Here is a 104,954-nt window from a genome sequence, read left to right on the forward strand (position 1 = left end):
GGGGCAGGAGGAGAAGGGGGTGACCGAGGATGAGATGGCTGGATGGCATCACGGACTTGATGGACGTGAGTCTGAGTGAATTCCGGGAGATGGTGATGGACAGGGAGGCCTGGCGTGCTGCGATTCATGGGGTCACAAAGAGTAGGACACGACTGAGTGACTGAACTGAACTGAACTGAACTGAACTCCTTGGAAGAAAAGTTATGACCAACTTTTTTATAAAAGTTACAAGCAGAGACATTATTTTGCCAACAAAGGTCCATCTAGTCAAGGCTATGGTATTTCCTGTGGTCATGTATGGGTGTGAGAGTTGGACTGTGAAGAAAGCTGAGTGCCGAAGAATTGATGCTTTTGAACTGTGGTGTTGGAGAAGACTCTTGCGAGTCCCTTGGACTGCAAGGAGATCCAACCAGTCCATTCTGAAGGAGATCAGTCCTGGGTGTACTTTGGAAGGAATGATGCTAAAGCTGAAACTCCAGTACTTTGGCCACTTCATGCTAAGAGTTGACTCATTGGAAAAGACCCTGATGCTGGGAGGGATTGGGGGGCAGGAGGAAAAGGGGACGACAGAGGATGAGATGGCTGGATGGCATCACCGACTCGATGGACGTGAGTTTGAGTGAACTCCGGGAGATGGTGATGGACAGGGAAGCCTGGCGTGCTGCAATTCATGGGGTCGCAAAGAGTCGGACACGACTGAGCGACTGAACTGAACTGAACTGAACTCTGGGTCCCAGTAGGTGGCGCTATAGCACAAGCTTTTGGTTTCTCTTACCTAAGCTGCATTATTTGACAATCAGCACTTTTTCGTCCTTTACCCGATCTGTCCCGCTTCCCAGGTGGTTCAGTGGTAAAGAATCCATCTGCCTATGCAGGAGACATGAGTTTGATCCCTGAGTTGGGAAATCTCTGGAGAAGAAAGAGGCAACCCACTCCAGAATTCTTGCCTTTTTGTTTCCCCGGTTCCACTTCTTCCATGTGTTCCATCTACCCTCCTTTAAGTGTACAAGTGTATGGCATTCTCTGGCAAGCCTCATGTGTTGGGCAGAGACACCTCTGTTGAGTTATGGATGTTTTCTGGTTGTAGATCAAAGGAGAGGCATCTCATAATGCCATGATGCTGATCACTTTTCTAGCTTCTTAAGGTGGAAACTCAGATTTTCACATTTCTTCTCTTTGGAAACAAGTATTTAAAGTTCTACATTGTCCCGTAAATATCTCCAACTATTTAGGGATTTTTCAAATATTTTACTTATTTCTAACTTAATTTCATTATTATTAGAAAGTATGAAGCCTGATTTCAGTCTTTTAAAATTTATTGAGATTTGTTTCATAGACTAGCATATGGCTTATCTTGGTGAACAAAGCAGAGACATTTAAAAAAAATATGTTTTCTATAATTATTGAGTGCAGTGTTCTAGGAGATATTAGGTCAAGGTGGTTGATAAATAGGTCAAGTGTTCTATAAATTGGGTAAGTTGGTTGATAATCTTTTTCTAGTCTTCTATATACTTTTTAAAATGGGAAATTGCATGGATCTATTATCGAGGTTTTTATCTAATTCTGATTAGAGATGAATGTTATAATCACTCACTGTAGTTGTTGCTTTTTCTAATTCTCCTTGGAGTTTTTATTTCACATATATCAAACCTGTGATATATGTTGCATACATGTTTCAGTTCAGTTCAATGGATCAGTCGTGTCCGCCTCTTTGTGACCCCATGGACTGCAGCACGCCAGCCCTCTCTGTCCATCACCAACTCCTGGAGCCTACTCAAACTCATGTCCATTGAGTCCGTGATGCCATCCTGCCATCTCATCCTCTGTCGTCCCCTTCTCCTCCTGCCTTCAATCTTTCCCAGCACTAGGGTCTTTTCCAATGGGTCAGTTTTTCTCATCAGGTGGCCAAAGTATTGGAGTTTCAGCTTCAACAGCAGTCCTTCCAATGAATATTCAGGACTGATTTCCTTCAGGATGGACTGGTTGGATCTCCTTACAGTCCAAGGGACTCTCAAGAGTCTTCTTCAACACCACAGTTCAAAAGCATACAAGTTTAGAATTGTTAAATTTTCTTGATGATCTAACCTCGTTATCATTATAAAATGTCCCCATTTTCAACAACCAACATATTTGAGCAGGTACAATTTTTTATAACAGATACAAGTTTTATATATAAAACTATAGTAGATCCATGCAATTTCCCATTAAAAAACATATAGAGGAAGCATAGACGTTGGGTTAAAGATGACATTTTGGTAAAGATTACAAAGAAATTTTCCAGGTTTAAAACTGAAAGTTTTACTGTAAAATTTCTTGTAAACAAACTAGTCAGGACTCAATTTCATGATGACAGTATGTAAGATAAGTAAGAAAAGACATTCATTCCAACTTGCTATTGCTAAGTCACTTCAGTCGTGCCTGGCTCTGTGCGACCCCATAGACGGCAGCCCACCAGGCTCCCCCGTCCCTGGGATTCTCCAGGCAAGAACACTGGAGTGGGTTGCCATTTCCTTCTCCAATGCATGAAAGTGAAAGGTGAAAGTGAAGTCGCTCAGTCGTGTCTGACTCTTCGCGACCCCATGGACTGCAGTCTACCAGGCTCCTCCGTCCATAGGATTTTCCAGGCAAGAGTACTGGAGTGGGGTGCCATTGCTTTCTCCTCATTCCAACCTACCTAATGCTAATTTTATTAGTCTTTGAGGTAAATATTGTCTAGTTTACACTTAACTTTTATGATACGATGTAATGGCCTGCTCAATTGTTTTCTCAAAGTAGCTGTGTCAAAATGTCCCCATTTTTTTTCTTCTCTCTTTTTAATATTAATTTTCTCTTCTATTTCTATCACTTCTAGGTTTCTGTCTTTGAGCTTACTAATTCTCTTTTCCGTATGGTTTGCTCTGTTTCTCTCTGGCCTCTATCAGTTTCTTTTGATTAAAGAATCCAAGGCCTGGGTGGTAGGTAACACTTGAACTTCAAGCTTGTCATTAAAGTAAAGGGTGACGTTAATAGTAGCGATGATGACAGTGGAATAATCAAGATGAAAATAATAATAACTAGCATTTATTGAACACTTACATACTGCCAGACGAGTCTGATCGCTTTATTAAGTAATTACTAGTACTAATGCATTACATTTTTTTCTTAACAATCCATTCCCTGGAGCACAGTAAGAATTTAATAAATATTTAATGAATAAAAGAAATTAGCGTTAAGTTCCTCAGTCGAATCGGCAAGACGGACTTCAATGCCAGAGCGGTGCTCAGATGGCCCGTGGTTTCGCATCCTTGGAGGTGAATAGAAGCGCCAGATCCCTGCGAGGAGCAATAGGAACCAGTGGTTTTAAATTTTCTAGACAACCGCTGATGGACTGACAGTATGTTGGGGGCTAATAGGGTGCACAAAACAGAAGGCTGAGCTTTGAGAAGACAAATGCCCTTCTCGCGCTCGACAAGCTTCTGAGAAGCCGGGGAGCGGAACCAATTTGAGCCTGAGATGCCGTCGCTTTGGCGCCCTGATTTTGCGATCATTCATTCAAACCTGACTGCTCTAGCCCCGAGAGGAGGTGACGTCGGAAGTCTCGACTGCTCCTCGCGGGGCGTGTCCACCCGCCGGCGTTTGCCCCACCCACTCTCACACGCTCCACTTCCGGAAGGGGCCGTCACGCTCTCTGTGGCTGGGTGTTTCTACGCCTAACAGGTTAGCGTCCACGCGGGAGAAAAGAGTCGGGTCAGTCCTACTCCAAAAGCATTTGTTCCCGTCGTTCTGGAGACCGCTTTTGCGCGAGGGGCGGACTGTTGCTAGGGCAGCACGTCAGGGGCCACCTCCTTGTTGCTGGGTCGCCACCTCCTGGAGCTGGCCTGATTGGGTGACCCGGGGTGGGCTAATCATGACCTTGCCCCGTGGTCCTTGGTGAGCGTTTCCAGGAGCACATTTGTGAAGAGGTGGAACTGTGCACTTTGTCGGTGGTCCCAGGTTACAACAGGCTGAGAGAGGCCCTGCCTAGATGATTGTATAAAAAGAATACTCTGGCTCGGTGGTCCTGATCATTCGTCTCCATCACAGCTGAGCTCCATAAGGGGGCTGACCAGAGAAGTGATTTTCAGCGTTTAAGTGATTTTCGGGTGTTCGTATAAGCGTGCGTTTGTCAGTCTGTGCGTGTGTGGAAAGGGCTGTAATTTAAAAAATCCACAAGTATTATATTTTGCTACTTTTCCTGGTCTCTTCCCCTTACTCCTCTTTATTCTCACCTGAGTGAAAAGTGAAAGTGAAGTCACTCAGTCGTGTCTGACTCTTAGCGACCCCATGGACTACAGCCTACTAGGCTCCTCCATCCATGGGATTTTCCAGGCAAGAGTATTGGAGTGGGTTGCCGTTTAGCTTTACTGGCAAGCCTTATTTTATTGTGCTTTAATTATTGTGTTTTTTAACAAATTGAAGGTCTCTGATGCAAACCTGCATCAAACAACTCTATTGGTGCCATTTTCCCACAACATTTGCTCACTTTGTGTCTCTGTGTTACATTGTAGTAATTCTCACAATATTACAATTTTTGTCATTATTATTAATTTGTTATGGTGATCTGTCAACCGTGATCCTCGATGTTGCCATTGTAATTTTTTTGGGTGCCATGAACTGTGCCCATATAAGACAGTGAAATTAATTGAGAAACGTGTGTGTTCTGACTGCTCCACCAACTGACTGTTACCCTGTTTCTCCCTCTCTCCTTGGGCTTCCATAGTCCCTGAAATGTAATATTGAAATTAGGCTAATTGATAACCCTGCAGTGGCCTCTAAGTGTTCAGGTGAAAGCAGGTATTACACTGTCAGGCTTCCCGAGTAGCTCAGCTGGTAAAGAATCCGCCTGCAATGTGGGAGACCTGGGTTTGATCCCTGGGTTGAGAAGACCCCCGGGAGGAGGGCATGGCAACCCACTACAATATTCTTGCCTCGAGACTCCCCAGGGACAGAGGAGCCTGGCAGGCTCAGTCCATGGGGTCACAAAGAGTTGGACACGACTGAGCGACTTTCACTTTCACTTTGGAAGAAGTTGATTCCAACCCTCATGGATAACTTTGAGGAGTTCAAGACTTGGTGGAGGACCTAATTGCAGATGTGGTGGGAACAGCAAGAGAGCTAGAATTAGTAGTGGAGTCTAAAGATGTGACTGAATTGCTGTGATCTCATGATATAACTTTAATGGATGAGAAATTGCTTCTTATGGATGAGCAAAGAAAGTGATTTCTTGAGATGGTACCTACTCCCAGTGAAGATTATGTGAAGATTGTTGAAATGACAACAAAGTATTTAGAATATTACATCAACTTATTTGATACAATGGTGACAGTGTTTGAGAGGGTTAACTCCAATTTTGAAAGAAGTTCTCCTGTGGGTAAAATGCTGTGTAACAGCATTACTTGCTACAGAGAAACCATTTGGGAAAGGAAAAGTCAGTCAATGCAGCAAACTTCATTGTTGTCTTACTTTAAGAAATTGCTGCATCCACCTCAACCTTCAGCATTCATACCCTGATCAGTCAGAGTGTGTGTGTGTCGCTTCAGTCATGTCCAACTCTTGTGACCCCATGGAGTGTATGTAGCCCGCCGGGCTCCTCTGTCCATGGGATTCTCCAGGCAAAATACTGGAGTGGGTTGCCATGCCCTCCTCCGGGGAATCTTCCCAACCCAGGGATTGAACCTATGTCTCTTACATGTCTGCCACATTGGCAGGTGAATTCTTTACCAGTAGCACCACCTGGTCAGTCAGTAGCCTCCAACATCAGAGAAGGACCCGCCACCAGCATAAAGATATGACTCTGAAAGCCCACATGATGGTGAGCTTTTTTTTTTATTTTAGCAGTAAACTATTTTTAAATTATATATATTGGTTTTAGATATAATGCTGTTGCACACTTAATAGACTGTGGTATAGTGTGAACATAACTATCACATGCCCTGGGAAAACAGAACATTCATGTAACTCACTTTATTGCAGTATTCACTTAATTGTGACAGTCTGGAGCTGAACACACACTGTCTCGAAAGTGTGCCTGTAGAATATTCATTGTTTCAGACTCTTGTGCCTCCCTGTCTTTCTGCCTTGAAAAACATGCTAAAATCTGCTTCAGCTTTGTTCTTTAAGCTTTCTGTAACAGTTATTTTCTTATTTTCATCTTCATGTTTAGTATAGTGCATTAGATTTTTGAGAGCTGTGCTGGACAGTTGGTCATCAGATAGTTGGTACTTAATACATGCAGAAGTTTATTTGAAGATTTTATGTGTGCAGAGCTTCAGTGTAACTATGCTGGTTGTGTATTGATTGTGATATGCTGGGAATAGTAGTTTTATAAAATCCTGTTAACATTATTTGGTGTTTGTTTTTCTCATTTCATTGATGTAAAGGTAGTGGTAATTCAGGTATTTTTAGGGTCTCTGAACATTTTGAGTAAATGACCAACCTAGATAGCATATTTAAAAGCAGAGACATTACTTTGCCGACTAAGGTCCGTCTAGTCAAGGCTATGGTTTTTCCAGTAGTCATGTATGGATGTGAGAGTTGGACTGTGAAGAAGGCTGAGCGCCGAAGAATTGATGCTTTTGAACTGTGGTGTTGGAGAAGACTCTTGAGAGTCCCTTGGACTGCAAGGAGATACAACCAGTCCATTCTGAAGGAGATCAACCCTGGGATTTCTTTGGAAGGAATGATGCTAAAGCTGAAACTCCAGTCCTTTGGCCACCTCATGTGAAGGGTTGACTCATTGGAAAAGACCCTGATGCTGGGAGGGATTGGGGGCAGGAGGAGAAGGGGATGACAGAGGGTGAGATGGCTGGATGGCATCACTGACTTGATGGACGTGAGTCTGAGTGAACTCTGGGAGTTGGTGATGGACAGGGAGGCCTGGCGTGCTGCGATTCATGGGGTCGCAAAGAGTTGGACGTGACTCAGTGACTGAACTGAACTGATATATCATAGCTCCCTAGAAAAATTGCTCCCATGTAAAATTCTAATTTACATGCAATACGTGAGGTTTCGTTATTTCCATATGGCCTGATTTGTCAGGAGGACTGTGTGTTTCTTGCTCTAGTATTTGCTTTTTTTTTTTTTTTAAATTGTGGTAAAATGTCCATAACATGAAATTTAGCGTCTGACCATGTGAGTGCACTATTCAGTGACATGAAGTGCGTTCATTTTGTTGTGCAACGGTCACCACCATCCTCTCCAGAACCTTTATCTTCCTGAACTGAAATTCTATATAACCTGTTACATAATAGCGCCCAGCTTCCCCTCTCTCCAGCTGTGGTAACCACCTTTCCGCTTTGTCTCTGGAATACAGTATTTCTCTTTGTGTTAGATTTATTTTGCTTTGTATCATGTCTTTCAGGTTCATCCTTGTGGCATATTGCAGAATTTTCTTCCTTTTTAAGGCTAAGTAATATTCCATTGTAGGCATATATCACATTTTGTTTATTCATTAGTTCATAGATATGTGGGTTGTTTCCATCTTTTGGCTATTATGAATAGTGCTTCTATAAACATTGGTACACAGTTATTGTTTGAGTTCTCTTGAGTGTATACCGTAAGTGGAATTGCTGGGTCATAGAATAATTCTCGGGCTTTCCCAGTAGCATAGCTGGTAAGTAATCTGCCTGCAATGCAGGAGACCCTGGTTTGATTCTTGGGTCAGGAAGACCCCCTGGAGAAGGGATTGGCTACCTACTCCAGTATTCTTGGGCTTTCCTGGTGGCTTAGATGGTAAAGAATCCACCTGCAATGCAGAAGATCTGGGTTCAATCCCTGGGTTGGGAAGACCCCCTGGAGGAGGGCATGGCAACCCACTCTAGTATTCTTGCCTGGAGAATCCGTATGAACAGAGGAGCCTGGTGGGCTGCAGTCCATAGGGTCGCAAAGAGTTGGACATGACTGAATGACTAAGCACAGCACAGGGTAATTCTCAGTTTGATTTTTTGAGGAACCATCAGTTTGCTTCAGTGTTTATTGTCATTCACATAAAATATTAGGCTTAAAAGAATTGTGTAATTTAGGCATGTATTAATGATCACATTTACCTTTCTAAAAATATGAATTCAAAGAGCCATTTCCTGGTTGAAGGTATGTGGGAGTTTTTGTCTTAGGTTTTGGAAATCTTGGAGTTTTAAAATTATGTGTTAGAATTCAGATTAAATAAGTTGACCTGGATAGGTTCCCAGATCCCAAACTTGTTTATGATCTAATCTGCCCTTTTTTGTTTTTGCTGCTTGTTTGATTTCAATGTTTGTTTTCTGTGTTTTCAATCTTTTTGGGAAATTACTTGTCATGACAGATGGTAAGATGGGGGTGATCTTGCAGACTTGCATCATTGCAGAGGTCTGGATTGTTCTGTTATTCTGCTGAGTATCTCATTGGATACTTTGGCAATTAGTCTGGTATGCTGTGAATACTGCTGCTTCTGACAGGCAAGTTTAATGCAAAGATATCCATGTCATTAATTAGTGAAGAGTGGGAAATGACCAATATTATTCTCTATTCAGGTCAGTTGCTCAGTCGTGTACGACTCTTTGCGACCCCATGAATCGCAGCACGCCAGGCCTCCCTGTCCATCACCAACTCCCGGAGTTCACTCAGACTCACATCCATCGAGTCAGTGATGCCATCCAGCCATCTCATCCTCTCTCATCATCCCCTTCTCCTCCTGCCCCCAATCCCTCCCAGCATCAGGGTCTTTTCCAGTGAGTCAACTCTTCGCATGAAGTGGCCAAAGTATTGGAGTTTCAGCTTCAGCATCAGTTCTTCCAATGAACACCCAGGACTGATCTCCTTTAGGGTGGACTGGTTGTATCTCCTTGCAGTCCAAGGGACTCTCAAGAGTCTTCTCCAACACCACAGTTCAAAAGCATCAATTCTTCGGCGTTCAGCTTTCTTCACAGTCCAACTCTCACATCCATACATGACCACTGGAAAAACCATAGCCTTGACTAGATGGACCTTAGTTGGCAGAGTAATGTCTCTGCTTTTGAATATGCTATCTAGGTTGGTCATAACTTTTCTTCCAAGGAGTAAGCGTCTTTTAGTTTCATGGCTGCAATCACCATCTGCAGTGATTTTGGAGCCCCCAAAAATAAAGTCTGACACTGTTTCCACTGTTTCCCCATCTATTTCCCATGAAGTGATGGGACCAGATGCCATGATCTTCGTTTTCTGAATGTTGAGCTTTAAGCCAACTTTTTCACTCTCCTCTTTCACTTTCATCAAGAGGCTGTTTAGTTCCTCTTCACTTTCTGCCATAAGGGTGGTGTCATCTACATATCTGAGGTTATTGATATTTCTCCTGGCAATTCTCTTATTACTGTACCCTTATTTTTTCAACTACTCCCCTGAAGTTGGGAGTGTTATGTTGTGGGTACTGTGATCCCGCTCAATAACTGGCCTCTCTGCGATCAGTGGGGAAGTGTAAACAGACAGCAGTATGACTCAACCAAATCTTAGAAAATGAAGATCTCATGCTTGCCAGACTCTCTCTCTTCCCCTTCTGCTCCAATTCGAACATCTTTTGTAAACTTCCTGTTTAATATTTCATCACTGTTACAGCCCATACCCCATGGTAAACAGCAAGCGTATTATCAGGAGAGATGGAAGGAACAAAGGTGTTAATGTGGCTTTTGCTCTCAGTTGGGGTCAGTTGGTCATCTGGGCTCTCTCACCTGGTCATCCATTTGTATGGGCTCTTGGTACCTTATTTTTTGGCAACTAAAGATGCACTTGAAAGGTCCCCAGATGGGTTTGGGTGCTCCATACTCTTGGAACTTGAGTATAACTTAGATTTCCCTGGCATCCAAAATACCAAGATTACATAGATGCTGAGTATCCAGCTTGGACTGTTTATGCTCCAGCTTTTTGGGTAAGACTAAACACACTCACATAAAATGCCTTTATAATTCTTCTTTTGAGGTTACCAGAGAAAGGTGAATATTAACTCCTAGTTTTAGGTAATAGATTGTTACCTTTCATCAGCCTTGTCTCTGCTAGGGATAAAGTGATTGTACTGCTGGTGTACATCATTAACCTTTAGAAATGCTTCCAAGTCCATATTAAATATTTCAACGTGGCTTGTGTCAGATCAGGACCTTTCTATAGCTCAGATTGAGGTATAAACAGCAAAACTTGAATTTTATGTGAATGTTTTTGCATTCTAACTTTAGGATTTTTCTTCCTTTCTATAAACACGTGGCACTGAGTATTTTTATCCTCTTATTCTGTATCTGTCTTTTATCATGCAGTACAATTGACTATTTTACCTTTTGGTTTAGTTCTGTAAATTGTTATACACGTATAGATTTGTGTAACTGCTACTGTAGTCAGGGTACACCTCACCTCAAAAACTCCCTCCTGCTCTCTTCAGGGTCACCTTTCCATTACCCAGGTAACCAAAAAGTAAATGTCATTTTGTGCTTTTTACTGTGGGAAGCAGTAAGGTGATTTTCCTTCCTTTTCTCTTTACCAGTGATTTTTACTCAAATGCGATGGACTAAAAAGGATAAAATAAACATAATCCTTTTTCGTTTTCTTTCAGAAACTCAAAACTTTTTCACAAACTTGATTAGGAATAAGATCACTTTGCCTGTGATGCCTTCCATCAGGGGGCAGTGTAGGGCCATAAAGGACACAAAGATTGCTGCAAAATAACCAACTTGAAGTTTTTACTTCAGGAAAACAGGAGAGTTAATTAAGCATTGACATTTAACTCTAGAAGCTACTTTCTTTGGACCTATTCCAAAAGCTATCTTACTCCTAGCAAAGCAGTCTAGGGATGAAAGCATCCTTTAATTCTTTTGTATTTGTTTTCAGATAGTTTTAAATGTTTGTAGAATTAGGAGTTAACTCCTTAAGGTTAACCTCTGTGGAAGGAATACCTGCAGTGTGATGGGTGAATCTGTGACTCCTCCCTTCCAGCCCCTCCCTGTGATCTGGTAGAATTTTATCAGAGACGTATGTCAGGTGTTTTATATTCCAGTATTCTTTATTGCGGTCAGGAACCCCATCTATAACATCTGTCGCCAGGATCTTGAGTTTGAAGCTTTAATGGAGATGTTTTTAGTGAGAAATGATGAAGTGGAGCCTGTGAGACATTCACAGTTGGGTGATTCAGGTTTTCAAACCTAACTCACTCAAAAAGGAATTCCTAACTTGTATCTCAGAGAAGGCAATGGCACCCCACTCCAGTACTCTCGCCTGGAAAATCCCATGGATGGAGGAGTCTGGTAGGCTGCCGTCCATGGAGTCACTAAGAGTTGGACACGACTGAGCGACTTTACTTTCACTCTTCACTTTCATGCATTGGAGAAGGCAATGGCAACCCACTCCAGTGTTCTTGCCTGGAGAATCCCAGGGATGGGGGAGCCTGGTGGGCTGCCGTCTATGGGGACACAACTGAAGCGACTTAGCAGCAGCAGCAGCAGCAGCAGCAGCAGCAGCCAATGCAGGAGGTGCAAGTTTGATCCCTGGGTTGGAAAGATTCTCTGGAAAAGAAAGTGGCAGTCCACTCCAGTGTTTTTGCCTAGGAAATCCCATGGACAGAGGAGCCTGGCGGGCTACAGTCTGTGGAGTTGCAAAGAGTCGGACATGACTTAGCAACTAAACAACAACAAAATGTGATATTTCTAACTTTACTTTTCACACAAAAACTATTAAAAAAATATATAAAATGTTATCATGTCAAACTCCTACTTGAAACTTTTCTATTTACCATTATGCTTAGGATAAACCAGAAATATTTAGTTTGACCAATAGTCCACCCTTCCAGCCCCTCCCTGTGATCTGGCTTCTCTGCTTACTGCTACAGCTTCACATTATGCCACTTTTCCCTTGCTTGCTATGCCCCATCTTCTCTGGTTTCTTCTTTGTTCCTTGTTTGGACTAGGGGAGCAGAATAGAAGCAGGGGGACCTGTTTTTAAGCCAACATGCATTTTAGGTAAAGAAGTGATGGCTTAGGAATATGTTAAAGTTTGTGGCTCATGGGGACTTATCAGTTTGTCACTTTTCCACTCAAATCTCAGGATAAAAGCACATCTGAGTTCAGATTCTGTGTAGAAAAAAATTATATTCTGATTGAGAAAAGAAAGTTTAGGACCAGGCAGTCATTACTCTGGTATATTCGAAGTGTAGACAATGCTTTGTATTTGAGAACTTTGAGTGTGCCTAAAATGACTCTCTTTGTAAAATCATTCTTCTCGCTTTTAATTATCCATTAACTTTGTTCTGCGTGTATGAGTCTTGCCGCAGCCACCGGTTGGACCACACGACCATCTGGGGCTTAGATGCCGTTGGTGGTACCCCGAATAAGTGGTAGTAGTGCAGCCTGTTCTTGCATTTCTGGCTTCCCAAGGCAGTTCACTCCTTTTTGGGAGAGTTTAAGTTCTCTGTCTTGTACGAGATCCCTGGCCTGCAGTTTTCCCACACTGGTTCTAGCTTTCCTTGGAGGCATAGAGAACAAGCCTAACTTCTCTTCCCCCATTAGCTCTTTAGCTATTGAAGTTGCTGTTGTGGCTTCCAGCATATTCTCCTTTGTAAATCTCCTTAGCTCCAAGTACTTCTCATTGTGTTCCCTATTCTGGGTACTTTCTACTGACTGTCCTCCAGTTTAGTGTTTGAAAGTGTGTTTTGAGACTGCATGCAACACAGTCACTTAAAACACTAGTTAAAAGGGAAGATTCTTACTGGATTAAGATGGCAAATTAACTTCTGATCTAGCTGCCTATTGAAACCCTACTGAAACTATAGTAAGGATCCAAAGGATAGAACATCAGGCAAGGAGATGAGCAGTACAGTTTGAAAAACTGAAAAGCTTAAACAAGAATGAGTGGCAGTTTATCTAGACACCCAAAACTGAAAAGCTTAAACAAGAATGTCAGTTTATCTAGACACGCAAGACTCATGAACCCTAAATTGGCAGAAGATCAGATTTACCTTCTAAATCCTCAAAAAGCTCAAAAACTAGGCAATACCAGATATCTCTGGAAATTGGGATACAAGGGAGATGAAATAGGAAGATTGGGTGAATATTGCTGATTAGTAACTCCCAATCCAGTCCATTCTAAAGGAGATCAGTCCTGGGTGTTCTTTGGAAGAAATGATGCTGAAGCTGAAATTCCAGTACTTTGGCCACCTCATGAGAAGAGCTGACTCATTGGAAAAGACTCTGATGCTGGGAGGGACTGGGGGCAGGAGGAAAAGGGGACGACAGAGAATGAGATGGCTGGATGGCATCACCAACTTGATGGATGTGAGTCTGAGTCAACTCCGGGAGTTGGTGATGGACAGGGAGGCCTGGCGTGCTGCAATTCATGGGGTTGCAAAGAGTCGGACACGACTGAGCGACTGAACTGAACTGAATGGATGCTGTTCACTTTAGGACCGATTCTGGAGACTCGCAGCAATGATCTCTGGATAAAATAGGATTTCCATGTGGGAAGGCATTCCTAGCACTTCTCAGGAAATTTTGTGTTTATTCGAATTCCAAAAGCTGAGAAAAATTATCTAAATAGTCAGGGAAACAGGAAAAAGGAATTTAAAATTTCCTGAGAATTAAAGCTTAACAATCAATATTGTTGGTTATCATTTGTTTTAAGAGTTCCACTGGCATCAAGGGGAAAGCAAGAATGGGGCATGCTGACATACTGAGTAGGAAGTAAAGGTCTGGGAACTGAGAAAGAAGCATCTGGGAGAAAAGCTGAATCATGATTAATAAGCTGGTCTTACTCATAGTTTTTGCCATCTTATAAATATGTTTTTATCCTCTATCTGCTGCTAACAGGTATTCTTAGGAGTAAAATAAGTTTATATTAATTATAAATCCTATGAGTGATGTTCCAAGAAATAACAAGTTTGGGAGCAAAATAAATTGGTAAATTGGCAGTTACAATTTAGTATTTTGTGTAGTACTGTTAACCTTGCTATGAGAGCTCGATGTTGTATATATAAATATTACCCAATAATGTTTGACGGTGTTTTCAAGTTCAGAATATTCACTGATAGACTGTAGGTTTTTTTTTTCCCCCCGAATACTAAGGAATTGAAAGTATGAATGTTTTTATGGAATACTTCAGTATGAAATAAGAACTTAATATAAAATCTGAATATTAAAAGCAGTATTTCAAAGCAAAACCAAAACCAGAGTAAGCAAAATAGTTTACTATTAAATTATAGGCGATTATAGAGGTAACCTGTGCCCCAATACTTCACCTGAGGGCTTCTTTTTTGATACACTTTATATTTGACCAGTGTCTATGCAAAATGAATGGAATTTTTCTACATCTGGAATATTTGTTATGAAAGACTTTTGAACAGGACAAATAATACATGGTGTATTTTAAAATTTCATTTGTATTTCAACTTTTACAAAGATGTTAATTTGTCATTTTATATTACTGTTTCTTTTTAAAGATCTTGCTCTTTTCTCAGATTTCTCGAGAATAATGATGTATAACATTATGTAAGTTGAAGATGTGCAAAGGGATTATTTGGTACATGTATGTAGTTTGAAATGATTGCTACATTACAGTTAGTTAGTACCTCTGTCACCTCACATGATTACTACTTGTGTGTGGGTGTGTGGTGAGAACATTTAAGATTTACTCTCATGGCAACTTTCAACTATGTAATAGTATTAACTGTAGTCACCACGCTGTACATTAGATCCCCAGATTTAATTCATCTCATAATTGGAGATTTTTATTTCTTGACCAGCCTCTTCCCATTTCCTCAGTCCAGGCCCCTGGCAAACGCCATTCTCTGTTTCAATGAGTTTGCACTATACATTCCATATATAAGTGATATCATAGAGTACATGTTTTTCCCTTACTTATTTCAGCTCTCAGGTTTCATTGATGTGTCCCAAATAGCAGAATTTCCTTCATTTTTAAAAAATGACTGAATAATATTCTAGTGTATGTATATGTATCCATTTTTATCCATTTATCTATCAGTGGACACTTTGGTTATTTCTATGTCTTGATTACTGTGAATAATGCTGTAATGAACACAGTGAGTATGGAAGTCTCTTTGACATACTGATTTCATTTCTTTTGGATATAAAACCAGAAGTGGGATTGCTGGATCATATGGCAGTTTTATTTTTAATTTTTTGAAGAATATTAATACTATTTTCCATAGTGCTATACTGATTTATATTCCTGTCAAAAATACAGAGGGGTTTCCTTTTTTCACGTTCTCAACACTTATCTCTTTTTTTTTTTTTTTGAGGTGTCAGGTGGTATCTCATTGAGGTTTTGATTTGCATTTTTCTGATAATTAGTGATGTTGAGTATCTTTTCATGTGCTTGTTGGCCATTTGTATGTCTTTTCTGGAAAAATGTCTGTTCAGGTCCTTTGTTCATGTTTAATCAGATTATTTGCTTTTGTTACTGAATTTTATGAATTATATATTTTGGATATTAGCCCTTATGAAATACATGATTTGCAACTATTTTCTCCTACTCTGTAGATTGCCTTTTCATTTTGTTGATTCTTTTGCTATGCAAAAGCTTTTTAGTTTGATGTAGTCTCATTTATTGATTCTTTCTTTTGGTGCCATATCTGAAAAAGTCATTGCCAAGAAAATGTCAAGGATCTTTTAATCTTATTTTCTTCTAAGAGTTTTATGTTTAAGGTCTTACATTTATATCTTTAATAATCCATTTCTGAGTTCATTTTGTGAGTGGTGTAAGAGAGGGTTTCAGTTCATTCTTTTGCATGTAAATACCCAATTTCCCCAGCAATATTTATTGTAGAGATTGGCTTTTCTCAATTGAGTATTTTTGACTACTTTGTCAAATATTGGTTGACCACATATACATGGGTATATTTCTGGGCTGTCAATTCTGTTTCATTGATCTATATGTCTGTTTTTAATGCCAGTATCATACTGTTTTGATTGTTATAGCTTTGTAATATAGGTAAAAATCAGGAAGTGTGATTTTTTTTTTCCTTCTCAAGATTTTTTTGGCTATTTGAGTCTTTCATGGTTCCATACAAATTTTACAATTATTTTCTATTTCTGTAGAAAAATGCAGTCGGGCTTTTTGTAGGGATTGCATTAAATCTATAGATGGCTTTGGGTATTATGGCTATTTTTTTAAAACAATATTGTCTTCCAGTTTATGAATATGAGCTATAATCCCATTTATTTATGTCTTCAACTTCTTAGTGTCTTACGGTTTTTAGAATACAGATTTTTCACCTGCTTGGTTAATATATTTGTAAGTATTTTATTGTTTTCAGTGTTATTATAAAGGGGTTTGTTTTCATTATTTCTTTCTCAGATATTTCATAGGGAATGAATAGAAATGCTTTGGTTTCTGTATGTTGGTTTTGTATCCTATAATTTTACTGAATTTATTGATTAGTTTTTTGGTATAGTCAATAGGATGTTTTACATAGCAGATCATGTCATCTGCAGACAGAGACACTTTTCTTTCTTTTTGATTTGAATGCCTTTTATTTTCTTTTCTTGCCTAATTGCTTTGGTTAACACTTCCAATATTATTTTGAATAGGAATGGTAAGAATGGGCATTCTTGACTTATTCCTGATCTTAGAGGAAAGCCTTCAAACATTTCACCATTGAGTGTGATATTAACTGTTGCCTGGCTTTTATTATGTTGATGTACATTTCTTTTCTACTCTCTTTGTTGAAAGTTTTTATCATGAAAGCATGTGGAATTTTTGTTAAATCATTTTTTCTGCATCTGTCAAAATAATATGATTTTAAACTTTCATTGTGTTAAATCACATTTGTTGATTTGCAGATGTTGAACCATTCTTGCACCCTGGGGATAAATTTCAGCTGGTCATGGTGACTTTTTAATGGGCTGTTGAATTTGCTTGTACTTTGCTGAGTGTTTTTATATCTGTATTCATCAGATATGTTGGCCTGTAGTTTTCTTTCGTTGTATTGTCTGTGTCTGTATGTGGCTTTGGTATCAGGGTAATGCTGGTCTGGTAAAATGGGTTTCTCCTCTTTGGTTGTTTGCAAGAGTTTGAGAAGGATTGTTGTTAACTCATTTTCAGATGTTTGTAGAATTTACTAGAGAATCCCTAAGTTGAGAAGATCCCCTGGAAAAGGGAATGGCTACCCACTCCAGTATTCTTGCCTGGAAAATTCCAGGGACAGAGGAGCCTGCCAGGCTCCACATAGACCTGCCAGTCTATGGGATCACAAGGAGTCAGACACTAGTGAGTGACTAAACACATTCTAGTGAAACCACTGTTTCTGTTTTTTTTTTGTTGTTGTTGTTGTTAGGAGTTATTTCATCACTGAATCAGTCTCCTTACTCTGTAATAGGTCTGTTCAGATGTTCTGTTTCTTCATGTTTCCTTCTTGCTAGGGTTTATGCTTCTAGGAATTCATCCATTTCATCTAGGTTATCCCAGTTTGTTGGCAACGATTGTTTATAGTAATCTCTTTTGATTCTTTGTATTTATGTGGTATCAGATGTGATGTCTTTTCTTTAACTTCTGATTTTGTTTATTTGAGTCTTCTCTTTTTTAGTTTATCTGGCTAAAGGATTTTGAATTTTGTTTATTTTATCAAAACCAGCTCTTCTTTTGTTGATTTTTCTGTTGCTTTTCTGGTCAATTTTATTTATTTCTGTTGTCATCATTGTTATTTCTTCATCTCTTTCTAGTTTGCTGAAGTTTAAGTTTAGGTTGTTTATTTGATATTTTTCTTTTTCTTAACGTAGGCATTTAGAGCTATAAACTTCCCTCTTAAGACTGCATTTGTTGCATCCCATGAATTTTGGAATGCTGTGTTTTCTTTTTCATTTGTCTCAAGATTTTTAAAATTACCTTTTTGACTGCTCCATTTACCTATTGGTTGTTCAGGGATATGTTTGATTTTCACGTTTTTGGATTTTCCAGTTTTCCTTCTGTCAGTGGTATCATCTAGGTCAGAAATGATACTTGGTATGATTTCAGTTTCTTATGCTTGCTAAGACTTGTTTTGTGACTGCACATATGATCTGTGTTGGAGTATGTTTTGTGTATGCTTCCGCTTTAGGGTAAAGGAAAGTTAAGTCGCTCAGTCGTGTCCGACTGTGACCCCATAGACTGTAGCCTACCAGGCTCCTCTGTCCATGGGATTTTCCAGGCAATAGTACTGGAGTGGGTTGCCATTTCCTTCTCCAGGGGATCTTCCCAACCCAGGGCTCGAACCCAGGTCTCCTGCATTGTAGACAGACGCTTTACCGTCTGAGCCACCAGGGAGGTCATGTTTTGTGTATCCTTCTGCTTTAGGGTGGGATGTTCTATATTTGTCTGTTAGACCCATTTGGTTTAACATATAGTTCAGGAACAAGGTTCCCTTATTGGTTTCTGAGTTTATCCATTGTTGAAAGTGGGGCATTGGGAGTCCGCTACTATTATTGCATTGTTGCCTGTTTCTTCCTTTGTATCTGCTTAAGATATGTATGTGGTACATTATTAGGTGTGTGTGTCTGTATGTTTATGTGTGATCAATATATCCTCTTGATGAATTTGACCCATTTATCATTATATGATAACCTTCTTTGTTTCTTTTTTCAACTTTTGAGTTAAAGGCTATCTCCTCTGAAATAAATACAGCTTCCTAGGCTCTCTTTTGGTTTCCATTTGCATGGAATATCCCTTCATTTTGAGCCTATATGTATAACTAAAGCTGAAGTTTGTCTCTTACATTCATCACATAGTTGGGGCTTTTTTTTTTTTTGTATAGCCACTTTATCCCTTTCGATTGGAGAATTTAGTCCATTTCTTTTAAAGTAATGTTGATAGGTATGTGCTTATTGCCATTTTGTTGTTTTCTGCCTGTTTTATAGAAACTTAAAAAAAAAAAGTCAGATTTGTAGGCCCCATCTTCAGACTCAGTGAAATAGAGACTATTTTTATAAGTAATTTCCAGGACTCTACATTATAAATCTTACTGTTAGGTAGAAATTATTACTCTGTTTGATATGTTGTCCTCTTAAGTGCATTGCCCAGTATTATTGATGTGGTCTGAAGAGTACAGAGTAAAACAGGTTCATGTCTTTCCTACTTGTATTTCCCATGCTTGTGTATATAAGGAAATTATTCTCTTCCCCCCAGTATATTGAGATGTATCATGCTGCTAAGTCACTTTAGTCGTGTCCGACTCTGTGCGACCCCATAGACGGCAGCCCACCAGGCTCCCCCGTCCCTGGGATTTTCCAGGCAAGAACACTGGAGTGGGTTGCCATTTCCTTCTCCAATGCATGAAAGTGAAGAGTGAAAGTGAAGTTGCTCAGTTGTGTCCTACCCCCAGCGACCCCATGGACAGCAGCCTTCCAGGTTCCTCCGTCCATGGGATTTTCCAGGCAAGAGTACTGGAGTGGGGTGCCATTGCCTTCTCCATATTTTATTTATGATATATCAGTTTCAGATGTACAAGATGGTGATTCAAAATTTTTAAAGATTATATTTCATTTGTAGTTATCGTAATGCATTAGCTATATTCCTTGTGTTGTGCAGTGTATCGTTGTAGCTTATTTTATACTTGGTAGTTTGTACCTCTTTTTAAAAAAACATTTATTTGGCTGTGCCAGCTCTTAGTTGTAGTACACAGGATCTCTGATCTGCGTTGCAGCATGTGGGATCTTTTTCGTTGCAGAATGCAAACTCTTGGTTGCGGACTGTGGGATATAGGTCCCTGACCAGGGATTGAACCCGCATACCCTGCGCCAGGAGCATGGAGCCATAGCCATTAGAACACCAGAAAAGTCCCAGTCTGTACCTCTTAATCCTCTACTTCTATCTTGCCCCTTCCACCTTTCCTCTCCCCACTGGTAACCACTAGTCTTTTCTCTACTTCTGTTAGTCTGTTTCTTCTTTAGCTATATGCACATCTGCTGTGTTTTTTAGATTCCACATAAAGTGATATACAGTATTTGTCTTTCTCTGTCTGACTTATTTCACTAAGCATAATACCCTCTGGGTCCATCCATATTGTTGCAAATGGCAACATTTCATTTTTTATGGTTATGTATTATTCTATTGTACACACACACACACATTTTGTTGTTATTCAGTCGCTAAGTTGTATCTGACTCTCTCTGACTCTCTGGACTGCAGCCTGCCAGGCTCCTTTGTCCTCTATTATCTCCTGGAGTTTGCTCAGATTCATGCCCATTGACTTGGTAATGCTACCTAACCATCTTACCCTCTGCGCCTAGCTTTTTAAATTTTATTCAAATATAGTTGATTTACAGTGCTCTGTTTAATTTCTGCTGTACAGGAAAGTAGCTCAGTTATACGTGTGGGTATATATATAGACATATATACATATTTTCATATTCTTTTCCATAATGGTTTATCACAGGATATTGAATATAATTCCCAATGCTAAACAGTTGGAACTTGTTGTTTATCCATGTCATACTAGTTTTAATTTACTAGTCACTGTGTTGGGATCGTAAAAAGTGTAGGGTGAGCTATTGTATCATTTCTAACATATATTAAAGAGCTAGACTTTTTTTTTTTTTAAGTTTACAGTGCCAAACTTTAAGGGGAAAAAGAGGTGGAAAAACCCAGGCAAACAAATGGAGTATTGTTTTCAAAGGTGACTTTGCTAGGGGCAATAATGTCAAAAGGCTCCCATGTGACTTGCTACATTGAATTACAGTGAAATCCTGACAGCTGCCTGGCTGTTGTTTTAGGGTCACTTGTATATTCCCCAGTGGAAAATCTAGTTTTTCAGCTCAGTTGTGAAATAAATATCACATAGATATTAGCAGTTTGTTATGGTAGAAAGAGCTTAGCAACTGAAATGTTCAGTTAAGATCTGATACTCAGTACTTTCTTTCCCATTCCTATTTTTTTCATTTGTAGTTTGGGGCCGCAGTAATACCTGCTAGAGTTGGTAGGACGAGATGAGATGATTTATGTCAACCACTTACCCAGTGTGTAGTTGCTAAAGAGGTATTAGTTCATAGACTATTAATTCTTTGAGTACCCTTTGCTCAAGCCAGTATTTGGGAATTGTCCATGAATCTTTTCTCTCCTTTACCTACCAAAGATCTATTCATTTCATTTTCTTAATGCACTAGAATGGGAGTAAGGCATGACCCACATTTTAAAACAACTGGGCTTTAAGCAGGAAGTAACTAAATCAATGCTTCAGGATATCAACTTCTCTTGTACCCTTATTAGCAGTAACCACATTTAGTTTCTTAGAACTCTAAAAGGATTGTATCAATAGTTGCTTTTACTTCTGTTGGTGAAATTGGTACCAATTTCATAATAAATTATTTGCCAGCATTGTTAGAATTAGTTATCTTAACGTTACTTATAGGAAATCCAGTAGGTAGTAAAATAATAATTCATTGTTATTTTTACTTGTGTCTGTTTTTAGGCTTAACATTTTCACATGTGTAAGTTTATAGGCATGCAGGATATTGTAGGTGTGGACTTAGCACAAGCACATTCCTGGGTTCAGACCTAGGCTGTGCAGTTTTATGACCTCAGTCAAGTTATATCAGTTTTCCAGGTTTGCTTTGCCATGTTTTTAAAGTGGGTTGATAAGCTTTAGTTACGTAAAGGGGTTGTGACAGTCATTAAAAGAGATACATTTATATGAAAATTCAAAAAGCTGAGAAAAGCCAAGACATTCTTCAGGAACAAAAGTGGAGCAATTTGATAGATCTCAAGATTTTTAATTAAAATTAAGCTAGATTAATAAAGACTGTTCTGTTGGTGCAAGGATATACAATACTCTTGTTTCAGTAGATCAGTGGAATAGAATAAGGAATCCAGAAACAAGCATACACATATATAGACACTTGATTTGTGGGAAAGGTGGCATGCAGAACAGTGTAAATGTGGTATTTTAGTAAATGGTGCTCAAGCATCGTGCATGGAACAAAGTAAACCAAGACCCCATCTCAGACTACACTCAAATTCCCAGTGGATCTAGATCTATTTGTGAAAGGCAAAACAGTAAATCTGTTAGGAGACAGTACAGGAAAATATGTGGCCTTCTTAAATAGGACACAAAAATGATTAAGTACAAAAAGAAAATTATAAATTGGATTTTACTAAAATCAAGAATTTCTGTTAATCAAAAATCACCTTTAACAGAGTAAGAAGGCAAGCCACAGAGTGGGAGAAGTTATTGGCAGCACTCTGACAAAGGGTTCTCCCATCTGTGTTGAGATGTGGAGTTTCACTTCCTCAGTGGCCTCTTGGATCCAGTTTAGAGAGCTCTCTTATCAGCATTGACTTCATTTTGATTTTCCTTTCACAGAGTTTGTGGAATGAATAAAGGCATAGTCGGAGTTTTAATCCTGAGGGAATAGACCTGGGAATGTGCTCAGCAGCTAGGAGGCTTCCTGGGTGAGCAGTGAGGCCATGTGAGCAAATGGCAGGGGCAGCCGGAGAGCAGTGAGGGACACCTGGTTTGGGAGAGCAGACTTGGGCTTGAACCCTGGCTTGCACACTCTCTTTCTCTCTCTCATTTCTTGGTTGTATGTGTTTGCCTCCTCTCTAAAATAGGGATAGTTACAGAACCCGCCATACACGGTTAGGGGTAGTGAGATGACATAGACTAGTGTTTGCACGCAGGAGCGCTTAGGTCTGGTAGTATCATCACTTTTGGAGGTATTATTCCTTGGAGGTGAGGGGTGGCTGTGCCAGCAGAGTGGCAGTGGGGTTGCTGCAGATCCATGAGAAAAAGACAACCCAACAGAAGAATGAGAGACTTGAGCAGGCACTTCACCACGAAGATGTCCAAGATGTCCAGTAAAAATAAGAAAGGTGCTCAAGACCACAAAGTCAGTAGAGAAATGCAAATTAAAACCATAATGGCATATATGTACTATCCACCTGCCAGAACACTTCATTAAAAAGACTAACAATAGAGTTTGTAGGAATATGGGCAGGGAAATTCTCATTCACTCCCGGTGTATATAAACTGGTTCCACCACTTTGGTAAACTGGTTGGCAGTGTTGGAGCTGAATGTGTGCATCCTTTGTGACCCCGCTGTTCCACTCGCCACAGAAATGGTTTCATGTGTGCACCCAAGTTGCGTGTACATGAATGTTTATAGCAGCCCTGTTTGGTCTAGCTTCATACTGGGGACGTGTGAAAAATGTACATCATAATACAGCAGTTAAGTACATTATTATATGTTCCTGCCTAGGAATGTAATACTGTAAACGAAAATGAACAAACTCAGCTCACGCAACAAAATGGATGTATCTGAAGAACAAAATGTTAACCCAAAGAAACCACATGCTAAAGAGTACACACTGTATGATACCAGGGTTTCGAAGCCACGATCGTTTCACTTGGAGAGGAAGAAGGAGGTTATGATCAGGAGGCAGTCTCTTCCTCACTGCCCACATACTAGCAGTGCTCTGTTTCTAGACCTGCATGGTGATTGCATGGATGTTTGTTTTGTTCTAATTTACTGAGCTGAACACTTATGTTTTGTGTGCTTTTCTTGTGTTCAACTTCAGTAAGAAAAGAACCACCCAGCTTTATAATGCCCAGTAAATATTCAATATGAGATTGTCCTTCTTGCTTTTGCATTTCATTTGTATTTGCATATGTCCTTTGATTATTGCTTAATTTGGGGCTTGAGGATATACTTATAAATTTGTGAACTCTTTAAAGATTAGAGTTTAATCTTTAGGGGCTGTTTTAGCCAGCACACAATATAGAAAGTGACTTGGCTTTGAAAATTCAGATGCTCCAAGTTTTTGTGTGAGCCAGTAGCAGTATAATATTTTTTTAAAGATGACAAAAGTATAATGTTTTAATTTACATTGTAGAAAGTCTTAATTGTAAATAGTTGAAGCTATCACTTTTTTGGGGTACTTTTTCTATTGTTTCAAACCTTGTTTTTAACCCAAGAGGTTTGTGGTTTTGTAAAAGTTATGTACATTCTTGGTTAAATTTTGAAAGTTTCAATATATTTATTTTTCTAATTGCAAATGGAATATTATTTTGAAAATTTTTTGTAATTGAGTATTTATAAGAAGCATTGATTTTTATGATTATCATTTACATCACACTTGATTAAACTCATTGATTTTCTGGTAATGGTTTTAAGTAATTCTTTGTATTATCTTTCCATATAGTCATATCAGTTATATCAACTGGTATTAATAATGGTGATAACTTTTTAGCTTCTGAATCAAAATATGCTAAACATTTGTGTAAAAGAGGTTTTCTTTTCAGTAATATAAAAAATGAAATTTTGTCTCTAGTACTTTTGTTAGTTACTAAAAGAATTTTCACAGTTTATTATTTAAAAATAATTTAGTGGTAAAGACATATTTTAATTCTCTCTGAAAAGGATTCTTCAACATCATATATTGCTCTAAGTCTACATAAGTTTTTGATTTTGTTTGTAGCTTTCTCTTTTAGAAATGAAAACTGGTAAGGTAGGCAGGATATAGGCATAATCTCATTACTGCTGTTGACAAAATGATATGTTAGTCCATATTATAATTTCTTTGAGGCAAGGGACCCGAGTCTCCGATAACCTGAGAAGAATTAATACTTCTTTACAGAGCACCCAGTGGAGAGGTATGTGTTCTGAGTGCAGAGGCTAGTGTTGCTATAGCTGCATTTTCTTAACTGGTACATTTGCAAACTGTAAAGAACATTGCCATCCCATTGTAAAAAATGAAACTTTTATAATAAAAGATCACTATGAGCTTGAGTATTAAACTATAAATTTAAGTCCCCCACTCCCCCTCTCCCCATTTACGTACAGGGATCATCCTGCATTTTTGGAAAGTTTATCAGGGTTTCTCTGCTAGTATTTTTCTCTGTTACTAAAAATTATATTTGCAGTCAGGCCAGAATTAGTTAGACTTTGAGTCTAAAGAATTTTTCCATGAGACAAGTAAGGCTAGCAGCAGCAGCAGAGGCTTTTTTCTTAAATGGAAAATTTCATATATACACAAAATTAGCATTTTCAGACGATTCCAAAAGCTTTAATTCACACTAATGTTGGAATACTATTACTGATTTGAGGTTTTATATTACTTGTTGTGATCCATACTTTCTTCAGTTTAAAGAATAAATTTAACACCAGGTGATGCTAAATATTTAGTCTAATTTGGATAAGATCCATCAAAATCATAGAGCATCCTGGGTTTGCTGGCATAGTCTTGATTTTTGTTTAGTGGGGTACACTAAAGAGGTAGAAGTTAAGTTTCCCTTGCCCTTCAGGTGCTTCAAACCAGGGCTCTGTAACAGCCTAGGGAGGTGGGAAAGAGTGGAGGTGGGAGGGAGGTTTCAAGAGGGAAGGGACATGTATGTGTACACCTATGGCTAATTCATGTTGATGTAGGGCAGAAATAAAGTCAATATTGTAAAGCAATTATCCTTCAATTAAAAATAAATTTTTAAAAATGAAGGAGAAATGTAAAAAAAGCTACATATTTCAGAGTACCTCGTACACCAAGGAGCATTAGTAAAATAAATGGACAAATTTTTTTTTAAATAAAAAGTTATGTTGAATATATAAATATATTTATATACTTAATATAGATCTTCGAGATGATGAATAAAAAGGGCAGACCAAAAATGTACTTAAAATAGTCCCATGCCCTGGTATTTGTATATTTGAAAAGGTAGGCTGACTCTAATCATGCCCTAGGAATATCCCATCTGCTGCCTAATTTCTCTTTCAACTTATTTCTCAAATGCCTTTGGCCATGACTTCTAAGACAGCTGTCATTCTGAAGTGGTAGTGTCTATGATATGCTAATTAGGTGTTGGGATGTTAACAGCATTCTACATAGCTGTGGTATTACTTGTTCAGTTCAGTTCAGTCGCTCAGTCGTGTGCGACTCTGTTGACCCCATGGACTGCAGCACGCGAGGCTTCTCTGTCCATCACCAACTCTCAGAGCTTACTCAAACTCGTGTCCATCCAGTCAGTGATGCCATTCAACCATCTCATCCTCTGTCATCCCTTATTCCCCCCACCTTCAATCTTTCCCAGCATCAGGGTCTTTTCACATGAGTCAGTTCTTTTCATCAGGCGGCCAAAGTATTGGAGTTTCAGCTTCAGCATCAGTCCTTCCAGTGAATATTCAGGACTGATCTCCTTCAGAATGGACTGGTTGGATCTCCTTGCAGTCCAAGGGACTCTCAAGAGTCTTCTCCAGCACCACAGATCAAAAGCATCAATTCTTCGGTGCTCAGTTTTCTTTGTAATCTCGCATCTGTACATGACTACTGGAAAAACCATACCTTTGACTATATGGACCTTTGTTGGCAAAGTAATGTCTCTGCTTTTTAATACGCTGTCTAGGTTGGTCACAACTTTTCTTCCGAGGAGCAAGCATCTTTTAATTTCGTGGCTGCAGTCACCATCTGCAGTGATTTTGGAGCCCCCCCAAAATAGTCTGTCATTGTTTCCATCTTTTCCCCATCTATTTGCCATGAAGTGATGGGACTGGATGCCATGATCTTAGTTTTCTGAATGTTGAGTTTTAAGCTAGCTTTTCACTCTCTTCTTTCACTTTCATCAAGAGGGTCTTTAGTTCTTCTCTTTCTGCCATAAGGGGGTCATCTGCATATCTGAGGTTTATTGATATTTCTTCCAGAAATCTTGATTCCAGCTTGTGCTTCATGCAGCCTGGCATTTTGCATGATATAGAAACTTTTAATTAAATTGTAATAAGTACCTTGGTTGTATGCAGAAAGGTGCATTGAATGTCTCCTCTCGTATATGCACTTCCCATTGTTTTGAAAAGTGAAAGTGAAGTCGCTCAGTTGTGTCCGACTCTTTGCGACCCCATGGCTTCTCCGTCCATGGGATTTTCCAGGCAAGAATACTAGAGTGAGTTACCATTTCCCGTTGTTTTGCTTCCTGGAAAATTCACCAAGTGATAGAGTGTGATTTCTGCATTTGATCCTAGTGTGTCAGAGTGCAGGATTCACCTTTAAGGGTGTGTTCTTTTATGAGTGTCTCAATTAATGTCTTTACCTCCCACTCCTGTAATTTGGTGAAGGCAGTCAAGATATAATTGTAGCTTTCCTAACCCACCCTGTTGTGAGTTTTCTCAAACTCTAGATGGTAAAGCCAAGCCCTGGGAATTTGAAACTTTCTGGTGGAGAGTTGCAAAAATGTTTATGCTAATATAAGCTGGTGGTGAGGGCTTGTGACTTTCAAATGTTCAGATGCTTTTCAGAATGGATGTATTAGCCGTTATATGGATGGAACATTTGTGTGCTTGGTGTGCCCTCCAAGCAGTATCTGCTTGGTGAAGATTATTTAATCAGTAATCACTGATAATGGGCTTTTAAAAGCACATTATAGTTTAGATTAGTGTCCTTGGAAACTAAGTACCAAACCAAGTACAAACCACAAGTATGGTAAGCTATTGACGATTCACATCACATAGCCACTGACACAATTTATACAAATAATTAGAGTAATAGAGTTGTACTTGTGCTAGTTGACTCATCATTTTTGGCTCATGGCTGCCTAGTGAATCAACTCTGCGTCTTCACTCTGGTTAATAAAGCACGTTTTGCATTGTCTTTTGTCTTGTGATTCTCAAAGTTTCTGTATAAATGTTAGTGGGTGGCAGGTGTTTATTATTTTTCCTGGATATTATATCAAGGAAACCATAGCATTGAGAGCTTTGTCATTTATACCAGCCAGCTGGATTTATGCCTCTGTATCTGCATATTATGTATCAGTTTTCGTGTTTGAGATTTTTGAAAACAACAACTTGCTTATAAGAGCAAGTTGGTGGTGGTAATGTCAGCGAAATTAACCTGTCTGATTTATCTAAGGGTTAAACATTTGTTTTTCATATTATATGTGATCCCACAAATTTTGTTTTTATCTTGCAAACATTAATTTTCCTAAAGATTATGTTTTAATGTTCCTGGATTTTTATCCTGTATTATTCTAAGTGTTAGTCACTCAGTTGTGCCTGACTCTTTGCGACCTGTCCTTGGAATTCTCTGCGCAAGAATACTGGAATGGGTAGCTGTTCTCGTCTCCAGGAGATCTTCCCACCCAGGGATGAAACCTGGGTCTCCTGCATTGCAGGTGGATTCTGTATGATCTGAGCCACCAAGGAAGCCTCAATAAGCAATCATAAAGAGAATTTTTCTTCTGAGTTCAAGTTAGATAGGTACTTTCTAGTTTTGGTAAAAGGTCTGAGAAAACAGAAGAGATCTCCCTGGTCCAACTGTAATTCAGAAGGCTAAGGCCCTAAGCGTAAGAGCAGTTATCTACCTTTACGTCAAACATTTGCACCAAGTGTTGATTTTAGAAGCTCACAGGAGTCCTGGTGCCTGTTGCTGTATCTGCTTCAAATTGTCTTTCCACTTCACAGCTCTCTCTAGGGGTATATTTATGTGGCAGTGTTTACAGATGATTAATATTTAAATAGAAATATGCCACTCAAAGTTCTTTGTAAGAAAAGGAAGCTGAGGTGGAGTACTTGGGTGTGCTGGCAGCCAGCTCTCTTCTCATGGAATTTCAGAATTTTCAAAAAGTCCTGGCAGCCTTAACATTCATTTTCAGTTCGAAGAAGCTGGCTGTTGGTATTTACAAAGTTGGGAAAATGTGAAATTTTAATCATATAAGCTTTCTCAGAATGTAATATGTTCCATTAAAATTATGAATTAAGGTTACAGAAGAATTTAGAGAATGACATAACAAATATATATATGGCTATCATTTACTTCTGTCAAGTTCTGCTATTTTCCCATATGGAATAGGCTTTTATTTTTTAAGAAACAAAATGGATACAGTTGAAGTACCCTGTATATTCCTCCCTGAATCTATTTTTCTCTCTTCTTCCCTTCCTTCTCAGAGGTAACCACAGCCCTGATGTATATTATTATGTACAAATACAGTGACATGGACTTCCCAGGTGGCACGGTGATAAAGGATCCACCTGCCACTGCAGGAGACACGGGTTGGATCCCTGGGTTAGGAAGATCCCCTGGAGTAGGAAATGACAACCCACTTCACTGTTCTTGCTTGGAAAATTCCATGAACAGAGGAGCCAGGTGGGTTACAGTCCACGGGGTTGCAGAGTCAGACGCGACTGAGAATGCACACCCGCGCTCACTCATAGTCACGCACAAGATAGCTTCGTTTTCCATGTTTTCAATTACTGAAACCCAAAGAAAGAAATGAAGCAAGGAGAAGAAAGGAGGAGGACAAAGCCATCCTGGTGGAACATGTAAAAAGAATCAAAGAAACTGAAGTCATTGAAAGTGATTCTTTTCTTCAGCAAACATTCAGATCAAGTAAAGAAGTCAAAAAGTCAGTGGAACCTAGTGAAGAAAAGCATTCTGCTGCAGCCCCAGGACCAGCGTCAGTGGTGGCTGATCCATTGAGTAATGAGAAATAAATAGACCCAGCAGCATCCCTACGCTATCAAGTACCAGGACAATTCTCTGGCTCATCCAAATTTATTTACTGAGAAAGCTGATGCTGAGGAAAAGTTCAGGAGATTAATTGCTCTCTGACAAGAAAGGCAAATGGGTAGTCCTGTGGCCTAAAGTAATATATGTATGGTTGAATTAACAGTAACATTGGAAATTTAGGTTTTTAAATACTAATATTAACTTTTTACTCTTGAAAATAATTTAGCTAATTATATAAACAAGATAATCTTGTTTCATTCTTTTTTCGTGTAGGCTCTAGTATTTGTTGATTTGAACTTAATCAAACATTGTAAATATTAAAACTAAAGTTTAAGAATGCTTAAAAATGTCATTCTGTTAAAAAAGCTAATCCTGAAAATATTAGTATTAAAGGTACACACACAACCCCCTCCCCCAAAAAACAGCTTCATACTATAAAACATTATCATTCTGCATATTGTTTCTTATTTGCTCAGCATTGTGTTTTAGCATGTTGATATTTGTAGGCTGGTCATTCATTTTAGTTGTGAGATTGTACTCCATTATATGTATTTATTATAATTTATACATTTCTGTTGGTGGGCATTTAGGTTTCTGGTTTGCATTTACAAACAACTGAGTAAATGGAACTAAGTATTCTTGCAGCGGTCTCCTTGTGTACTTGTGAGAGAGTTGCTCTAGGCCCCAGAGTCTAAGAGATACATATGTAGAAGTGGAGTTGTTGGGTTGAAGAGTATATGCATATTTAGATTTACTAGATACTGCCAAATTGTTCTCTAAAGTACTTGCATTAATTTATACTCCAAGTACTTGCATTAATTTAGTCTGTTCCATATTCGGACCATTCTTGGTTTTATCAGACTTAAATTCTTGGCATATGATTGGTATGTAATGGTTTTTCATACTGTTCTAATTTTCGCTTTACTAATTATTAATGAGCCTAAACACCATTCATTCACCCAGCGGATGAACTGAGTACTGGCTAAGTTCTGTGTGCTTATGTTCTAGTGAAGGGAGGTATAAACGGTAGATGAGAAAATGCATAGTATCTTAGATGGTGCTATGCTGTGGGATGGAAGAAGAGAGCAAGTACCTTGTGGATAACCAGAGGAACATTCCAGGCAGAGGGGATAACGAGTGAGAAGACCCTTGGGTGTGACCGGTTCACAGACCCACAGGGAAGCCAGGGCAGCTGGAATAGAGTGAGGGAGTGGCAGGGCGTGAGGCAAGAGAATGAATAGTGAGCCTCATAGACAATTACAGAGACTTTGTCTTTTACCTTGACTGCGATTGCCATCTGAAATGTGAGGGTTTTGAACAGAGCATGACATTGTCTCGTTTAGACTTTAAAAGGATCATAGAGTGTTGTGTTGAGAGGAGATTGTAAGAGAGGCTAAAGGAGGAAGCAGGGAGACTAATTAGGACGTCATTGTTATAATTCAAGCTAGATAATGGTGGATTGATGAAGGTGAGGAAAAGTGTTCACAGTCTGGATGTATTATTTATACAGACTTATCAGCCATGAAACTAAAAGACGCTTACTCCTTGGAAGAAAAGTTATGACCAACCTAGATAGTATATTGAAAAGCAGAGACATTACTTTGCCGACTGAGGTCCGTCTAGTCAAGGCTATGGTTTTTCCTGTGGTCACGTATGGATGTGAGAGTTGGACTGTGAAGAAGGCTGAGCACCGAAGAATTGATGCTTTTGAACTGTGGTGTTGGAGAAGACTGTTGAGAGTCCCTTGGACTGCAAGGAGATCCAACCAGTCCATTCTGAAGGAGATCAGCCCTGGGATTTCTTTGGAAGGAATGATGCTAAAGCTGAAGCTCCAGTCCTTTGGCCACCTCATGTGAAGAGTTGACTCATTGGAAAAGACTGATGCTGGGAGGGATTGGGGGCAGGAGGAGAAGGGGACGACAGAGGATGAGATGGCTGGATGGCATCACTGACTCGATGGACGTGAGTCTGAGTGAACTCCGGGAGTTGGTGATAGACAGGAAGGCCTGGCGTGCTGTGATTCATGGGGTCGCAAAGGGTCGGACACGACTGAGCAACTGAACTGAACTGAACTGAACTGACAGGTATTTGGAGAAGGCAGTGGCAGCCCACTCCAGTACTCTTGCTTGATTATTTATAATATTTATAAGCAGAGTCAGTGAGGTATGCTGATATATTAGATGTGGGCTGTGAGAGAAAATGGAGAAGGAAATGGCAACCCACTCCAGTGTTCTTGCCTGGAGAATCCCAGGAACAGGGGAGCCTGGTGGGCTGCCGTCTCTGGGGTCGCACAGAGTTGGACACGACTGAGGTGACTTAGCAGTAGCAGCAGTAGTGAGAGAAAAAGTATCAGTTCAGAGCTTTTGGCTGTGAAAACTGGAAGGCTAGAGTTGCCATTCATTGAAAAGGATCAGTGGGAGAAGTAGGTTTGGGGAGGAGGGAGAATTCAGGAGTTTGATTTTTGAACTGGCAAGTTCTAGATGCTTCCTCAGCATTTTGGTTAAGATGTTGATGAGGCGCATAGATACATGAGTCTGCAATAGAGTCTGTAATAGATAGAAGCAAGGATGTCAGCACTGAGGAGAGGATTAAGCCATGAGATTGGAGGGATGAATGTGGAGATGTCCAGGAAGAGCCCTGGGCCAGATTGGTGTTCAGAGGTCAGAAAGACAAAGCTTACGGACAAGAGAGACTGAAAATGAGTGCCCAGTTAGGAGGAGGAGAACCAGAGCAGGATTGTTTTCGAAGCCTAGTGTGAAGTGTTTTAAAAAAGGACTGGTTGGTGATATCAGTTGTGCCCCAATAGATCAAGTAAGGTGAGTGCTGAGACCGACCTTTGGTCTTAGCAATGTGAGGTCAGTAAAGACTTTCACAGGAGGTTTTTCTGTGGAGTAGTGAGGCGATCAAGACTAGGTTGGTATGCCCTAAGAGAATGGGAAGACAGGATTTGGAGGTAGCAAAAATAGACATCTCCTTTGAAGAATTTCTCTCCAAGAGCAGAGTAGAGAAATGGGACTATTGCTGGAAGAAGATATGGGATTAAGAAAGTTTTTTCAAACGTAAGAGATACTTCAGCATGTTTCATGCTGATATGAATGATATATAAAATGGGGAAACTGATCATGCATGAGAGAGAAGGGAGAATTGCTGGAATGAGTTGAGTAGATGAAAGGAGAGGGATCTAGCATACCGTGGGGGGACTGGTTTTATTAATAGTGGGAGCATGGACCATTCATCCCAGTGGCAAAGGGAAGGTAAGAGTCCTTTGGCACAAATATGGGTAAACTAATAAATTTGATTGCTTTTTATTTTCTCATTGAATGTGATGTAGGACTGAAATGAAGGAGAGTGAGAAGAGAGGAAAAGGTGTGACCTAGTTATTCAGCTGACTCATTGGAAAAGACCCTGATGCTGTGAAAGATCTAAGGCAAAAGGAGAAGAGGATAGCAGAGGATGAAATGGTTGGATAGCATCACCAATTCAATGGACATGAACTTGGGCAATCTCTGTGAGATAGTGAGGGACAGGGAGGCCTGGTGTACTGCAGTCCATGGGGTTGCAAAGAGTTCAACACGACTTAGTGACTGAACATCAGTAGTAGTCATTCAGGAGAATAGAGAAATGGTCTGTGATTACAAGGCCGCACCTTGGCCCACTTGTCTCTGATCATAGGTATATAGTGAGGTCAGTCAGCAGAGTTGAAAAACTCACCTGTGTGGATAGTGTGGCGGTAGGATTTATCTAGGTTTGGGGTTTGCCTGGTGATAATGATAGGGGAGGAGGGGACAAGGTAGTCGAGGGTGTGTTCAAAAGAGCGGGGTATAGTGATGGGCCATGGACTCTAGGTTGGTGAAGAACAGTGAAAAGGTGGTAGGATCAATGGATTGTAGAACTGGAGTTTTAAAAAAGATTTTCGAAGAGATGAATTGAAAAAATAAGGGGTGGCTGAAGAGTAGGATGCTAGAAATTGAGAGGATGGAGGGGGTCAAATTATTGGTAATGACATCTCTAGGGTATGGCTGGGAATGAGTCGCTACGGTCAAGTGAGGACCAGATTCTAAGAGGAGAGGAGACGGTCAGGGATCATCTGTGCAGGTATTTAAATCTTCATGCATTTTATTTCTGGGAATTTATCTGTTTCTTCTAGGTTGTCAGATTTCTTGGCATATACATTGTTCATAGTAGTCTGTTATGATCCTTTGTATTTCTGTGGTATCGATCATGTTTCTTCTTTCGTTTTGGACTTTGAGTCCTTTTTTTTCTTGATAAGTCTAGCTAAAGGTTTGTCCATTTTGTTTATCTTTTCAGAGAACCAGCTCTTAGTTCATTGATCTTTTCCTAGTCTTTTTAGTCTTTATTTCATTTATTTTGTTTTACTCTGATCTTTATTTCTTTCCTTCTATAAAGTATGGGTTTCATTTGTTCTTCTCTTTTTAGTTCCTTGAGGTGTAAATAAGCTTGTTTATTTGAGATTTATCGTGTTTCTTCATGTAGGCATTTATCCTTATGATGAACTTCCCTGTTAGAATTGCTTTTGCTGTATCCCATAAGTTTTGGTATGTTATTTTTCCATTTTCTTTTGTCTCGAGGTATTTGTTGATTTCTTTTATCATGCAGTTTGATAACAACAGTGTTGGAGAGAGTATCACAGCCTCGAGCTAAAGTTGTTCAGAAGTGAGGTTGGGGGTGTCATGTTGATGACCACAACAGAATTAGGAATGGTGTGGTTTGATAATGTGAGGTTGAAAGCTGGAAGCTTTTAGAGACCAGTGAGATAGGAATTTGGAAGTGGCGATGAGAAATAAGGGCACCGACCCTGTCTCCAGCTTAATGGGAAGAGGATTATGAGCATTAAGGCAGCTAGACTGCAGAGGGCTGCAGGGAGAGCCAGGTTTCAGTTGGCAGTGACTTCCAACCCTGGCTGCACACCTAAATCACCAGGGAGGGCTTGTCAACATACCATTTCCTGGGTCCCAGCCCCCGGAGATTCTGACTCAAATCGTCTGAGGTGGAGCTCAGGCTTGGGTAATTTTTTGAAACTCCCAGGCGATTGTATGTGCAGCCAGGGTTGTGTCCCAAGCAGGAACGTCTGAGAAAAGGTTGAGTAATTGAGGATGATAGAGGCGTGTCTGAGGGCAGTAGGGAAAAGGTTCTGAAGTTCAAGGGGATGGGCCATCTTTTCAAAGTTTATTGCCCTTTTGAGTTTTTGTGAATTACCTGTTTCATAGCTATTACTCTAGTTTTCTATTGGTGAACGTTTGATTTTGGTTTGAGCTTGTTTATTGAAGTATTTCATTAATACTGAAAATAATATGCACCTCTACACATTGTGTAATGAGCACCCAAATCAGGAAGTAGAATGTTACTAGCATCCAGAAGCCACATTTGAGCCCCCACCCTTTCTAGTCACTCTCCCATTTGCTGGGTTCGATTTTTAAAAGGCTCTTATATTGCCTACCTTGAACAACAAAATTTCATATTAAAGTGTACTGGGTTTAGGTAATATGAGAAGCCAAAAATGATCCTAGCCATGGCACATGGTACATAGAAAATGGCTTGAAAATCCACAATAACAATTTTTCATCTGAAAACTGGCCTCTTGGCAGGGCACTGTAGTTGGAGATGCACAAGAGATGATGATCTTTTCAGCCTTCTCTCTCATCAGCTCTACTCCTCTCTGACTGGGAACAAGCTGTTTTGGCAAGTGAACATGTGCTCTAGCTGACAAGGGGCCTCACCCAGTTAGCCAGGATGGTTTGGGTCTCCCAGACCTGCCTGACTGTGGTTCGGAGTCTAGGGTTAGGGCTTGTGAAACAGCTGTAAGCCAGGCTTGAGTCAGGGAAGAACTCTGAGGAATGGCCCCCATGGTTTTTCTTAACTGTAAAATATGTCTCATAAGTGTACATTGCCAGATTCTGCTTTTTGATAGCTGTTAATTTCCAGTATTTTGACCACTGCTATTAAAAAAATGTAAAAGCTGGAGTTTTGGTCTATGAATTTCTTGACAAAAAGCAGGGAAGCAAACGCTCATAGGGCATTATGATGAAGGCTTTTTATTATACTATCAGGAGCAGGAAGTACCAGTTTCTTTTATTTTAGCTATACCGATAGCATCTGTTGAAAAATAAAGCTAATCAAAAATGGCATAAATATTAAAGATTATTAGGAAAAAACAGTAAGGACAAAATACTGCTTGCTTGCTTTCAGATAGTCACGTTGTACCACATTCTCTAAAATTCTTTGAAGTTTAGATGAGTATAATATCAGAGTTTGTTATAATTAATGTACCAATAACTTACTGATATTACATTTCTTGAGGGAAATATTTCATTCTCATGTCAGTTGCTCAGTGATGTATGAGAATGAATAAAGATAGGTTAGGATGTTGAATGGCCATATAAGGAGTTGTTCCTCCTTTAGGTTGCATTGCCCTGTTGTTCAGTTGCTAAGTCACATCTGACTCTTTGTGACCCTGTGGGCTGCAGCACGCCAAGCTTCCCTGTCCTTCACTATCTCCTTGAGTTTGCTCAGACTCATGTCCATTGAGTCAGGGATGCCATCCAACCATCTCTGTTGCCCCTTTCTCCTCCTGCCGTCAGTCTTTCCCAGCATCAGGGTCTTTTCAGATGAGTCAGTTCGTCGCATCAGGTGGCCAGAGTATTGGAGTTTCAGCTTCAGCATCAGTCCTTTCAATGAATATTCAGGACTGATGTCCTTTAGGATGTACTGGTTGGATCTCCTTGCAGTCTAAGGGACTCTCAAGAGTCTTCCTCAGCACCACAATTCAAAAGCATCAATTCTTCAGCACTCAGCCTTCTTTATGTTCCCACTCTCATATCCATACATGACTACTGGAAAAACCATAGCTTTGACTATATGGACCTTTGTCAACAAAGTGATGTGTCTGCTTTTTAATATGCTGTTTAGTTTTGCCTTAGCTTTTCTTCCGAGGAGCAAGCATCTTTTAATTTCATGGCTGCGGTCACCGTCTGCAGTGATTTTTGGAGCCCAAGAAAATAAAATCTGCCACTGTTTCCACTTTTCTCCCATCTGTTTGCCGTAAAGTGTTGAGACCGGATGCCATGATCTTAGTTTTTTTAATGATGCGTTTTAAGGCAGTTTTTTAAGTCTTCTCTTCACCTTCATCAAGAGGCTCTTTAGTTCCTCTTCCTAGGGAACATTGTCCAGGTAAACCTTTGACCTTTAAAAAGGGTAATGAGTAGAAGGATCAGTGGTTGCCATGGGTTGGTGGCAAGGGAGGGATGAAGGGGCAAAGTCAAGAGGACTTTTAGGGCAGTGACGCTTTTCTATATGATACTATAATTGTGGCAACATGTGGTTATACATTTGTCAAAACCCATAGAGTGTTACCTCCAAGAGTGAACCCTAATGTAAACTATGGACTTCAGATGCTGTGTCACTGAAGGCTTATTGCTGGTGATAAATGTGACACTCTGGCTCAGGATATTGACAGTAGGAGAGGCTATGTGTATGGGACTGGGGATAGATGGGCGCTCTCTTCTGCTCAGTTTTCCTGTAAACCTAAAACTGTTCTAAAAACCAAGTTTGCTACTAAACTAAAAGGTAATTTATAGGCTTTTTTTGATAGCAAGTTGTAATATTTAACGATGCTTTCTAATGTAAAGTTATTCCCTTATCTATCATAAGGCTTTCATTTGACAGTATGTACCTGCTTCTTAATATTTGTCATCAGTAAATGTGAAAAATAACTAGCTGTTATCCTCTCAAATACTAGAATCTTTTTATTTTACAAGTGAGCAACCTGGGCCTTTAGAGATATGGAGACTAGGGCTTAGGCTTCCAAATGGTTACTTCATTATCCCCAGAACCACAGCTTTCCTTCCATGAATGTAAATATTCTTCCTGATTTCAGCTGTGATGTCCTTAAAATGTTGGTTGCATATACATTTTTTTTAACATAGTTATCATTTAGAATAGGCAATCATTTACAAAACCTGTAGCTCTCTTCTTTCTGTGTAAATTACCCAGATATTTATTTCTGAATTCCCAAAGCCCACCTTTCTAATATTTATGTAAAAGTTAATTGAGACCAAAAAGTGTGTATCTGGATTATTATCTTAGAGGAGACACTCCTTAACTTTTAGGCTGACTATAATTCTTGATACTTTCCTGTGTTCCTCTGGTACATTTGTGTAGGATGTTAATGATTATAATCAGTTCTTTCTGGTAAGAAGCCTAGGTACTGTTTCTGGAGATTGAGTTATATTGAATAGCTGAGAATTGCTGCAGTCAATAAATATTCAAATACCATGAGCAATATTCTTGTGTATTAAGGATTAACTACATAGTATATTTCATACTTTATCTTCTTAAAATTAGTATTCTGAAGTCATGGACATTTAATTCATTTTTTCACATTTAAGTGTTTGTTGTTCTTGGTATTTATTAATCTATTGGTTACCAGTTTCATAACTCATGATTTGTCCTGAATGACACTTTCTACTTCCTGGGAACTGGTTCCTACATGGTTCCCAATCCTTCCTCCCCAAAACTAAAGATTGGTTAACCTTCTAAAATTTTCTTTCTTTTCCTAATGGAAATGTTGTTCAGTTGCTCAGTCATGTCTGACTCTTTGCAGCCCCCTGGACTGCAGCGTGCCAGGCTTTGCTGTCCTTCATCATCTCCTGGAGTTTGCTCAAACTCATGTCCATTGAGTCAGTGACGTCATCCAACCACCTCATCCTCTGTCATCTCCTTCTCCTCCTGCCTTCAGTCTTTCTTAACATCAAGGTCTTTTCTAATGAGTCAGCTCTTCCCATCAGGTGGCCAAAGTATTGGAGCCTCAGCTTCAGCATCCGTCCTTCCAATGAGTATTCAGGGTTTATTTCCTTTAAGGATTGACTGGTTTGATCTCCTTGCTCTCCAAGGGACTCTCAAGAGTCTTCTCCAGCACCACAGTTTGAAAGTATCCATTCTTCAGCGCTCAGCCTTTATGGTCCGGCACTCACATCTCTACATGACTACTGGGAAAACCATAGCTTTGACTAGATGGACCTTTGTCGGCAAAGTGATTAGGATCATTAGAATATGTCATCTGTTGACTTTTAAAATTTACATGGATTAGTCAAAAGTTTAATAAAAGTTTAGAGAGTCAGATTTTCCCACATACTTAGTGTTTTCAAGATGTTATTTATTTGTCCTCAAAATAAAAAAGTCTACTTTCTACTCTCCATTTCCATGGGAAGATGAAATACTAAGCCCTGCCTTTAAATTTAAAGAGAGTAAACTTTTGGTCTTTTTTCCTTTCTCCCCTATTACATGACATTGTAGCACTTTGAAGAGACTTTAGAGGATTATTTATTTATCTCAACTTTTTCATTTTATGGATGAGGAAAATAGGACGCTGAAGTTAAGTGACTTGCCCAAGTAAGATCTTACAGCCAGTGCCACGTCTTTGGCTCAAACCCTGGTCCTTCTCCCACCTCCACCCGCTATTTTTTGTGTCTTTGTGCTTCTTTGTGGCACCAAGCTTCCCAGCTACTCTATTCTGGTCCAGTCCAGTCTGCAGTGCTATTAATGCTTTCTTGGCCACCTTGTCCACACCTTCCTGAAGATCTACAATAGCGTAGACTTACTTTATTCGTGGAAATCAGCGGAGGAATCCCTATGGAGAGCTGCTAGCAGCTCTGTGGTAGGCAGAATAATGTCATCGCTGTCCCCTCCTTTACCCCCCGCCCCCTGCAGTGTGTTCACATTCAAACCTTGGAACTGTTGATTATATTACATTATGTGGTAAATCGAAGTGAAAGTGTTAGTCGCTCAGTCGTGTCCTACTCTTTGTGACTCCATGGACTGTAGCCCACCAGCCTCCTCCATCCATGGGATTTCCCAGGCAAGAATACTGGAGTGGGTTGCCATTTTCTTCTCCAGGGGATCTTCCCAACCCAGGGATCAACCCCAGTCTCCTGCATTGCAGGCAGACTCTTTACCATCTGAGTTACATGGTAAGGGGAGTTAAAATTGCTATTCAGCTGACCTCAAAACATGGAGATTATCCTGGATTAATTACACTGGTGATTCCAGTGTAATCACAGGTCCCTAAAAGTGGAAGAGGGGAATCAAAAGAAAGAACCAAAGAGAGAGCCATGTGAAAAGGACCAGGCCTCCTTTGAAGATGGAGGAAGGGACCATGAGTCAAGGAAGGTGGATGACATCTACAAGATGGAAAGTCAAAGAAACAAATTCTTCTGTAAAGCCCCCAGAAAATGTACATCCTGCTGACACCCTGATCATAGCCTGGTGAGGTCTGTGTTAGACTTTTAATGAGCAGAATGTAAGATAATAAATCTGTGTTTTATTTTTTTAAATGTTTATGTATTTGATTTTTTGGCTGCACTGGGTCTTCGTTGCTGCACATAGGCACTCTCTAGTTACGGGGAGCGGGGGCTACTCTTGCTGGTGGTGCACGGGCTTCTTGTTGCTCTGGTTTCTCTTGTTGGGGAGCACAGGCCCTGCACTCCTGGGCTTCAGTAGTTGTGGCGCATGGTTCTGGCTGCCCAGAGGCATATGAGATCTTCCCAGACCAGGGATTGAATCCATGTTCTCTGCATTGGCAGGCAAATTTTTAACCACTGGACCACCAGTGAAGTCCAAATCTGTGTTGTTTTAAGCTGCTGAGTTTGTGGTAATTTGTTACAATAGCCATAGAAAACTCATACAAGCATTTGTACTGCTCCTCAGAAAAAGTCGTCCTCTTGGTTTTCCCACTTTCCTCATGACCTGATTATTTCATTGGCTGCCTTGATTTCCCTATGAATCCTGTCTCCATGTTTCTTATCTGCTGCTGCTGCTAATTCGATTCAGTCGTGTCCTACTCTGTGCGACCCCATAGACAGCAGCCCACCAGGCTCCCCCGTCCCTGGGATTCTCCAGGCAAGAACGCTGGAGTGGGTTGCCATTTCCTTCTCCAGTGCATGAAAGAGAAAAGTGAAAGTGAAGTCGCTCAGTCGTGTCCAACTCTTAGCAACCCTATGGACTGCGGCCCACCAGGCTCTTATGTCCATGGGACTTTCCAGGCAAGAGTGCTGGCCTAGATCCTTGGATAAAACAACCCACTATAAGACTGTCTACTCCCACTCAGCTCTGGCTGTCCTTCAGACACACCTTCCCAATATTTGTTCATTGGCTTTACAAACGACAATCTGTATTAAGAGACTACATAAAATTTTGAAAGTGTTCTGCTATTGTTTGCTGCTGCTGCTGGCGCTGCTGAGTTGCTTCAGTTGTGTCCAACTCTGTGCGACCCCACAGACGGCAGCCCACCAGGCTCCGCCATCCCTGGGATTCTCTAGGCAAGAACACTGGAGTGGGTTGCCATTTCCTTCTCCAATGCATGAAAGTGAAAGGTGAAAGTGAAGTCGCTCAGTCGTGCCCTACTCTTAGCGACCCCATGGACTGCAGCCTAGCAGGCTCCTCCATCCATGGGATTTTCCAGGCAAGAGTACTGGAGTGGGCTGCCATTGCCTTCTCCCTATTGTTTGCTACTTTCCAGGAATTCAAGGTCAGATGCTGACCCAGTGTTTCTAACTGCCCTATTCTAACTCTTAAGATTTTTTTTGTTGTTATCTTCTAATGCTTATCGGGGAAACTATGTGTATGGCTACACATGTACTTGCTTATAGCTTCCTATTTATGAAAGAGACAGTGAAATCTACATTTTGCTTCTACTTGACAGAGGAGGAAAATTCTGGGTCATTGCCTGGTTACCTGTTTTATTGGGCTGACTTCCTCAGCAGGCTAAAGTGCATGTATGATAGCCTAACTTGTCAAGATGTTGGCTAATAGATGCCAACACATTTACTGGCTCCTACAAATGATTTAATCCTTGACTTGATACAGCACAAACTTCTTTCTTATTGCCCGGTGACTGTTGTAGAATTAATTGGTGTTGGGGGCTTAATTTTGCAGGAGCCTTAGTGGGTCAGTGTGATATGAATTAGTTAGGACAACTAACTCTCCTGGCCTTTTCATATTAATCTTATTCTCCATGTGGCCGGGAGGCTTGAATTCACCCAAAATGTCTATCTTCGCGTCACATTCCATTCTGTGTTAGGGAAAGGCAGAATGCATAATTCTGACACTTGCATTTGTTCATTGCCTGGCAGAGAAATTTGTTCAGTTCAGTTCAGTTCAGTTGCTCAGTCATGTCTGACTCTTTGTGACCTCATGGACTGCAGCATGCCAGACTTCCCTGTCCATCACCAACTCCCAGAGCTTGCTCAAACTTATGTCCATCTAGTCGGTGATGCCATGCAACCTTCTCATCCTCTGTCATCCCCTTCTCCCCCTGCCTTCAATCTTTCTCAGTGTCAGGGTCTTTTCCAGTGAGTCAGTTCTTTTCATCAGGTGGCTGAAGTATTGGAGTTTCAGTTTCAGCATCAGTCCTCCCAGTGAATATTCAGGACTGACTTCCTTTAGGATGAACTGGTTGGATCTCCTTGCAGTTCAAGGGACTCTCCAGAATCTTCTCCAACACCACAGTTCAAAAGCATCAATTCTTCGGCATTCAGCTTTCTTTATAGTCCAACTCTCACATCTCTACATGACTACTGGAAAAACCATAGCTCTGACTAGATGGACCTTTGGTGGCAAAATAATGTCTCTGCTTTTTAATACGCTGTCCAAGTTGGTCATAGCTTTTCTTCCAATGAGCAAATGTCTTTTAATTTGATGGCTGCAGTCACCATCTGCAGTGATTTTGGAGCCCAAGAAAAGAAAGTCTCTCACTGTTTCCATTGTTTCCCCATTTATTTGCCATGAAGTGATGGGACTGGATGCCATGATCTTAGTTTTTTGAATATTGAGTTTTAAGTCAACTTTTTCACTGTCCTGTTTCACTCTTATCAAGAGGCTGTTTAGTTCTTTGCTTTCTGCCAAAAGGGTGGTGTCATCTGCATATCTGAGGTTATTGATATTTCTCCTAGCAGTCTTGATTCCAGCTTATCCTTCATCTAGACCGGCATTTTGCATGATATACTCTGCATAGGCAAGTCTGGGTCAGTCTTTTGTGGGGTCACTGCTCGTTTCTCTTGGGTCCTGGTGCACAAAGTTCTGTTTGTGCCCTCACGAGTCTATTTCCCAGTCCTGTGTAAGTTCTGGCAGCTCTACGGTGGGATTAATGGCAACCCCCTCTAAGAGGGCTCATGCCATACCCAAGTCTGCTGCACCCAGAGCCTTGCCCCTCTGGCAGTCCACTGCTGACCCATAGCTTCACAGAAGATACTCAAACACAGTTGTATCTCAGTCTCTGTGGGGTCCCTGGCTACTGGTGTGCACAAGGTTTGTTTGAGCCCTCTGAGTATCTCTGGCAGGAGTGGGGTTTGATTCTAAACACGAGTTTGCGCCTCCTACCCTCTTGCTGGGGCCTCTCTGTCCTTGGACTTGGGGTTTTTCCTCACAGCTGCTCCAGTGCTGCGCAGCTGCCACTCCAGTCAACACAAGAGAAGACTACACATGGACATCACCAGATGGTCAATACCGAAATCAGATTGATTATATTCTTTGCAGCCAAAGATGGAGAAGCTCTGTACAGTCAGCAAAAACAAGACTGGGAGCCAACTGTGGTTCAGATCATGAACTCCTTATTGCCAAATTCAGACTTATATCGAAGAAAGTAGGGAAAAACCAATAGACCATTCAGGTATGATCTAAATCAAATCCCTTATGATTATACAGTGGAAGTGAGAAATAGATTCAAGGATTAGATCTGATAGACAGAGTGCCTGAAAAACTGTGGATGGAGGTTCGTGACATTGTACAGGAGACAAGGATCAAGAAAAAGAGTTGCAAAAAAGCAAAATGGCTGTCTGAGGAGGTCTTACAAATAGCTGTGAAAAGAAGAGAAGCTAAAAGCAAAGGAGAAAAGGAAGGATATACTCTTTTGAATTCAGAGTTCCAAAGAATAGCAAGGAGAGATAAGAAAACCTTCCTTAGTGATCAGTGCAAATAGAGGAAATGGATATAATGGGAAAGAATAGAGATCTCTTCAAGAAAATTAGAGATACCAAGGGAACATTTCATGCAAAGATGGGTTCAATAAAGGACAGAAATGGTATGATGTACTCTGCATAGGCAAGTAGAAGATATTAAGAAGAGATGGCAAGAATACACAGAAGAACTGTACAAAAAAGATCTTCACTACCCAGATAATCATGATGGTGTGATCACTCATTTAGAGCCAGACATCCTGGAATGTGAAGTCAAGTGGGCCTTGGAAGCATCACTATGAACGAAGCTAGTGGAGGTGATGGAATTCCAGTTTTGCTATTTCAAATCCTAAAAGATGATGCTGTGAAAGTGCTGCACTCAGTATGCCAGCACATTTGGAAAACTCAGCAGTGGCCACAGGACTGGAAAAGGTCAGTTTTCATTCCAATCCCAAAGAAAGGCAATGCCAAAGAATGCTCAAACTATCGCACAATTGCACTCATCTCACATGCTAGTAAAGTAATGCTCAAAATTCTCCAAGCCAGGCTTCAACATTATGTGAACTGCAAACTTCCAGATGTTCAAGCTGGTTTTAGAAAACGCTGAGGAAACAGAAATCAAATTGCCAACATCCGTGGATCATCAGAAAAGCAAGAGAGTTGCAGAAAAACATCTATTTCTGCTTTATTGACTATGCCAAAGCCTTTGTGTGAATCACCACAAACTGGAAAATTCTGAAAGTGATGGGAATACCAGACCACCTGACCTGCCTCTTGAGAAACCTATATGCAGGTCAGGAAGCAACAGTTAGAACTGGGCATGGAACAGTAGACTGGTTCCAAATAGGAAAATGAGTACATCAAACCTGTGGCCACCCACTCCAGTACTCTTGCCTGGAAAATCCTATGGATGGAGGAGCCTGGTAGGCTACAGTCCATGGGGTCGCGAAGAGTCAGACACGACTGAGCGACTTCACTTTCGTTTTTCACTTTCATGGATTGGAGAAGGAAATGGCAACCCACTCCAGTGTTCTTGCCTGGAGAATCCCAGGGATGGCGGAGCCTGGTGGGCCGTCATTATGGGATTGTACAGAGTTGAACATGACTGAAGTGACTTAGCAGCAGCAGTAGCAAGGCTGTATATTGTCACCCTGCTTATTTAACTTATATGCAGAGTACATCATGATAAATGCTGGGCTGGATGAAGCAGAAGCTGGAATCAAGATTGCTGGGTGGAAATATCAATAACCTCAGATATGCAGATGATACCACCCTTATGGCAGAAAGCAAGGAAGAACTGAATAGCCTCTTGATGAAAGTGAAAGAGGACAGTGGAAAAGTTGGGTTAAAACTCAGCATTCAGAAATTAAGATCAGGGCATCTGATCCCATCACTTCATGGCAAATAGATGGGGAAACAATGGAAACAGAGACTTTCTTTTCTTGGGCTCCAAAATCACTGCAGATAGTGACTGCAGCCATGACATTAAAAGATGCTTATTCCTTGGAAGAAAAGTTATGACCAACCTAGATAGCATATTCAAAAGCAGAGACATTATTTTGCCTCCAAAAGTCTGTATAGTCAAAGCTATGGTTTTTCCCATAGTCTTGTATGAATGTCAGAGTTGGATTATAAAGAAAGCTGAGCCCCGAAGAATTGATGCATTTGAACTGTGGTGTTGAGAAGACTCTTGAGAGTCCCTTCGACTGCAAGGAGATCCAACCAGTTCATCCTAAAGGAAGTCAGTCCTGAATATTCATTGGAAGGACTGATGCTGAAACTGAAACTCCAATACTTTGGCCACCTGATGGAAAGAACTGACTCACTGGAAAAGACCCCAATATTGAGAAAGATTGGAGGCAGGGGGAAAAGGGGACGACAGAGGATAAGATGGTTGCATGGCATCACCGACTAGATGGCCATGAGTTTGAGTAAGTTCTGGGAGTTGGTGATGGACAGGAAGGCCTGGAGTGCTGCAGTCCATGGGGTCCAAAGAGTCAGACGGGACTGGACTGACTGACTGACTCTGCATAGAAGTTAAATAAGCAGGGTGACAATATACAGCCTTGACATACTCCTTTCCCAATTTGGAACCAGTCCATTGTTCCTTGTCCAGTTTTAACTGTTGCTTCTTGACCTGCACACAGATTTCTCGCAAGGTGGTCTGTTATTCCCATTTCTTGAAGAATTTTCCAGTTTGTTGTGATCCGCATAGTCAAAGGCTTCCACGTAGTCAATAAAGCAGAAGTAGATGTTTTTCTGGAACTCTCTTGCTTTTTTTGATGATCCAGCAGATGTTGGGAATTTGGTCTCTGGTTTCTCTGATTTTTATAAATCCAGCTTGAACATCTGGAAGTTTGCAGTTCACATACAGTTGAAGCCTGGCTTTGTAAATTTTGAACATTACTAGCATGTGAGATGAGTGAAATTGTGCAGTAGTTTGAACAGTCTTTGGCATTGCCTTTCTTTGGGATTGGCGTGAAAACCGACCTTTTCCAGTCCTGTGACCACTGCTGAGTTTTCCACATTTGCTGGCATATTGAGTGCAGCACTTTCACAGCATCATCTTTTAGATTTGAAATAGCTCAACTGGAATTCCATCACCTCCACTAGCTTTGTTCGTAGTGATGCTTCCTAAGGCCCACTTGACTTTGTATTCCAGGATGTCTGGCCCTAGGTGAGTGATCACACCATTGTGGTTATCTGGATCATTAAGATCATTTTTTGTATAGTTCTTCTGTGTATTCTTGCCACCTCTTCTTAATATCTTCTGCTTCTGTTAGGTCCATTACCATTTCTGTCCTCTATTGAGCCCATCTTTGCATGAAATGTTCCCTTGGTAGCTCTAATTTTCTTGAAGAGATCTCTAGGCTTTTCCATTTTATTGTTTTCCTCTATTTCTTTGCATTGATCACTGAGGAGGGCTTTCTTATCTCTTGTTTCTATTCCTTTGGAACTCTGCATTCAGATGTGTATGTCTTTCCTTTTCTCATTTTTCTTTTGCTTCTCTTCTTTTCTCAGGTATTTGTAAGGCCTCCTCAGACAACCATTTTGCCTTTTTGCATTTCTTTTTCTTGGGGATGGTCTTGATCACTGCCTCCTGCACAATGTCATGAACCCTCATCCACAGTTCTTCATGCACTCTATCAGAGCTAATCCCTTGAATCTATTTGTCACTTCCACTGTATAGTCGTTAGGGATTTGATTTAGGTCATATCTGATGGTCTTGTTCTTTGCCTGGAAGGGAAATTTTTTACTGATGCAAAATTTCTTGACTCACTGTGAAGATTTCTGAGCCCCTTCTGGGCCCTCCTTCCTTCTCCATCAAGTAATTTCCCAGGTATAAGGAAGATATTTTAAATTTTTGTAGGCCTTAGAGTCTTTGGTGAGTGTTATTGATCAGCTAATTCTGCAGATGGTATGTTGTTGAGTCTTGCTGTTTTTCTTTTTTCCATTATGGTGATCTCTGCCATTTAAGCATAATGTTTAGACAATTTGCATTTATTATCAACATGATTAATTTAAAATTTTGCATCTTGTTCTCTGTTTTCTATATGTCTCATCTTTATTCCTCTTCATGTTTTCCTCATTTCTTTTGGATTAACAGTATTTTTTTGTGATTTCATTTTATCTCCATTCTTGGCTTATTAGCTGTACCTTTTGTTTTACTTTTTAGTAGTTACTCTAGAGTTTATATATCTAACTATTAATTTATCTTTAAGTAATATACCATTTCACACAGGAATCTTACACAGTATACTCCCATTCTACATCCTCATCTTATGTTATTTTTATCATATTTTACTTCTACCTGTTATAAACCGCATACTTAATTATTGAACTTTCTTTAAAGAGCCAGTTACTTTTTTCCAGCTTTTGAGGTATAATTGACAAAACAATATTTAAAGTGTACAACATGATGATTTGATATTGGTATGGATTGTGAAAGTATTTCCAGAATCAAGTTAACCATTACCTTAGTGATTTTGCATGTGTGTGTGTGTGTGACAGCCTTTAATATCTACTCTCTTAGCAAATTTCAGTTATATAATACAGAATATAATCACCATTCTGTACTTTCATTGTGCTGTTTTTGCTGTAGTCATGCTGTACTTAGATTCTCAGGACTTTTTCATCTAATAACTGAAAGTTTGTACCCTTTAACTAACCTCTCTTCATTCCCCCAGTCTCCGGCAACCGCCCTACTACTCCGTTTCTGTGAGTTCATCTTTCTTTTAAGATTCTCCAGTATTTGAGATTATGCAATGTTTCTTTTTATTTCTCTGAGTTATCTCACTTAGCATAATGTCCTGCAGTTTCATCCAGGTTGTTGCAAATGATAGGGTTTCCTTGTGTGTTTTTTTTTTTTTAATGGCTTAATATTATTCCATTGTATTTACATCTTTTTATACACAATTTTACTTGCATGCAGAGTGTTGAACACATCCCTCATGAAAGTGTGGAGCAGCGGGGAGCCTGCCACTGGGTGGGAGAGTGTGTGTGGGTGAGGTGCACAGATTGTTGAGGTTATTGAAGGTGAGGCGTCCTTAGCAGTTCAGGTGTGGACTTGATGCTGTCCTTAAAATGGTTAGTTGGATCCATGTTACTTTGACACATCTCTGGCTCTGGCAGCCTCTCCCTGCCCCTCAGTTGTACATTCACCTCAGTACCCCTAGATGGGGCAGGAAAGAAGTGGGTCCTTTTGGCAGTATACTATCCAGCTGGGGAAGCTGAGTAGTCACTCACATGCACTCAAACATTCCGTGGTGGGAGAAATTGCTGGCGAGAGATCCTAAGCTATACCACCTTCGGGGAGGGGATAATGTGGTCCTTTTACTTCTACATCTAATCCCTGTTTTATTTTGCTCCCGTAGCATACTGGAGCTTCTCTGCTGGACTCCGGAGTTTTACAAAAGCCTTCTTCTCGGTAGGTGATTGTCCTAGTCAGTTGGTCTTTGCGGAAATGGAAGTAGAAAACTCTTCTGCCTTGTTGCTGATGTCATTTCAATTAACCTTTAAAAAGATTAAAATTGAGAGAAAAATGTCCTTAACATTTAGCCATGTGATTTACATTGTAGGCCTCTATGGCTTTTTTGTAGTTACAAATTTCCATTTGATATTTTTCTTCTGCTGGAAGAACTTTAATATTTCTCATAAGTCAGAGAAAGACAAATACTGTATGATATCACTTATAAGAAGAATCGGAGAAAACCAAATTCATAGAAACAGAGTAAAATGTTGGTTACCAGATATCGTAGGTGGATGGATAGGAAAGATGTTTAAGAGGACAGATTTGCTATCAAGTAGTTAAATAAGTCGTAGAGAATTAATGCTTAGTACAGAGACTATAGATAATATTGTTACAATCATCAAACTTGCTAAGAAACAAACTCAATTATTCCAACCACTAAAAAGAAAATAGTTATATAATGTGATAAAGGTGATTATTGCTACAAAGGCAACTGTATTACAGTATAAATTGTACACCATAAATTTACATGATGTTATATGTCAAATATATTTTTGCTGAAGTATCAGTTCAGTTCAGTCGCTCCGTTGTGTCCGACTCTTTGCAACCCCATGAATCGCAGCACGCCAGGCCTCCCTGTCCATCACCAACTCCCGGAGTTCACTCAGACTCATGTCCATCGAGTCCGTGATGCCATCCAGCCATCTCATCCTCTGTCATACCCTTCTCCTCCTGCCCCCAATCCCTCCCAGCATCAAAGTCTTCTCCAATGAGTCAGCTCTTTGCATGAGGTGGCCAAAGTACTGGAGTTTCAGCTTTAGCATCATTCCTTCCAAAGAAATTCCAGGGTTGATCTCCTTCAGAATGGCCTGGTTGGATCTCCTTGCAGTCCAAGGGACTCTCAAGAGTCTTCTCCAACACTACAGTTCAAAAGCATCAATTCTTCGGCGCTCAGCCTTCTTCACAGTCCAACTCTCACATCCATACATGACCACTGGAAAAACCATAGCCTTGACTAGACAGACCTTAGTCGGCAAAGTAATGTCTCTGCTTTTGAATATGCTATCTAGGTTGGTCATAACTTTCCTTCCAAGGAGTAAGCGTCTTTTAATTTCATGGCTGCAGTCACCATCTGCAGTGATTTTGGAGCCCCCCCAAATAAAGTCTGACACTGTTTCCACTGTTTCCCCATCTATTTCCCATGAAGTGATGGGACCGGATGCCATGATCTTCGTTTTCTGAATGTTGAGCTTTAAGCCAACTTTTTCACTCTCCTCTTTTACTTTCATCAAGAGGCTTTTTAGTTCCTCTTCACTTTCTGCCATAATGGTGGTGTCATCTGCATATCTGAAGTTATTGATATTTCTCCTGGCAATCTTAATTCCAGCTTGTGCTTCTTCCAGCCTAGCTTTTCTCATGAGGTACTCGCATAAAAGTTAAATAAGCAGGGTGACAGTATACAGCCTTGTCGTACTCCTTTTCCTATTTGGAACCAGTCTGTTGTTCCATGTCCAGTTCTAACTGTTGCTTCCTGACCTGTATATAGGTTTCTCAAGAGGCAGGTCAGGTGGTCTGGTATTCCCATCTCTTTCAGAATTTTCCACAGTTTATTGTGATCCACACAGTCAAAAGCTTTGGCATAGTCAATAAAGCAGAAGTAGATGTTTTTCTGGAACTCTTGTGCTTTTTCCATGATCCAGCAGATGTTGGCAATTTGATCTCTGGTTCCTCTGCCTTTTCTAAAACCAGCTTGAACATCTGGAAGTTCACAGTTCATATATTGCTGAAGCCTGGCTTGGAGAATTTTAAGCATTACTTTACCAGCGTGTGAGATGAGTGCAGTTGTGTATTAGTTTGAGCATTCTTTGGCATTGCCTTTCTTTGGGATTGGAATGAAAACTGACTAAAGTTATTTCATTAGTAATGTATATATCCCAATCTCCCAATCCTTACCAGCCCCGACTTCCCCTCTTGGTAGTCATACATTTGTTCTGCTTTGCAAATAAAGTCATCTATGCTGTTTTACTAGATTGCACACATATGCGTGAATATACAATATTTGTTTTTCTCTTTCTGACTTACTTCATTCTGTATGACTATTTCTAGGTCCATCCACGTCTGATGGCACCATTCCGTTCCCTTTTGTGGCTAATATTCCACTGTATAAATGTACCACATTTTTTTTATCCATTCCTCTGTTGATGGACATTTAGGTTACTTCCATGTCCTGGCTGTTGTAAACTGTGCTGCACTGTGCACTGGGGGTGGGGGTACATCATGTATCTTTTTTAATTGTATTTTTCTCCAGGAGGATGCCCAGTAGTGGGATTGCTGGGTCATATGGTAGTTCTGTGTTTAGTTTTTTGAGGAACCTCCATACTGTTCTCCATAGTGGTTGTACCAGTTTACATTGCCACCAACAGTGTAGGAGAGTTCCATTTTCTCCACACCCTCTCCAATGTTTATTGTTTATGAAATTTTTGATGATGACCATTCTGAACTGTGTGAAGTGATACCTCATTTCATTTCATTTGCATTTCTCTGATAGTGATGTTGGGCTTCCATGGTAGCTCAGCTGGTGAGGAATCTGCCTGTAATGCAGGAGACCCTGGTTTGATTCTTGAGTCAGAAAGATCCACTGACGAAGGGATAGGCTACCCACTCCAGCATTCTTGGGCTTTCCTGGTGGCTCAGCTGTAAAGAATATGCCTGCAATGCAGGAGACCTGGGTTCTATCCCTGGGTTGGGAAGATTCCCTGGAGAGGGGAAAGGCTACACACTCCAGTATTTTGGCCTGGAGAATTCCATGAACTGTATAGTCCACGGTGTCACAGAGTCGAACACGACTGAGCGACTTTCACTTTCAACAGTGATGTTGAGCATCATTTCATGTGCTTGTTTGCCGTATGGAACTCTTCTTTGGAAAAATGTCAGTTTAGTCTTCTGCTCATTTTTTTGATTGGGTTGTTTGTTTTTTGATATTGATCTATATGAGCTGTTTGTATGTTTTGGAGATTAATTCCTTGGCAGTTGCTTTATTTGCAAATATTTTCTTGCATTCTGAGGGTTGTCTTTTTGTCTTACTTATGGCTTCCTTTGGGCTTCCTTGGTGGCTCAGTGGTAAGGCATTTGCCTCCTAATGCAAGAGATGGCAGGTTTAAGTGTTAGTCACTTAATCATGTCTGCCTCTTTGTGACCCCATGGACTGTAGCCCACCAGGCTCCTCTGTCCATGGAATTCTCCAGGCAAGAATACTGGAGTGTGTATGGTTTTAGGGAGTGTTCTAATTTCATTCTTTTTACATGTAGCTCTCCTGTATTCCTAGCTCCACTTATTGAAGAGACTGTCTTTTCTCCATTGTATATTCTTGTCTCTTTTGTCAAAGATTAGGTAACCACAGATATGTGGGTTTATCTGTAGGCTTTCTATCCTATTCCATTGATCTATATTTCTGTTTTTGCATAAGTACCATACTATCTTGATTACTGTAGCTTTGTAGTAAAGCCCAAAGTCTGGGAGCCTGATTCCTCCAGCTCTGTTTTTCTTTCTCAAGATTGCTTTGGCTCTAGAGGGTCTTTTGTGTTTCCATACAAATTGTAAAATTTTTTGTTCTACTTCTGTGGAAAATGGCATTAGTAGTTTGATAGAGATTGCACTGAATCTGTAAAATGCTTTGGGTAGTATGGTCATTTTCACAATATTGATTCTTCCAATCCAAGAACATGATACATATTTCCATCTGTTATCTTTGATTACTTTCATCAGTTCAGTTTAGTTCAGTTCAGTCGCTCAGTCATGTCCGACTCTTTGCCACCCCATGAATCGCAGCACGCTAGGCCTCCCTGTCCGTTACCAACTGCCAGAGTTCACTCAAACTCATGTCCATCGAGTCAGTGTTGCCATCCAGCCATCTCATCCTCTGTCATCCCCTTTTCCTCCTTCCCCCAATCCTTCCCAGGATCAGAATCTTTTCCAATGAGTCAATTCTTTGCATGAGGTTGCCAAAGTACTAGAGTTTCACCTTTAGCATCATCCCTTCCAAAGAAATCCCAGGGCTGATCTCCTTTAGAATGGACTGGTTGGATCTCCTTGCAGTCCAAGGGACTCTCCAGAGTCTTCTCCAGCACCACAGTTCAAAAGCATCAATTCTTTGGCACTCAGCCTTCTTCACAGTCCAACTCTCACACCCATACATGACCACTGGAAAAACCATAGCCTTGACTAGACAGAGCTTTGTTGGCAAAGTAATGTCTCTACTTTTCAACATGCTATCTAGGTTGGTCATAACTTTTCTTCCAAGGAGTAAGCGTCTTTTAATTTCATGGCTGCAGTCACCATCTGCAGTGATTTTGGAGCCCCCCCAAATAAAGTCTGACACTGTTTCCACTGTTTCCCCATCTATTTCCCATGAAGTGATGGGACCAGATGCCATGATCTTCATTTTCTGAATGTTGAGCTTTAAGCCAACTTTTTTGCTCTCCTCTTTCACTTTCATCAAGAGGCTTTTTAAAATTTTGTTTTACTTTACAATACTGTATTGGTTTTGCCATACATCAACATGAATCCGCCATGGGTGTACACGTGTTCCTGAACCCCCCTTCCACCTCCCTCCCCATACCATCTCTCTGGGTCATCCCAGTGCATCAGCCCCAAGCATCCTGTATCCTGCATCGAACCTAGACTGGCAATTTGTTTCTTATATGATATGATACATGTTTCAATGCCATTCTCCCAAATCATCCCACCCTCTCCCTCTCCCACAGAGTCCAAAACACTGTTCTATACATCTGTGTCTCTTTTGCTGTCTTGTATACAGGGTTATCGTTACTATCTTTCTAAATTCCATATATATGCATTAGCATACTGTATTGGTGTTTTTCTTTCTGGCTTACTTCACTCTGTATAATCGGCTCCAGTTTCATCCACCTCATTAGAATTGATTCAAATGTATTCTTTTTAATGGCTGAGTAGTACTCCATTGTGTATATGTACCACAGCTTTCTTATCCATTCATCTGCTGATGGACATCTAGGTTGCTTCCATGTCCTGGCTATTATAAAAGTTCTGCGATGAACACTGGGGTACACATTTCCTTGGTGTGTATGCCCAGCAGTGGGATTGCTGGGTCATAAGGTAGTTCTATTTCCAGTTTAAGGAGTCTCCACACTGTTCTCCATAGTGGCTGTACAAGTTTGCATTCCCACCAACAGTGTTAGAGGGTTCCCTTTTCTCCCCACCCTCTCCAGCATTTATTGCTTGTCGACTTTTGGATTGCAGCCATTCTGACTGGTGTTAAATGGTACCTCATTGTGGTCTTGATTTGCATTTCTCTGATAATGAGTGATGTTGAGCATCTTTTCATGTGTTTGTTAGCCATCTGTATGTCTTCTTTGGAGAAATGTCTATTTAGTTCTTTGGCCATGTTTTGATTGGGTTGTTTATTTTTCTAGAATTGAGCTGCAGGAGTTGCTTATATATTTTTGAGATTAGTTGTTTGTCAGTTGCTTCATTTGCTATTATTTTCTCCCATTCCGAAGGCTGTCTTTTCACCTTGCTTATAGTTTCCTTTGTTGTGCAGAAGCTTTTAATTTTAATTAGGTCCCATTTGTTCATTTTTGCTTTTATTTCCAATATTCTGGGAGGTGGGTCATAGAGGATCCTGCTGTGATTTATGTTGGAGAGTGTTTTGCCTGTGTTCTCCTCTAGGAGTTTTATAGTTTCTGGTCTTACGTTTAGATCTTTAATCCATTTTGAGTTTATTTTTGTGTATGGTGTTAGAAAGTGTTCTAGTTTCATTCTTTTACAAGTGGTTGACCAATTTTCCCAGCACCACTTGTTAAAGAGATTGTCTTTAATCCATTGTATATTCTTGTCTCCTTTGTCGAAGATAAAGTGTCCATAGGTGCGTGGATTTATCTCTGGGCTTTCTATTTTGTTCTATTTATCTATATTTCTGTCTTTGTGCCAGTACCATACTGTCTTGATGACTGTGGCTTTGTAGTAGAGCCTGAAGTCAGGCAGGTTGATTCCTCCAGTTCCATTCTTCTTTCTCAAGATTGCTTTGGCTATTCGAGGTTTTTTGTATTTCCATACAAATTGTGAAATTATTCAACAAAGCCAAAAGCTGGTTCTTTGAAAGGATACGTAAAATTGACAAACCATTAGCCAGACTCATCAAGAAACAAAGGGAGAAAAATCAATAAAATTAGAAATGAAAATGGAGAGATCACAACAGACAACACAGAAATACGAAGATCATAAGAGACTACTATCAGCAACTATATGCCAATAAAATGGACAACGTGGAAGAAATGGACAAATTCTTAGAAAAGTACAACTTTCCAAAACTGAACCAGGAAGAAATAGAAAATCTTAACAGACCCATCACAAGCATGGAAATTGAAACTGTAATCAGAAATCTTCCAGCAAACAAAAGCCCAGGTCCAGACGGCTTCACAGCTGAATTCTACCAAAAATTTAAAGAAGAGCTAACACTTAGCCTACTCAAACTCTTCCAGAAAATTGCAGAGGAAGGTAAACTTCCAAACTCATTCTATGAGGCCACCATCACCCTAATACCAAAACCTGACAAAGATGCCACAAAAAAAGGCCAATATCACTGATGAACATAGATGCAAAAATCTTTAACAAAATTCTAGTAATCAGAATCCAACAACACATTAAAAAGATCATACACCATGACCAAGTGGGCTTTATCCCAGGGATGCAAGGATTCTTCAATATCCGCAAATCAATCAGTATAATTCACCACATTAACAAATTGAAAAATAAAAGCCATATGATTATCTCAATAGATGCAGAGAAAGCCTTTGACAAAATTCAACATCCATTTATGATAAAAACTCTCCAGAAAGCAGGAATAGAAGGAAGATACCTCAACATAATAAAAACTATATATGACAAACCCTCAGCAAACATTATCCTCAATGGTGAAAAATTGAAAGCATTTCCCCTAAAGTCAGGAACAAGACAAGGGTGCCCACTTTCACCACTACTATTCAACATAGTTCTGGAAGTTTTGGCCACAGCAATCAGAGCAGAAAAAGAAATAAAAGGAATCCAAATTGGAAAACAAGAAGTAAAACTCTCACTGTTTGCAGATGACATGATCCTCTACATAGAAAACCCTAAAGACTCCACCAGAAAATTACTATAGCTAATCAGTGAATATAGTAAAGTTGCAGGATATAAAATCAACACACAGAAATCCCTTGCATTCCTATACACTAATAATGAGAAAGTAGAAAAAGAAATTAAGGAAACAATTCCATTCACCATTGCAACAAAAAGAATAAAATACTTTGGAATATATCTACCTAAAGAAACTAAAGACCTGTATATAGAAAACTATAAAACACTGGTGAAAGAAATCAGAGGACACTAATAGATGGAGAAATATACCATGTTCATGGATCGGAAAATTCAATATAGTGAAAATGAGTATACTACCCAAAGCAATCTACAGATTCAATTCAGTTCCCATCAAGAGGCTTTTTAGTTCCTTTTCACTTTCTGCCATAAGGGTTGTGTCATCTGCATATCTGAGGTTATTGATATTTCTCCTGGCAATCTTGATTCCAGCTTGTGCTGCTTCCAGCCCAGCATTTCTCATGATGTACTCTGCATGGAAGTTAAATAAGCAGGGTGACAGTATACAGCCTTGATGTACTCCTTTTCCTATTTGGAACCAGTCTGTTGTTCCATGACCAGTTCTAAGTGTTGCTTCTTGACCTGCATACAGATTTCTCAAGAGGCAGGTTAGGTGGTCTGGTATTCCCATCTCTCTCAGAATTTTCCACAGTTTATTGTGATCCACACAGTCAAAGGCTTTGGCATAGTCAATAAAGCAGAAGTGGATGTTTTTCTGGAACTCTCGTGCTTTTTCCATGATCCAGTGGATGTTGGTAATTTGATCTCTGGTTCCTCTGCCTTTTCTAAAACGAGCTTGAACATCTGGAAATTCACGGTTCATGTATTGCTGAAGGCTGGCTTGGAGAATTTTGAGCATTACTTTACTGGCATGTGAGATGAGTGCAATTGTGCAGTAGTTTGAGCATTCTTTGGCATTGCCTCTCTTTGGGATTGGAATGAAAGCTGACCTCATCAGTATATTTCAAATATTTCAATTAAAAAATTTCTCATAGTGCATGTCTGTTTTCAGTGAATTCTATCAGCTTTTATTTATCTGCAAAAGTTTTTATTTTGCTTTCATTTGTGAAAAATATCTGTGTTGGGTAAAGAATGTTGTTAATATTTTTTCTCTGTTGATTTTTTTTTATTCTTTCCACTGAGAAGTGTTTCCTGACATATGGACAGATTTGCTTCTCGGGACCGTCACCTCTTCATCTGTGACCACTAAACCTCAGCAAGACTGTCCACAAACGCACAGACACCAGATTGCAGCCAATCTCTCTGTTTTCCCCTCATTTTCATTTGGCTCAAGGAACTCAGTCAAGATGTTATCATTCAGGCAGAGATGATGATGAAATGAATTACAACCATGCTGATAGGATTGACTTAGCTAAATAGTGATGATGAGCTGAGATGATTGAATGTGTGGAGTAAGAAGGATCCTGAGGACTGACTGTGCTCATCCTGGAAAACATTTGCTTTGTAAATAGAACCCAGATTTTCAGTTGGATATACTGTTGTTGCCCAATGAAAGGATTGAAAATCAAGTTCTTTTTGTAGCTAGATGTGACCATATCACTAAATTCAGTTTAGTGAGATGAAAGAAGTGCTGTGTGGAACTTCTAGAAAGTGTTATTAGAAGGATTGAACCCTGCTTCCGCTCTTTCCTACTGGCTGTTATAGGCATGTGATAGCAGGCGCCCAAGCAGCTACCTTGAACCTTGAAGGTGGGGACATGTGTTGAGAATGACACAGCATCAAGAGGGAAAAAGCCTGGCACTGTGAACCTGTACACACTGGCCCAACTGCATCTGGGCTCCTTTTTCGTGAGAATACAATTACCCTTTATCTTGTGTAAGCCATTGGCTTTATCTGTTGTCTGTTTTTGCTCTTGTTGTATGTGGTCGAACTTAATCCTGACTAATGAAAGCCAGGTGACAGAGGAGGCCCAGGTTTGAATCCTGGATGACTGAACAAGTAGTAATGCATTTGGTAAAGAGCAAACAGGTTAGGGGCTTCTAAAGGTAGATAATTCTATAAAGCAGTTAAGCACCGATATGAATAAATCTCAGCAGTTAAATTATTTTTTAAAACATGAATAGACTAAAGCTTGTTTTTAACTTGAATCTTTTTTCCTTTTGCTTTCTTAGACTTGAACATTGATCTCATATTTTAATCATGGTAGGAATTTGATGAGTTAGTCTTGCATCATAATGGAGTTCTAAAATATTAAGTCTCCCTCTGCCTCATTTTCCTGTTAATGGAGTTACAGGTCTTAATCACATTCTTGAATTAGAGACTTTTAGGTTTGGGGATCCTCAAAAGATTAATTGAAATAAAACATGAAAGAATGCATGATACATTGAAACTATTTATGAAGGGCTTTTTTCTCTTTGGATAAGGTCTTTGTCCTGTCACTTACTGTTAACCTTTATCACATGTTTGAACTTTCATGTCAAAATTGTTGTTGAGCACACCTAGGGAAAAATAAATTGAGTTTACCTTTTTGGCTTTATTATCATAAAACTCTGAAATGACAGTAATTTGGTGGAGATTTCAGTTTGCTTTTTTATCCTTTAAGCCAATTACAGAATTTTTAGGATGCAGGTATATTTGTAGTATATTTTCTCCCTCTGACCTTTCTTCTCCAGGACAAAGGTGATGGGTTTGTGGTGGTAGTTTTAAGTTTGAAGCCCCCAGGGAAACATTTAAAATGTCTTTAGGCAAGCTTGTTTTCCCTGTCTTCTTGCCTGGTAGTTAGAGTTGAAAGCTGAGTGTCTCTTTGCTTTTCTAAAAGTATGTCTTCTCTAGGTGCTGGCAAACAAGTTGAAATTTAAATGACCTGTGGGATTCTTCAAGGCAGTGACTGGATGTGGGAAAAGGAAACCTTGAGGCAGATTCTGAACTAGAATGATGTGATGCATCCCCGGAAAGCAGTGGTTGGAATTTAGGTAGCTTTGAGCAGGTAACTTAATAGCAGAGGATACTATACCTCTGCTATACCACAAACAAGCAGGTATAAAAGAAGAAAAGAAATGGGAACAGAAAGACCATTGATAACAAAATAGAGGAGGGAGTAGGGTTTAGGGCCTCTCTGGAAATCCTTAGAGGCCAAAGGCTTTAAAAGCCAAGACTACTTCATGTTTCTTTTGATTAAACAGTCATTACAAAATAATAATAAGGCTCAGGCCAGTATCAACGCTGAAATTTCACCTGTATTATGTCAATTTTTTAATACTTGTTTTATGGCCTAGGGCAGTGTCATGTACAAAAGACCTTCACCCAGACTGTGCATTTCACTGAAAACAAAGGCAGGCATACTTGGAACTGAATTGACAGCTTTGCGGCTGTAAAGATAAATATAGCACTTTTCAGGTAGTGAATTCATGAATAATCAATGAACCAGCAAAGGACAAAAAGTGACATATGGCAGCCTGGTGTGGATTAAGTGTGATTGTCACTTTCCCCTTCCCACCTTTTTCCTTTCTCTGATTTATTGAAAGAAACAAAGGCAGCCTCACGTAGCCAGAACACAGTACCTCTGGAAAAATCCATGTAGACAAAGTGTTTACTGGCGAGTTTATTCATTAAATGTCTCCTCTGCTCTTTGGTTGTTTTAATAGGCCAGCTCAAGTTGTTTGTGTTAATTGAAATTTTATTCAAAATGAAAGTTTAAATGAGTAAACCAGTTTTTGTTTTATTTTTTTAAATTACTACTATACGGTATTTTCAAATCAGTAACACTTAACTAGTTATGCTGATGTTGCCACAGTGTTTTCATGCTTTGACCTAGTGTGTAAACCAGATGAGGTAGAAGGTATTCTTGGTTTTTCCCTTTGTAGCAACTAACAGTTTATTGGAGACAATGATTTTATTATTTTTAACAACAACAACAAAGAAACCCCAACAGATTTCACGAAATTCCTTGGTAACACCAAAGTTTTGCAGAATAATATTCTGAGGGACTGTTAATAGGAAGGTGTTTGTTCACAACCCAAATAATAACCATACCATTTTAAAACAATATTCTTCCTTGGCAGCCATTGAAGGGTGGGATTTTAGTCCAGTGAGTCAGTTTGCACATTTTGTTCACCTGGCTTTGGGCCAGGGATCTGATCCTGAAAGATTTAACATTGGAGAGTCTCTGAATAGTCTGATTCTCCAGTCTCGCAATTCTGCTCTGGTTTTTCCAAACCCCTTGAAATTGTCAGAGGAATCAGTGGTAAGATTAAAAAAAAGATTATTTGCTTTGAATAGCTCCTCCAGTTCCTCTACTTCCCAAAAGAGGGTCTGGAAACTTACTCTTAGACATGTAGATTCCCATCTGAATATGAAATATTTGTTGATTTATTTGTAAATAGTGTGGATCTTGTGGAAGTTTTACTGTGACCTCAGAAATCAAGGTGTGATTTGGGTTAGGTTTGTAATATTCGACATCAGAGATGGTGTGCAGACCAAAAGTCGAGTCTGTGACAGTAGGATATCCATGGGGCATCCCTTTTCATCTTTCAGAAACAGTTAAAATGATTTTTATAATGGAATTGAGTACCACAAAATACTATCATGGTGGAGAGATTATAAGAGACACTTTGTTTTCTTGGTAGAATCCTGTCTTTACTGATGGCTTCCAGAGGGGAATGGACTTGAAGGGAATGTAGCCTAAAGAACCCTCTTCAGAACTCATTCTCCTCTTGGTCCCTTTGCCCTTTCCAAATTGTGAATGGCATTGTTGTTGTTTAGTCGCTAAGTCATGTCCAGCTCTTTGCAATCCCATGAGCAGCAGCATGCCAGGCTTCCCTGTCCTTTACTATCCCCCGGACTTTGCTCAAACTCATGTCCATTGTGTCAGTGATGCCATCCAACCATCTCATCCTCCTCTATCACCCCCCTTCTCCTCCTGCCCTCCATCTTTCCTAGTATCAAAATCTTCCTCAATGTGTGGGCTTTTAGCATCAGGTAGCCAAAGTATTGAAACTTTAGCATCAGTCCTTCCAGTGAATATTCAGGATTGATTTCATTTAAGATTGACTGGTTTGTTCTTGAAGTTCAAGGGACTCTCAAGAGTCTTCTCCAGTACCATAAATTGAAAGCATCAATTCTTTAGTGCTCAGGCTTCTTTATGGTCCAAATCTCACATCTGTGGATGATGTGATATGGTTTACTGGAAAAACCATAGCTTTAATTTTATGGACCTTTGTTGGCAAAGTAATGTCTCTGCTTTGTAATATGCTGTCTAGGTTTGTCATAGCTCTCCTTCCAAGAAGCAAGCATCTTTTAATTTCATGGCTGCATGGCTGCAGTCACCATCCACAGTGATTTTGGAACCTAAGAAAATAAAATCTGCTATTGTTTTCAGTTTTTCCCCATCTGTTTGCTATGAAGTGATGGGACCGGATGCTATGATCTTAGTTTTTTGAATGTTGAGTTTTAAGCCAGCTTTTCTACGTTCCTTTTCCACCCTCATTAAGAAGCTCTTTAGTTCCTCTTTGCTTTTTGCCATTAGAGGGGTATCATCTGCATGTTTTAGGTTCTTGATGTTTCTCCCTGCAGTGTTGATTCCAGCTTGTGAGTCATCAGCCTGGCATTTCTCATGACATACCCTGCATGTAAGTTAAATAAGCAGAGTGACAATATACAGCCTTGATGAACTCCTTTCTCAATTTTGAACCAGTCTGTTGTTCCATGTCCGGTTCTAACTGTTGCTCCTTGACCTGCATACAAATTTCTGAGGAGGTAGGTAAGGTGGTCTGGTATGCCCATTTCTTTTAAGAATTTTCCACAATTAGTTTTTACCCACACAGTAAAGGCCTTAGTGTAGTCGTGAAGCAGAAGTAGATGTTTTTATGGAATTCTGGCATTGCATATACACAATCTTTTGGACTGGGTCAAGAGCGTGATTGTTAATGCCATAAAGAGTGCCAGCTTGTAATCTTGCAGTCGAGTATGGTCATTAAGAACATACACTGGGAATCTCTACTCTAAGATGGTGGTATATTGTATTTTCCAAAGATGGCTGCACTTCCAGCCCCCTGCTCTTTCTAGTCTGTGACCCTGATACTCCTCCCTTGAGAGGAGGGGTCTCTAGCTTCTCCTCTTGAATCTGCACAGGCTTGAGATTTGTCTATGACTAATGGATTGTTGCAGAAGTGCTGAGTGATGTCTGAAGCTTGGTCAGAAAAGACTGTTTATTCTCTGCCTTGTTTCCAGGACACTTGCCCTTGGATCCCAGTGCTGCCGTGCAAAGTGTCCTACTGTGCTGAAGCTGCCATGCTGTAAAGAAGGCACAGGACACAGAGAGGCCATGTGTACATGCTCTAGGTGACAGCTCCAGCTAAGATTCTAGACCACAGTAGCAGCAACAGTCATATACACAAGTGAAAATTTCCCATATGACTCCCACCCCCAGCCACTGAAGCATCCCTAGTTGTTGAGACTTCCTAGTTGAAGCCTCAGACATTGTACATTACTTTTGTGCTCAGTCCAAACCTCTGATCTACAGACTTCATTTGTGATAAAACCATTTTTCAAGCTAGTACATTTGGTGTAATTGTGTGATGTAGCAGTAGTGAGTGGAATGAAAATCTTGGCAAATTATTTGACTTTTGCGTCCCTTTTGTGTTTCCTATCTTTAAAATGTTCCTGATAATAATAGTATACCTAGACAAAAATGAGTTAATTATGTAAAGCATTTAGTGAAGTACCTGGCACATAAGAAGGGTTCATTAAAAGTTGGCTGTTAACTAGGGGAAATCCATTAGACACTAAGTGTTTGGGGGAGCACTCTCATGTAGGAAATAGCTCAGCTTGACTTCATTAATGAAATGTTCATCATGATATGTAAAAAGGGACGAAAAGAAGATTGTCACGCTTTTAAGTGATATGGAGAAGATGTCAGTGTTTACATCACTATGTATAAAATCATGGATCATTAAAAATGTATACAGTCCTTTTAAGTCTCGATCCTCATCTTGTTGTTAAGGAATTCTAGTTATTTCACTCCTTCTCTATTAGTCAGCATCTGTCACCATGATATTTTAGTTGACTATATGTTGAAACACAGAGATTACCAGTTTCTTTTTGTTTTTAAAAATGTACTTATTTAAAATATTGACTTTAGGCTAGCTATGTGTAATATGTTTTCTTCCAGCTTCCCATTAAAATACTCAGATAGTTCCAGAACAGCACCAAAAAGTTAAGTAGCAGTAAACCACTTAATTTTAGAGGCATTTCCCCTAACTACTAATTACATTGAAGTTGGAGTAGACTGAGAAAGCCCGAGTGGTATATTTATGCTTTGACTTCTAATACTGGAGAATAAAATTAGATGAGGGGAAGAAGTTAGACAAGGGCTTTAATCTATTTCCATTGTTTATTCACACTAGTGAGACCGTGAATGACTGAAGCCTATACTGTTTTCTTCACATTTTGTATTTCATGATGTATTACAAGCCAAAGTTAACTTGACTAGAGATTTGCTCTATTTCTCCTGACTCTTAGCACCTCCACACCTACCTTTAACACTGTTCTCCATGCATCTGTTCATAGGCTAAAAATTCCAACATGCAGTATGGAAGAGAATGAAAGGAAACTGTTAGGATATTCCATTCCAGGGATGCAGTGCAGCTGTAGAAGTGCTGTTAAGAGGAACCCTACAACAGTTGTGCTCTTAGGATTTCAGATTAGCATTTATTTTTTTCTGTTAAAAGACGAACTACAGCACATTCCCGATGTAATAATAATAAAGTCTCCTCGTAATATGAGAAGAGAGAATGATAGAAGATCTAAATCAGTTGAGCATAGTTGCATTGCTTGCTGAACTGAACCATGGCCTGTGTACTTCAGCCTGTACATACACAATGTGACCAAGTTAAGATGTGAGCAAAATTTCACCATCCAGTGGATAGTGGCAGGAATGGTGAGAATCAAGGATGATCTACATACTCTGCCATTTAAAAAATTGTGTATATTCTTTTTGCAAAGATAATAATCTTTATGGAAATTATGAAAGAAATATATAACAGCAAAGAAGGGAACCATTGCCCAAAGATGATGAGTAAAGACTTAATAATTATGAATATGATTTATGATGATATACAGAAGATATGTGTGGAAATATAAGATTTTATTCTCAGCAAGGAAACAAAAATATGACCTCTATCAAATCAAAACAAAAAGTCATAAGAAATAAGATTTTAGGAGGTACTGGAAAGAAGACTAAATAGAAACCAAAAAGCCTGAAAATGCAGTAGCAGGATAAAAATCTGCAATGGCAGTTGTAAATAGCAGAGCTGATGCTGCAGAAAACAGAATCAATCCTATAGTGAGTATTTGAGATTGTCCAGAATAAGGAGAAAATGGTGACAGGAAGTGAGGTGATGAGGGTAAAGATGATAAATACTGAGGGCAGAGAGAGGAGAAATAACTGATGAGTGTGGTATTTCTAAGGGAGAAATCAGAATAAATGTAACAAAAGCAAAAAATGAAAGTAGAAGAAAACTTCCGTGGGCTGACAGGTTTCTGAATCTGCAGGTCCAAAGTGTAGGCTTCATTGTGTTCTAGGTAAAATTAATGAAAATAAATCCCCACCTGTTTGAATTCTGATGGCATTTATAATTTTTGAAGAGAAGAACTCATAGATTCAAAAGTAAACGGTTATAGTGGTCAGTCTTCACTGCAGATTTCTTTTTATTTATCCTGTAGTGGATTCACTAGGCTTCTTTAAACCTATGATTTCATTAGTTCTGGAAAAATTGTACCCATTTTCTCATCAGATGTTACTTTTGCCGTTCTCTTGTTCTTTAATTTCTTCAGTTTCTTTTGAAACTCCAGTTAAATATATATTAGAGTTTCTCATATATTCTTCACATATCTCAACCTCTCTCATGCATTTGTGATCTTTTTGTCTCTTTGTGTTGAATCTTGTATGGTTGCTTCCAGTGATATCCTGGTGAACTGGTTCTTCAGGGGAAAATAAAGCCCTGATTTGTAGCATTTGTTGATTTTTGCAGTATAAACATGGAAGTTTCAGACAACCAACGTGACTTCACTGATGCAGAGTTAGAAGGACCTGCATGTAATTGACTTTCACAAGCTGGTTCAGGCCAGGTCTTGCATACCTCTAGGCTTTTGTCCTATCTTTCCATTTATTAAGTATTTTTTAAGCTGCATCTAATCTGCTTTTGGCTCCCCCAGTGGCTCAGCAGTAAAGAATCCGCCTGCAGTGTAGGAGGCACAGGAGATGTGGGTTAGATCTCTTGGTCGGGAAGATCCTCTGGCAGAGGAAATGGCAGTCCTCTTTGGTCTTCTTGCCTGACAAATCACATGGAAGAGAAGCCTGGCAGGCTACAGTCCAAAGGGCTGTAAAGAGTCGGACATGACTGAGAATACAGCAGTCTGCTTTTAAACCTCTCCATTCAGTTCTTAATTGGGGTTATTTGAGTTTTGATTCCTGAGTTTTTGTTTTTTCAAATCTATGTCACCATTTATGGTTTTCACTTCTCTGCTGGGCTTCCCTGGTGGCTCAGATGGTAAAGAATCCACTGCAGTGTGGGAGACCTGGGTTTGATCCCTGTGTTGGGAAGATTCCCTGGAGAAGGGCACAGCTACCCACTCCAGTATTCTGGCCTGGAGAATTCCATGGACAGAGGAGCCTGGCAGGCTGCAGTCCATGGGGTTGCAAAGAGTCTGACATGACTGAGTGACTTTCACTGTTACATTTCAGTTCTCTGCTAAAAGTTCAGAGTTGTCTTTTATTTATCCTATCACAGAAAACAAAATTGTTTTTTGGTCTACACCTGATAATTCTGATTTCTTAAGTTATTTCCTGACCTCCTTTTCCTTTCTGTTGTTTTGGATAATTCTTATTCCTTTTTAGTTTCCTGTGTATTCCATTATCCTTATCTGGGCCTTGGATACTACATTTGAAAAGTTAACAATATTTTTTGGGCCATAGAGTATATACTTAGGAAATTTACATTTGCTTTTGACAGACACTTTGGGAGTATTGCAATCCAGGATACATTATAACCCAGGTTTACAGTTTGGGAAAAGCAGTTTGATCCAAAGTTGTAATCTGCTTTGGGTTATTCTCACTTAAGGTTGTATCTCTTTGGAATTCCAGCTTCTTATGAGAGGGGCTTAGGCCCTCAGTTTTATTTCTGTATCAGTCACCCTGAGAATCAATAAAAACAAAGGTTCTAAGTTTTCAAGATCAGCAAGGACCCTTTAGAGGAAATGTGGCTTTAGAATTTGGTTTCCATGCTGAATTTTCATTCCCATTTCACTTAAAGGAAAATTGTGGTAAAATATACGTAATGTAAAATATATAACATGAAATTTACCATTTTAACTGTTTTTAAGTGTATAGTTGAGTGGCATTAAGTATAATATATTCCCATTGTTGTACAAACATCAGCACTATCCGTCTTCTGAACTTTTTCATCATCTCATACTGAACCCATTACACAATATTCTCCTTATCTCACTCACCTCAGCCCCTGGTAACTGGTGGTCTGCTTTGTATGAGTTTGATTATTCTAAGTACCTCATATTAGTAGAATCATATAGTAGTTGTATTTTTGTGTCTGGCTTGTTTCACTTAGCATAATGTCATTAAGGTTCATGTTATAACATGTACCAGAATTTCACTCCTTTTTAAGGCTGAATAATATTCCTCTCTCTATGTGTATGTTTGTGTGTACTCATACCACATTTTGATTATCAACTCATCTACTGATTGGAAACTTTACTTGTTTCTACTTTTTGGCTGTTGTTTATAATGTTGCTGTGAATATGGGTATACAAGTATCTGTTTGAATCCTTGCTCTCATTTCTTTTGGGTATATACCCATGGGTGGAATTGCTGGATCATATAGTAATTCTGGTTTTAGAAAAGGCAGAGGAACCAGAGATCAAATTGCCAACATCCACTGGATCATGGAAAAAGCAAGAGAGTTCCAGAAAAACATCTATTTCTGCTTTATTGACTATGCCAAAGCCTTTGACTGTGTGGATCACAATAAACTGTGGAAAATTCTGAAAGAGATGGGAATACCAGACCACCTAACCTGCCTCTTGAGAAATCTGTATGCAGGTCAGGAAGCAACAGTTAGAACTGGACATGGAACAACAGACTGGTTCCAAATAGGAAAAGGAGTACGTCAAGGCTGTCTATTGTCACCCTGCTTATTTAACTTCTATGCAGAGTACATCATGAGAAACGCTGGACTGGAAGAAACACAAGCTGGAATCAAGATTGCCAGGAGAAATATCAATAACCTCAGATATGCAGATGACACCACCCTTATGGCAGAAAGTGAAGAGGAACTAAAAAACCTCTTGATGAAAGTAAAAGAGGAGAGTGAAAAAGTTGGCTTAAAGCTCCACATTCAGAAAATGAAGATCATGGCATCCGGTCCCATCACTTCATGGGAAATAGATGGGGAAACAGTGGAAACAGTGTCAGACTTTATTTTTGGGGGCTCCAAAATCACTGCAGATGGTGACTGCAGCCATGAAATTAAAAGACGCTTACTCCTTGGAAGAAAAGTTATGACCAACCTAGATAGTATATTCAAAAGCAGAGACATTACTTTGCCGACTAAGGTCCGTCTAGTCGAGGCTGTGGTTTTTCCTGTGGTCATGTATGGATGTGAGAGTTGGACTGTGAAGAAAGCTGAGTGCCAAAGAATTGATGCGTTTGAACTGTGGTGTTGGAGAAGACTCTTGAGAGTCCCTTGGACTGCAAGGAGATCCCACCAGTCCATTCTGAAGGAGATCACCCCGGGGATTTCTTTGGAAGGAATGATGCTGAAGCTGAAACTCCAGTCCTTTGGCCACCTCATGCGAAGAGTTGACTCATTGGAAAAGACTGATTATGGGAGGGATTGGGGGCAGGAGGAGAAGGGGACAACTGAGGATGAGATGGCTAGATGGCATCACGGACTCGATGGACATGAGTCTGAGTGAACTCTGGGAGATGGTGATGGACGGGGAGGCCTGGTGTGCTGCGATTCATGGGGTCACAAAGAGTTGGACATAACTGAGCAACTGAACTGAACTGATAGTAATTCTATTTTTAATTTTTTGAGGAATCAATGTACTATTTTCCACAACAGCTGCACCATTTTACATTTTCATTAGCACACAAGGGTTCTAGTTTCTCCACATCCTCATCAATACTTGTTGTTTCCTGTTTTGTTTTTTCTTTAATAACTTTTAATAGGTGTGAAGTGGTGTCTTATTGTGATTTTAATTTGCATTTCCCTAGTGATTAGTGATGTTGAGCATCTTCTCGTATGCTTATTGTCTAGTTGTGTATCTTCTTTGGAGAAGTGTCTATTCAAGTCCTTAGCCTGTTAAATTTTTTTTTGTTTGTTTCTTTTTGGCCGTGTGGGGTCTTTGTTGCTGCATGGCCTTTGTCTCCTTGTGGTGAGTAGGGATTCTCTCTAGTTGCAGTGCACGAGCTTCTTATTGCCGTGGCTTTTCTTACTGTAGAGCATGGTCTCTAGGCTGCATGGGCTTCAGTAGCAACAGACTCAGTTGCTCCATGGCAAGTGAAATCTTCCTGGACCAGGGATTAAGCTCATGTCCCCTGCATTGACAGGCAGACTCCCAACCACTGGACCACCAGGGAAGTCCTTTAGCCCATTTTTTAATTTGCCCAATTTTAATTTAGTATTAGGAGTTGCTTCCAGATATGAATTCTTTATCAGTATATAATTTGCAAATATTTTTTCAGTTCTTTGGGTTGCCTTTTTATTCTGTTGATAGTATTCTTTTATCCACAAAAGTTTTAAATTTTTATTTAGTCCAGTTTATCTATTTTTTTTCCTTTTGTTGCCTATGTTTTTAGTGTCATATCCAAGAAATCATTGTCAAATTCATTGTCATGGAACTTTCTCTCTATGTTGTCTATGAAGAATTTTCTACTTTTAGCTCTTACATTTAGGTCTTTGATCCATTTTGAGTTAGTTTTTGTAAGGTAAGTGTCCACCTTTACTTTTTTTTCTTCGAATGTAAATATTTAGTTTTTCCAGCACTATTTTTTGAAATCCCCTCTTACTTTTCTGACTTGATAATTTTTTCACTGTCTTATTATTTTTCAATGCTTTCAAAAAAATGTTTTTAAATACTTTTACAGGTCATTAAGCTGTTTGTAATAGGAAGATTGATGTGCAAAACCTAGTTCACCATTGTACTGAAAATAGGAAAATTCATTAATGTTTTAAATCAGTTTGAATGAGAGTACAAGTGGTAACCTAAATCCTGTAAAACATGTGGCGGGGAATAGATGGCTCCTATCCTTAGCTTTTAATACTATTTGGTTGCAGTTTTTCACTTTTCATGGGAAAAAAGTACAGCTTATCACCATATGTGTTTTTTAAATAGCCAAATGATTCTTTAGTCTAAATCTTATTTTCCTAGGTTATAAGGCTTACTTAGGATTGAATTACTAATGAAAGAAACAAAGACATAATTTACTACCAAGAATTTGATAATCATGAAAGTATTCTCATCTCTTTTTAGTGGTTTTAAGTTTTCCCCACAATAGTGAATGAGTAAGGATTAGATCCAGAATTTTAATCTGTCATTTAAATAATCGTGTTTAATTAGGTAGATGGAGGAGCAACCTCTCTGTTTAAAAAATTTCAGCAACAAAGTAAATATTAATCATACCATCTTCAAATGATACACTGCTAATGTTTTATTTTTTATTTGTTTTTTATTGAAGGACAATTGCTTTACAGAATTTTGTTGTTTTCTGTCAAACCTCAACATGAATCAGCCATAAGTATACATATGTCCTCTCCCTCTTGAACCTCCCTCCCACCTCCCTCCCCATCCCATTCCTCTAGATTGATACAGAGCCCCTGTTTGAGTTTCCTGAGCCATACAGCAAATTCTCATTGGCTATCTGTTTTACATATGGTAATGTAAGCTTCCATGTTACTCTTTCCATACTTCTCACCCTCTCCCCATGTTCATAAGTCTATTCTCTATGTCTGTTTCTCCATTGCTGCCATGTAAATAAGTTCTTCAGTACCATTCTTCTAGATTCTGTATATATGTATTAGAATATGATATTTATCTTTCTCTTGCTGACTCACTTCACTCTGTATAATAGGCTCTAGGTTCATCCACCTCATCAGAACTGACTCAGATGCATTGCTTTTTATGGCTGAGTAATATTCCATCGTGCATGTGTACCACAACTTCTTTATCCACTCATCTGTCGATGGACATCTAGGTTGCGTCCATGTTCCAGCTGTTGTAAATAGTGCTGCAGTGAACAATGGGATACATGTGCCTTTTCCAATTTTGGTTTCCTCAGGGCATATGCCTAGGAGTGGGATTGCTGGGTCATACAGTGGTTTTATTCCTAGTTTTTTAAGGACTCTCCATACTGTCTTCCATAGTGGCTGTATCAATTTACCTTCCCACCAACAGTGCAAGAGCATTCCTTTTACTGCTAATGTTTTATTTCTTTTAGAAATTTCTCCTTTGTACATGAATAGGCAAGTATAGGATTCCCCGAAGTGAGAGCTAGAATCAGTCAGTATTCGTAGGTAGTAATTTTTCAGAGATCTGTTGAGCAGTGCATTAATGATTTTATTCAGATGTTTATAGCATTTGACTTTGTTCAAATTCATTATAGGATTCCTTGGTAACATTTTTTTCCCCTGTGAATCCTCTTGAACTATGCATCAGTAGCACTTTTCACCCCCAAAGTGTGTGTGACATTGCATGTGTGTGTGCTTAGCTGCTCAGTCGTGTCTGACTCTTTGCAACTCCATGGACTGTAGCCCGCCAGGCTCCTCTGTCCATGGGGGTTCTCCAGGGAAGAATACAGAAGTGGGTTGTCAAACTCTCCTCCACGGGATCTTCCCAACCCAGGAATCCAACGGGGGTCTCCTGCATTGCAGGCGGATGCTTTACCAGCTGGACTACCAAGGAATCCCATTATTCTCTTTAATTCACAACAGTAGTTGGTTGTCACGTATTTAGCAGGTAATTTGTTACACATAAGAATTGAATTAAAATTTGTAACTACTTTTACAATATGAATTAGGGTGGATTTACACGTAATCTTATTGTTTCTTGCTTCCTTGAGAGGGGAGAAAGAGATGGTGTTAAAATATAGTGAATATACTTATTTATTCTATAGCCTGGTAGCGTATTTGCACTTGTAAATGTCATATATTATGTGTGTTGGAGAAGAAAAAAACATGAAAGGCTATTCTAGTATACAGAGTATCTGTGAAAAAATATCTGTGTAATATTTGTTGGGAAAAAAAATTGACTAATGACCTTTAACTTTTAAAATTGCTTTCAACCAAGACATTTTTATCAGTTTGTCAACAGTTTTAACATACCTGATACTTGTGCTGTGGTTCAACTATGGAGAGAGCATAGCGTGGGCTGAAGAGCAGAGCATTAGAGTGGTCACGGGAAGTCTGCCCTTATAAGTCTTGAAGATAAGCCCTGATACTGGGTTATGCTTATTTACTCCCTCAATGACTAATTCAATAAAGCTATTCATTAAGGAAAACTTGTCCTTGACTCAGGTCCATGTGTCACAAATCACACTCTCCAATTTTAGGATTACGTCAGGCTGAAATCATGGACAAAGCATGTTGCTGTGTTCATTCTTTCTTTTATAACACAAGGAGTGGCTTATTATCAAATTGCCCACAGCAATTTGATCATCAGCAATTTTATATATTTAGGGTGATTACTCCAACATTTCCTTAAAGCTATCGAGCTTTATAAAGCCCTTTCACTTTTTGGAACAAGAAAGAAAGAATTTTGGTTATATATTAAATGCTTACCACTTGCCACACGTTGTATTATATTGAATCCAAGACAAGTAACACAGTTTCTCCTTGCAGGTTAACAATTTTCTAGGAAAGTACAACACATAAAGCAGAAGAAAGTTTCACTCAGCTGAATTTTAAGAATAGTTTTGGTTTTTATCAAAGACCATCTTAATCATTGAAGATTTATAATCTATAAAACAGAAGTGTCAGAACTATTATTGGATGGAGGAAGAGGAAGACATTAAAAAATTCTATTTAAGAAGACATTATTGATCCTCTTTTTTTATTTTAAAAACTCTGATAGTTACTGGGATTACAAAGCCCTGATTATGCCCCCAAGATATGTAAAATGTAGGAGGATAAGAGTTACCTCAAAGCTGTCTTGCCCTTTATAGAGTGCACATTGCTTTTATGGTATAAGCTCCATTATTCTTCATAACAGTACTGTTTGGGCTTACAACTGGGGTAATAAAGGCCCACAAAGACCAAATGAAGAATGGAGTGAGTATTTAGCCCTGCTTCTGTGTTTCTGCAATGTCTTTTGGAGATACTGAGTGAGGATTAAATAAGCTTTGTAGAGTAGCACGTGGAACTGTGTGGGTCCTTTAGAATATATCCTGTGTTGGTGTTTCGTCACATTGCTAGAATAAAATGGCAAAGCAAAACCATTTAGTATTTGGATAATATTGAATATATGAGATATTTAAATTTATCATTGTGACAGATTAATTGCATAATATGTGTCAGACATTATATTCATTGACTGTTCTATTTGGTTCTGCTGTCACCCTTGGTAATTTAAGCATGCTTAATGCAGAAGATTTGTAAATGCTATTAAGCATAAAGATCCAGAAAGAAGTTATTTATTTATTCTGCCTCTCATTTTCTAGAAGGAGTCATTGTGAGCATTTTGATTTATTTCCTCAAGTTATTCTTTATCCATAAAAGTAAGTCCTGTTTTATTGAGACCATGCAGCATATATATGATTGAATTCTATTATACTTTTATTTAAATACTTTCCCCTCACAATAAAAATAATTAATATTTCTTGGGCATTTACTATATTTTTGGCATAGAGCTAATATATAATTATATTAAAATTTATTAAAAATAAATATTAAAAAATTTTAAAAATATGTATCACTCAAGACATGGCAAAGAATCTACATATATAAGTTATGGATTTTGTGACCCAGAGTAAGAAGAATGTGAGAACCAAAACTATTGAAGGAATGGCAAAATATACCACTTTGGCATAAGGATTATTTTGAGCTAAATGCACTTAAAAAAATGGCAGGTGAAAGAAGAATGCTCTGACCACAGCCCCCTCCCCCTGCCCCGCCCCACCCCATTCTTCCTGAAAGCAGAAGATAAAACTCTTTTCAAGTGAAAGATGCCTTCCATACCATACCAAGAGGAAACATTTTTATCAGTGGAGCCAGGGGTTGAGACTGAGTATTCTGTACAAACAAACCTTGTGAAAATAACTCCTGTCTCTACTCTTTTCTCACAGTTGCTTCTCTTTGTTCACCTAATATATAAGCACTTAGGTTTTGCCAGTTTGAGGAGTTTTCATTTTCTTGTGGACGCTTACATGTACATGAAAAAATAATGTGTTTTCTTCTTTTATAGTGTCATAGTTCTAATATAATTTTTTCTTCTTTTAATCTGTCTGAGGTCAGTTTAATTCTCAGGTCCAACTAGAGGTCTTGAGGTCAAGTTTTACAAAATTCCACTACCATTCTACCCTCTAACCTTCCCACCAGAAATATTACTATCTTCAATTTTGTTTATAATTTCTTTGCCTTTTTAAAATAAGTTTTTAAAATTACAAATTTGGGAGCTATATATTATATATATTACAAATATATAGTTTGGCTTCCCAGGTGGCACCAGTGGTAAAGAATCCACCTGCCAGTGAGGGAGACACAAGAGGTGCGGGTTTGGTCCCTGGGTCGGGAAGATCCCTGGAGGAGGAGATGGTAGCCCACTTCAGTATCTTGCCTGGGAAATCCCATGGACAGAGCAGCCTGGTGGCTACAGTCCATGAGATTGCAAAGAGTTGGGCACGACGGAGTGCACATGCACACACACACGTATAGTCTAGTTTTGCTTATTTTTGAGGCCTTACAAAAATGTGAAGTATTTTTGCCTTTTTTTTTTTTTGATACTCGTTGCTAATCTTGCCTTTAATGGTAAGTCATTCATTTTTATTATTGTCTAATATGAGTTTCTGCTAATATACCATATGTTTATTTGTCTTTCTGTGAGCGTTTGAATTGTTTCAAGTTTTTTGCTATTTTGAGCAATGCTGCTATTATTGAGTTTTATGTGCATGCTGAATTTTATATGATATCCAAAGTTGTGATTCAAAGTGGTTGTACCAGTTTACATTCCATCAACAGTATATGAGTACTCCCGTAATCTGAATCCTTGCTAACACTTGACATTTCTTGTTTCTTGATTTTTGCATTTCTAATAGATATACAGTATTAGTCTGTGGTCTTAATTTACATTTTCTGAAAACTAATGAGATTAAACACTTTTTCAGCTGTTAACTCTCCTTAAGTCCTCTGTGAGATGTCTGTGTTTCTTGCTCATTTTTTCTTTTGGGTCGTTTGCTTTTTTTTTTTTTTTAATTGGTTTGTAAGATTTATTTTCTGGATACTATTTCTTGGGTAGTTAGGGTATAGGAATTATTTTTTCCCAGTTTAAACTTGTGTAAGTTTTGTTTGAATGCCTGTTTCCAGTTCTTTTGGGTATACACCTAGGAGAGTAGTTGCTGGGTTATTTGGTAATTCTATGTTTAACATTTGGAGGAACTTCCAAACTATTTTCCCCAACAACTTTACTTTTTATATTTTCATAAGCAGTATATAAAAGTTTCAGTTTTTCTACACCCTTACCAACAGTTGTTGTTACCTTTTTTTTAAAGTATACTTAATCTACAACATTCTGTAAATTTAAGGTATACAGCATATTGATTGGATTTATTTTTATACTATAATGATAGCACTGTTTAGCACCTTTGTCACATCACATAATTATCATTTCTTTAAGTAGTTAGATAATTAAGATCTGGCCTCTTAGCAAGTTTGATTAAGATACAATAGTGTTAACTATATTTACTATGCTATTCATTACATATCTAGGACATTTTGCTACTTGTTGTATGTTTGTGCCCTTAAGCAATGTAGTCTGTCCTATTCTGCAATCCTAAATTCCCTGGTAACTACCAATTTCCTCTCTGTTGTTTAGAGTTTGGCTTTTTTAGATTCCAGATATAAGTGATGACATATTGTATTTGCCTTTGTCTTTGGTTTATCTCACTTAGCATAATGTCCTCAAGGTCCATCCATGTTGTCATAAATGGTTAGGTTTCCTTTCTCATGCCTAAATATATTCCACTGTGTGTTTATGGTATATATACATACATGCATGCCTACCATAATCTTCTTTATCCATTCATCTGTGGACAAGAACTTAGATTGTTTTCCTGTCTTGGCTATAGTGATAAGGATGCCAACAGATCTTCCCTGGTGGCTCAGAGGTTAAAGCCTCTGCCTCCAATGTGGGAGACCTGGGTTCAGTCCCTGGGTTGGGGAGATTCCCTTGGAGAAGGCAGTGGCACCCCACTCCAGTACTCTTGCCTGGAGAATCCCATGGATGGAGAAGCCTGGTAGGCTACAGTCCATGGGGTCGCAAAGAGTCGGACATGACTGAGCGACTTCACTTTTACTTTCAAACATGGGTGTACATATATCCCTTAAATTTTCATTTCTTTGGATATATACCCAGAATTGGAGTTACTGGATATTTTGGTAATTCTATTTTTAATTTTTTAAACACTTTATTATAATGTATCATGGAGAAGGTATCTTTTGATTGAATTGTTTAGAGATCTATGAGCATCAAGAACTCAGATGTCCAAATTTGGAAAGTTCTCCACCATTGTATCTTTAAACAAGCTTTCAGCCCTTTCTCTGTCTCTTCTCTTGGGACTCCCATAATACATTGTTTATTTCTTGTCATGCTGTCCCATAAGTTCTGTAGGCTTCTTCATTCCAATTCTTTTTTATTTTCATGCCTCTCACTGGATACTTTCAAATGACCTGTCTTTGAGTTAATTGATTGTGTTTTCTGTTTGATCTAGTCTGCTGTTGAAGCTCTTGTTGAATTCTTTAGTTCAGTGATGATATTCATCAGCTTGAAAATTTGCTTGTTCAATATCTGGTTCTAACTGTTGCTTCTTGTCCTGCATACAGGTTTCTCTGGAGGCAGGAAGGGTGGTCTGGTATTTCCATCTCCTTAAAAATAGTCCACAGTTTGTTGTGATCCACACCATCAAAGGCTTCAGCATAGTCAGTGAAGCAGAAGTAGATGTTTTTTTGGAATTCCCTTGCTTTTTCTATGATCCAGCATATGTTGGCAATTTCATCTCTGGTTCCTCTGCCTTTTCTAAATCCAGCTTGTACCTCTGGAAGTTCTTGGTTCATGTTGAAGCCTAGCTTGGAGAATTTTGAACATAATCATGCTGGCATGTGAAATGAGTGGAACTGTACAGTAATTTGAACATTCTTTGGCATTGCCTTTCTTTGGGATTGGAATGGAAACTGACCTTTTCCAGTCCTGTTGGCACCACTGAGTTTTCCAAATTTGCTGGCATAATGAGTGCAGCATCATCTTTTAACAGCATCATCTTTTAAGATGTGAAATAGCTCAGCTGGAATTCCATCACTTCCATTAGCTTTGTTTGTAGTAGTGCTTCTTAAGGCGCACTTGACTTCACACTCCAGGATGTCTGGCTCTAGGTGAGTGACCACACCATCTTGGTTATCTAGATCATTAAGAGCTTTTTTGTACAGTTCTTCTGTGTATTCTTACCACTTCTTTTTAATATTCTCTGCTTTTGTTAGGTTCTTGCTGTTTTTGTCCTTTATTGTGCCCATCTTTGTTTGAAATGTTCCCTTGATATCTCCAATTTTCTTGAAGAGATCTCTAGTCTTTCCCATTCTGTTGTTTTCCTCTTTTTCTTTGCATTGGTCACTTAAGAAGGCTTTCTTATCTCTCCTTGCTATTTTTTGTAACTCTGCATTCAGTTGGGTATATCTTTCCCTTTCTCCTTTGCTTTTTGCTGCTCTTTTCTTAGCTTTTTGTAAGGCCTCCTCAGACAACCACCTTGCCTTCCTGCATTTCTTTTTCTTGGGTATGGTTTTGGTCATTACCTCCTGTACAGTATTGCAAACCTCTGTTCATAGTTCTTCAGGCACTCTGTGTACCAGATCTGGTCCCTTGAATCTATTTGTCACCTCCACTGTATAATTGTAAGTAAGTGTTAGTTGCTCAGTCATGCCCAACTCTTTACCACCCCATGGACTGCAGCCTACCAGCCTCCGGTGTCCATGAGATTTTCCAGGCAAGGATACTGGAGTGGGTTGCCATTTCCTTCTCCAGGGTATCTTCCCAACCCATGGATTGAATCCGGTCTCCTGCACTGCAGGCAGATTCTTTACTGGCTAAGCTACAAGGGAAGCCCTTGTATAATCAATCATAAGGGATTTGATTTAGGCCATACATGAATGGCCTAGTGGTTTTCCATACTTTCTTCATTTTGAGCCTGAATTTTTCAGTAAGGAGCTAGTGATCTGAGCCACAGTCAGCTCCAGATTTTTTTTTTTTAATTTTGCTGACTGTACAGAGCTTCTCCATCTTTGATTGCACAGAATATAATCAGTCTGATTTTGGTACTGACTGTCTGGTGATGTCCATGTGTAGAGTTGTCTCTTGTCTTGTTGAAAGAGGGTATTTGCTATGACCAGTGTGTTCTCTTGGCAAAACTCTGTTAACCTTTGTACTGCTTCATTTTGTACTCCAAGGCCAAACTTGCCTGTTATTCCAGTTATCTCTTGACTTCCTACCTTTGCATTCCAGTCCCCTATGATGAAATGGACATCTTTTTTTGGTGTTAGTTCTAGGAAGTCTTGTAGGCCTTCATAGAATCAGCTTCTTCAGCATTAGAGGTTGGGACATAGTCTTGGATTACTGTGATGTTAATGGTTTGCCTTAGAAATGAACCAAGATCTTTGTCATTTTTGAGATTGCATCCAAGTACTGCATTTCAGACTCTTGTTTTCTGTGCTGCTGCTAAGTCGCTTCAGTCATGTCCAACTCTGTGTGACCCCATAGACGGCAGCCCACCAGGCTCCCCCGTCCCTGGGATTCTCCAGGCAAGAACACTAGAGTGGGTTGCCATTTCCTTCTCCAATGCATGAAAGTGAAAAGTGAAAGTGAAGTCACTCAGTCATGTCTGACCCTCAGTGACTCCATGGACTGCAGCCTAGCAGGCTGCTCTGTCCATGGGATTTTCCAGGCAAGAGTACTGGAGCGGGGTGCCATTGCCTTCTCTGTGTTTTCTGTGAGAGCTACTCTATTCCTTCTAAGGGATTCTTGCCCACAGTAGTAGATATAATGGTCATCTGAATTAAATTCACTCATTCCTGTCCATTTTTGTTCACGGATTCTTAAAATGTCGATGTTCACATTTTAGGAATCTTAGTTTACTGTTTAAAGCTTTCTCCCAAGACTCTTTTTTTATCTTTTCTAAATTCTAATTGCATGGTAGTTTTGAATGCTCAGAGTATTTGTGAAGAGGTTTACGTGTAATGATAAATTCTGTGAAGTCAGTCTGCTACGTGCCTTGTCCTTCACCCTTGTTATTTTGCTTCCTATCAGACATCTGTTGCCTTCTTTGCTTCTCCACTGCTACCAGCTCGTCTTCTACCAATTGCCGTCATCTTCAGTGTGGACTGCTGCAATAGACTGTAATCAGACTTTCTCATTCCTTCTTTCCCCTTCTAGAGAAGTCTAAAAAGTACCCCCGAAAACAAAACCTGATAGAAATCTTCAGCAGTTTCTCCTTATACCTGGAATAAAATTCAAACTCATTACCATACCCTACAAAGCTCTATGTGGTAAAGACCCTGCCCACCCTCATTTATCACACTAGTCTGCTTCCTGCTGCTTTGAACAAACCAAGCTGATGGGTGCTTTAGGGCCTTAGCCCTTCCCTTGGTTTTCAGATTACTCCTTCAGTCTCAGCTCAGAACTTGGGAGGGAGGCCTTCCCTCACTCCACAGCTAAAGTTCCTCTTTCCCATTTTCATACTCTAGCATGTCATGTTTATGTTTTATGTACGTAAGTAAGTGAGTAGCATAGTTTTGTAAGGAACTGTCAAACTGTCCTCCAAAGTAGATGTAGACTCCCACCAGCAATGGTTGATCCACATCCAGCATTTGGTGTTGTCAGTGTTTTGGATTTTAGTAGTCCTAATAGATACATAATGGTATCTCATTGTCATTTTAATTTGTAATTTCCTAGTAACATTTGACATTGAGTGTCTTTTGAATGCTTATGTCATCTGTATTTCTTTTTGTTGAACTGTTCAAAAATTTTGCCCATTTTTAATTAATTCATTTTCTTAATGAGTTTTATGAGTTCTTTGTATATTTTAGATAAAAGTCTTTTATCAGATATATCTTTTGCAAATATTTCCTCCTAGTCTGTGGCTTGTCTTCTTGTTCTGTCGACACACTTTTTTTACAAAAGTATTCATCAACTAAAATAGTCTTATTGTTTATTGTATATCTCCTCCCACTACAGTGTAAAATCCACAAACAACTGTCTTGCTTTCTACCATATTTCCAGTGCACAATATGGTGCTTGGTATTTTGGATGACAAATATTTGTTGATTGAATGGATAACCACTGTTAACATTTTTAGTTTGTTTTATTCTTAATGAAAATGGTATTAAGCTGATTTATGTTCTTCCATCTTCTTATTTAAAACTCAGTTTCAAAATTTTACCATTTTATCTTCAAAATTAAGGATAATAGCCACTTGTAATAGTATGAGATGAATTTCCACAATGGCTCAGATTAATTGGTTTAAGACATCTAATTACTGATCTATACTTGTTTTGCCCTCTCATGAGCTATACAGATTTATTCTCCAAGAAGTTGTCACAGGGTTGGGCAGTGAAAACAGGAGAATGTTTGCATCAGTCCCACAAAGCCTTAAGGAAGGAATGCCGCCTGTTAAGACACTGCAGAGTCTCAGTATGTTCAAATATGTATCTATACATACACACATTGAGCTTGCAAGGTTCAAAAAAATTATTCAAATTCCCTGTTCTCGATTGCTTTTTTGTTAATTGGATTTGTTAAAGATGGGAAATGACATGTTGGTCTCCTACTATGGTGATTTTCAGTTTTTTAAATTTTATCTCTAGTTGTTTTTGGCTGTATATTTTAGTGTCGTTTGCCACTAATTTTTATAACTATTATAGTTTTGTCTATTTTTATCCCAAGTAGTGCTTTTTGCCTTGAACTGACTCTTTGTTTCCACTCTGCTTTGTTTTTGTATGAATATGCCAAGTCTTCCGTTTTTGAGCCTTTAATTGCATTTTAGATTGTTGCTCTTAAAAATAATGTAAATTTGAAAGAGTTGATTTTTAAAAAATCCTTTTAGAAAAGCTTTTAAAAGATGTTTTGGTGCATAACAAACCATCTTGAAACTTAGTGGCTTTAAGCTAGAACTATTTTGTTAACTCTCATGACTTATAGTTGGGATAGCTGGATAGTTCTTCTGTTCCATGGTTATTCAGCTGGTACTGCAGTCATCTGGTGGCTTACTAGGACTAGAATGTCCATGAAGCCTCATTCACGTGGTTGTTGGTGCCTTGGTGCAGGGATAGTTCTTGGGACAGTGGGGCATACTGTCTGTTTATCTGTCTGCCTACTATCTCGTCTCAGTCCTCTCCCTTACCAGTGGTGTCTTCACTTATTCTTTTTATGTGATCTCTACAGCAGGGCAGAGTAACCGTACTTTTTATATGATGGCTTGGGACTCTCAACAGTGCTGAAGTGAAAGCTGCCAGGCCTTCTTAAAGCTGAGGCATAGAACTGCCACAGGGTCAGTTCGGCCTCATTGTGTTGGCTGAAGGAGTCCTAGAGCCAGCCCAGATTCATATCAAGGTGTGAATATCAGGAGGTGTGGTTCATTGAGGGCATCCTGGGAGCCTATTTACCACAATATGAGAGTCTAAACCTTTCACATTTATTATTTTAATTGACATGATATTGTTCTTAGGGCTCAGACTTTTACTTCCTTTAGTGAATTTGCATATGCTTTTAATTCTATTAACTTCTGTATCAACATCAAGAATAATAATAGTACTTGTACTCCAATTTGGCTCAGATGATAAAGAATCTGCCTGTAATGCAGGAGACCTGGGTTCTATCTCTGGATTGGGAAGATCCCCTGGAGAAGGGAGAGGCAACCCACTCTAGTATTTTTGCCTGGAGAATTCTTTGGACAGAGGAGCCTTGCAACCTGAACCATGGAATCAGTTATGCTGACTGGGGGCTTCAGCATGATTTTACTTATGTTTTATACGTATTATGTGGAATTTTAGGCCATGTTATAAATTTGTATATTGTATATATCTTTTTAAAAGTTTTAGGTGTTTTCATTCATTTTGTAACTGCATAAACAATAATCTTTTAGATCTAATTAATTGAATCTAATTAAATATAGATCTAATTAGATCTAATTAATTGCATGCTGTCTTTCCTAATACACTTTTTTCCTAGATAATTTGGGTTTATTTTTTGATAAAATGTAATATATCTTTAATGTTTCAGGAAGGCTATGTGGGTTATGTAACATCTGGATTCTTTCCAAATATATAATGACTTCCTCTGTCTTCACACAATTTGATTGGCTATAAAGTTTTTGTTTGTTTGTTTGTTTGTTTTTGGCCATACCACTGACTTGTGGGATCTTAGTTCCTTGACCGGGGCCCCTAGCAGTGAAAGCGCTGAGTCCTAATCACTGAATTGCCAGGGAACTCCTGGTTTTAGAGGTCTTGGATCACACTCAGTGCTTCCCAGGAATTTATTGTTATTATTCTTTTGTCTTGGGAAATTTATTGTCATTTATGGGTATACCATTTTAGGGTACTGGGATTTTTCTCCCCCTGTAATATAAAGTTTTTGCCAGTGAGGGTTGGTGAATAGATCTGGAAGATGGTGTACATTTTTGTCTTTTTTCAATTTTGTTTTCTTCTAGTATAATTCTGTTTTGTCTCGTCTTCAGTTTAACAGCAGTTATGACGATCAGGCTTGTTAGATCTTAGTTCTGAAACTGGCATTTGTCACTTGCTCTATTTTTGCTCTTTTATTGTCCACTATGGGAAAACTCTTGTTAACTTTTGGCCACACCACCCAACATGTGAGATCTTGGTTCTGTGATCAACCGAGGATCAAACATGCGGCCCATGTATTGGAAGATGGAGTCTTAAGCACTGGGCCCCGGGCCAGCCCCTGGGAAGACTTGATGTAACTTTCTCATTTTGAAGTCAGCTTTTCTGGTCATGTTACTTCTGCTGTTTTTCTCCAGCGCTAATGTCAGGGTGGGTCAGACGGTAAAGCGTCTGCCTGCAATGCGGGAGACCTGGGTTCAAACCCAGGGTCGGGAGGATCCCCTGGAGAAGGCAATGGCAGCCCACTCCAGTACTCGTGCCTGGAGAATCCCGCGGATGGAGGAGCCTGGGGGGCTGCGGTCCCTGGGGTCGCAGAGTCGGACACGACTGGGCGACTCCACTTCAGGGTCCGGTGTGCTGTCGCATTTTCGAGTTTCCTTGGGGTCTTACCTGAGCTTCTTCTGTTTCCCTCTTAGCGTGGTGTCTCTGTATTCCCATCTTGTGTGCTCTTAGTCGCTCAGTCGTGTCTGTCTTTGTGACCCCATGGACTGTAGCCTACCAGGCTCCTCTGCCCCTGGGGATTCTCCAGGCAAGAATATCGGAATAGGTTGCCTTGCCCTCCTCCAGGGGATCTTCCCAACCCAGGGTCTGAACCCAGGTCTCCTATATTGCGCGCGGATTCTTGACTGTCTGAGCCACTAGGGAAGCCCGTCTTGCTTGGTTCTTACAGGCAGTGTCTTTCAATAACTAAGGATGTGTCCAAATCAGTGTTCTTCTTCATATTATTTTATTTCTTGGAGTAAATTGTTGCCAGTGCCAGTCGTGTCTCTACTTGCTGTGAAATTTTACTGACTAGGATTGTAGCCTCTGAGTGGATATAGAAGAACTTCTGGATGGGGAAGGAATTGTGGCTGTCAGGGCTCACCCAGTGTGGGGCTGGCTGCCTGGCTCCTGATTGCTGCAAACCCAGGAACCCTGGGCTGAGGCTGGAGAGGGGTGAAGGGCTACACCTTCTTCCCACGCACTTCCTGGCAGCTGTGTTCTTACCCTTCAGAGGTAGGTGGAGCTGCGGTTGGCCTTTGAACTGTGTCTTTCTTCACACTAGTTAGTGGAACTTTCTCCCAGATTTTAGTAATATGTTACTGTCTGAAGTAGGCTCTGCTTTCTGTCTTTTCTTGTGTGTGTCTTTATAGCTGTTTTAAATGGGATTTAAAAATTCATGTCAAGTCGCCTGGTGCCCTCTTAAGCTAGTTTTTTTTTCATCCTATATTTCATTATTTTTTAAAAAAATGTTAAGGAGCTTTCTAGGTGGCTCAGTGGTAAGGAATCTGCCTGTCAGTGCAGGAGACGCAGGTTCAATCCCTGGGTCAAGAAGATCCCTTGGAGTAGGAAATGGCAACCCACTCCAGTATCCTTGCCTGGAAAACTCCATGGACAGAGGAGCCTGGCAGGCTGCAGTCCGTGGTGTCACAGTCAGAAACAACCGAGCGACTGAGCACAGTCCTTTTTATCGGCACCAGGATCTCTTCCAGGTAGTCACTGTTTCCCTGGAATCACTCCCAGGTACTTGGATCTCTTATCAACATTGGACAGCCTTTTATCAGCATTCCTAACTCACCTTAACCCGGGGGAAAGTTGCCTCCTGCCAGGTGCTTTCCTCATGATTATCCTGAGTTCAGAACAGAAAGTTTTCTTCTAGAAGCACTTGGTTATTCTAAGACTCCAGAGCCAAAACTGGATAGAAAGCTTAATTTTTAAAGTGCTTACCTTCTTAGTCTTTTAATTCAGGGAAGGGGTTTAAACAACAGAAATTCATATTGTCAGAGTTCTGGAGGCTGGGAGGCCCCAAGACCAAGGTGTAGGTGGGCGGTTCCTTCTGAGGCCTCTCTCCTTGGCTTGCAGGTGCTTGCCTTGCTGCCTCTTCACATGGTTTGCTCTGCACACCTGCATCCCTGGTGTCTCTTCCTCTTCTTCTGAGGATATCAGTCATAATGGACTAGAGCTCCACCTTCCTGGTCTCATTTTAACATGATCCCCTTTTTTTTCCCCCTTTCTCATTTTTATTGAGGTGTAATTGACAAATAAAATTGTCAGATATTTATAATGTACAGCTGTGATGATCTAATATATATAATGTAAACACTATAAGTGGATTTCCTCTAACAAATCCATCACTTAACTTTTATTTATTTTTGGTGAGGATATTTATTGTCTTTTAATTTAAAAACATCTTTTAATCACATTTATTTGCATGCTGCTATATTTTTGGGTTTTTAGCCTCTTTTGTCTCCCTTATCTCAAATATACTACAGTTCATTCTTTGGAAGTTTGGCCCCAGTTTTCTTTTTTGCTAGTCACACTTCTTTTCTTATATTTTATTTTTTGTCTATTTTTGGTCTTTTTTGGTCTAGTCCTTCCTTGTTCTTTCACTTTCTTTCTTACTGTCTTAATTTTTTCATGTCTATTTTCTTAAGCCGGATGTCCTCCCCTCCTCTGCCCTCTCTTCCTCATGGTTTGATTTTCTAAAGGCTGGAAGATGTGTAATCCTCCAAGAGTGGCAGTATTGTAGGCAGTGTCATTCAGCAGATGGGAAGACCTGCCTCTCCTCCATCCAGTATTTTCTGAGTCAGTGTTCTCTCTGTCTTGACCCCTGAAATGATGACTTGAGGATATATTGACATGTGACCTTTAGAGTGGCTTTTGGACAGCACATACCACCTGTGTGAGAATCTGATTATTCTGAAATCTATGATCTGTAATGTGTATTTTGTCACTCAGTGGAAAGACCATGGCTTGCAGGGTCAGACAGATGGTCGTCATAGCCCTTCTATGGAAGAGCTACGTGACCCTAAGCTGTCCTCAGAGGATTCTGATGTGCAGAGGTTGCGATTGCACCGTGAGACTGCTTCCCTCCTTCCAGCTCAGGTGTTTTTCTGTGGCTCGAACCTTCAGGGGTTCTTCTGTCCACCCTGCTGGTGAGACTTCTGCAGACCTCCTTCGCTCTGCAGACCTCCTTCATCTGCAGGGGCTTGAGGGGAGCAGCCAGGAGGTAGTCTCGGACCGTCTGCTGGCTCTCGCAGCTGTCTAACAGATCGCCTTTTGATCCTAGAAAGGGGGTCAGTACTTTGAAATCACTGGGGCCCAAGTACCGTTTGTGTGTCAGAGCAGAGCTATTAGGACTGCTTTCTGGAGACATCTTGCCTGTACTTAGTTCCACCTTCCCGTGGCTAACCATCCCTTAGTTTTCAAAATGAGTTGCAACCCTTTCCTCTCGGTTAATTGTAAACCAAAAAAAAATAAATTTTTTTTTTCTTGGCTGTGTAGTAGGCTAATTGAGGGCTTCCTAGTGGCTTGGTGATAAAGAATTCACCTGCCAGTGCAGATGTGGGTTCGATTCCTGGGTCGAGAAGATACCCTGGAGAAGGAAATGGCAACCCACTCCAGTATTCTTGCCTAGAGAATCCCCATGGACAGAGAGGAGTGTGACGGGCTACAGTCCTGCAGTTGCAGAGTCAGACACAACTTAGTGACTAACCAATAAGAAAAGTAACTGAATTTGAGTTTCTTGGGAGATTTTCACTTCATTAAAAAATCTTCGATTCTTATCAAACACTTAGATATAAAATGTCACCTTCTTGGAGGTAGCTTAAAGTCTGTCTCTAGTTTTACAGAGATTTTTGGAACTTTTTGTGAGATTAAGGGCTGCTGAATACTTTATTCAAAAGTTAGCCAATGGGGCAGGGAAACTGAAGCTGGGTAAAAAGGAGCAGAGACTGAGCCCCCCTTTCTCCCATCCCAATCCCTTCTCCTTGCTTGGACACACTCAGTGGCTCCCTGGAGACCACAATCCAGTCAGGTGGATCATGACTGCCTTAGCGCTCCACGGAGTCAGAGTAGCCCAGTAGAGCTCCCGACTAAGTCCTTACTATTTGGGTCACTTGTGAGATTCTATTTATGCTTTTTTTTATTGGACTGCGATTGTGGTTTTGATTATGATATTTTATAAAAAGATCTGGAGTGCTGTTTGTAACACCACCCACTTGAGAGATTGCCTTTCTGAACACGTGTGGGAGAGATAGCAGGTATGGTATCAGGAGGGTGGTGTTCCTCCATAGACGCTCTGGACCTTGTAGCTACTTAGGCTCCTTTTTCTGCTGAGCAGATAGGAAGCTCAGTGTCAAGACTGTGGCCACCTTGAGGAAACGGCTAGTGCATGACTGTGTAGTTTGGGGTACTAACTTTACCCCAGCCTTTTCTTCTTAAAATTGTTTTCCATTTGTCTTCATTTCCTTATTCATCTGTTTACTTCTCTTCTGACATGTAATATCCTTGGTAGCCCCATCATTCTTTTTAGAAGTTGGTGTATAAATTAGCAAATATATAAAAGAACTGTCCTAAATATTTTAAGAAACCGTCCTCTTGATGGATTCTTACCACTCTGGTCTGAGCTGTAGGCTGGGCTGTTGCAGAAGTCACCTGTCTGGTCATGCCCTATCCCATCCCTCTCCTTTCTGCAGCCCTTTCCTGCAGAGTCAACCCAGCCACACAGGGTAGATGCCTTTCTGAGCAAATGCTTCCATTTCTAGACCCATTTCCCATGGTTCCCCTTCTGTACTTCTGCAGCTCTGGTTCTGCCACTCTGCCCTCCCTCTGCTTGTCATTTCTGTGAACCTGAAGGCCTCTTCCTACCCCTTCATCTCTCTCTGCTCTGTGTCGGTTTCCTCTGTGAAAGCAGGGCGGACCACTTCCTGGGTGCTAGTTGCTTTCCTGCTGCATGTGTTGGGTCACAGTAACTGGGTTGCTCACTCACAGGGGCCTTTGTGCAAATTAGAACAAGGTACTGCATATGACTTCCTCCTACTGGAAACCTGTCTGATAAATGTATGAGTCCAGGCTGTTTACTCTGTGAGGGGCGCCCTGAGTGTGTGGGGGTGGTGGGTAGAGGGGTGTGCCTGCCTGTGCAGTTGTGCTCCATGGCCCCGTGTTGTAGTTGATGGGAATTGTCCATATCCCCAGCACCATCAGTCTGGCCAGGGCAGGCCCTCAACACCTGTTTGCTAAGCTAAAGGAAGAACAAAAGTGAATTCACGCCATGCTCTTTTCTGAAAAATAGCAGGGAAAGCACACTTGACAAGGCTTTTGCACTGAATGTGACGAATATATTATAATGCTGAGATGTATTTTTTTCCCCCCACATCTCAGTATTTTTGAGATGACAGATACCTTAGTCAGTGGACTGTGGTAGGTGAAGACACAGCCCCTGGAGCTGGACTACTTGGGTCTGAATCCCAGGGCTACCACTCACACACTTATTTGTGAGATTCTGGGCATTTTACTTAATCTTTTTATGTCTCAGTTTTAACAATAGTTTGTTCCTCTACTTCCTGGGGTTGTAGTGAGAGTTCAATGGATTAATATATGTGCAGTGCTGGCTCAGACGGTAAAGTGTCTGTCTACAATGCGGGAGACCCAGATTCGATCCCTGGGTCAGGAAGATCCCTTGGAGAAGGAAATGGCAACCCACTTCAGTATTCTTGCCTGGAAAATTCCGTGCACAGAGGAGCCTGGTAGGCTACAGTCCATGAGGTCGCAAAGAGTCAGACACGACTGAGCGACTTCACTTTCCTTTCACTTTAGAATATCACCAGGCAGGTAGTAAACAGTAAGAGATATGAGTAGTAGCTGTTAGCAGCACTATTAAAGGCAACATAGACACTCACTATATTGCTGTTTCCTTTTAACCCCGAAAAGCTGTTTTAATCCATGGAGCGCAGCTTACATGGATAAGCATCCCGTGTCAGTAGCTGCGGACTGGCCGCGTTCTGTGTGCGAAGGTTGAACCCTCTCTTGCCCGCACCAGTTTCTGGTTTGCTGCAAGAGAACATGCACAGTATGCTGACAGGAAACCAGCAGGCTTAGTGTTTTCTTCTTAATATAGCGAAAGAGAAAGAGGGGAAAACCAGATAAGGCTCATTTTAGAACTTAACTTCTCCAAAGCTTAGACTGGTAATAAGTCTTAGCTGTGTAAAACTATCAACCAAAGAAAATTGTATTTGAGAAAGTGATTATGTATCCATTAATTCATTCACTGCACTAAGCAGCTTGTCGGATTTTAGTTCCCTGACCAGGGATTGAACTTAGGTTCTTGGCAGTGAGAGCCCGGAGGCTTACCCACTGGACCACCAGGGAATTCCGAGAAAGTTCTTCTAATGTAAAGTTTTTGTCTGATTGCAGGGCAACCTTCCTTAGATGGTTTTCAAGGAAACTGGGCTATGAAGTGGCAAAGGTAATGACTGTTCTGGGGCCTAGCTCCCCATCTGACGCCTCCCGGTGTCCTCAAGTTAGACAGTAGATGGACGTCTCTCCCCAGATAGTCGTGGGTTCCCCGGGTCCTCACTGTTCACTTGTGGCTGGCTGCAAGACCACGTCAGGGGTGTGGTGGCTCTTCTCTGAATTGCTTTGGACTTTTCCTCCTGTCTTGGGCTCGCTTGAGAAACGACAGCTGTGTAGGAAGCTGTGCATGACTCCTGCTCACTGCCACACCCCGTTGAGCTCTCCTTCACGTTAAGCAAGATCTGACTAATGCATTCTTTGGAGATGCTCTGCCTGTTTTCATCATGAGACTAAATGTTTTTTTTCCCAGATCACACTACTGTAATTGAGTTTACCCTCCACTTTGAGAAATATCCTTACCTACCAGAGAGCAGAGCAGAGACTCCCATGGCATTGGAGGACACTGATTTGGAGTTTTGGTACCCTTTCCTTAGTTGAACAAAACAGTATATGAGTAAACAATATAGGGATGATCTGAAACTTCATCTTTTTAAATTTATCTAAACCCTGAGTTTGATATTTCTGTGTAGAACTGGTCAACTTCAGCGCTGTCAGGGGGTGTGTTTAATGACCAGTTCCCAGAAAGAGTTATCTACATGAGGAACTTTCTCCAATAGGCCTTCTTCTGAACCTTCAGGATTCATTTACCTTCAGGTTGCAGAAATGATAGGCAGGCAGCTGTTCTTACTCTCCATGCCCCAAAGGTGGAGGAGCAGACGGTGGGAATGTGTTCATCTTGACTCAGGTTGGTTAGCCGAGACACCCGCTGATCTGAGTCCAGTGCGATGGGTTTGGTGCACTGAACTTGCTGAGCTGGCTCCTCTCCATCTCTTCATTCAGCCTGAAAGTCACGGCCAGTTTCCTTATCCAGGGGGTGGGGCATTGCTCAAAATATGAAAGAAAGCAGCCAGTGACTGCTCTGGCCCACTTGTAGGCTTACAAGACCAGCTATTGCCACAAAGGGAGAAGCTTCCTGTTTACCAGCCGGCGTGAGACAAAGTGGTTGTGCTTCCTGGCTGTGTGGGACTTGGCACGTGGGCCACATTCTGTCCATCAGGACGGCAGGGCTGAATGCCTGCTCTGTGCTCAGCCCTTGCCCCTGTGGCCCTGATCCTGAATGCAGGCCACCCTCTGGAGGGCACTTTCACTTGGGCTCCAGAACTGGCCCCGGCCTTCTGAAAGGGAAGGCAGCCTCGCCTCCTTGCTGGCTTCCTCCTTAGCTTTCCCTTCCCCATGGGGCCCAATCCAGGCAGAAACCTTGGCACGAACCTGAATCTCACCATAAATTCACATCTTTTGTTCCTAAGTCTCTAGGAAGCAGGATGCCAATGCCTCTGGGGAAACAGATCTTTTTCGCTGGCGTGGCAGCTAGTGGGGGCTGCACCATGCTGTACTACCTGGTCCAGAGTAAGTATCTGGTGAAGCGCCCACGGCAAGGCCGCCTCTTAGTTCTCTTGGCCCCTTCCTCCATCAAAGGAAATACTTCAGATGCTTTCAGTAGATTAGAGAAAGAAGGAAAGGGCTATTTTAAGCAGCCAGTACACCATTCCATTGGCTATAGCTTCCTTCTCATCCTATAATCCCAGTTTTCCCAGGAGCCACAAGAACAAATAAAAGGAACAGGACTCATTTGCATAAGAAGCCTTGAAAAAGCAAGATGGGCTTTCACCCCTGTGCACACGCAGGGGATCCATCAAGATTTCTGAGATTATGTAAAGAACAAAGGAAAGGGGGCTACCAGATGGTTCCCAGGTGTGGAAAACTGGCTTTCTCCAGTGTCCTCAGCCTGTTCACCCTGCCATTCTCTGCTGTTCATTTAGTGGCTGACGGGACACCTTGAGCTGGGGACTGGGGCAGGAGCAGAAGATAAAAGCAGAGTCCAGGCTGGCAAAATCCTGACAGATGCGGCTTCCAGCCCCACTGCACCTAAATTGGAATTTGTAAAGATAGACCATGATTATTGTGAGCAGCCGAGACATTTAAGGGCATTTCAGTGCTACTGGTTGCGAAGCAGCAGCAGAAAAAGACTGACTTTCTTTGAAGATCTTTTATGCCTGCCCAGCTTGGCTCCTTACCCTGTTACTTCCTGCCCTGACATGAGCATCACCCACAGCCAGGCAGATAGCCTCAGCCCACTCCACTCGTTCTTCCCCACCTTCCTTCAGGGCTGACCCAGAGGTCTCTGGATCTAGAGTGGCCCAGGGATAATTCAGACTGGAATAGCTCAGCACCCCTGCCCCTCTGCCAGAGCAACGGAGGCAGAATGTGACAGGAATGAATACATTTTCGGGTTGAGGGCCTGGCAGCCTTCTGAGCGAGCTGGGGTCAGCTGATAGCGATAGTTCAGTGGGCTCTGCGACCAGCTGCCTGGGTTGAATCACAACTCCCAACTCTGGCCTAGCTGTGTGACCTTATGGTGGAGTCTGTGTTCTTCCTGGGCCTGAGTTATCTATGTGATGAGGGGTGTGAGGTTGTTGTAAAAATTATATCAATCTCACAACTTGTGGGATACGGAGGAATTGCTCAGGGAAGGTGGTCTGGATTACCACCTCTGCTCCTCCGTTTGTCATGGCTGAGACCTTGTTCATGCCTGCAGCCCTCTCCTGGGAGGCCATCCTGGAAGGGCATTCTCCTTGACCTCTCCAGGCTCAAGCTGCCTTTCCCGTCTATTACTGTGATCTGGCCTACAAGTCTTGTAGCCACACTGACAACCATACTTGAGAAGCTTAGCTTCCTTTGGTCTCTTCCTGGGGAGGCTTGTCATACCTGATGCTTTCAGGGAAGTGCTTCCTGGAGTTCCCAGTAGCCTTTGGGCCAAGGATACCTGAGGCTGAGGGCAGTTTATCTACTTGAAATGTTGGCATAAATCTGTAAACTTGACAAGTTAGCATTTTCATGTCCTATTGGCCTAAGGGTTTTGTTTTTGGTGGTGCAATCTCTCTATATTTTGCTGGTTTATCAGAACCTTCCTCTTAGTGGAAGGAGTAATGTTCAGAAGTCAAGTTAGATTCTGGCCCCAACTCCGCTTCAGATTAGCCGTGTCACTGAGCAAGTCATGGAATCACAGGACATAGAAATAGAAAGTTAGAGAAGGTCTGAACAGACGCCTTACGTGAAGAAGAGAGGCAGTGAATGAGGTGAGGAAATAAGAAATGAAGTTGACACAGAAAGATCAAATACCTTGCTCAAGGTCACCTGCCATGCCTCTACAGATGCTGACTTCCTATGTTTTAGTGTCTCTAAAATGGATGGATTAGATAGACCTTAATAATAATTCCACCTGTTGATTTCATGTTTGTTTCTATTTTCCATGCTGTACATGAATTGTGTCATTTAACTTTCTACAAGTTCAGTAAAGGAAATACATGTAACCCCTCTGTTTTCCACTTAGAAATGTTTTCCAGAGCTTCTTATTACCAGCTGGCCCTGGAGCAGCTGCACAGCCACCCTGAGGCACTGGAAGCTCTGGGCACCCCTCTCAATGTTCACTACCTCCGACTCACCGACAAGTACAACTTTGTGGACATCGCCGATGCAAAGGTAACCTGCTCCCACTGTGAACTGTAGGCTGGGTGCCTACTGGGTTCAGGAAGGCCTGCTGTAATCTGGAAAGGGTCTTGGAACAAGCTGGAGAAAAAGGTGTGAGATGGGAAAATCCACTATGTAAAACTGCCACTAGGTGTTACTTAGCACCTTAAAAAAAAAAAGCATTGTGGATTAATTAACTTGCCCATAAGTTTTCTTCCTTTCCGGGGAACTGATGTGGCAAAGAAAAACCTATTTGTGCTCAGGTCACCATCTTGAACTGAAAGTTGTTGAGAAATGATCAGTGGTGGTTTGCCAGTATTTCAGTTTTGGACTTGAAATATACCTACAGCTAATCGGTGCTCATTCAAATCTAGAAACTCTTTAAACTCCAGTTTTAAATGTAAAAGTTTCCATGCAATGCCAGTCCATTTTTTCAGCTATATCTCACTTTTATAGTTCAACTGATAAAACTCAACTGAATATAAAAAGCATTTTTTCCCTTCATCTAATATGTTAAAGGAATGATTCTAAGTTGTGTGGGGAATACAGAGACGACTCTGAGGGAGTTTATGGCTATGGTTCCCTCTGCCAGTGTGTTCTCAGCGGAGGTGTGGCTGGGAGAATGGGCTGAGTGAGGCAGTGAAAGGGCTGTGATGTCATCCTGTGAGCTGTGCACTTGATTCTGCAGCAAGCAGAAGGCCTGGAGTATTTGGAGGATAAGAGTGAGCTGATCTGACCTAGTTTATTTTTGTTCTTGTTGTTTTATTAACTTTAACAGGAAGAGTTTTATTGGAATTCTCCTCCTAACTACAAAAGCAATTTGTGCTCAAGTATTCTGCTAAAAATAGTCAGTGGTTTAAAAAAACTTTCAATTGATGTCTTGTTGAATTTATATTGGATTGGTCCAGTTTGTTGGCATGTAACTGTTCATAGTCTTCTCCTATGATTCTCTGTCTGTAATAAGAGTTGTGGCTCTTCCTCTTTCATTTCTCATTCGGGTCCACTCCTTTTTTTTTGAGTCTTTTTAGAGGTTTGTTGGTTTTCTTTTCCCAGCTCTAGATTATATTTATCTTTTCTATTGTTTTTTTAATCTATTAATTTCCTCTGATTTCTAACTCTTTTATGGTCCAGATCAGAGTATGGACCAATTTGCCACTAATAGTTACCCTTTTTAAGCAAACAGTGGGCTTGTTTTTTGTTTTTCTATTATGAAAAGTTTCAGGTATATGGAAAAGATGAGAGTCTGTGCTGTGGCACCCATGTGTCTGCTACCTGGATTCGGTACTCTCTTGCTCAGTGTGCTTTATCCCGTACCTATTTGCCTACCTCTGTTTGTTCATGAATCTCTAATTTCCAAATAGCCGTACACTTCACCTTTAAATTCATAAGCTATATATCATTAACTAGAATTTATGGTTGCTTTTTTTTGAGGTAAAATTTACTCCCTGTGACCTAAGTCTCCTATCTGATTAATTTTAACAAATGCATCCCCCTATGCAACTCAAGCCCCTACCTAGATACAGACTGTTCCCATCAGCTGAGAGTGGCCTCATGCTTTTCTCACGTTATAGCCATCTCTGAGAGGATAGCATTGTATCCACTTATGTCTCTTTATACCCCCCAGCTGAAGATCCCTGTCTCTGGACCAAAGTCAGAGGGCCACCTCTATGTCAGCTCATCCAGAGATGCCCCCTTTAAGAGGTATGATGGGAAAGTGGGTGGGGAGCAGGAGGAGAACCTTCTTCTGGAAACAATCTTGATTTCCCTTTTCAACTGCAGCTGTATGATTGCGGCACTAAGAATTAGTTTTACAAAGCTTCAGAAGTTTCACAGCCAGGACAACATGCATGCCCATGCTTTTGCTCTTAGCTCAGTCCGGACGTTTTCTCCAGTGCTAACTACTGGATCTGAGGAGCTTTAGTTGGTGTGGTCTAGGTCTGCTATGCTGTGTCACAGTTTCCAACGCTGCTGCCTCTGTCATTACAAGTGAATAAAGGCCTGGGTTCCTGTTCCAGAGTTATTCATCACATTCTTTATGTAAGCTCCCCCTCCACCCCATTAATTGGCTTTTCTTGTCTGGTTGCCAGGAGCTAAGTCACTCACTTCCCCCACGGGAAGCCTCTCTCTGAGATGTCTGCTCTTTAGCCAGGATGTATTTTAATTCCTGGGGACAAAAGGAGCAGGCGGTCCCTGCCTGGCCTCGCTGACCCCTGAGCCTGGGATTAGAGGAGGAGCTGAAGGTCGAGGGGAATTAGGAAACCAGGAATGAGGTGCTCCTTCTCTGATGCCAGCCATTCATTGTGAAACTTGCCTTGATGATGATTTTAATAAAGATAGCCTGAATAAAAGGTTAAAACATTGTTAACATACTGCTAACATAAAATAATTTTAAAAATTTAAGACATTCCAAAACTATTTCCTTTTAAACCATGTCTTTTGCCTCAGTGTTTCATTGATGAGAGACTATACTTTTGGTTTTTCTCAGGTGGAACCTTCAGGAGGTCTTCTTAGAGCTCAAGGATGGTCAGCAGATTCCCCTGTTCAAGCCCAGCAGGGACAACGACGAGGTGAAAAAGGAGTGAAGATGATCAGCTCCCTCTGCTCCTGGCCTCCCCGGTCACCATGCGTCCCCCAGGGCTGCAAGTGCGGCCATATGGTGATCTCTGTATCATTCTAATTTAACCACAGTGAACCCTACTGAAGTTTTTAATCAGAAACTTACTGTAATTTATAAGAATTTGAAAGTTCTCTGTATAGAAGTATAGAATAAAGGGAATCAGTATTAATAATGTTGACTTCTCATCTCTCACCAACCCACCCCCCGGCAAAAAAAAAGTTTTCAATGAAGTTTTCTAGCACTGACAATGTTTTTAATTGTTAACATCAGAATGCCAAGGGAGACAGACAAGCACTTCTGTCTGGTCGCTCTCCCCTAAATTGATGTTAAGTAGCTTGTTGGTCATTCTCAAGTACTTAGAATTTTTCTTCTTCATTGTTTTATTTTCTTGTTTTAGTCACCAACTGTCTGCCTAATTGAAGATTCACAAAATAACTGCTTTAACCCAAACATTTCAAAAGCTTAAAACAACCACATTTTAGAGAATCTTACCTGTAGGTTTTATTAGTCTTGCAGGGGGACAAGATCTTCTGAGCACCAGAGCCTATAAATCCCAGAAATCTGCCACTTTTGCTTTGGAAAGGCCAATTTAACCCCCTCAGTTAAACCCCCTTAATAATACTTATTAAGCTTAATGCAGTTATAATCAAGGATGTTCATCAGCTCTTTTCCTGCACTCTTAATATTCATTGAAGGGAAACTTCAAAAAGGTTATGTGTAAATGAGCTAAAGTATGAGGCCTTCACCATTGTTCTGTAGTTTGTTTTTTGAATAGAATATTAAGTGGAGAAGTCTTTCCCTGAGGGCACTTTTTCCAGAGTGTGTGTTGATTGATATTACAATCTGTGGAATCTTTTTTGCGCTGCTCTGTTCTTTAACAATTATGTGCCGTTCTATTCTCTAACAGCTTTTACTTCCTTTCAGTGTTTGCGGGATTTTTTTCTTGCTATGGCCAAACCACAGAAAACCCAACTGGATCATCTGTTCTGAAGGAAAAGCAAGTAACAATTTTTGTGTAAAATTTGGATTAAGAGGCTTTCCTCTAGTATTATGTAGTGAAAAGATCCTTAATTTCTATTTGAGTCACCATCTGGGGTACTTTTTCCAGTTAAGCATATTTCAGTGTATTTACTTCTTAATGCCTTCATGGCTGATTCTGAACAGGCCAGAATGCAGTCACTGAAGTAGACACTGTCCTTTCTTCCCTTGAATTGGTGCTGTGTACGTGCAGCCCACTACTTCTTGTGTATCTAGCAATCACTGTGCCTCAGCCACGGTCTCCCAGGAATGACCTTGAAGACATCTTGGATAATATACATCATCAGAGGCAAAGGTGACTTTTTACCATCTGAGAAAATGCTCCAAGCCACCACTGGAGAAAGGGCTTCACTAGCATTGTAAGAATCATACACTTGTGAAAACAGCAGATGAGCAATCACAGCCAACAAGTGGCAGGAGGACTCCCACTGGCATTTACTAAATAAGACGCTGCCTGGCCTCCGCTCACAGCAGTTTCCATGATACTGGACCAGCAGAGTTCCAAGCAGTGGTGCGAAAATGACGTAGTAGAAGAGAGGGACCAGTTAGGAATCCAAGAGGCCAGCTGAGTCACTCCTCCCTCTTGGTGGACTGGTGACTCTATCCTTGAGGTCTAAGATTTCAGATATGATGGAGACTGCCTCACAGACAGAAAGAACATGAAAAAAGGTCACAGCAGGGAAAGTGAGCTATACCCCAGAAAGATGATCTGCCCTTTGCCGGTTAGCTGAAGTTACAGTAAAAGCAAGCTCTGGACAGCTAAGGTGGCCAGTGTTAGCATTTTACATGCAGGTTATAGCCATCAGATTTTGGAGTAAGTATATGATTCAACTGTTAAGAGACTGTGCCAAATTATACTGGTAAGACCTGTATGACTTTCAGAAGTCACAGATTTTACTGTCATTTATCCCATTTTTCTGGTTTTGGCTTCCCCCTACTTGTCTTCCAACTATTCACCAATCCAGGGATTTAATAATATCCGCTGAGACAAGGTTCTATCACTCCCAATTTTGGTAAAGTTGTATTCAGCAAAGATGAAACTAAATTACATCCACAGGAAGCTACCAGCACTTGGCAAACAGTGGCCTCTCTCCTCTTCCCAGTGGAAAGGCCAGAGAAATGCTCTCTCAACAGCAGCTTTAGGGCTTTCTGAAGGCAAGCAACCTAGACTGTGGACTCTGGTGTTCTCAGCTTGTCCATATTAAAGATATGAATAAATACCTATCGGTTACCAGTCTTTCAGATGAGGCAGCGTTCCCACTTCTTGTTGGGAGGCTTGGCCAAAGGAGCCCTGATGACCGCGGCAGGGCAGCAAGGAGGTGGAGGGAGGTGAGGGAAACCTCCAGGCTCCACCCACAGGAAGACTCTCGACTCTTCAGGAACCGGTTCGGTTAAAAGTCCTGTCAGGAATGTGTAAAGAGAAACTGACGTTTTATGATCCAGGGTTCAAAAGTGGGAGATGAAATGTTAGAAACATATCTCAGACACAGGTATGTATCACAGACCACATGTGGCACGTTAAACACCTTTCATTATTAAAGAATGATCCTCCAAGGCAGAAGTTATTTTTCTGCCACCACATAACCATTATACTTTTAAATTTGGCTACCTTGCAGTCTTAATATGAAAGTAATTTTTTACTTACAAATTTTTTTTATAAAGTAAGAAACTGTAAAACTATGGGCTTCCCCGATAGCTCAGTTGGTAAAGAATCCACCTCCAATTCAGGAGATCCAGGTTTGATTCCTGGGTTGGGAAGATCCCCTGGAGAAGGGAAAGGTTACCCACTCCAGTATTCTGGCCTGGAGAATTCCACGGACGTATAGTCAGTCCATGGGTTCGCAAAGAGTCGGACATGACTGAGTGACTTTCACGAAAACTATAGGCCAATCTCTCATGACTGTAGTAAAATTCTAAAGACAATGTTAGCAAACGGAGTCCAGTGACATACAGTAAGTGGTACATTGTATTCCTCACTAAGTGTTTTGGTGCCTCCCATGCAGGGCCCTTCTCTACGGGGAGAGTATACTTCCCTGCCAGCCCTCGGTTCACCATGTTTCTTTGTCTCTCCTCCCTAAAGTCCGTAATGTTCCAGATGGCAGCTATTCCCAGGACCTGGGTGCTAGAATAAAGATGACCCAAAATGAGACAGGTAGCCTGAGCGAGAAATAAACCCTTCTAAGTCCTTACAACTGGGGACATTTCCACTCCAGCTTAACTGGACTTTTTACAGTGACTGAGCGGTCTGTTTCAGAAATGGAAGGGTGGTTTCATGTTAGGAGAACCACTGGTATAGTTGATCACATTAGTATAGTTCATCACATTAATAAAAGGCTAAGGAGGAAAGTATATATGCTAATTTTAATACATACAAAAAGGCATTTGACTAAAAATTAAGTATTCATATTAAAAACAAGAGAATTAATGGATAATTCCTTTCTTAAGAGGTGTGTGTGTGTATACATTATATTCTCAAAGCCAACATCTTAACTGGGAAACTGGTAGAGGTTTTTATAAGTTAAGGAGGCATTATATTGACTATTATTTAACATTGTATTGTATCCAGTACAATTAGATATTTTTAAAAAGGCCTAAAACATGAGAAAAGAGTAACACAGTTACTGTTTAGGTAGATGATTTTATATATCTGTAAAACCCAAGGCAATCCATGGATCAGTACTGTGTATTTAGTAAATTAAAACCAATATTCTTCACATAATAATAAATATGTGAAGACACATAAATAATAGAAGAAATAAAGGAGAGCAGACAATATTTAGAATAGCAAAAACTACTTAGGAAAAAACTTATCAAGAAATTTGCAAAACTTAGATGTGGTAAAAGATACTCCCTGAGGTCCAAATGTAGAACTGAACAAAAGACAAGACATACGGTGTTCTTGGATGGCAAGATTCCTCTCCATAAAGATGTCAGTTCTCCCTGACATCTTTATTAATTAATTAGCTTGTCTAACTTTTAAAAGTCCCTAATATTTTTATTGGCCACTTTTAAAAAGTTAGACAGGCTAATTAATTATAAATTCATTTGGAAGTAGAAATAAGCAAAGATAGCCAGGAAATCCCTGCAAAGGAAGAGCAAGGAGGGAAGGTAGTGTCACATCCATTCAAACGTTATCTGTGAATAAAATGATGGTGTGCTGGCACATGAAGAGACAATGCAGTGGAAACCTGGTTACGATAAAGCAGCTCTAAGGCAGAGACAGGGAGGAAGATGTTTGAAAAATGATGCTGGAACAACCTGATAGCCACACACAGAAAAGATGAAATGGAATCCATTTCTCATCATGCAGATTCTAATTGGAACAAAGATCTAAATGTAAAAATGAAACCATCTAGGCACTAGCAAAAAAATATAGGTGAATTCTTTTATAACCCAGAAGTGGAGAAACTTCCTTAACTATGATTCATTGTAAAATAAGGGAAATTGACTATATAAAAACAAATTGCTGCATGTCTAAAAACACCAAAAGACAAAAAGCAAATGATAAATGGGAAAATATTTACAATTTAAATTACGAAAGTTCAATATCCCTAATTTCTAGAGTGAAAGTTGAGAAAACAGTAACCCACGAGAAAAATAGGCAAAAGATACTACAAATTCGCAGAAAAGAAATTCAGGTGACTCAAACATTTAAAAAAGTGGTCAGCCTCACTATTAAAAAGACTACAAATTCAAATTATAGGAAGATACCAGTTTTCTTCTAGCAAATGGGCAATAATCCTCAAATTTGAGAAACTGTTTTCTCAAAAGACTGGGTAAACAGGCGTATTTAAATTGCTGGTTTGAAGACAAAAATGCAACACCTGTAGAAGGGAATTTGATGATATCTACAATAATGTCATGTACACTTACTATTCTATGCAGCAATCCCACTGCACTAAGATTCTATCCCAAAGAAATGCTGGCAAAAATACAAAAATGCCATCAATGTATAGATTATTTAATGCAACATTGCTTGTAATAGCAAAAAACTGTAAACAACCTGAATGTAACCCAACTATCCATCAGTAGAGAATGGGTTACATCAGTTTTGGGATTTCCTTATAATTGAGGAGTCTGTACTCATGAAAAGGAATTTTACATATGCATGTTTATATGTATGTATATATTAGCTTCTACTTTCAAAAAGGAACAATGGAAGAATAGCTAAAGTCAGTACCAGTAGTTACCTTTGGGGAAGTAAACAGCAAGGGGATGTAAGCAGGAAACAAGGATGGAAGCTGTGATTTCCACAAAGTACCTTGTCTTATAGTTGAGACTTTGAAACCATGCTGTTTTGTTTTTACATAATTAAAAAATAAAACTGCAAAGAAAAAAAATCTTTAAAATACTTTTGAAATATTTCTTCTCTGTATGACTCATTTGTTAAAATATACTTAGTGACTTTCTGCCTCAACATCCTTAGTGGGATATATCCTCCTGGCAAAAAAGGAATCCCAAGAAATTTTAAACCACCACTGGCCTAGTGTTACTGTGTGCGTGTGTGTGTGTGTACACACTCATACTCATTCACTGGAGACTTCCTCCTTCCACAAACCTGGCTCTCATAATCTGAGGTGTATTTACTAATTTTCTCAGACCTAAAATACACAGAACCACTGTCAACTCTAAGAAGCAAAACCCCCAGGAGGGACAAGATAAAGACCTTTTCTCTGTTCTTCCCATTAAGCACAGCTAAAACCTGGGCTATTTATCAAAGCAGCAGAAATAACCTGAAAAATGAAAAGGCCGCAGACTAAGGACTAGCTAAGGACTTTAGACCCAAATATTAACACGGCAATGAGTTCCAGTGTTTTCTTTTACCTCATTTTCCCCAGACTAGGTGCTGGTAAAACCAGCAGCCTCAAAACACCGATGGCAGACACCATGGATAAAAACAGGGTCCCAGCTTTCCCCTGTCAGTTGGCACCAGGTGGAGAGCCCAGACTTTTTCCGTTACTCAGCTCTCATGAGGCTGCCCCCGGTCCTCTGCAGGGGTGGTGGCAGAGAAGGCTCAGTGGGGAGCTAGGACTCCATCCCTACCCCGTGATATCCTCTCCCCACCCCTGTGGCATCAGTGGAGGCCACACAGGGAGCCAACCCACACTTCTACACCTACCCACCATTCTCATGGTGTCAATGAGGCCCATGTTCTTCAGACAGTAAAGGGGTACCCTTAACCCCTGCCAGGGTGTCAGAGGCAGCCAAGTGGTGAACCTGGACCTTCACCCTACAATGGGCAGCAGCGAGGAGGCAGCGTGCATACCCCCACTTTGCCCACCAGCATGGTGTCAGAGAAGACATGCTAAAACAGAAGATTTAAACAAGATCTAGAGTCTTTTAACATAAGACCAAGTGTCCAGTATAAAGAGAAAATTGTATTTTTGTATACCAAGAACCAGGAAAATCTCAACTTAAAAAGAAGGATCAGGAACTTAGAAATTACCTAATCTGAACCAAGAGAACAGTCCAAAAATAGTACATGGGAGTCTATAATAAAAATATCCAGCATTCATGTCACTGGAAATCCCAGGAGAGAAGATAAGGGTGGGGCTGAAAAAGCATTTGAAAGAATTAATGGCTGACAAGTTTCCAAATGTGGCAAAAGACATAAACCTATACATTTAAGAAAATGGGTGAAACCCAAACAACATAAACCTATGAAATCTATGATGAGACAAACTTCTGAAAAATAAAGGCAAAGAAAAAAGCTTGAGAGTAGCAAGACAGAAATACCACCTTACCTACCCTGGAAAGATAACCCAGGTGAAAGATGTCTCCTCAGAAACCGTGGAGGACAGAAAAACAGCACAGAATTATTCAAATGCTAAAAGAACTGTCAACTCTGAATTCTGTATCTGATATAATTATCCTTCAGGAATGAAGGGAAAATAAAGACATTCCAGATGATGGAAAGCAAAAACAGATCTGCTGACTGCTGCTGCTGCTAAGTCGCTTCAGTCGTGTCCGACTCTGCGACCCCACAGACGGCAGCCCATGAGGCTCCCCCGTCCCTGGGATTCTCCAGGCAAGAACACTGGAGTGGGTTGCCATTTCCTTCTCCAATGCATGAAAGTGAAAAGTTAAAGTGAAGTCACTCAGTCATGTCTGACTCTTAGTGACCCCATGGGCTGCAGCCCACCAGGCTCTTCCATCCATGGGATTAGACCTACCTTAAAAGAGTGACTAAGGGAAGTTCTTGAAATAGAAAGGAAATGCTTAAAAGAAAAAAAAGTCTTAGAACATCAGGAAGGAAGAACAATAGAGCAAAAATGTAGAAGAATTGATGCTTTTGAACCGTGGTGTTGAAGACTCTTGAGAGTCCTTTGGACTGGAAGGAGATCCAACCAGTCCATCCTAAAGGAAATCAGTCCTGAATATTCATTGAAAGGACTGTTGAAGCTGAAACTCCAATACTTTGGCCACCTGATGTGAAGAACTGACTCATTTGAAAAGACCCTGATGCTGGGAAAGATTGAGGGCAGGAGGAGAAGGGGACGACAGAGGATGAGAAGGTTGGATGGCATCACCGACTCAGTGGACATGGGTTTGGGTGGACTTTGGGAGATGGTGATGGACAGGGAGGCCCGGTGTGCTGCGGTTCATGGGGTCGAAAAGAGTTGAACACGACTGAGTGACTGAACTGAACAGGTAAATATGATAAACGGTCCTTCTCTTTGAGTTTTCTCAATTGTTTGATAGTGGAAACAAAACATATAACATTGATATAATACTTTACCCAAACTGGTAAAATGTTGATACCAACCCATTTTTGTTGAGATTGAACAGTTATGTATATAAATTGTGGTTACAGGAAACTACATGTGATAAAAGGGTTTTGTTATTGAACTACAGCTACATAAGATGTGTCTGTACTATCTTGCCAACTCCCTGTAAGTCTGTAATTATTTCAAAACACAAAGTTTTTAAAGATGTAGGACGAGGACATAGAATATGTTGCTTTGAAGGGGGCACGGATGACGGATAATCCTTCCCTCCTGAGTGATTTCTACTCTCTGAGGATTAAACATCTCTCTTCCTAAGTATCTTGATTTTTTTTCTTCTAGGTATATTTCTCTCACAGTTTATTAGAAAGCTGGTCACTTTATAATATAATGTTAGAGAACTAACATGATACTAATTCTCATGAAAACCCATCACAGTATATCAACAGTAAGCATTTTTATGTAAAAAGTCATACTATTTGCTGGTAACATATTTAGTAAAAATAGTTTAGTTTTAGGAGATAAAAACTCACTTATTTTAATAAAAACTGTAAGAAGGAATGCAAAGTACTAAGATTCTTCTGTCATGTAAAATAAACTGTTCCCCAAAGGACTGTGTCAGTACTGGTTTGAAACAGGAAAATCTCCCGTTTAAAATATGTTTAGATGACAATAGCCAGGGGGTTGGCAGACTTATTCGGAAAGGGGCCAGATAGTATCTATTTTAGGTTGATTAGGCCCTAGGATATCTGTTGCAGCTACTCAACCCTGTGAAAGCAGCTGCAGACAATGTAAACGAATGGGCTGTGTTCCAAGAAAGCTTCATTTATCAAACACACCACAGGGCATAAGGCACCAACCTCTGTACCAGCCTAATCTCAGGATACTTATCCTCCAGTTATTAAAAAAAGATCCATCCACAATCTAGCTACACTGAAATAATTTTCAGATATCATTATTTTGTGAACGTTATCTTAAGATGTAGCCAGAGGTAGACGCCATTGCAGCAAAAGCCCTAGAAAGCACAATGATTCTATCCTTGTTTTGTCAGCAGCTGTAAGATCTCGGGCAGATCACACATTCTGAGATTCTATCACTTCATCTCTACTTAGAATTAGAGGAGGGAGTGTTATTCCTTCCTAATTTTGGTATTATGAATGTCGGCAGAATTCCTTCCAGTCTTAGGAACAAAACTTTAGACTGAGACTTTAAATGAAGAGTTTCAGAAGAAAGGTACACTCATTTTTACTTGAATAATTTATAACGTAGGTCTGATTAAGCACAATGAGCTAAAACTTACCACTGGAGGATTAGGAGCATCAAAAACCAAAACTGACAATATCTTCAAATTACAGCATACACAGGAATAAAGTTAGCAAAGGATGTACAAGGTCTCTACACTGAAAAATATTAAACAATGTTGAGAAAAATTAAAGTGAAATAAGTAGGAATACACACTATGTTGTTTTTTCTAGTTCCTTTGCATTTTTGAACAATCTTAGAAGGAATTGGAAGTCCTGTTGTACTTGACATCAGGACTTACAAAGTTCTGACAAAAAAGATAAGCAAATAGATTAATGAAAAAGAAGAGTGTGCATAAGTAGGTCCACAGACATTATGGTCAGATGGTTTTAGACAGTGACACCAAAAACCAAAAAAGGGAAAATTGCTGTGATAAATGGTGCTGGAAGAAACTAAATATTCATATGGAAAACAAAAGATATTTGACCCCTGTGTGTATGTTAGTTGCTCAATCGTGTCTGACTCTGTGACCTCATGGACTGTAGCCCACCAGGCTCCTCTGTCCATGGAATTCTCCAGGCAAGAATATTGGAGTGGGTTGCCATTTCTGACCCCTACCTAATAACAAAGGGGAAATTTTTTTAATTCAAAGTGGATCATGGACCTGAACACAGAAGTTAAAACTGTAAAGCTTAAAAAAATATTCCTGACTTTGGGGTTGGTAAAGACTTCTTACAGAGGACACAAAGTATTAATCATAAAACAAAAATTGATGATTTGGACTTCACTAAAGTTAAAAGCACCTTCTCATCACAAGACATGTGAGAAAACAGACAACTTATGGCAGGAAAAAATGTCTACCATAAATCTTACAAAGGACTTATATCCAGGACTTGTATCTTAAAAGATTATCACAAGTCACTATCCAATTAAAAAGGGCAAAAAACTGGTTCAAACAAGTGAAATATCTGTTCATTAGTCATCACGGAAATGCAAATTAGACCACCTTGAGACACCACTACATACCCATGAGAACGGCTAAAATAAAAGATAGCCAACACTAAATTGAAGCAACCAGAACTCTCATATTTTGTTGGCAGGAATGGAAATGAACAATCACTTTGGAAATGGTCATTTTCTCAAAAAGATGGATACACAGCCATCTATCCTGTGGCCTAGAAATTCTATTAAATCTAAAAAGAATGAAAACGTGTCCATAAAAAATTCCTAGGCAAGAATATCTATAGCAGTTTTATTCATAGTAGACAAAACCTGAAACAGACCTGGGGTCCATGAACAGAAATATGGTTTTACATAAACCGTGGTGTGTGCAAACAGCACACGGCTGATACAGCTGCCTGTGTGGATGAGTCTCAGTCACCAGAGTCAAAGCCACACCGGGGGGACACGCCATATCATTTCCCTCTATGTGAATATATTCATTTGTCAGGCGCGAGAGAGGCTGCTATGGATTTAGAGCCGTCCATTTTCATTACCTGTAGATTATATCCCCCTTCCTACAATAAAATAGCTAAGGCTCTTGAGATTAACATTTTTAATCTGGCTCTTTTAGTTTTGTAACAAATTGAAGGTCAAGTGCTAGATGATCTTTAACAGTTTTGGCTATCTTATTTTTATCAGTCTAATTCAAAACCCTCCAAGTGTGAGCTTAAAATGTACTCAGGATTGGTTTGTTGGTACCTTGGGATGACCCATGTCGGTATCCAGGGAGCATTGCTGGCTCAGGCCTCCGTGGACAGAGCCACACAGCACCCACCTCTTGTCCAGCTTCTCGTAGTGACCTCTTCTCTTCTACGCTTTCTTCCAAACTGAAGTCCATAGGAAAAGCTTAAGATATACCACAATTAGCATCTGACCTCTCTCTGTAACTACTGGAGA

General features: G+C 40.1%; 1 protein-coding gene across 17 annotated transcripts; it reads left to right on the forward strand.

The window, feature by feature from the left end:
* The first annotated feature begins 3,599 nt into the window (after positions 1-3,599).
* On the forward strand, positions 3,600-94,906 carry LOC120878006 (cytochrome c oxidase assembly factor 1 homolog). Of its 17 annotated transcripts, none has more exons than XM_040260555.1 (7): positions 3,600-3,696; positions 48,245-48,297; positions 87,807-87,858; positions 89,213-89,312; positions 91,297-91,445; positions 93,058-93,134; positions 93,919-94,906. In XM_040260555.1, exons 4-7 carry the CDS (start codon positions 89,228-89,230, stop codon positions 94,013-94,015), a joined length of 408 nt encoding a protein of 135 aa, XP_040116489.1. In that variant the 5' UTR covers positions 3,600-3,696; positions 48,245-48,297; positions 87,807-87,858; positions 89,213-89,227; the 3' UTR covers positions 94,016-94,906. The 17 variants fall into 17 exon arrangements, with proteins under 17 accessions (XP_040116489.1, XP_040116495.1, XP_040116486.1 ...); XM_040260558.1 differs by having other exon boundaries at positions 3,642-3,909; XM_040260556.1 differs by having other exon boundaries at positions 3,642-3,726.
* Positions 94,907-104,954: the final 10,048 nt, after the last annotated feature.

Source organism: Oryx dammah, unplaced genomic scaffold (assembly GCF_014754425.2).
Source record: "Oryx dammah isolate SB20612 unplaced genomic scaffold, SCBI_Odam_1.1 HiC_scaffold_18, whole genome shotgun sequence".
NCBI classification, from domain to species: Eukaryota; Metazoa; Chordata; class Mammalia; order Artiodactyla; family Bovidae; genus Oryx; species Oryx dammah.

What these genes read in the sequence shown, in the direction of transcription:
- LOC120878006 (XM_040260552.1), top strand. Translation starts at nt 89,228, where the DNA reads ATGCCAATGCCTCTGGGGAAACAGATCTTTTTCGCTGGCGTGGCAGCT. An exon ending in GCTGTACTACCTGGTCCAGA is followed by an intron (nt 89,313 to 91,296) that starts GTAAGTATCTGG and finishes TTTTCCACTTAG; the next exon opens with AAATGTTTTCCAGAGCTTCT. An exon ending in TGGACATCGCCGATGCAAAG is followed by an intron (nt 91,446 to 93,918) that starts GTAACCTGCTCC and finishes GGTTTTTCTCAG; the next exon opens with GTGGAACCTTCAGGAGGTCT.